This window comes from Pomacea canaliculata, linkage group LG6 (assembly GCF_003073045.1).
Source record: "Pomacea canaliculata isolate SZHN2017 linkage group LG6, ASM307304v1, whole genome shotgun sequence".
Taxonomy (NCBI): domain Eukaryota; kingdom Metazoa; phylum Mollusca; class Gastropoda; order Architaenioglossa; family Ampullariidae; genus Pomacea; species Pomacea canaliculata.
The window spans coordinates 19203889-19306740 of NC_037595.1; the positions used below are offsets into that span (position 1 = coordinate 19203889).

Below are 102852 nucleotides of genomic sequence, written 5' to 3' on the forward strand. Positions count from 1 at the left end.
GTTGTTGTTGCCGCATCGTGGCTGTAATTACACGACGCAACTACCCACCCACCACCACCACTACCACATCCCCCAACACCCTCCACATCTTCTGTTCGTGTTGTTTCCTCCGCGTCGTTCGGTATTGAACTAGCACAACCTTTTCATTTTTTTTTTAAGGGACTGGGATACTTCTTGATCTTATTTCATCCCACCACTTACAGAAATAGCACGACATTCGTATCCCTTATCCTCGACAATTTATCCACTTCCTACCCTCTCCCTTCGCTCTTCTGCTGGTCTGGTCGGGTACTTGATCGCCTCCATCCCCGCTCCATCTTCTTGATGCTGTCGACTGCGGATTCCCACAAAATGCGAATCAATTTTCGCATCTTTAACCATTTTTTAACAACCGGGGATTCATTCTTTGTGTCATACACACGATTCCACCCTATACCACTAGATATACCACTTGTGTCCAGGCAAGATCTTCTCCACCATACCAACACACATGTCTACTTATGTCATATGGAAATCTTTCTCGCCTCACCCACCTCTGCCTTTAACACACGTCGAAAAACAATGTTATTATCTCTAGTTGTTTTTGAAATTTGCAAAAGGTGTTGGTTTTAGAAAATGTGAGAAAGTGAGGACTGAACTCATTAAGGAATAAAGATGTGACACATGTTACATAAATGTAAGTTCACGAATGACTAAGTGTAAGCAAAAATGTGGCGACAAAACAAAAACAAAATGAAGATTAAACTGCACAAAACAAAAAATCTCTCATTGAATTATTGTTGAATGTGCCCGTGAAGGTATTAAATGATTTTGACTATCGCCTGATTTTGAAATAATAAAGAAACACTTTCCCTGATTTTAAATCTGTATTTTGGAAAAGAATGTGGTAAATGCAGCTACGGTTTTAGGTATAGTTCTAGTATTTATTTCAATCGTCTGTCCTTATCATCGTGTGATGTTTTGGACATTGATATTTTTGTCTTCAGTTTTGTTACCAGATGGACGAATAATAGTCTAACTGTTTAGCTTGTTTGATTTTTCTGCAATGTAAATAAAAACAGGAGAAAGGAAAACAAAAAGAATGAGTGTGAGCGCATGAAACCCACAAAGTATGTAACACACATAGTATCTAGCACAGAAAATTTGTGTGGTGAAAGACAGGAAAACCAAACGGACTGATGTAACTCTGTGTACACTCTTCAGTGACATTGCTTATTGTTTCATACACAAGGACTTTCATTGCAGGCAAAACAGTTTACAGCCACTCACATTCTCATCGATTTGGTGACTTCTTCTTTTCTTTCTCTTATCTTTTTTCTCTTCATCTTCCTTTCCTATTTCTTCTTCTTTCTTTTCCTTTCCTTCTTCTTCTTCTACCTCTTCTTATTCTTGTCTCGGGTGGAGCTGAATATCACAAACGCTTTCTGTGGGCTACACACGTGACAAGCTTTCTTGTTTCTCCGCTACTATCGATCTTTCCAGGTTTGTTCGTCCTACATGCTTCCAGATCGACTCCTGCCTTATCAGCTTAAATGGTTGTCGCTCTCAGACCCATGCATAGATGTCGAGATGGTCTTACTCACTACGTGGCACGTTGTCTGTTTGAGTCACCACGTAGTCTGAGATGTGAGATGCTTGAGTTCCCAGTCACTCACTGTTTGAGTCACTGTGAGTCGTCCGTATGAGGTGTACTGTAAGATCCCGGATGTGTACAGGTGGACTGCTGTCTGTCTCCAAGACCAACGCTCAGCCTCTTGCGATGTTCTCCGCAGTTAGTCTCGGCGAGCCTAAACAAAAAATGTGACTAAACCGGAAGCTTTATAGTAGCATACCTCCGTTTTAGTACTTAACTGGGAAAAAATCGTCTACCAGCAGTCCAGTAATATAAGTTCGTGGTGAGATCTGCTGATTTGAAAACACCACTCTCGAAATATCTCAATAACATAGTTTCGGGAAAATACTGCTCCACGGGACAGCAACACAAATGTTTTTTTTTCTTTCTCATTCAATTTCTCTTTAAAAGTTAAGCATAGCCGAACCTGATAAAAATAACAATATATAAATAGTAGGAACGCTATGTGTTTGGTCCATACTAGGCACTCCCATGCCATTTGTCTTACTTTGCTGTTGTCCTCCAATGACGATAAAAGTACAGAAGTTATCTATATTTCTCTATAAGACATTTCTCACTAGGGGCACATAATTTCACAGTTCCCGATTGTCTTAATAAAATCCTAAAGGATGCTTTGTACTTCTAAAAGAGAATAGTGACCCTATTCAAATATATTTGCATTTGTTCTGTCTGTCTGTCCGTCCGTCTGTCTGTCTGTCCGTCTGTCTGTCTGTCTGTCTGTCTGTCTGTCTGTCTGTCTGTCTGTCTGTCTGTCTGTCTGTCTGGTCACTGCACTGTATTTTTTTCTATCTGCTCAGTTTATGGAAGCAACTGTATGTGTATACAGACAACACAGAGCTCTAGACTCACAGCTCCTATGTCAATATACTGGACTTTGCTTCATCTATAATATAGTTTTCAAGATTTATTATTGATGAGAATCTTTTAGAAATGAATGCCCTGCTTGTTTAGACTAAGTGAAGCTGTGCCACAGACAAGTGAGGAGACCAATCAATAGCTTAGTCTTCGGTTCGCTTCCGCGGTCAATATAATTTTACCAGCAATTTCATCAAAATACGAGAGTGCCATTTCTCTTTTATTATCGAGCTAATTTGCTCTTGGAAATCTCAAAGTACTGTTCTCGATCTTTATAGTTTCCAGAAAGCTCTTAAGCATTGCTTGAAGGGCTGCCTTCAGGTCTCTAATAACATCGAGGAAAATTGAGGACACAGTCTCCGCCATGATGAAGGTATCGGCTTAAAAACGGCTTTCAGTCTTTCCTTAGTCCCTTTATTGGACAGAATCTGATTATGTTGTCAACAAGCTGTCGTTGGTCTCACTCACCAGCTTCAATCAGTGTAAAATCTTAAGCCCATCGATTACCGCCCCCGCCTGTAGTCTGAGACAGTATTATTAATAAAATATGGCCTAGATGTTTGAGAAAAACTCAAGAAATTCTTCCTCTTCTTCATCTGTTCCTCCTCCTCATTCTTATATCTTTTTTTTCTACTCCTTAGCCACAGATGATTTTTCTGTTGTGTGTGATGTATCTGTGAATTAAGAACGGACTAGAAGTAAGATTGTGTTTGAGTTTTTCATGATGGTGTTTTGGGGTTTTCTATGATGCACCCCTTTCCTAATCTTGATCTTGTGCCTAAGACTTGTTCTGTTCTTTTTGTAATTTTATAACTAAGTACTCTTCAAAATTACTGAAATTAATAAAGTTGGTCATTTGTCATTTGTATAGGGGAGGTGAACTGGGCATCAGATTTTTATTTTCTGCTTGACAAATTTAAGCCATAGTTCAGAATAATAAGTCGCGGAAATGGGTTATGCTGCCATGTCAATGATGGATCGACATTTAATATGTCAAAAAGGAGGGAATAAAGAAAAGAATTAACACGCTCTGTTTGTAGTGGTTTGTGCATCCCACCAGGCCAGTGGCTGCAGAGGTTGTGTATCAGGCATGTCGCTGATTTCGCATATTACAAAAATTCTTCGCACTCCCAGAAAAAAGTAATAATATCGATCTATTGCTGTCTTGCTGTTTTTCATTTCTAATATTTTTTCTCTCTCGTTTGCCTGCTTGCTCGCTCAAGCAATCTCTTGCTTCCACACCGAATGTCACCTTTTCTGACCATCTGCAAATTGGATGAACCGATGAATTTTCTTTCAGTTGTAAAGGGCCGTTAACCCGTCAGATGAGACAGATCTCCTTTCTCTCTTTTTTTTTTTCTCTTCTGCGCACATGCATACAGACTTGCGCACACATGCTTAATCCACCAGAACTGTGTTTGAAAAAAAAGATCTTGGTAGAATTATAACACAAGCGTTTTAATAATTTAAGAAAATCTACTCATTTTCTATCTCACAGACAACCCTGACCAGTATCAAGAATCAATACCGAAGACAGTTTTTCGTCAAAAGTAATCTAACATTCCTTTGAAAAGCGATCACTAGAAATGAACTTCGATTCTTGTTCACAGAGACTGGGGCTGCCTCCCGATGCGGTTGGCGGCGATGTTCTCCTGCGTGCATCACTGGCTCATCGTCAAGGAAAGCAGTTGTCGGATGGCGTGTCTGTCGGTCAGCCTCTCGACGACAGCTCGGCGCGGGTAGGAAACGAGTGAACAAAGTCTGCCGGCCTGCTGCCTGTATATCGACAATGAACCTGGCTGCAACGGCTCCAGCCACAACCCTCGGCATTGCACAAAAATGCAGCGTAGATATCTTTCGCCAGATCACGCAGAAATTAATGCCCGCAGCACTTTTTTCTGAATGGAAACTTTCCTTTCGTGGCAGTCCAGCCAAACTCCGTCTTTGTGCCGGCGGGGGGAGGCTGAACTTCCTATTGGTGCCGAGTCTGTGTTTGCAGAGAAACTTTTTCTTCCTACGAGGTAGACTTCAGTGCTGAGTTCTCAGAATTCTCCGGTTTCCAAGCTCCTGAAAATATCAGGATTAGCACAGCTCCGTGTTTGCGCACGTGCAGACGGCTTGGGGGATGAGTATCTAGAGGTGGACAACTATTGTGAAACATCCGTCTGCGGCTTCTTCCCTCGCCTGAAAGGGAAGTAAAGCTAGATGACAGGGGAAGAATACTAGTGCTTATCTCCCCAAAAAGCTTTGGTCTGAGTCTCCGATGCGCAGAAAAATGGTAATGTGGATTCCAATCAATTCAAGGATTATATGGCACTGACCTTGTTTCCAACACAAGAAAATCTGTTGTTAGTGGCTTCGGAAATTGTCGACAGACGAAATAACATGACTTTTCATGCAGCTACAACAACATAAATGTGGAGCCAGAGAAAGACCAAAGCTTAGAGTAAAACATTTCGGATAATCTTCTGCAGAAGGAAGAATAAATTTTGATCAAACAAGTTATATTTGCGGACAGTTTTATGCAAAAGTTACCTGATACCAGAGAGTAAACTCGTAACCATGTCGTCAGTGGGAGATTGTCTGTGTGTTGTTCTGCTCTTCACAGTCAACAGGAGGCTGCTATTGATTGCGACTGTTTCTTTGGCGGTAAGACAGCCAACTACTTTCTTTCGATATTTTTCTCTGTGCTATTTATAAATATCTACATAAATATTTGTGATAGTAAACGTAGTTTATAATCAGCGCTGTGGCTGAAAAGCAAAAATATGCATTGAAACACCTTGTGTGTCTTCACTGTTTAGCTATATAGATAGAGAGAGGAATGAAAAAAGTAAATGAATAAATACGATGGGCAGAGTTGAAGTAAAAAGCTCGACAGAGAAAACTAGATAAAAACAAAATGAATATATCTGATAGGTTTCATCATGATAGCCTCATTTCTACATGCAAATAAAACCAGTCGCCTTGCTGCAGAATATATTTTTAATGTTACCAATTGACAAACATCACCTTTTGTCATGTCATCTGCTGTCATGACACCCACTGTACTGACAAGTTTTTGTAATTTTTTAAAACCAGATCTTGTTAAATCATGCATTGTTCTTCTTCTTGATGTTTGAAGCTAAAAATAGAAATATCATGACAAAGTGTTCCGACAAGCTTCCCAGACAAAAGCTTCCTGTCCTTCTCCATTAAGTTTTAATTTCTCTGCTTTCTGCATGGCTTCTGTAAGACATGTTGCCTGCAGGATTACAAGTGACACTTTACAGGGTCTTGTGTGCAGCTTGAGGACAAGCCTTCAGAATGTTGTAGCACAGAGAAACAATTATACAAGCTAGGAAGACCATTTTCTGTCTGTCTCTAGGAAAGATAATGTGTCCTTCAGATAGACTTTCTCCTTGCTTGAGGCTGCAAAAAATTTGTAAGAACGAATATTGCACTTTTACGGTCTGACACCAGGAAAGGCATCGCCAGGCTGGCATCTTAAACTATGGCTGAGTTCTTTCAGCGTGAAAGAGCACCCGGGGTTCTTCTGCTTAAAAGGAGCACAGAAGAGGTCTGAAAGCAGTTAGGCTGGCAATCTAATGCACCTTTAACGGCCGCAGATTTTGGACATGAAAACGGATGCAATTACACGCTTTCAGCCCAGCAATGCAGTTTAAAAAAAAATCCTTTTACTGCCTCTTAATATCATGATGATTAGTTACAATGTGCTGTCACCTGAAGAGGGTTTTAGTGGGAAAATGGCTGGAAGCTTTCAATGCTGAAATAAAGTAACTGAAAACATGGACGACTGCTCATGACTCGGAAGAATTTAGCTAAAATTTTTCTTCCAACACAAAGAGATATGAGAAATACTCAAAAAAATTATTAAGACAGAAAGACAAACACGAGTAGATGAATAAAAGTGGAATGAGATGTGAGATATCGAGAGATAAATTTAAAATATTTGCATATAAGGGTGTATACAACACAATAGCAATACAAATTTGCAATCATCAACAAAATATATAGAATTTATAGCAAGTACCACCAGCATACAACAAATTAAATAAAAAATTGGACTACGATAACATTTCAAAGTCAGAGAGGAAAGGCAGAGAGTCACGGACACAATCACAAGACAATACTTGGTCCCGTCATCAGGTTGTCCTGGTAACAAGTAAATTTGCATGAAAGGATTGCACTAATTGCTCCTTCCAGAAGACCTTTCAAAAACTCGCGTATGGATGTCAACAGATCTCTTTTCCTATGAATGTTGTCTTCAGCATTTAGAGTTGTTCAGCCTTTGAAATGATTGCCCTCCTAGTCTAAAGTTACAGGCTTTTAGAGCGATTCCATTTTTTATTGTTGGAGTTATGCATACAATTTCATGGGCTTCTTTGATCGAGCCCCTCAGGCTTGTTTCATGTGAAGTCGGACTTGAAGTTTAGCCCAAGTTTTTCACCTCAACAAAGACAGATCTCTAGCCTGAGTATGTGTGAGGTATTGAAAGTTTTCACTATTGAGACTAAACTTACTCGAGTCGACCTGCTCCTTAGATAAGCGAAATAAGACTGATTATCAAGAATTCACACAAAAACCGACAGTGAAGTTTTTTTTATTTTGAAGGCTGTTTTAAGATATTTTGTACGATTTATATCAAAGTGCTGCTTGAGAAAACTTTTCTTGAAAATAGATTCTTAAGAGAGCATTAAATATTAAATTCAAGTTGCTCTTGAACAGATTTCTGGTCCATCCTTTACCGAAGAAATTAAAACGTGAAAGGTCTGGTTGTAACGAAACTGGTTCGCTGTGTTTTGTGAAGCCCATCCCTCTCAACAGTCTCTACTACCCCTGATAAATCAGGTTCCCACTGCGGGCCCTCACCATTAAGTTTTGCTGCTTCCTCCATCTATTGAATCTGATTTGATCGTCAAATCCTCTTACAGTTACTGCATCCTCAAGCTTGGCAGTTGCCTGGGATTTTTATTTACTTTAACTCGTTTGCCTCTACCGGTAAAGAGCTTGTGCCTTTGCTTCTGTATAAATTTGAGATGATTCTTTCTTTTGTCCATCACAGCTGGGTAGGCTAGCTGCTGTCTTTCCTTTAAAAAAAAATTCCTCTAATATTTTCCTTTTTACAACTAAAAAATGTCTTGAACATTAGAAATATGTTTGTTTTACAGAATTACCACTCTGGAGCAGGTGAACTCATGAAAGTACGTAAATCAAAGAACCTGGACACTTCTGCGTGCTCACCATTATGTTCTCTCCTTCTCCGAGTTTTCCAGCTCATGTTTTTATAGTAGTTTCTTTATAATAAGCTCTCTAGAGACTTCTGTACCAAATACATCTAAATCAATAAAAACTATCTTGAAAACATGATGATGTCTCTCTGTAGGTCACACGCAATGTTGGTACTCCTGGCTTGGCTACAAATTATAGGAAGGTCTGACAAAACTAAGGCAAGGAGATGCCAGCCTGCAATGTTGGGGATTGATATTGGTATTACAGGGGAGAGAACTGACACACATCCCCCCCCCTCTTCGTCCGTGTAATGTCCAACCCCAACCCCTCCTCTCGCAAGCAGCACATTCCCCATCCTTCCATCCAAATCATGTCCCTGCAATCGACCAAACATCCACCCCTGCCCTTTAGCAGAGACACTCTCATTGATTTCCAGCTTTTTGCCTCGCGCGCCTTCTATTCAGGTTTCTTTACTGTACTTGGAAGAAGAGCTTAGGGCTCGGCAGTAAACAACTCATATAAAAACAAATGTGAGCAGTACTCGCGAACACATGAAATAAACCGGAGAGACAGATCGATGGATAATGTTTTCAAGAGTATATATATACACACCTGATGTTCTCCAGCTTTGTTATTCTAGTTAACGACTCCAGTTAAATTTGTTCTCGTAAGCCAGCCTCAAGTTTCTTCTTTTTTTTTTTTTTAGTACCTGCATTTAGAATTTCCTTAAGTCCTCTGAAGCAGAATGTTTTTTTTTTTTCTCAAAAACCATCTAAGAAAGACAAATTCTCTAAAATGTCCGAATAATGATCTTGCTACTAAAAGATCCAGACAGTTGAAAAAATAGGCTTCGTTGAAGAACAAAGAAAACGACAGACTAAATGGCCGAACAAGAAGTCTTTACCTCCCCTCCTAAAGTTAAAAACGAAATAGAAGGGAAACAACTCCCATGACGGTCTCCACCAGGTCTAATTTCAATCAGTTTTTCTTTTTTTAGGCGTTGGGCTCCATTCCTGTTGCACACTTCTGCTGATGTTGCTTTCGAAGTGAAGGACAGCTGTGTTCTTGGAAACAATACTTCCTGCCCTGATCTTCATTGCTGCGTCAAACATGTAGGGAGGAAATAGAACTTTATTTTGTCTGCGAAAGGGTTTGAGCTATAGTTAAAAAGAGAGAGAGTGTGTGTAGATAGATAGAACCTTATAAAAATTTGCCATTGTATTAAAGACCACTGCAAAAGTGACATAACACCCTTCAAGCCATATCTTTTTTGAAAGCGCTTAAAGCTCCCAGCATTGTCATGCAAATGTGTTCTCGGTCATCAGCAACTTTTTTTCTCGATAGGTCATCACCTACAAGACCCCAGCAAGAGCGCCCTGGTGGGAACAAAGTGCGAATCTCTTCTGGGAGAGGATGCTCTTTGCCTCCGCTCTCCAGAGGACTACATGTGTGACTGCAAGCCCGGACTCCACTGTGCCATGGAGAGCTATCAGACCTTTGGCTACTGTAAAAGACTTCCACGGAAAACGTAGCTGTTCCAGACTAATGTCTTCGACTAAACGTGCTGGCAACCTTCAGAAAAGAAAAAAAAAATTTTTCTTGTATCTTCTGCATGGGTTAATACACAAGGACTACGCAAGAAATGTGTTTCTCTAACGTTTTCCAAAGTCGGATGCGCGGTCGAGCTAGCTGGATGCTAATACTTAGTCAGATGAAATCCTTATGAAATATTACCAGCTTATCTGATTGCTAGACCGGCAGCATTCAGCTCGCACCCTCGTTTTCCCAGATGGGAGTAGACCGAGACGTGTTTGGGGCTACCGTGAATGAAGCACTATCTGTTCCCAGCCAGCAGATGGCTTTTATCGAGTGAGGTAAAAGATGGGGAAAAGAAAAAAAAATGGCTTCGCCTTCCCTTCCATTGACTAGACATTTATTTAGAATTCAGTGGCCCAGTTCCAATAGGTTATTGGACATTGCTTTTTCTTAAACTTTGTGTGGGTGTGTGTTTGTGAGTGTGAACACTGTTTTTAAGGGTCACGTGCCTGAGTAGCCATCTCTATAGTTTCTCATTGCATAATGAATATTTGACATAGTGAGTAGCTAGTTCTTTTGTTTATTTTTTTATACCTATTCCACACTCAACTTGGAATATTCTGTGCTGTGTATAACATCAGTTACATAAATTATCTTAGCAGAAGTGTACTGTATTCACACATTTAGTGTCTCACACATTTAGCGTCAAGCCAAGGACGGGTTTATTTTCCTTACTGACTTGGTTTGTAGCAATAAAGGTGTGTATTGAATATAGTTTTCAATAATAGTTTCTTTTCTTACCTGCCCGAAAAATTAAACTAATTTTTTATCATGGTGAGTATAAATGTTGATTTCTTTCTATCTAATGACTTAATGATAATGTTAATAAAGTTAGAAGAAGAAAAAAAAGAAAAAAAGCGCAATAAAATGGTTTTTGTGTTGCATTTAAAACGTTATACTTGAACGCTCATACTTAGATATGAGGGGTCTATGTCTTTGTGTGTGTTACTAAGAGTATATATGGTGAGACTGAGTGAGAAGAGACCTTATGCAATTATATTTAAGGAAGAGAGAGCTGAGAGAGAGAGTGTGTTATACACACACATTCACGCAAATATATTTCCAATTAAAAAGGCAAAGCGACTATATCTTTTTTTATCGTAGTAAAAAAAAACTCTTATCTAAATTTAAAAGAAAGAATGAAAGAAAGAAAAAAAAATGAGCTAATGTACTACCTTGAAAAAGAATAAACACATTCTAGAAAGTGTTGTGAGTTTTACAGTCACGTGCCATGTACAAATGATGTCACATTCATACAACAATGACTTGGCACCCTCAGCGCCATTATGTGTGTTTAGCCGATGTCAGAGGCAAGGACACATTTTCCATACAGAGACACAAACATGGCGGTAGCAATGTTGGTTGACACGTCAGACCACTCTGGCAAGGGCAATCACTCGGGGAAACTTCTCTTCTGCATGCTTCTCCTGCAGCGCCCATCTTCTTGCAGTAGACATAGGCGGAATCGAACTCGTCCACTGCGCAACAGTAACCCGTGGGACAACCTTCATTTAGGTGGTCAGCCCTTCGAGTACAGTGCATCTCTATTGTATCCTGAAGAGAAGAGCAGATTTTTTCAATATTCTTTCTTTCTTGTCTTGTTTTTTAATTTCTTTCTTTCCTTTTTCTAAATCTCAGAATCTAGCTGTTCCATCACGAGAGGATTTGAATTCACAAAATGTGGAAATTACTTCATTCATTTGCTGCAGCATTAGAAGCAATTTTTGGAATTAAGCAGTACACCTCTATACATAGCGGTATGTCAAACTCACGGAATAAATAAAAAAAAATTAAAATTTAATAAAAAATATGTTTAAAAATCGTTATATAGAAATATATAAACATTATCAATGATTTTGATTGCGTTTTCCTGCCCCACGAATGTATTGTTGCCACTCCTGTGCTTGGCATGTGGCAAGAGAGGATACAGGACACATTGTAGTCTACCAAACCTTCACCTCTACCACACACACACATGCGAACAAGCTGTCCACAACAAGAGAGTGGGAAAAATGTGTATTCAAATAAAATTTAAAACATTCATTAACTTTGCAATGTTTGCACTACAAACGGTTCGCTTTTGTCCACTGCTCAATAGTGACTTCGTCGAAGCGGTCACCTGTTTGTGGAACATTTTCAAAAGACATTGTGCGCATGCGTCAAGCAAATGAGTGGGAAAAAATAGTTGTGTCTTGTTGTTTATTCACTTCAAAGTAATCTTTTTCACCTACCTCACTCAAAAGATAAGGGAAATACAACATCAGAGATTATTCGCAAAGCTCTCACCTGTGCTGAGCATAGTATGAGAAGATTCATACCGACAATTGCTAGGACAACTGACGATGACTCCATTTTCTCGTCTGTTGCCAATTTTTAAAAATAAAATGCATGTTAAATATAAGTTTCAGTGAAAGATAAGGCAAGGCTTTGGATTTTTTTTTAATCAGAAGGTGTACACATTATTTTGTCTGCACCTAGAAACTGATAAGATCAAGACACAATATTCAGCCAGTCGTGATAGGAACGGCAGATTTGTGGGGGTTTTTTGTGCAGGCTTGACAACCTGCAGAACCAGATCAAGATATTTATCATTATCTATTGTTTTCTTTACATGTATTTTTATTATAGAAGCATACTTTTCTTAGAGCTGTACGCTGATAGTACTCGAATTAAAACCTTTTGCGAAGACCTTAAACCACAAGTAACTCCAGCAGTCAGGACTGAACGCCCTGTTGAGAACACAAAGCCAAGTGTGCATGGGTGGGCTAAGTTTTCCTGTATGTGGGCTGGTCTCCAAATTTTGAACTTAAAATGTTAAAAAAACCATGCCAGGTGACTGCACAACAAACCTAGTGATAGTGGAATGAACAATAAGTGAGTACACAATGGCGTTCAGTGACCGAATTTATTGTGTAAAGTAAACCTGTTTGAATTCGCTCACAATAAAACTTTAAAACTACACTTTCTTTTGAAGGCAACCACTCACGATGCTCTCATCGGCTACATCAGACATGTCAGCCGTGTTATTTGTTATCTTAGCTGAAACATTCTATTGCCTCTAAACGTTTGCTGTTTTGTGACCTTCACAAACTATTTTGCCGACATTGATGATATTTACAAAGTTAAAAAGGACCTTTATGCCCATAAAGGAAGGAGGGCATTTGAGCTTCAGGACACAGTTACATTGAGAGAATGTATTATTATGCACTGAATTTCTCCTGTGTCAGAACATTTTGCTATTGTGTTCTTGTTCTTAGTATTCTTCCTCTTGTCTTTATTGTTGATTGTGTGTTGTTTTTGCTGTTGTTTAGGATTTTCTCTCTGATTTTCTTGTTGTCCTCTTCCTCCGCTTTATTTTGTTTGTAAATTTACAACATAGACTGCACATATGAAATAAACCCAACCTCAACTTTTTCATAGTTCTTGTATACCCGTACATCTTATCTCCTTATCTTTCAAGGCTACACTACTTCTGGTCACAGCTTGTCCAGCTGCTGTTGTGTTGCATACATTCCGCTTGGTATTTCTCTCACAACACTTGATGTCTGTCTGCATCTTTTTAAGTCTGTCTTTACTAACAGCCCTGTAGTTCATCCTTTCCCACAACCCCTACCACTGTAGAATCAGTGACCTTCAGCCAGAACCAAAGGCATCTACTGTACTTGAATTATTTACTTGTAAACATACTTGCTTTGCTTTTTACAAGAAGAGAAAATCATTTCGCTTTTGTTAGTATAATGCTGGTCTTTAGGGGAGTTCAAGGATGCCAGGTTTGTAACAGTGGACGTGCCAGTTCTGGCTTGGAAAGATCATTACGAAAGGCAGCTGTATAGAATTCGGGTGGCACCTAAAAGTAGGTAATGCCGTCTGCTAAAGTTGCTTTCTGGGGAGACTAAATCCTGAAGTACATTACATCATTGACACAAGCTTTTCATAGATATTCCTTTTATAAACACAGAAGCAAACAGTATTTCAAAAACATTAAAGTATGATCTCCATTTCATAACAATCAGCAGTGTAATAAACTGACAACATTTCATGTCAGTCTGGTTGCCAGGATGTGACGTGCACAACGTGAATCATTGCAATCCTTGTTAGCACAAAAACGGGCAGTAATGATTATCATTATCGTAATTTACGCACGACGCATTTTCTTTCATAAACGAACATTTTTGTGAAAGCTTACAAAACGCACTCTCTCACACAAAAGAGCTTCTTCTGACTGGAGCTAATCCAATGAAGAATAAGACAAAAAAATGTCAAGAACAATAATTAAAAGCGAGTGAGAATGAAGTGATCACTCACAATGTCATACATCCATCTTTGTCGTTTAATAACGAAACTATGAAAATGGATCACAAGTCATTATACCCGATCACTCAAAAATCATTCTCTGTTGAAGTCTTCTTGGTTGAAAGCTGCCTGCTCGGCGAGCTGTGATTGGTCGCGCCTGCGATCAAGCTCTTTACACGTGACCGGAAGTGTGCGAAGCGTTGACGCATTTCCCGTACAATGACGTAAAGGTGGGACTCTCCACGTTGCCCCTGCACCTGAGACCCTCGTGGCACGGGCATTCCGACTCGCTGATGTGAGTAGTGCATGGGTCCTGAACTTTCCCGATCCTCTTGCAGTAGACATAGCTGGGGAGGAACTCGTCACGCACGCAGCAGTACCCTGCAGGACATGCGTCAAAGCGGTGGTTGACGTGAGGGTCACAGTGCATCTGGATCGTATCCTGCAACCATCATTGCATGTGAACAATATCATGCAGCCACAAGAGAAGATGAAAAGTGTCTTGCAACCATGACACACAATGTGCGAATCAAGACTTTTCGTGGAAACTTCATGTGACATTCCCGTGTCAGGTGACCCCAATGCCCCTAGTGTCACTTAAGTGTACGTTTAACGTCTTCATCATGTCACAGATAATGGAATCTTCCAGACGAGGATATACGAGAAGGTCAAAATCTGAATTTAATTTAAAAGATGATAGAAGAGGCGCTGGAAGAGAATAAGCAGAAGAGAAAGAAATTAAAGAAAGCGAAGATCAACTAACAAAAACAAAACAAAAAACAACCAAAAAACGAGCATCTAAGAACTGTGTTTAAGGTGGGATGTGTGTGAGAATAAGACTTTTTGTCTTTTGTTTTTGTTTTGTGTTTTGGAGTACACCAATGGCCGCCGAGAGCCAGCACGGGTCCAGGTGTAAACGATCTCTCCGGGTTCCTTGTAATTGTATCGTAAATTATTTTCCAGTTATATAATAGTGTGCTTACAATTTCATTGTATCTACATTTCATTCAGTAACGTAGATATATACTGCAAACACGAGGACAAGTGCACAAGGATCTACATCATTACTTAAACATAGAGTTGTTAGTGGTTAGCAAAGGAGAAAAAAAAATACATTAAAGCAGGGATGCCCAACCTACGGCCCGCGGGCCATATCCGGCCCGCGACGCGGTGCCATCCGCACCTCGAAACTTCTGCCCACAGTGCAGGAAATCGGCATGTTAGTAATAAAAATAATTTTAAAAAAAAACAGAAAGAACAACGAAAAAAGGGAAGAAGTATTTATCCCCACGTAGGGGCGTTTCCCAATCTTTTTTTTCGATGGACAAACATTTCGATTCAGTTCTCAGACTTGGTGTCTCTACGATGAGGCCGGACATTCAGAAGTTGGTTTCGGGTAAACAACTTCAAATATCTCACTAATTACTACATAATTAATGGTAAGTACAACTTGTTTCTAATAAAAAATGGTATCTGCTCTATTTTTTTTTCTTTTTTGTATTTTTTGCGGTGAAGTGGCCCGCGACACAGCTGTCCGAAATGCATATGGCCCGCGACACGGCTGTCCGAAATGGATATGGCCCGCAGGCCGAAAAAGGTTGGGCATCACTGCATTAAAGGATTAGACTTGTAGTACTCCGCAGTATAGAAAAAAATCACCAGAGTGAGGAACGTTAGGTCAACCTCTCTTTAAAAGAAATGGAAAAGAAGAAGGAAAAAATCCATTGACCAAGGTCCGGCCCCTTCACAGTTACACCCTCCCCCCATCAGGCCTGGGTACACCATCCTAACACAGGGATCACAGCTAAACATTAAGAATTCTGCTAGTAATGTTTTCTCAGTACCTCAACTGCTTAAACTCGACGTTCGGTGGAAATAACAAGAAATACAGTTCATAACAATGAGGTGTTATAAAAGGGACTAAAACAACGGGGTCAGATTTTTTTCCCCCCCGTTAAGCAAAGTTTAGATAATCTTGAACCACATTTTCAAAAGCTGATAGACCACTGACCTGCCCACGACATACAGCTACACAGAGGAATGCTGCTAGTAGAGGAAAAATCACTCGACACTCAAAAGGTTCCATGATTTCTGAAATGATAAAAACTGACATTTACTGCGCTTTTATGAGAAGGTCACGTGGTGGATCGTGCCTCTCTGGGGTCACGTCCTCGGTCGTCCTTATCACTTAATCTTCTCCTTCCAGACAATATGTTTGCCCCCTTCCGAACAATATGTTTGTCTGTCTCTCTAACTGACCACCAACGTGCATATTTAAAATATATAATATATATTATAAATGTCACTCTGTCCATCAGTCAACATGAGTATTTTTAATCAAGCTCTTAGAGAGTTTCCTTTTAATATGTTAACTAATGGATGAATTTATTTTATTTATTTATTGGCTGATTAATTACTCGGGTGGTTGATCGAAATAACTCATAACACATTGCGTTAAAACTCAACAGCGTTCACAGGAATAAAAAAGACATACCACCACTGAAATGAAGCAAATAATTTTATTCCTTGAACAAAGATTCTTTATTTTATACAGTTCACAAACAAATTAACTGCTTCAGCGCAGCAGCCCACAATAATAAAATATGGCATCGCTCACAAAAATCAATGAATGAAAAAATTCAACTTCAGTTGTTTTTATTTTTGTTGCAAAATGTCGAACATGCGTTCTTATAATACAAAATAAAGCTAATCAATTAAAGCACTTTGTAAGATTCAAATCAAACACTGAAAACCGAAACAGCTGATAAATGAAGAGAAGAAAGATAATTACAATAGAATTCCTTTGTGTTCTACAAACTAATCTTTAAATCTGAAGAAATTTGGTTGTTCTAAGCGTCATCTTGCCATCTGAGCAGTTGAATGATGAAGTACATTTACAGTTTAAGGTTAAGACCCTCACCATTGAAGCTATTTCTTGAATCCGAAATGAAATGAAAATTAAACATTTTGCTCTATACATATATACTGCAAAAGCTACATTATCTACCACATTACAAGGGGGCTGCCACATGATATACCACCATCCCACTGTGTTTAAATGATGTTAGGATTGAGGTCTCAGTCCGTTGGCAGGTCGATTTCTCAGGTTCATGAACAAGGGTCTCTAAGGGGCGCCGACGGGGAATCCATCCCATACAAGGTCTCGTGTCTTTTGACTAACTGTTGTGGCAGTTTAGACTAAGCCTCTATAAGTCATAGTGATTGTATCGAGAGCTACATATTATATACAACAGTGCTTCTTTTAGTTAATAAAATGCTTTACAAAACTGTCCCTTAACCCTACCTTTAACCCCAACCCAGTAAATGTTACATGCCGCATTCATAGATTTATTTCTTGTCACCCTGATTAGGACTTTGATACAGAGGACCTGTATGGAGTGAATTTCAGTCTTGGTACCACATAGAAGGAATGTTGGTATAAGCTCGACTGGAAGGTTTCCTTAGACTGAATGGACGACGTCCGTTGTATTGTGGCAGCGACCGTACATCGACACAAAGGTGGCGCTCTGCGCGTTGGGGTGACAGGTCAGACCGGCCAAACACGGACACCCAGACTCAGAGTCACGGGTGGTGCAGTTGTCGTCTACGTGGCCCAGGCGCTTGCAGTAAACGAAGGAGGGGACATACTCGTCCCTCACGCAGCAGTACCCTTCAGGGCACCCTTCGAAGCGTCGGTCGACCCGGGGGTCACAGTGGGGTGAAGCCACCGTTATCTGATGACGTCACAAGAAAAAAAAAAGAATGAATGGGAAAGCGAAGGTGTACTGTCAAACAGATTTTTTTTTTAAATGTGAGCATTCTGGAAGCGACGACGAGGAAGAAGAAGAAGGCCGATATCGAGAACAAGAACAAGTTATGCTTACTTTAGTGCTGCAGCAATTAATACCACAAAACATATACATTAACAAAAAAGACTATGAAACGTCCAATAAAAAATAGTCTACAAGACAATCTGTACACAAAAAGCCCAAACAGAACTACATTCCTAGAAAAACTAAAAAGAAATGGATAATATTATAGAAAGTATAATGCTGCAGACGGCCGCAGTTGTGAATGATGCTACTTTAGTTTCCTCACCTCGACAGCACCTGAACGCTCAGAAGCAAGAGCAAGGAGAGAACAAGAGAACAACGCAGAACAGTGAAGCCATCTGGTACGTCGACACACCAGCAGGGAAATGTACTGCTGCACTTTGCTGCACAATATGCTTATAAGTCCAGTCACTAGGCGAGTCACTGCAAACGGATGAGTCAGTCACAACAAAGGCAGAATCATGGGACCAAAATGATACTGGGTGTGTGTGGTATGAAGGATAATAGTGGGAACTGGATGCATGTGTGTAGAGGCAGGTGTGCACTTGTGTTGTCTAGGGATTGGCGGGGCACTGATATTTCTTTTTTTTTTTCTTTTTGAAACGTTATTTCGGGAGTGCTTTTTTTAAGTGCTTTGATAAGATGTTACATGCGTGCATGTCCTCGTTACAGTCACTGTCAACAGTACATGCAGCACTGTACTCCTCAGCACACAGCAGGCTGAATGCACGATCTCTTCAGGAGACTTTCGACTTCTCTTTGTCAGACAGGAAGGTGGAAGGGGGGAGGGGATAAATCGGTGTTTTACTCCGAGTCAGCAACTAAGGCTATATCAAGACAAGGCAACCAGTCCTGTAAACAGATGACACACAAAGAGAAAGAACAGCGGGCCCGAGACGAGATCTGAACCCAAGAGAGCCAACTTTCACTGTATTAGTTAACAGTTGCGCTACCGGACTACCCCCTTTCTTTAGAGAGAAGAAAGGAGGAAGGAGGAAGAATGTGCCGCAGATGACAGGGATTAACAAATCGTAGTTTGAATCTAAACACTCCATCAGCTAAAACATATTCTTCTTTCGGCAAAGAGTTATAAACAAAAATCTCGCTAAAAAACTATTCAGAAACATTCTTTGGGTCATGCATTTAGCCCCGGCTAGCTGTATGAACACTTGATCATACTATCACTCTCACCAGCTTTCTCTGTTATCTGCCCTTCTCTGGGATGCACCGAATGAAAAACAATCATCACTAGGACAATAATTATCCATTTCTTCTTTTCTCGATATACTGTTTCTTGCAGACATGTCTTGCACTGAGAGGAACCTACACTAGAACGTGAAATCTCTGCATGTCTCACCAATACAGCAAAAAACGTCTGTCATCCAAGACAGTAATGGTCGCCTTCTCACAGAAGAAAAGGTTGTACCTCGAACTTATCTTCCAATCTTGCGCTTTGTTCTTGTTGTTGGTGACCTACAGTATTTTCGCATTTCCTTTGCGAATTTCATTAAGATCACCTGATTAGGAGTCGTACATGTGGTTTGACGCTGTTTTAGATATATATAAAGCGCTTATCTGGAAAGATCTCCGAAGCTCGTCTCTGTGAATCTGTTCAGGGGAAAGTACTTCCATAGAATTAGAGTACAGTCCCTTTTCCGGTATTGCTTGGCACCCCGATACTCAAGATACGTATATTTGCTGTCTGGGATAATGAGATGTACAGACAAATTGTGAGACATTTTACAGTTGTCACTAACGTTCGACTGCTGACGCCGAAATCGGGTAATTTTATTTTAAATGGTCTGACAGACTAATTTCTGTTTTAACATATTGCGACGCACCGAGATACTTTCACTATAGCCCGAGGTGAAAGCATGTAGCTCACTTCCGGCGATAACCTCACCACACTACAGGCCTGTCTTTTCTTGATGCCTTAATCACTTTTACGTCATTGAATCTTTGCTTATTTTATGCTTTATATAGAGCAGTGCAGCATATTAAATCATTTTTTGTTTGAAAATAAATAGAAAACGATTGTTTTTAATTGCTCGGTCTGTAAAAAAAAAAAAGTAACCTGTTTGACGGCATATTTCTTTTACAAAATAATACCCAGCTAGCTGGGCAGTTTGAATTTTCAGAAAAGATTGAGCTGTAAGATTTTTCTTGTAGAGTATTTAAAAAGGAGTTTTATTTTGATGCATCTTTTGAGGTGATCCCATCCTATTACTCTTTAAGTTCACGAATTTCACACATCTCTGGCTGTCTCTCTCTCACACACACATTAAGCTAAAAGATTTGTTAAAGTACTTGATATCAACACTGGCTGGCAAGGTAAAGATGAAAAGGATTTTATTTCCTAATTTATTTTGGTATTTTTCTATAGCATATTGTATTGTTTTGTCCAACAGGATTTTCTGCAAAATTAATGGCAACGTGTGCAAATTGTCACAGCAAGACAGCATGTCAGTCACATGTACACTGCATGGGGGAAGAAAATCATAAAACAATGGCATTAGCAAATGAACCCGTTCAAAGTCTTTCCCCAAAGAAGTTATCAGCTGCAGAACAATTTTATCGCAGGCCTTTACCTGAAACCTGTATATCGTTTGCTTCAGAGGAGGGGAAGAAAATTTTTATGGAAGCCTTGTCCTCGGGTTACATGAACTGCTACTTTCGACTTGCATCACAGTTTCGAACACAAGATGAACCTGCATACTGCGGGCTGGCTACCCTCGTTATGGCACTAAATGCACTGGAGATCGACCCAGGCCGTGTGTGGAAAGGACCGTGGAAATGGTACCATGAAGACATGCTAGACTGTTGCATTTCGACAGAGCTGGTGCGAGTACAAGGCATCACATTTGATCAGTTTATTTGTCTGGCAAACTGTAATTCACTGGATACTGATTGCGTAAGGTGTGATGACTCAACAAATGAGAAAGCCTTCCGAGATGCTGTACAAACCATGACACAGAGAGAAGATGCATTTCTCATTGTCTCCTATTCACGACGTGTGTTGAGTCAAACAGGGGATGGACACTTTGCTCCAGTGTCTGGTTATCATCCTGGCAGGGACCTGGTTTTGATTCTGGACACAGCAAGATTCAAGTACCCTCCACATTGGGTTCCACTAACACTTCTTTTTCAATCAATGCAGGCATTGGACAAAGAAACTGGTAAATCTCCCTAACATAACTTTATCCTTTTCTTCTTCCCCCTATACCAGTGCAGTTTCTTTAAAAAGTAAAGTGTGGTGTATTTAAAAAAATTAGTGTTGTTTACAGTTTTAGTGGCATTTCCTCGAAAAATTCATAAACGTATCAAGTATAAAAGAATTAGAAATAGAATAAGAACTTAATGATTGTCCTGATATTACTGTCTTCTTGTCCTTAAACTTGTTATGTTGCTAAGATGGTGCATGCAGATTCCTATATGCATTCCATGCTTTTTAAAAAAAAATATGAATCACTCAGGTGGCCATCTAGTAACATCAGTTACTTTTCTTTTACTAAGAGGGTTTATTTAGTATCTTAATAGCACTATTCTTTGATTTCCACAGGATTGCAACGAGGCTACATAAGGGTATGGCCAGCAAAAGATGCAAAGTCCTTACTTCTCTTCAGAGTCTCAGAAGGACTTAGTGTCAACTCCAGCAGCGATGCTGTACAGAATATCCAATATTTTCTCTCTATGTGGATCCAGCTCTTGACACAATCCTTTCAGCAACCAGAGGGCTTCACCCTTGATTCAGCTTTGACAAAAGCAATAGAGGGCATGTTGAAGTTTGCATGCACTCTTTCCCAAGAGAACCTCATCTTAACCACTCAACAACACATCACATGCAACAAGTCAGGTCGTGTGCAGTGCATCATTGAGAATTTGCTGGCTGAGCTGGAGAAGACACCATTGTTTACTTCACTCAACAACATTGTCAGTATGCTATCCAAGTCAGATGTTCAGAAACTGGAAAATATCTTTGGAGTTTGGCATAGCACAGTGGTTGACCCACAGAAGCCCTCAGTTGACAATGGGCGGATGACCGTATGCAGTTTGGAGGGCTGTGATTTGACGAACCTAGTGTGTTTGTCCCATTTGATGGCCATCTTCTTGTTGTCCTGGCCATATACATTGCAGCATGGAAAAGTTGCTGGTAATCTGGGAGGAGTACTGCACTCTTTGGTTCAGCAAACACTGTTTAGTTTTCATGGAAAATACCTCTTTGATGAGGTTAGTACTCTTCGCCGGCAAATGACAAAGCTTATGGGATTCCATGCACCATCTCTGTCTGGATCAGTTAAAGTTATATGTGATAGAATTAAGGTATAGACTTAGACTTTTCTCCATTTTTATTTCAAGCAACTCTATTTTTGTCTCCTGTTGCCAAGATCAAAGTCTTTTAAGTTTTTTTTTTTAACATATGTGAATTTCAAAGGAAAACAGGGGAGAGAATGTGCTGTGATATTATGTGGTGTCAAAAAGCACTTTCTCAGAATTATGTACAGAACTGTACCAAGTGAAATAACTTAAATAAGTAGAGATGATTCTGTAATCAACATTTATGTATCAGAACAAAGGATTGCATAACTGTGACTGTACTTGGATTGTATGCATTCATGCTGTTTTTGTATATTTTTCTTCTGTGTATTATGGTATAAAAATGCTGTGTTGATTTCAAGAAACTCCAAAAAAGTTAATTTATATTGATACAAAGAGAACTACATTTATTGGAGAAAAAGAACTTGGTCTTTGGTTCCGCCCACCACCTACCATTTCTCCTCAAACAATTTTCTCCAAGGATTGTAAACTTTTTCCTTTGTGGTGACCAGAATTTTTCTTGATGTTAATGTTCCTACACTTATTTATTATTTATATATGTTTACTACATATATGTGTGTATATATCCACACAAAATGCACTCTGTGTGCTTGCATTAGTCATATATTCTGGTCACCCTTTTTCTGAAAGCTCTGATATCGCACATTTGTAACCTAGTTTGAAAATGGACAACATTGCCAAAAAAGTATTCCTTTTTTTTTTTTCCCAAGTCATTGAAATGGGATATATATATTTCTTAATTCTATATTTTTTAATTCAATTTTGCAGATGTCTCGAAGGATTTAGGAAATCATGTTAAATGGAGGATGAGGATATTTATTATACCTGGTCTTTTTCAAGTATGAAATAGCAGAAAGTTGGCTGTTGAAAATTGTTTTTGTTAGATCTGAAACTCTTATAATACTTCTACTACTTGTTCCTAGTCACCCCCAGTGGAGCATAGGGCCACAACTACATCACACCATTGGATCCAGTTTGGGCACCCCTTTTTAGTTGGGACCATGTCATGCCAGCTGCCTCCGCCTCGTTGGGGACTGATCTCCATGTCTGTCTGGGTCTACCCTGTGGGCTCCAGCCCAGAGCTTATCACGCTAAATTGTCTGCTGGCTTTCACAAGGTGTGACCGATCCAGGCCCAGTTCCGCTTCTTGATGTCTTGGCTGCCTGGTGTTTGGTTGGTTTTCTCCCACAGGTCTGCATTGGAGATGTTATCAGGCCATCTGATGTTGAGGATGTGGTGCAGACAATTGCTGACGAATGTCTAAATCTTGTTAGTGGTGGTGTTTGTCACACATCATGTCTCAGATCCATATAGAAGGACTGACTTTACGTTTGCATATCTTTGTGTGTAGAGATAATGTCTTAGCGTTCCAGATAGGATACTACTACTGCAAATGTAATTAAATTATGCATTTTAAATGTTTTGGGTCTTTTGTGTGTTTGAACACATTATTCTGTAATACTGTTTATGTGTTTTGTGCAGAATGTACTCGACTTCTTTTAAATCTTTCGTTGTCAAATAGAGGATTTAAAGCAGTTTATGGCTTGCTTCTGTTTCAGTATTTCATCTTGACAATCATTTGCATTCATTACTACTGTCCATTATCTCAGAATGGTGTATTTCTGTTCAGTTCTCTTGGAAACAAAAAATAAATCAGCTGTAAATGTGGCTATGCTTACATGTATTGCACATCCAAGTCTCTTCCAATGGAGTAAAGTTAAACATCCGAGGTGTTACACAAACAAAACAATGCAAAGTATCTGCACATTTATTTTAAACCTCAAGAAAAAGTCGAGCAGACATGGCCACAAAACATTTGACATTATTTGCATAAATGAAGTTTGGAATTTCTATGCTTTGAATTCAATGTAGCACTTTTGCAGCTGAAGAGTAAATATGTATTTAAGTACTGATGTCACCAAAAAGTGAAAAATTAAGACAAATCATAAATGATTTACACTTCGTGGCACTGTAACATCAGTTGTTTTGGACACCGTCAACTTGAAAGAACAAACTAGATGTCCTCTTATCACAAGTAAACAAAAGTGCATAAATTGTTCACATACAAATTCTGATATATGCCTTCTGCCTAGCCAGAGTAACTTGCAGGGATGCTCATCCTGGTAGTGATGATATGCACAGTCTTAATAAGACTGCAGATATATGTGAGATGAATTTAAAAGTTTCAAAGTTTTTTTAAAAAATGATTACCTAAATCAATGCTCTTTCACGAGCGGTCACAAAACAAACCATGGTCAAGCATAGTATAGAAAAGATAGTCTAATATCACAAGACTTTGTAGAGCAGGCAACAAGTCAACACCACTATTGCAAGATGAGGGAAACTGCGAAACTTTCCAGAGAAACCCGATATCATTTTTTAATCACCAAAGTGAAAATGTAGATGGCTAAACCACTCCTCCCATTTCTAGCGTTGTCAGATCACCCTGACAGCAGGCTGCTGGCTAAAACTCAGGTGTAATGTTTTCTTTCAGGTTTCTGCATACATATTGCTGTCAGATTTTGAGTACTGCATGGAGTAGATAGCCCAGTGCATAACTTGGCTCCTGTTTTACTCATGTTGTGTAAGCAATTTTCTGTTTGTAGTATAGTTTTGTGAGAAGTCTTTTCCAGTTATAGATGATGCAGTGTCATCCACCATCTCACAGTTACCCACTCCTCTTGTGTCGCACGATTGCAGAATAAATAGTATATATATATCAGCAGGTGTTAGATTATCTTAATACCTCTAAAAGAAGACAACTAGTTGGACTTATTGAACATACAATGAAACATTCCATGTTCCACTTTATTTTGCTGTTTGTAGACTCATGATGGTGCCATATTTCCATTAACACTGGCAGCATGGATTCTGAGCAAATTCTGGATTAACTCTTTGAATGCTGAAGACACTTTTCAACTATATGTTGAAGTAGCCTGTAAAGAGTTATCCTATCTTCTTCACAGAGATCTTGACATTTTTATCTTCTTTTTTTTCATTTTCGTCCTCTTGAGAGCTGAAATGCACTCAATTAGTACTTTTTAGATCTCTTTTGCATTTGTGAAAACTGCCTGTAGGCATCTGGGTAGTGGCTTGCAACAAAATCTTGCAGCTGCCTTCCTGTGGTTCCAGTCTCAAACAAGCGGTCAATAGCCCAGACTTCCTGCTCCTTCGCCTGTAACATCCAGATTGAAATGTCACTAAAGAGCTGTGAAAATAAGTTTCCTTCTTGTTATGAAAACAACCCTCTATCAATTTTAAATCTTACAGAAAGCTGATAAACCATCTTTCACATCAAGGACACTTACCTTTACATGTATTCACTAAGACACAAATGCATGTATATAAAATAAGTTTTGGGGCTATGATTTTATCCAAATGTCAAGGCATCATAAGCTGATAGAATCTCAAGGCCATAAAAAGGCTTTTCACATCTTTAACACTTGAGTACAATGGTAACTAGAACCCCAGAACTGGGTGTAGCATGACTGGAATATTTGGTGTCCACAAGTGCCACAAAAGTCGTCACACTGCCTGTGACTCACTTCCTCCAAGCACTGATGTGGTCTGTCTACCTGTAACTTCCACATCCAGTCCAACTGATACCTAAAGCAGGAACTGGCTGCTGAAAAGGATATTTTCTACAAACTGCAAATGAAAAATACTAACTTTTTCAACATTTACAGATCTGTGCACAAAGTTTTAAAAAGAATGGTTTATTTTCTGCCAAGTGTTGATATTTAAATGCGCAAAACCCCAGGTATCCATTTGTGGGTTAAATGCATTTGCATGCACACTAATATACCCATGCCAGCAAACACTTGCATGCATGTGCACTGTCAACTTAAATGCGCATAGTTATCAAAAACTAGAAGCAGGTAACTTAAAAACTGAAACGCTAAACTGGGTAGATCCACTTACTGACCGAGATTCACATCATGCACATCATCCACAAGTGAACAAACAAAATCTGTACTAATGGATTTCACAGTGAAATAATGCTTTTTTTTAAAAAAAGGATACTATGCTAGTGCTACATACATTCATTTCAACTTAGCAGGTTACAAAAACTGAACAATCTGAAATGGTACAGCTCCTCAACTTATTTTAGGTCACTGGGGGTGCGAGACAATAGAGACCATACTTTTCTCAGGATTGGCATTTTATTTTTAATAAGGATAGTGCCAATATCTCTCTTTCACACTGCTTTAGCTTTAACCTACCCTATGTACAGTAAGGCACATATTCTGAAAGCTGGATCAACCAGTGGTAGTTTACCTTGCCACAGATGCTTTAACATCTGGCTACTTGCTTTCCAAGAAAATTTAAAAAAAAGGATAATGATGATCTCAAAGACTTCTAAAAAGAGTGGGACGAAATGAGCACAGCAGTTTATAATTACATGCCACACAGTCTGTCTAGTTTTGTTTTCTTCTGTGGATTAACAGAGGACATCCAACATTTTTATCCTGTAATGGTTTAAAAAACTGCAAGAAAACAAGACTAAATTTTAACTGAGAAAGGATACTAACAGTAATACTAGGAGACTTGTACAGCAAGCTTAATCAATAAAACAGTTCAAGGATATTATTCACACCACCAATACATTATGAAAAAAAATTATCTCTTTAGCCTTATTAATAAAATTTCACATACTGAAACTGTGAAAGGGATTTAGATAGGTTACCATTCAAAAAAAAAAAAAAAGGTTAAATACAACAGTTAAGAAACAAAAGAAATTGTCCCAAAAAATCAACAAAAATCATATGAACTCTTGTGTAACACTACAGCACTAATGACAGATAACTCCACCTAGAAAAACAATTCTACATCATGTGAACTTTTGTATAACATCACAGCAGTAACGACAAACAGCCCCTCTTACAAAAACAATTCTACACATACCTCAAGCAGCACATGCTGAATATATGATCTTGTCAATCATTTTACTAACATTTACAAATTATTTACATGAGCTTAGCAGAAGCAACTACATGTTTTTACAAGAATAATTTCATTTTTAATTTTGCAAGTTCCTTTGATGTAACAGTGCTTGTTGTGTTAGTTGGAAAAACAAAAGAGATACCAACAGAAATATAGCTTTAAAAACAGTACAACACTTCAGCTCCACAGTAGCAAGATCTCCAAGCTGAATGCAAAAGCCCTGCTATGTATGCTTACCCTGTAATAGCTCTGGGCAACAAGCTCAGCCTAACCTTAATGAACCATACTATTAACATCACAGCTCGGAGAAGTTACATTATTTTGAAGTAAAAATGATACTTCTTCATTTATTTTGTTTTTGTCAATCTTAAACAAATTTTTATTTCATGATTGAGACAACGTATTACTTCCTTTAACTACATTTTTCCTCACATGAATTTAAAAATAAAAGCAATCTCAAGAGAAAAGGGGTTGTACCTATGGATATATCTGTAAACAAGAGGATATGTTTATTCCTGTGTTGCATGTATGTTCATGATTATGTATAACATGGATACATGACACTTATGGTTGGTGTAGTTGATTCCTGGTGGCCCCTAACTGCTTGTACCTTCAGGGTTCTGCGCAAAGCATGCAGCTTCCTGGCTCTAGCCACCTGTGGCTCCAACCCTCCCATCTCCATGCTGGTAATGTGGCAAGTGCGCCTTTTCTGAAGGTTGGCGCCATCAATGGTTAGATCCTGGTGCTGTATGGCCCTCAGAATAGTGCCAAGATCCTCCATACTTTGCGAAAATTCCTCTGCACAAAGAGGGGGCTGAAATCTTACCCAACACTACTTTGGTGTAGGTCAGTTGCCTTATGCACTTAGTATATGTTCTATGAGAGAACCTGTGGTGTGGAAAGGAGCATCTGCAGCCTGGATTATAGTTTTCAAATAAATTGGGAGAAGCTTTTGGCTACATATCTTTCATCTCATGTGACATTCTGTCTGTCTGCTGTGTGTCCATGTAGGTTTTTTTTTTTTGTAAAGTGCCATGAGCCTGGCCATGGGACCAGGATATGGCACTATTAGTTCACTGTATTGTTACGTTTTTCACTTATTATTATTACAAAATTCCAAAATTCAGTACTGGTCAGATAACTGGTATAGTTAGCATAAATGCTCCACTGAATGGAAGTAACTCCTTCGTTTTTATGACTCTTTATGCACAGTGTCAGAAGATATTTCATCTGTTGGTGTGATTGTAGAATTTCTGTGGTCACTATGAAATGGAGCATTTCTGAGCAACTGCCAGCCCCTGCGCGCTTAACTGGCAACACTGATATTTGGAATGCCACATACATGTAAAGTCAAAATTCAAATGCTGATACACTGAATTCATTTCAGCCTGTCTAATGTCATGTTAATTTATCAGACCTTAGCATACACAGGAGGTACAGGTGCTTACAGCTGGGAATGTAATACACACAAGTCCATGATATGATATGCCTATAGAATTTATATTCACTTCAATATTGCAGTGAGAATATATGCATCTCTTTGTTTTTTGTACTGCAGCAATGAAACGGAAAGCAGAAAAAAAAAAAAAGCCAACCCAAGTCACATAAAATGCCTTAACTGTTTTTCATTAAAATGTATTTAGACTTTTTTGTGTGGCATGTAGCAGAAAAGAAGCAAATGAAAATTGACCTAAATTATAATTTCTCATGTAATTTATGGCCAAAAATTAGTTGTACGATTGCCATAACAGCAGCATTATTTTTGTGATTTCTAGGAAAATAGCATTGTGATCTCTTTACAAAACTGTGGTCAGAATTCCTGTCTTCAAAGGCTTTGAACTCTATTATAGAATGTAGAGTTATTCAACGAACATTTTTGAATGTGAACCTGAAGTGAAATAAGCCCAGCTCTTTCAAAGTAATGTTGCACTTGGATTAGCCTTTACGGCTAAAGGGCAGATTTGAAATGTGCACATCCAGCTATGTAAAAGCAGCACAAAAAAGCAAAGAGACCTTGAATTGTTAGTCTAGAATAACAAAACACTACTTCCACTATAACATCACTAAACCACTAAGTGGTAACCATTTTTTCACACAAGGAAGACATTGTTGGCCCCACAAAAGATATTTTTCATTACCTTTATAGGATATGAACTATGCACTTTAGACTTTTTTCCCAAACTGCTGAACTTACCAAACACTTAACCCTAACCCATTTTGGGAATTGAACCAGTGCACTCTCAGTTCAGATGTCAGAGCTCTTACCACTCGGCTACCTACTTCCCTTTTGAGAGACATTTACGAGCGGGTGCATGTATGTAAAAATAAACAGTTTTGATTTAAAACTTAAATGTCTTTGTTCCTCATTTCAAAGGATGGGCATTAAAACAATAAGAGCACAGCCTAGCATTTAGGATGCTGAAGCAACAATAATGTTCAACATTAGCACACTGCAGTGCTACAAAACTATGGGCAAAACTTTTCATACAAAGGTAAGCTTTATATTTCATGAGAAAATTTTATTTCATTTTCACTTATTACAAAGACATCATTTCTATAATTATGCCTAGAACACTAAATTATTAGTTCAACTGTATAGGTCTAGCGTTCTTGTAATAATCAGAAATGTCATTTTCATGATAAATGCTAATTTTGTGTTTAATAAAGTATTTAAAATTTTAAAATGCTAGGCAAAAAAGATGAGAGTAAAAAGGAAAACTTTTTCAAGCATATGCTGAAGATCCAAGGAATTCAAAAAAAAAAAAAAAAACAGGGGGAAGGATGTTAACAATGAGGTGCAGAATGGATGCCAAGGTCTGTCCTAAACATAAAATAAACTGCCTGAAGGTGAAAACCTGACATTATTGCAAGATGCAACTATTACACTATATGCATGCATGTTCACTTCTCTAACAATAAAAACACTGTCATTAAGCATTCCAAAAAACAAACAACAGATAAAGTCATTTAGAAGCAAGCAATATAAAACACCATTCACTAAGCCAAATGAAAAAAAAAATCATGCTAATGCTTTCTCCAAAACAAACCCTCACAAGCAAGCCCTCCATATAAGCAAGGCCAGCTGAAAACAGTGCAACACAAGACAGTAGAGTGACACTACTTGATCCTACCTTTGGAGTCCTGGATAGTTTCTTTGGTGCCAGGTAGCCCTGCACCATGGAGTGAGTGATCTACAAGACCTGCTGCTCCTTGCTGGCAACTTCTGCTGTCCCCTAGCACCCCAGCTCTTCGAAATGCTGGAGGTGATGAGTGAGTTGTGCTTGTACTCCCCACAGAAGAAAGACTGTTGAGGGAAAGGGCACTGCCATGGTGAACTAAAGTCTCTTCTATTTCTCCTCGCTCTCACTGTAGTAGATGTCTGCAAACAAACAGCAGTGGACCTATGCTGACATCTTTCCAGGACAATCGGTTTTGACCTCCTTAAAAGGTAAAGGTCGTCCCTTACCCCTGTCAGGTTTTGGGGAGTGAAGTGTTAAAGACCTCACTTTTCTTGGGGCCAGCTTTATGTGAGGGCAGTGCCCATCTCTCTGTCTTGCTGCCTCACCTTCCCCAACCCTCAATGGAGTCAGGTACCCCTCCCCACCAGCTGGGTTGACTGAGGGAAATTTGTTGTGCTATTTGGGTATCAAACCAGCGTGCCTCTCAATCCGGACACCAGCGCTCTAGCCACTCTGCTATCCGCTTCCTTACTCTCATTAAAAGATATATACAATGCCTTGCCACTAAAAAGATAATTTCAGCATATTTACTCGCTATAACCTCATTCAAGGCTGCAGCCAAATATTTATGCAGGGTGTAAGATTGCATGGATGTTTTTGGTGCAAAACACTGGCCATGCATTACCTGGTGCAAGTCTGAGATCTCTTGTACCACAGGCTTAAAGCACAAATACACAGCTAAAGGAAAGTTAGACAGGAGCAATTCATCTATGAAGCAAATAATAAATATGCTGTCAGAAACAACTTAAAGCTTAAAGCTATATCAAGTTAAATAGAATTTAGTACTGCTATTACCTTTCGTCACAAAAATGCAAAATGCAGTGACACTTAAATATTTTGTAAGAAGAGGACACCTCCATTCTAACTTGATATCACTGAAGAATGAAGACTATGTGAGAAACTCTAGCTCACAACAAAGATCCTGCTTTCGTGACAAAGACTGCAGGAAAAGTTTAGACTGTGTTCTACACTGCAGGTGAGAATTCTAATGTTCAAAAGCTTGCTCTCACAAACAGAAAAATTCCCTCAGATTCTGGAACCCCAGTGGTTATAATAAACAGACACTTGTCTTTTCACTTACTGAGCTATATCTGGTTACACTATAACTAGTACAATTCTCCATCTACTTAAGCAAAAAGTATTTAAAAGACGAACTGGCCATTCCAAGGTGGTTTGATCGCGGCTCTGGCTTGATAAAGCCACCAGTTGTCACCATGTTGCTGGTGTCAAAGCTGATAGCCGCCAGCCCCATCTTGTTCATCCACCTGTAAATACATCAAGTGATATCTAGACAAGATAATCATAGATTACAGGTGCTTCAAGCAATCTCTTTATAACATGTTCCTACATCTGAAGATACATCAAGTGATACCTATATGATGTATTCATCAGAAGATGAATGATATGTTTCTTATGACATGTTTATGCACCTAAAAATACATCAAGTAATGTCCAGTCAGCAGGAAAACAATAAAGTCAGAAAGGTGAAAGTGCAAAGGACAGCACTTGACCTATAACTTTGATGCACACCTGGACTGAAAGATAAAGACATGTACAGGAAAGTAAATTAAAGATGGACACAAACATACAATATTATGGTGTGCTGCATCAAAATATTGAACAAAAGATGTCAACGCTTTCTCATTTCTTCAATTGTTTTCTTTTTGCTTTCTTCTGACAGATTTAAGAAAATTGGAGGGGGGCAACCCCATACTGACAAGCCTCAATACTCACTTGCTCATGTCATCCTGACGTTCTGACGCAAAGTAGAATGCTGTTCCAGAATTGTGCACTTTAAATGCGCTGCAAAAATCAGGTTTGCATTTAATACAGGTGATGTGTGGATACTAAAATGTAGCTCTCCATTGAGAGCTGGGAGTGCGTGATTAACAAAGTGAATAAGAGATAACTCTAGTTTCACACACAAAAGGATCAGGAAGATAACATGTCTTCCAGTGATTTTAATTGTATGGCTGATTATTAATATTTGTCTAGAACACCAAAACCTTCGAGTGATTAAGATTGTATGGTTGATTATTATTTGTCTAGAACACTGAAGTCTTCGAATTATTAAGATAGTATGGTTGATTATTAATATTTGTCTAAAGCGCTGAGGTCTTCATGCCCTGATTGTATGGTTTATTATCATAATGACTGTGCATTACAAAACTGCAAATGATTTTCTAAAAAGAAAATACACTAAACCTTCTTATCATGATATAAATACAATTCATTAACTCCAAATTTTAAGGTTTCTATTTAACCTGAAAGTACAAATGACTGAGGACACTTTCTTAAACTGCCAGCAAGTAAACAAAATAAGGGAATGAAAGAAAGAACAAGAAATGAAGGCTTCCCCCCCATATTTTGCACATGCAATTCACTTTTGCATCATCCTGCACATTCACAAAAGCTGTTTCAGCCACAAAACATCTTAAACAAGGTAGCACTTAATAAGAAGCAGGAAAAAACACCACAGAAAAATGACATATAGTGTAATAGGTAGTTCTACAAAAAGTAAACTTTAATTCACCCAATAATCTTAAATAGCGAACAGGACACATGCCGCCTCTTATGGTTGCCAGCTCGTTTTCCAAGACCCAAACACATTTTTCAGTGTCACTCATATGACGGGCAATATCTATTTCTGATATTATACATATTTTTCAAATACATAATTCTTTTTTGTCATGCTGCCTAATGCAGGCACGAGAACTGGCCATGCATAAAACTGATGGAAATGGCTTTAACTTTAGTACGATCAAGTCCTCTTTTTACAGTCAGCCCATCTAGGAAGAATCACACGAAGTGAGTTGAGTGACAAAATTTTACTTGGGATGGACTTGAAAGTTTCATATTCCGCGAACTATCAGAAAATATGGCTAAAGCTATGTTGAAGACTACGATAACAGAGTGCCCTCTAAAAACAGAGATTCTCAACCTTTTCATGACTACCCCCTCAAAGGGTGAAAGTATATCCATGGGTACCCCTCTCATGTAAGTTCACACATAAAAGTACTTATTTTCATAATGGTGTGTACCCCTGCATAACCCTTGCCATACCCCTAGGGGTACACATACCACCGGTTGAGAACTGCAGCTCTAAAACCCTACTAGAATGAACTTGCTACCCTGAGGAGAGGAAGGGAAGATCATGTTTCTCAAAACAATGTTGCAGAGCAGTTCACAATTAATCCAGGAGACCACATGACCTGCTAAATCTTGGCCATGAATATAATTTGAAATAAAAAACAATCAGTTTGAAAATTTGCAAAATGCTTAAAACATTAAGGAAGAGGAAAAAGGTTTTTTTGGTGGAAAAGGACTTGATTTTTTAATTCTGGCAAAACAAAACATGCCAATATGACAACTCTCATGCCAGCTAATGCTCATTTATATATACCTTACATGTTTATACATTTTTCAGAATATTGTCCATACTCTACAAAATGTCAACTGCTCTTAAGATATGCAAGTCCAATAAGGGTTCAACACTCAATTGGTGAGTACACTCAATTTCGGACTAGAAAATTGCTGCCCAATCTTGCTCTGGTTTGAGACTGAAAAATGTCAGCCCATGTGATATTTAATGGAGCTGAACAGCAGCTAGAGAACATGGTTCAGGTCTGTTTTTTCATATTCTATTCCTAGGATGAAGTAAACCACTAGTTGCTTGTTTTCTCTAATTTCACCAGTAATGAGGGTAGCTTTTTTGTCTTCCATAAGCTATTACTCTGCCCCAAATTACTTAATCCCACTTCTATGAGACCAACAACACTGTGCTGCACAATTTATCAATAGCAGGTATTTGTTGAGACTGCTAGTAGGGAAATGTTTGGATTATACACCAGCATAAAAATAGGTCAAACAGATTATTCACCAGTATAAATAGTAGGATCTGATTTTCATAAAATGTTAACAAGTGCTTCACTTCAACCCCAATACAAATGTTATTTCATTAGCTCCAGACATAAAAGTACTTCAACCAAGGACACTGATGTACAGAATATTAAGACAAAAATTGGACATAAGCTTCAGAATAACAACAGCAGGGCAATAAAAAAAAAAAAAAAAAAGCAGTATTTTGACAATGTACATGCACCACACAGATACGAACTCACACACAACGAAATAAAATGAAGAAACATTTAAAACACATTGATAAAAGATGACCTGTTCACATCTTCTGGCAAGCTAGAATTAAAAGAAGCCAGGTGTATAGAACTGGAACACTCTTTCACCTTAATAATGGTGAAAATTTTGCCATAAGACTAAAAGTAATAAATAATGGCAGCTATAAAGAAATGTTTGTGTGCACACAGTTTAGAGAAAAAAACCTCATGTAGTATAAAAACAACTAAAATAAGCCATAAAAATGATTTCCAACTTAAAGATTCTTCATTAAGCTTTCAAAAAAGGCTTGGCATGGTGTGTGGTAGATGTCACAGACACCAGGTATGTCCACATCTGGCAACTCTAAAATCTTTAGTGTGCTGCAAAATCTTGTTTTAACACACATTCACACAGCAGCTTTAAAATGTTTCCCACTTCTCAGCAGCATTATATTAACAAATATCAAAACTCTTTTCTTCTACAGTATGATTTACCCTAAGTATCATTTAAAAAGGACTCAAAAGATCACAGTTAAAAAATGCTAAACTAAGAAAAATATATTTCTCTTTGTCAAACAAGTATAAAAAGAAGAGCTAATGTAGTGTCTTGATTCCTTCATGCGTTACACTCTATGAAAGCCAGCAGCTCTTGCTGCCCAAAATAGTTATCTGACATACAACACAGTCGTTTGACTTAAAATACAATATTCTGACTTACAATTTTTTGGTTTTCAGGGTAGGGACTGGCGACACTTGGAATGCTGGGAGGTAAATAACCCCTTCTGCTTTCAGATCCTGAAGAGAAATATATCCAAGTTTTACAAGTTTTTGCTTAACAAAAATGCCATCAAATAAATATTAGAAAAGAAATACAAAGCACATGGCAGGCAAACAAAGCTAAGCACACATACTAACAGAGATGAGTTTATATGAAAGGAGAGAAGGAATCAAAGAAGGAAAATCTTATTATGAAGGAGTGCCTATTGGACTATTTTTATTCCTTTGAAAAGAAAATTGAAGCCCTCCTCCCCCTCAACAAAAAGACACTGTGAACTTTTAACATTTCCTTAGTTGCAAACATGGTAGGCCAAGAAGTGGCACCCTTACATTCTTATCTTTGTAGTAGTAGAGATTGAGATCCTTGAGGACACACCATCGCTTGCTCCAGTGTTTGGCCAAAACTCGGTCTTTCTCCTTGCGCTTGTACAGCCAGCCTTCACAGTCACCTTTGCCAAGGTCCTTGCATGAAACTCGCCGGTCTGCCGACATTCTTCATACTTCAAAAGGACATCAGAAATAATTACTCAAAAGCAAATATTATTACCACCACCACAGACCCCAATGATAATAATGAAAAATGATCATTTACTTAAGAGGAACACACTGATCTCACAAAATAATAAGGTGGAAACTGCTCCTTGAACCTTTTTTTTTAAAAATTTAATTCATGAGACTATTTGTCTTTCTGATGTTTTTTCAAATGAAGGGGGAGTGCCTGTATCAAAAGAAGCTTTAAGAACTGCTTCTTACACCAGTCCAGGGATTGTTGCACTTACAACGTATGTGTTGTTACAACTGGCTAAATCCCATTTGCTATCAAATGACTATATTAAAAGAAATTTGATTTTAAAATCAAAATTACTTAGTACATAACAATGCAAGTATTTCTCATTCTTTGTGGAATCAGCAAACTCTTAACTAGATGGACATTTTGCTGCTTTAGCACGATTCAGGATCTCTTGGATATCTATGTCAAATGTTCACAGGTGTGCAGACATACCAAATTTTGTCAATACAAAGATGAAAGTGTAGCCTACAGAGGTTCAAATGTTCTACCCTCCGTCTACATCCCCATTAAATAGCTGTGAGCTTTCTCTACTGGTAAACTATGATTAAAGGAAATGACCATTAAAATAACAGTTGACTGGTAATGTTTAGCAGATTTCACTATGACATGGAAATCATTTACAACTGTTTATTACATGTGATAATATGTCTGCATAAAAACTTACCAACAAACTCACCTAGTCTTCGATTTCCAGACTTCTGTCGCATTCTCACTGGTGGTGACTGTAAGATCAACAAACTTTAAAGTTTTTCAACTAGTACATAGGTATCATAATATTAAAATGAACTTAAAATTGCAAGTAATGTTGCTTTTTCTACTAGTAAAATATTAATTTACAGAAGTTTAAGAGCTAGGACCATTTTCCAACATAATCAAAATACTATTAAGTTATGCTACTAGTAAAGGACTAAACTTTAAAGTTATTATGAACCTTTCAAGGTAGCTACAAGCAACCAACAAACATTAACCAAAAAGCTATTCTCCCTTCTGCATTCTATATAATGTTTCATAGTAACTGATAGTAATTTTTTCTTTTCTTCCTTGAGATTAAGCTCTGGTTGAAAGCACCATATTTATTAAAATTAAATATAATCTATGAAAATTCATTATTTTGAACTATAATAGAAAATACAATGATATATATTCAGAGGCAATAATGTTTGGCCACATACCTTCATCTTTTATGAGATATAACATTGAAAATGAGGGGGAAAAACCCTTTTCTCTAAGTAAACAAATATTTCTGTAACTAGACATCGAGTGTCAATGGGAACATGCCTTATCATTCATTTAAAAGAAAGTTCTAAGGTAAGAGAATAATACCTTGCTCGTCAGGAAGGATGAGTAAACAGTACTCTCCCAATACAAATTAAGTGGGTGGGAAGTTAGTGAAGGGCAAAGTATGCCAGAGGTGAGTGGGCCAATGTGTGTGTGTGTTTGATATATCTCCATTATATTCTACCTATTAAAGGTGAGATCAGTTTTGTTTAGAGACTAGGAATCCAAAAGATCTAGTAACCCAAAAGTCCTAGTAGGATTGTACAAGAAACAGTTTATGATGGGACATTTCTCGTTTTGATTACAGCACTTAATCAGGCCCAAAGGTGCATATGCCCCATTGAGGTAAATGCTTTTTATACGAATTATATCCTCCCTCACTCTTGTCACATAGCATTGCAGTCATTGCTGACCAAATAAGCTCACGTAACATGTTCTGAGTAATGGAGATTTCTGTGGGATTGATTTTATAATATGCTGTGACACCCATGACAGTGACCATTACATAAATTTCTGATTCTACAACATTCTAAAAGTAATTTCAGAAACAACAGTATTTTGCAAGCAAAAAAGCATTCAAATCTGCCTATAAGCCATTTATTTATCTACACTGCATGGATCAGTAGCCTGAAAATGACTTGAAACAAATGAGGTTTTCAGAAAAACACAATCACGCTACTTTAAAGTGTAGCCTTTTTTAATTCTACAATCCACCTAGAATTCAAGACCCAAGATGCAAATGCACTTAAATCCTGACAATAACAATGTTATTACACCACTAAAATCACACACTCCTCCATCCTATAAAAAAAAAAGAAATATGCTAGTCTTCACAACAAAAGTCTTACCTCTACTTTCATTGAATGTGCCTTATCTGTTGGTATCTTCTGAACTACTCCTCCAGCAATGATGTGAGTGTAGCTAATGAGCAAAAAGGTTCAGCCAGAGTAAGAACTCCCATTCAAAACTGTTAACATCATGATATCATGCCATTCACGAAGGACTGAGGGAATGTATGTTAAACAATATCAAGTGTTTTAGGGATGTGAAAAGGTTTGTCTCTTTAGACAGTAAAGAACAATGATCCTTTTTTCTTCCTGTATGCATGCACATGAGCATGCTTGCTGGCATGCTAAATCAACTGTACCTGATTTCTTGCGGACTATTCTCCTTCACGTCAACAGAAAACTCCACCCTCTTCTTTCCTTTATGATTGCATCATCTTCACAAGCACCAAAAGATGGCTGTATAACAGAAAAATATAATTTATTTTCAGAAATATAATATATATATATTGCTGTCACAGAAGCAATAAAATAAAGGCGCTGACAATTATGCATCACCTCAAACACAAGTAACAAATCTGAAGCACATACGTATAATTAGCTAGAAATGACCAAAGATTCTAGATGTCATGATCTTTTTTTTTTTTAAAAACTACAGTTTATCACGATTTGGAAAAGCAGTCAATACTCAACAGCAAAACAATAATAAAAAGAAAGGGAGATTGAGAAAAAGGAAGACAAAGAGGTAAGGTGAGAGATTAAGGTAGCAAAGTACTAAATCTGAGTCATGTGTCTATCACCAGTCACTTAATCTACTCCCAAGTCTCAAAAATGAAACCCGAAATGTTACCAGCTGCAAAGACATGTGCTAATATGTGAAAGCAAAACTGTTAAACTCACTGTAGGTTCAGCTGCTTTTGGAGAGTCCAGCTTTTTTATTTTCATCAGTTGCGGCATGTCCTTAGTCTGTGTATCTGTCGCAACCTCTGTGAGAATGCCCCACTGTATATGTAAAGGACGGTTGTCAGGGGACAATCTGAGGGGCCTCCAGCACCACTAACTTGGACTTGTCTGCATCTCCACTTTCTGAAACTATAAGTCTGGAACTGGTGCTATCCACAACAATGTCTGCAGGAAGAGATGCTGTTCTAATGACCTGCTGGCTAACAAAAGGTTCAGCTGCTGCCGCACCAGCAGTGCTACCTTTGGATTCCAGCACTTGAATTTTTTCCTGCCAAAGCATTGTTTACTATGTTGGCTGCTTCAGCGTCTGGTGGCAGAGACATGGTAGCTCCAGAACTTTCCACAGGATAGGCAGCTACCAATCCAGAAGCAGAACCATCGGCAACAACAGCTTCCAATGGCTGAAGCTCCATCCTCTTCTCCTCAGAAGATGAGAGCCTCTTTGTCACCCCTTCTTTGGGTGACATGGACGCTGTAGACGGAGGTTTCTTGCGTTTCGGAGGAGCAGAGACAGGTGATGGGGGTCGGTTTTTTGACCTTGAGGAATGAGAACTGGTCAGGTACCCTGCTGATCGAGGAGCTTCAGGCATGGCGGAAACCTTGTTGGAAGGCATCTCCAGAAGTACAGGTTTGGGCTTTGTCACTCTAAACTCCTGGCGCTTAACCTCTATAGAGGTTACTGGCTTTATTCCTGGTGGATCTTTGTCTGTGAATTAGAAATCCAACAAAAATGTTAGTGTGCCTGTGTTACTTGTGTGTAAGAGCCAGAAGGCAGTTTCATAGTCTAGTGTCACTGTATGAGAGATGAACTACAGAAGAGATCCTGCAAGCTGCCACACAGGATCAAGCTCTGTTAGACAGACACAGCATCATTTAACAAAATAGGTACACAGTGACTTGAACACTTTAGTAACATTTCTTAAAAATTTGTGTAGTCTAGAGAACTTTTAACGTAATTCAGAACTCCATAATCTTATAAAATTATATTTATCAATGACAGAAAATTTATTTACCCTCTTTGTCAGATGCAAAGACAGAATCATCAGTCTCAGATTCTGTTGCCACCTTGTGCTGATCCCCATTTTCAGAAGTTGCAGAGATTATTTTCCCATTTCCCACGAGCTTGAATGTCTCTCCCTTCTTGTCATCACCCATGCTTAGTTTTAAAGTATTCTCAGCGGCAGCTAGTGCTGCCAGAGCAGCATGGCGTTCAGCTTGGTTTATTGCTTGTGATTTTGGTCGAATGACAGCATCAAGATCCTCAACAATAAGCAAAGGTCGCTCAAAGGTTGGGGAACCCCCACTCACTGTTGCACGCCGATGTTTGGCATCTGGCATGACAGGCAAAGTGTACTGGGGGGATTCAGAGCCACTCCGGAAAACATCGTTATCTGTGTCATTTCCATCGCCATCATTTGCAGGAGAATCTCTTGAAAATAAAAGCAAAACAAAACTTAATCATTCAAAAGCCAATACCTACTTTTTTCGGCATTTTGAGTAGTCTGCTATACAATGAAACAGGTTCAAAATTTTTTATCCAAATTCTTGTTATGTCTACAATGCAAAATAACTTTTGCATCTAAATTATAGTAATTTTACATGTATTATCATGATAATTTTGTCAATATACACTACAGCACTATGCTTTAAGAAAGAGTGCAGTTTTCAGCATGCCTTTGAAATGTATGATTAGAACAACAACAATGAAGATGTGTGAATGCATCACTCACACACAAAAGCATGGAAAATAGCAGCTGCCACTGACAGTAAGGGAGTAATATGAAATGGATATTTGTGTCTAAACGTTGGTAGTATGATTCTAACTGCACTAAGAACCTTTATAACATCTTATGGAATTACCCTGGTGAACTCTTACTACAAAGTGGCTGACAGCAATATCTACATTTTGATTTCTGTATTGCATATCAGTGCAACAGAGGAATGCGAAAAGAACTAATAGGCCATTTCTTAGTCCAACAATTATTGGTAAACTGCACTCAAGACACCACCATCAAGCTGTACAAGTGTTTTACAAGGCTTTTCAAAATTACTGTACGCTCCTTTTATTCGAGTCTGATAAAGTTGCTTTCGTTCATCTTATATTCCGTATAAGAAAGAGATATGTGTTGTAAACATACTTATTCATAATAAATTATCAAATTATAGATCAGTATACCATCTTCCCCAAACCCACACCCAGTATACAAAATGTTATAAAAATTCCAACATTTTAAAGCACAGACCTATCAGCATTACATAAACATATCGATGCACGAGAGCTAAAAATAACAAAAATGGGTGACTATGCTACTTGTACTTCAAGATCCTAACAAACTCTATTAAAAAGATTATAAAAAGTGAATTTAAATATGTAAATATAGCTAATAAGTAGGATGTAGATTCTAAATTTCTGATAGCATCCTGTACCTAATCCTTGCCCATCAGCTAGATCAGTGGTTCTCAAAGTGTGGTCCGCGGACCACTAGTGGTCCTCAGGCATAAGTCAGGTGGTCCGCGGCTGACAGTCGCAATATGTCAGCAAAGTGATGTTTAAAGTGATGCATTCCTCGCATTAACATTTTAATTACAAAGAACGAGGTACATAGTTTGATGTCAACTTATTACTATACTAGCTACTGTCACAGAAGTACATTTAGTTTTTAATTGTAATGAAATAAATGCGGCAATTTAAATTTGAAATTCATAGTACAGAGGGATTTTAGGCCTTGGTGGTCCGAAATACTTTGAGAACCACTGAGCTAGATCAAGTTAACTAACCATGAGTAACACTGACAAATTGGATTTCAGGCAGTAACTACAGAATTACTTTTTTTTTCTCCAATGATACTTCTTACTTTCAGCTTCTTGTTTACCAGTTTCAAGTATCTACAGAAACAAGCAATTGACGAAAGACTACACGGTCTGTAAAACACAAACACACAGAGCGAGAGAGAGAGATGTGGTGATAGCACAAGAGAGACCCCCCTCAAAAAAAAAAAAAAAAAAAAAAAAAAAAAAAAAATGTACCTAATGATAACTAGCCAAACACCACTTAGTACAATTCTTACATCTACTTACAATGTTCTCTGAAAAGCAAATGACAGGTTGATCACAAGAGAAGCATACCTCTAAGACCTGAGCCACACGGATCTTTAAAATCAAGTGAATTTTTGCTTCCCCAAACAAGCTCAAGAGCAAACAGGATTCCTTCTCACAGGGTGTTTAGATGTTACTATGTAAAATAGGAGGTATACTTCCTTCTTTTCATGATAAATAGGCCAGAAAATTATATGCAGGCAAAGCACAGAGCTGGCAAGAGGTTTAGAATGCTATTTCTGCCCACTCAAGCAGACAGGTATACATCAAGACTAGGAAGTGTATTCCACCCTTCTTCAGCCTGTAGTACTTCATTTGAAAAACCTTCTGATATGGCCTAGCTAGACATGACAAACAACAGACTGACACGAAAAATACCTTACATGCAATTATAAGCTGGCTGGCTGGTTTGACATGACACAGCCTTAGTTGCTGGCTCGATGTAAAACACCCCAACCCATTCTGCCCCTTGGGTACAAGTTATTGGGAGAGAAAGAGAAACAAACTGCCAAATATAAAATATCTTTATATCTTTTCAGGAAATTGTTTTAATCTGCCAATGGTAACATGAGAACATCACTTTACATAAAACATTAACACAGACAACAAGCAACACAAACTGACTATATCCGATTCATTTAGGCTTAAGTCTCTCTTAAAAATCTGCACACATCCACTTTTCCACTCAAACAGGAAAACAATATCTTAATTCAGAAATATACATATAAGTGGAGACTCCAGAAAGGGAGCAAGCAATATGGTCATCTGCATTCAAATGTGTATGCCTATCTAGGAGTTAATTGCACATACCTGAATTGCAACCAGGATAAATTAGTGCAGATAACATGTTGTTCTAGTGTGTGTGTGTGTGAGTGCATGCACACAGGTACACACATGTACATTGTGTCAGAACAATGACAGGCAAAGTGAAAGCATGATGTAATTAAAGAACATGTCATGATCAGCTCTCGAATAATGCGGTCTATCTCCTGGGGAGATGACGTACAGCATGGATATTCACTGGCCTGTATGTCAGCAGCTTGGTACCATGATGTGATAACTGCTGTTCTAATACACCACATAACATCCCTTACCCATTACCAGGTTTCAGTGATGGCCTGTGTGTTTAGATACATTCTCACACGAACCATCTGCAATGTATGTGTGGCACCAATGCTACAGATCTGCTCTTAATTATTGTATGACACACGCAGAAGCCACTCATTCAAAATTGGAAATGTACCAGAGATAGGTAATTTTCAAATCTCTTCCAACATTTAAAAATTAGTGTGGATTTCATTTACATCCTGAAATTGAACGAATTCAAACAGCTTCAGTTTACACAATAAATTTGGTAAGTGAACACTACTGTGTACTCATTTGTTGTCCATTCCATCATCACTAGGTTTGTTGTGTAGTCACCTGGCATGGGTTTCTATTGGCTTGCTACATAGCTTAGACCAGACCTTAAAGACTGGCCGCCCGCCAGTATATATACCTGTTTTTTTTTTTGCACAAACAGATACACACACATGTCAACGCACTCAAGAAGCTCACATGCACACACACACATTCGCAAACACATCTGAGACATCACAACATCTAAGACATCTGAGCACACTAAAGGTTTAGACACACATAAACCTAAGAGTGTTTTTCAAAAACAGTGGTTTGCCAAACCCAGGTGCCAACTGTTTCAAAAACCAAATTTTGGGACTGCTGTGCATGTATTAAATCATACTTATGATTGCTTACTTATCATACTTATATGTAGCTATGAAAGCAATGAAATAAAGCAGTGAATGAAAAGAAGGTGGTGTATTAGTCAAAGCAGTGAAAAAAAATCATGGCGAAGTAGAGTCAATGTAGTCTTATCGTAAGTCTTATCGTAAGTTTTATCATTAGTTCACTTAAGAACATGTTGAAGAAACAATTTCTTTTTTTATTTTGTGCATATTTGTTGTCAACACTTCTATCAACGGGCCTTCATAACATGGGTGTTTGATTTAACACCCCAGAATGTTTCCAAGAGAAATAAGTGAAAACTGGATAAGTTGATGAAAAATGTCATCCCAAGAAACTGAAAAAAACTACTAACACACAAGTAGTATGAAGGTGGGGCTTCAAGTGCAGTTTACCAAATAACACTAATCATAAATCCAAAATTTATGAAGCGTATACTCCACTCTAAAGTGGCATGTTCTTAGCACCTAAGAACAAGAACGAGACGTGGACAGCATACGAGGGACAGGAGGGGGGGGGGGGGGGGGGAATTTGCCAGCAACTGAGGTATATTACGGCAAGGCAGCCAGCCCTGTAAACAGAACGTGCAGAGAAAGAACTGCGTGCCCGAGACGATATACCGGGCTATACGAGGGACAGGAAAACAAACAAATAATACATGAACTAAGAAAGAATAAACAGCAGTACTCATGATGAATAAAAACAAGTACCAAAAAAACAAAAAACACAAAGATGAACAAAATACCAAGAACTGAGATTATCACAATGTTGCAAAAGATGAGCAGGGAAGATGTGAAAAAAGGCCTAGCATGGTGGGAAAGGATGTTAGGAGTAATGTTTACAGAAGAGGTGTGTTTCAGTTTTATCACCGACCTAAATAATGGCCGATTAGTGTTTGCACTGTTATAGTGAATTTCAGCTTGTGATCACAACTTGTGCTGGTTGAAGTAGCACTAAGGAAGTGCTTCATCTGGCTTTTTTTTTTTTTTTAAACTTTATTGCCCTGCCATGCCCCACAGTAATCAACCAGTTGATAATGCATCACTGTCTCTAAAAAGATGCCATTTATGTGACTGTAATGCACCATATAAATGATTTAAGTCCTAGTTCAGGCTAATGTCAAGGAAATGCACACTAGAATGGGAGTACCTAAGTATACTGCATAGAACTACAACAATGATCCATGCCAACAGATACAACACTACAGCACTTGCAAAAGCAAAAAACAGTCCAAAAATAGTATTACTGCCCAGCACACTCCATTTAATAACCTTACTATTCTAATGAAGAAAGAAAATGCATGGTCAACTGATTTTGTATCATTTCATAAGAATCCTTTCTTTACAATGTCTAGTTGGGATGGGGTGGTGGGGGGGAATTGGTGTTTTACGCCGTGCCAGCAACTGAGGCTATATTACGGCAAGGCAGCCAGCCCTGCAAACAGATGCCACGTGCAGAGAAAGAACAGCGTGCCCGAGACGAGAAATGAACTCTGGGCAGCCAACTTTCACTGTATTGGTGACAATAATCGTGCGCCACCAGACACCTCAATGTCTAGTTGTCTTAGATCAAAAGTAAAAACTAAGTCTGTGATGAGAAATCCTCAAAAATATGGATGATATCTCTCTAATCTGTAAGCCTCTTAAATGAAATGTTGCTTTAAATAGTGTGATATTCAGATATATGGCATGGCATGACATTTTAGAATTAATTTTAGGGCTATTTGGTTATCATATTTGACTGGCTATTTAAGGAAAAAATACTTCATAAATGTAAACTTCTATTTTTATTCAAAATAATAACAATAAATGCATGATTTGCACAGCACATACGTGCTCGAAAGGAGTATGCTCTTAGTGCTTGAGACAAGAACAAGACATGGACAACATACGAAGGAACAGAAGGATGAACAACAATAATAATCATAATAATAAACAAAAGATCTGTATAGGGCTATACTCACACTTGTAAGTAGCATGCTCTTAGCGATAAAAGCAAGAATGAGACATGGACAACATGAAAAGCATACAAGGGACAGAAAAATAAACAGCACTAACAATGAATAGAAGAGAAACAGAGAAAACGAAAAGAGGAACAAAGTAACAAGAACTGAGAACATCATGATTCTGCAGAGGAAGACGAGTAGGAAAGTAGCAATAAGTGGAAAGGAGGGAGCAGTGCAAAAAAGAACTAGCATTGTGTGGACTATGTTAGGTATAATGCTCAAGGAAAAGTTTACAGTGCAAATCTGAAGGATTAAATTGTAGGTAGGTGGCATATTTAGAAAAGGAGTCCCATTGTTTTGCTGTAAAAGTAATTAAAAACTGATGGATAGGTGGCAAATCTGGAAGGGGAAAGAGTTCCATTGTTTGTTTTTTTTTGCTGCAAGTAAATAAAAATCCTGTGACTTTATGTTTTGTTCTGGTGACAGGAATAGTGAGGATTCAGCTATCAGACAAAGAATGGAGTTGTCTAGCTAGGAGAAGGGGAAGAAAAGGTCAGAGAAATATAGTCAAAGCAGGAAACGTCAAAGCTAAGAAATTACAGAAATTAAAGAAACAGCACAAGTTTAGATTTGATAACCCAAGCAAGTGAAAAACAAAAAAGAGGAATGACATGGCCCGTTTCCTAACTCTAAGCACTAGATATTCACCAGAGTTCTGTACTTTCTGGAGTCTATGAATCAGGTATGAAGGGCGGCCTACGAGCAAAGAGTTACACTAATCAAGCCCAGAAAGAACAAACACACAGACAACAGTGTTTTTAGTGCTTGGAGAGAATGTGACTAAGAATGTATGATGAGAAAAATGTTATAGGTTTACAAGCTGTTTTTAAAGCAACAGTGAAAACTCAAACATTACATACTTGGTAATGTAAATGTCACTTGCAGGGACAAAATCCTGAAGCAAGGGTCGTGCTTGTTTTGCATCGCCTTCTCGGGATCTCCGCTTTTTCAACGACTTTGGTAATGTGGCAGCTTGCTGCGTGTGCTTGGCTGCCAGTCGTTTGTGGTTTGCCATTGCACCCAGAGGGTTGATGTGGCGAGGTCGTTTTTTTAGCAACAGGGTCACCTCTTTGGGTTTGTCCTTTAGAATTCTGACAAGTTGCTGAAGTTGCCAACCCAGCTGTTAAAATGAGAGCATAGATCATCCTAAAACACGTTACACTTTAAACCATTACAAACCTTGGCAAAAACAGATGTAAGCTAATGATAGGAAGAAGAACTGCGACTAACCATCAGTCCAGCTACACTGATTTAAACAAATTGAAAGTCGAACACAAAATCAAAAGATGGTTTGTTATTATAGCTTAAACACTCTTGGTGAAAAAAAGGGCACAATCAGCACTTTCTTTAGACAGGAAGTACTACAGGTACATAAAACTACCTCCAGCCCAGATATATTCAACTAATACTTTAGAAAGCCAACAAACAGGTAACACTGCTAAAGACAAATTAAAAAGATGATAACACATATAACAGTGACAAAAGATAGCAATTTACAACTCAAAATTTATTATTCCAAAAGAAATAGGACATTAATTTTAAGATGGTGCAAGCAAATGAAGACTGTTATGATAACTAATCATAATGGCAGAACTCTGTTAACATAATCAAGATATTCCCATGAACCACATCACTCACACACTTTTTGAGTGTGAAGAAAGAATGGAAAGAAAGATATGGCAGTTAAATTCTTTCAAGAACAAGACAGACCACCTTGCGTACAAACACAACAATCAATGTTTTTCATAGCCATGGCAGTTTGATCATACTTGCAGCCAGGCACAAATATAAGATCTAATGAGATTTACCTCATAATAACTCTGACAACTGTCAAGGTGACCTAAAGCATGAATTGTGAAATTTTACATACTGTGATATTGGCATGCATTTTAATATGTTCTGACAAATGTAAAATAATAACTTACCACTGTCTGACCATTAACTTGCAAAACTTCATCACCTTTTTCAATCTTACTGCACATATCAGCTGGAGACTGCAGATAAAATGTCAGGCAATGACATCAATGACAACCTCCAATCATTTCACGCACACACACATATTCATGGATAATTGTAAAACTTTGATGTTTTCTTTGCATGCAGTGTAGAAGTTTACATAGGGCTCCAAAACATCTACCATTTATCTACAGCACTTCTAATAAGAGTTTTGTTAATGGAGCAATATTTCTGAGTGAAAGATTGTGTGAGCAGGGGTGGGATTGGTGTTTTACACCGAGCCAGCAACTTAAACTATATATTACACCAACACCAACATTATAATCATTATTTCTTATATGTTTTTATTTTTGTAAAGCGCTTTGAGTGAACCTTTGATGGTAGGATACAGCCCTATATGAATATGCTTTATTATTATTCAAATTTTGCAAGACATGTTTGCAGACAAAAATATCTACCACTACTTTTAAAAGCAGCATCTCCATTATGGTGTTTCAAAAGACTTTAATACATTCCCTCACTTGTTTCACTTTCTCCTCCTGCAATAATATGCATAAAATACTTACCAACTCCTTTATGCTGCTGATTGCATGGACCCCATTGTAAGCTGATTGAATATTCATCCCCTGTTACAAAAAAAAAATAAACTAAATTGCAAGAACACAACTTAACTCCAGTTAACATATCATCATTACTATAATCATCATTATTAGCTCTTTTCTTAACTTTGTGCAGTTTTGTAGCATAGGGACTTCTAATTTGCAATCAGTAAATCTAATGGCAGAACATGGGAAGGAAGAATCAAATCCTTTCCGCCTGCTGCCACTTACCTCCCCTGATAAATGAAGTATTCCTGTTGTGGGTGAGAACAGGGGAGTCTCAACTTGTTACTGTCATGTGGTGAATGCACTAATTTCACACTATGGTGCCTCAACTTCCTTTGGCATCTTTTTCTTTACTAAATCCTGTTTCAGATACAGTATTTCAGATCATTTGCACCCTGTATCAGCCCTTACTACCTCACGGAATGTTAATTACACCCCCTTGTATATGAGCCTCCTTGCAAAGATAAGCAATCATTTATCATGCTTCATGTAACTTTGCAATTCTATCTGGTGCACAAAGTCACCTCTGGTACAGAAATTACTGTCTACAATTTTTGAAATACAAGGTTGCTTTTTTTTACCAGTTCTTCTCCCTGCTTCTTGCGAATGATAGCTAATTCAAGTGATGCTGGCTGTACAACCAAAGGATCTTTTGAATTCATGACCAGTCCGTCACATGTCTCCATGATAACTCGGCACTGAACCAAACAAAAATCAGATAAAACAATCAACACTTTTTTATGTCCCCCTTCCATGATCACATTTCCACATTCTAATCAATGTACTGAACCTATATATATAAATCATTATTTACAATTTTATATAATATATATAAAAATATAATAAGAAGACACTACAACAAACAGTGGGTGAAGAGGAATGAGAATCATTTTTCTTTGCTTTTATATGTACAACCACATATAAATAAATCACACGATGTAGAACAATGTAACTACATTTATTGTGATCTTTCCCACAATATCACTTACAGTTTTCATGATTGCATCTTCAGGATCAACAAAACTTGATTCCCGTTGTGTGACAATGACAAGATCCAACCCTAGTTTTACAATGGAATTACGCAGTCTGCAGATATCATAGATTCCTTCAAATGGTGCCCTGTTCAAGAGAAAAAAAACAAACAAAAACAATGGTGCACCTTTAAACAAACTAAGACTGTCCTACCTATTTTATACAAGCTTTGTTTCACTGATAAGGAATGATAGGGAAATTTTGTTTCAAATCAAGATAGTGAGATTGTATTAAAAACAAAAGCAATAATTAAAAATAAATCATCTGACATTTAACACTATGTGTACTACTAGTTGATAACTACAATTACAGATGCTCTTAAAAGAAAAAGGCATGGAACATAATCTTTAATTCATTAATAACTGCAATTACAGATGCGCTCTTAAAAGGTGGGGGGAATTTGTGTTTTATGCCGAGCCAGCAACTAAGGCTATATCATGGCAAGGCAGCAAGCCCTGTAGACAGATGTCACTTGCAGAGAAAGAACAGCATGCCCGAGAACGAGAGCTAAACCCAGGACAGCCAACCTTCAGTGTATCGGAGACAGGCACTAACCATTACGTCAACGCCTGTCTCTTAAAAGGCAAGGAACATAATTAATCTTCAACTCTTCCCTCACCTACACTCCAAACTGTCCAAACAGGACAGAGCCAAACTAAAAAAAAATCCACTTGAAACTATTCTTACCTGTCTAGCCATGAAACAAGATGTTTAAGGGTAGAAAGCAGGTCTGCTATGTAGGATAATACTGTGATGGACAGACGCTTAGCCCTCATTTCTCCACGCAAGATGTTGGCTCTATTTTTGTCATTTTCACCATGCCGTGCCTGAATCTCATTCAAGAGACTACGAGACTTGCAGCCTAACTGTAATGCGAGTGACTGAAGGTTCTCTGTATCATAGGTGTAGCGCTGTAATAGACAAGCATAATTTAGTTGCGATTCTCAGCTTTAATGTAAAAGTTTATCCCAACCCCCTTCCCCCACCATCAAATTGTGATGTAAAATAAACCAAAGATATTATTCAAACTTTAATAGTGTTCTTTAACAAGATTTTTTATTTATTTTCTGATTCATTATTAAAATGTAAAAGAAAGCATTCTCACCTTTCAAATCTATCAGAAATGTGAATTTATAGAAGAATGAATAAACAGAAGTATACTTACAAATGAGCGCAGCAGATCAACTGCCTCAAGCACAAGTTCTTGGTGACCAAGTTTTCTAATTCCTAGCTTCTCTAGGTCAGCATGATTCAGCATCATCAGTTTTTTGCCATCCACACCCCTCTCCTTAAAGCATTCAACATATTGTGACACAGCATCGTCCAAACCTAAAAATATAAAATGGAACAGTTCCAGGTTGCAGTAACCAAGAAACTGAAAGCAGTTAGGACTGATATGTACTCTGTCGATGTTTATGAATGAATCTCACTTTTTGTAACCCTTTCCAATTCTTTTCTTAACTTAGGTTTGTGTTTAAAGTGAAACTATGAATTGTTACTTACAACTAAACTGTTTTATCAGTTTAAAATTACTTAATTAGTCATAAGGTTGATAACTACTTCTATTTTTTTAACTTTTAACTTTAAATGAAGTGTTTTAAGTGGATTAAAAATAACTATCGTTCTACAGCAAAATTAAATTAGAAATAAATAAGACGTAACTTAATGCTTTGGAGGAACACATCCTGGTTGGCATGCAACAAACATTTTGTTTTTCAGTGCACGTCATACCGTCGATTCTCCAAAAGGAATCAAATATTATACAGAAATGAAAAATATAATTTTACCACTTAGCCAGCTTGTGACTTCTTGCGGCGTCCAATTCTCAAACTGTATGTACTGAGCCAGAGAAGACGCCATTACTAAATCACAAATGGAGAAAACTGAAAGTCGGCTGCTGTTGAACTTCCGGGATTTCAGTACGATGCTATTAACAACACCGTGTTAAGTTTTTCCAACATAATTGTACAGTGACAAAAGGAATGTGATTAATAAAATAATCTCGTAAACATTTTTAGTCTGGCAAAGCCAAAAGTTTGGAAAGACAGCAATACCTTACGATTAAGTATAAGGGAAACAACTCTTGACCAACTCTGATCACGAACCGTTCGTTATCTTGACGACGATGGCAACGTCTGCTTGTCTGGGAAGACTTAATGGGAAAATAGCATTAATAACAGGTTTGCCGCTTACAAATTTACGCAATGGTATTTTATTCAACTTCTGAAATCTGACATCACAGCAAAGTTTTCTTTATGAGAAAAGTCAGTGTATGTAATTATTCTTAGTCACATTAAATGATAAGCTTCATATGTTTGTGGTACACCAAAGTCATGATAAAAATGCTGCATGGCTGCATACAAAATGGAAAAAAATAGCAAAACGAAAAAAAATATTATTGGATATTTTTGCATATAGTTTTTTTTTTTTTTTTTTTTTTTTTTTGCATTGCAGTTTATAATGTAATTAAATTTTTGTCAACAGGTTCAAGTTCAGGCATTGGTAGAGGGGCTGCTGTAAAATTTGCTGAGCTGGGGGCAAAGCTGGCATTAACTGGACGACAGACTGCTTACCTTGAAGAAGTTGGCAAAGAATGCGAAAGATTAGTGGTTACAAAGTAAAAAGGAATGTGTCCATTTATCTTTTTTTGGGAAGAGATCAGTTATTCACTTCCATGCATGTTTACAAGAGTATTTGTGCAGTATATACCTTACTATTTTTACACTTAGGATCCCTACTGTAGCTTGAAATAGAAACTGCAGGAATCATATGCGCAGGAAAAGCATAATGCTAAATCTTACCACCAGCTGCTGGACATGCAATAGGTAGCTTTCCCAATCTTTCTGGGTACATACACTTTATTAGAAAGTTCAGTGATCTTGAGAATTGTTTTGATAAACTAAAATAGTGTCAGTATCTCACATTATAATCTTAATTACATATAAACTACCCCAAAGAGTCCCCATTATAGATTGGTCTCCTATATCTTATAGTTACATCATCACTATGAAACTTATAAGGATCCTCACCACCAATAAATATTTTATCAATGTTTTGAAATGCATCTTAAAAATAACTATTAAAATAAATTATATATGCAGCCTTTGTTGATCACTGCTGATCTAAGCAAGGAAAGTGACACTGAATACGTGGTGAAAACAGTGATTGAGAATTATGGCAAGCTGGATGTTCTGGTGAGTGAACAAATACTGTCTGCAGCATATTGCTAAGTAGAGAACTTCATTCTTTTGCTATTCATTTTTTTTAATAATAATGAGGATTTATATAGCACCTTTCCAAAGATTTTCTCATAGCACTTTACAAAGATTATACATAGACTGAATCATCAACAATCATGCACCCACATTCAATATAACAAACACACTTCTATAACATACACTCGCTCATACATAAAGTAAATTATGGACACATGTTATGTACGCTCATGTTCTTTCTTGAAATACAGTGTACTGTGTAATATGTCTTTAAAAGAATGGATTGGAGTGGTTTGAGTTAGATTGGATTAAGTTTTCATAGTCATTTCAGTAGCTGAAGTGAAGTTTGTTTCACTGCTGCTTAGTCTTCATGGTTGGGCTACTGATGAGGGAAAGTGTTACATGAATGAAATTGTCCATGCATGCAGGCAGACACATGCCTTCACAAATAATAACTTGAAAATAGTAATCTTCACAAGAATTAGAAGAGATTAACTTGTTTCAGGTAAACAGTGCAGGCATTCTAGCCATGGGATCAATAGAAGACACTTCCTTGAAACAGCTTGATGATGTTTTTAACATCAATGTCAGGTAAAGCAACCAAATCCCAAACTCATCTTTTAGTGTAAAATCTAGTGTCCAAGAGCAAATATTGTAACTCATACTGTCTCCAGAATTCAAACTTTATTGCAGGTAAGCAGGGCTTGTATTTTGTAATGTGTTTTGCAGGATGTTTATTGATATTAAAAAATGAATTTTATTGATTGATTTTTGTGTAAGATTTATTAAAAGGACTATACTAAGCAATCAGGAATCATGATGAATCATAATTAAAAGAATTCGAACCTGAAATGAAACAAAGTCATCACTTTCGTCATTGTTCAGATTTTTGTAGGTCTCCTATATCTTTTAGTCTCTTACTGCTTAGCAAAACAATGACTTTTGTCCGCCATCCCTAGATTGCTGCTTCATGAGCAGTATATTCAGCTCTGTTGTGAGACTGCCATTACACCTCATAGCAGCATTGGCTACAGTGTGCTAAATAAAACATGATTCAAATGCATGTTGGTTATATGGACTTTTTTGCTGAGATGGCACGTGATGATTACACCACAACCAAGGCATCACAACTTGGCTCTTAAAATTTATCTTCATGTTTTAATATTTGAAAATAAAGCACATTTTGCTAAAACAGGGTTTTAATTGTCCTTTCACAGTTCAGAGTATGCTGAAGGACATTTTATTTCTTTACACTTGGTAAGTATTTAGTAGCACACAGAAAGAAATTTTGTGTTTTTCTTGTATTACAGAGCCATCTACCATCTGACAATGCTATGTGTTCCTTACATCATTCAAACCAAGGGCAATATTGTTAATGTATCAAGCGTTAATGGAATTCGCTCTGTGAGTATAAGGTGTTTTGTTTCCCCAAATCTTAAGCAAAGAGGGATACTGTATATTTTGCTTGTCGGGAGCATCTAGGATAGATATCAGGATCAATAGTTACTATAAATTGATGCATTGAATGACTTTAGTAATTAATTGGTAAGTTTAACTTCTTAATGCCAGGCATGCTTTAGTTTGCTTACAAAAAAAAATGCTTTAGTTTGCTTCTTTGGTTCTTGTCTCTAATTTTTGTATTTATTTATCATGATATGATGATTAAAAGACAACTATTACTTTGTACCAGTTCCCCAATGTGCTGGCGTACTGTATGTCTAAAGGAGCATTGGACCAGTTCACAAGATGCACAGCTCTCGGTAAGCATGACACATTTAAATCAATCTTTTCATTCAATAGAGGATAAGCAATCTTGATCAATCCATACACCTCAAGCGCTAGCTAGCATACATAATCTAAATTGAACCTTATTGTATTATCCATCCTTTTCCAGGTTCTAGGCTTGACATGATCACCAACACCAGTGGTAGCTATACTGACAAATCTTGCAATCAGCTACAGAAGGATTAATAATCTTTACTGGCATCTAATTAAGTGAACATAGAAAATAGATCAGCATTAAAAACTAGTAGAATCGGTGTTTGAAGTTTGAGAAATTGTGCCAAAAAAGTGTTCTCTGCAACAGAGCTGGCTTCAAAACAAGTGCGAGTTAACAGTGTGAAGTGAGTAAATAACCACTTATTTAAAGGACTATTTCCTTTTAAAATGTTTGCTTCATAATTCTTTTTTTTATGTTATTGGTAGTATTAAGTAAAAATATAAATTATGTCTCAAAATATAGTATTTTTTAAAATTGATCTTTATTTCTGGTTGTTTTCAGTCCTGGTGTAATTCTCACTAATGTCCACAAAAGAGCAGGTCTTGATGAAAAAGCCTATCAGAAGGTTTTCATTTTTTTCTGATGATATTTGATTGTGTGTGTCCATGTTTGAGTGTGTGCATTCATGTGCATTCTTTTGTTAATAAGTCTTTGATGTCTGGGACCTAAAAAAATTTTCACATTTTGATATTATTGTCATTATTTAATATGATCACTTAGTGCTGATTACTGAGTTATGGTCTTGTCACTATGTCAGATTTTTTATAGTAAGGGTCTATAAAGATTATTAGTATTAGCTAATGTAATAAAAGATGGCAATGCTTTGATTTTCATCTCTTAGCCTCTTTGTTGAGAAATAATTGTCAGTTTTATCACCATGTCCACCAGTTATGTTGTACAAACAAATGCCCCACCTGTAAGCTAATCTTTCAAGGACGTTGTGGCCAAGCAGCAATTTATGCAATAACAAGAGTGTCAAGATTTGTTGGGAAGTTACTGATCTTTGGAGCTCTTTTGTTTTTTTTATACTAGTTCCTTGAAAGAACAAAGACTACACAGGCTCTTGGTCGACCAGGAACAACAGAAGAGACTGCAAATGTGATTGCCTTCCTGGCATCTGACTCGGCGTCTTTTATCACGGGTGCTACTATTCCTGTTGATGGTGGCAAACATGCAATGTGCCCAAGATAGCATCTTGACCTACAAAAATCATGACTGAATTGTTTTCTTCCTTAATGTTAAAATTTCCCTTAGTAATATATGAAGAAGAATTTACTGTTTTGTCACAGACACTCACTTTCATGTACATGCCTGGACATTTTGCACATTCTTTTCTATACAAAACAACTCTGCCTCTTTTGTATGTCTGTATATATTTAATAATTTTAACTTATTAAAAAATACATAATGTTAAAAATAACTCCCTAGTAAACATACATAAGTTAATCCTTACTACTATCTAAGATATATTATTATTATTACTTATTAATGATCTCTAATTCTAAACATAGTCATGAGAGAAAGTTCCTTTGCTTGGTGCTCAACTTAAGAATAATGAAGTGTAAGGTTCTGCACAACACTGCTTTCACTGTATCAACAGTTTTTATAGGGACTAATGTTCCATAAGTTTAAATATATATATATCTTGAATACTCACAACTTAAATTGTAATAACAATCACACAAAACACAACGGACATCTTCACTTGGGAACAGATGTTATCCACTAAATGACGTTGTCTTTGGGGACGAGCGACCACAATACTCAATATATCACCTTCTCTGGGGACTAGCGACCTAACCTACTGATATGTCAAACGCTGCCTCTTGGGGTTAGATGTTGTCTTCCTGGGCCATATTCTCCAGGATACAAGAAAAAAAAATCTGAACAACTTGCAAAACAAAAACTCTTCAAATATTTCATGGCATCTGTCAGGCCCATTAGTCCATTGCATTAGCCAGACAGAAACACTCATGGCCCTTCACTCCATGGCCCATCTCCAGGCCCTGTAGACTGTGCCTATTGGTAGTTACAACAAAGAGAACACATTACTTATCCATATTTTTTAAAGAAATTGTATGAAAATGTCCGAAATACAAAAACCTGAGCTGCACAAAGATGCAAACATCGCACCTTACTAGGCAGGCACAGCCTCTACTCCCCCATACACAGTGTCCCTCCACTTGCCGTGTCTCCTTGGGAAGTGAAGCGCAACAGTTAATTCAAATCTTCCCTCTTTTTTGTTCCACTATCCAAAAAAAGAACCCCAATTAGTCATTCAGCAGTGCGGGCTCGTCATGTCACCTCTGTGACATGTTTATCCAACTCTCCATTATTCAAACATCTGGATGACATAATTTTGATTTTATCAGAATACTGTGAATTGCTACTTCTAAAAAGTTTGTAGGCAGTGTGATAAACACAAACTGTTGTACACAAAAACATAAAACATATATTGAGGCTTGAAATGGGTCATGAAAGATGTGTGATGACATATATATAAAGACAGTACACTGCATGTTTAGTAATACTTTCAGAATAGATTTTCAAACAATGCAATCTCCATCTTAGCCGTGCATGATATTGCTTATACATTTTTATTAAATCTCAAAGAAGAAATAAATGTCATGAACAAGGTGATGTATGTCTGCTTCTGCCATAACTTACAGTGGCGTAGGAACAAGTTGGTGGGGCAGCCGTCTCATCAAAAAAAGATACTGAGGAGCAAGAATGTGAATATTGTTTACTGTCAGCATGGAGTTTGCCCCCCTCCTTCCAAAAGCTGAGCATCTTCCTATGCCACTGACTCAATATACAATCATTTCATGTAACTTCACTTATAAGACAGGCACATTTTAATGTTTATACAACCTAATAAACTCACAGATGTATAAACAAAATGTGCTGAATCTAATCATAAATATGATGATTGCATCGATGTTCTAACATATTTGCCAAAAATGGAAAAAAATCAAATGTTTACTGCAGCAGTCAAAACACATTAAGTGATGCTACTATATGTTGTCCACCAAAACAAACATATGACAATTTTTCTTTTGCAGCAAAATAAATAGCAATAAATATTTTAGGAGAAGAAAAGTGAACCTGAAATAATGGGACAAAAAGACTAATGTATGCCACAGCGAATCTACGATTGCACACCTTAAACAAACACTGTTGATTCAAAATTTATGAAGTTAGCATCAAGCAGGTAGTGACAGTATTAAAGATAATACAGCACTCCACAATTTATCAACCCGAGAAGACTGTTGTACATCCAGATTATCAAAATTCTAAAGGAGTGATTCTGCTTTGAAACCTTTACATACCCTTGATTTAATGAGTAGGATTTAAAAAAAAAAGTAACTTAATTTTGACTAGCCTTTCAACTAAAATCTACACAAAAATTATCAGTATAAGTGCTAAAACTGAAAATCCTCGGCGAAAATACCTAATTAATACCAAGATACCTAAAACTCAAGTTTTTATTCAACAACTTAATTAATTTTAATAAACAGTAACAATCGATGTCAATTATCCCTAGTTTGCTAAATTTCAGGGGACAACACTGTCTCTGGAATAAGATGTCTTGTCTACGGAGTAGTCGATCCTAGTCAGGATCATGGCGGACAAAAGAGTGTGGATGTTAGTTCACAGGCTGGATCACGCCGAAGGTTAGTCTACTAACGGATTTTCGACTAACATATCTTTTTTAAAATATATTTCTAGCTGCTTCATACTTATTTCCAAAAAATAAAGTTATAAAAATGTAAAGTAAAATAATTAGAAGTGTTGTAACCAAAAGAATGTAACGAAATTATTGTTTACATGTCTGTCGCAGAAACACGAAGTTTTTGAAGTACGTACAGTTGGACAGTATGTATCTGTCTAACTGAAATGAAACTGGAAAATCATAATTTTTTTTTAATTCAGGAAGTCAGCTTTTCGTATCTGCACCGTTGGCATCATAATTTCTTCTGAGTTCTCTTAAAATTATTTACCTTTATTTCACAATTTAGTATTGACTTTGGATTTTTAGGCTTTACTGATCCCTTTCAGATCCACGAAGTAATCTGCTCTGTTTGGAAATTCGTGAAGGAGAAACTGTGAAAGAAGTCAGCAAAAAAGTTACACGAGATCTGAACTTACCAAAGACAGGAATAATTCTCCAGGTTGCAAAATAATGTATTTCTAATGTATTTCTATTGTGTGCATGTTTTAAAGTAGACAACTGTACAACAAGTCTGTGTTAGGTAATGAGACATAGGTAGGTACATTATAATGTATGCTCCTGAAAACGTAAAAATAACACAAAGAAGAGAAGTGTAGTGTGTATGTTATAAACAAAAGGCATATAAACACATCTCTGTTGCAGCTAAGAAACCAACGGGGATCATTGATACCACTTAATGGAAGACTGGAGGAAAACTCAAAAGATGTGTAAGATAGACAATATAATTTGTGTATTTGTATTTATTTCAAAACAAAATATAATATCAGAAGAACATTTTTTTCTTGTGTCACATCAATATAGTACTAAAGCATAATACAATCTTTGAAACAACGCTTTAAATTAGGCAATATTAACTTCAAGGAATTGAAAGAAAATTGCAAAAGACATATTTTCAGTTCTTTTTATCCTTGTTGCAGGCCATACACATTGGATATTTTACACGAATACCAGCGAGGTATGCTAAGATCTATGAGTACAAATAAAATTATAAGTTATCAGGGACATTTTTATCATTGATAACTGACTCAACATGGATTTGACAGACCCAGTAGAGTCATTTCATTAATTTCTGTGCTTGTGTCAGCTCTTAATCTAAAGAAGGTTATTATTAGGGAAAACCATGATAAATTTAGAGGCAGGTGAACCATAAAGGTGTCTTTGAAAGATTGTTTTGGAGCTAAGTCAGAAATGTTTTTCAGGTAAGTTTAGATCTACTATAATAGGCAGCTATCAGTTATTATAAATGCAAAAAACTGACAGAAAGATAAATTGTTAATATACTAGTCACTGTTTGCTTTGTTTAGTTCATCCCAAACCCAGAAGTGTAAAAACCAACACCTACACAGCCACAATTCTTAGGCAAATAAAGGAGATTTCAAAAAGGGTATGTACTAATATCCAACCCACCTTCTTTTATTGTGCAGTGAAAGAGAATAAATACTTACAAATGCCTTTAATAGACACTTGATTTTTTTTGTAATTATATTTGTCTTGTCTCATTTGTAATATTAATATTTTTTTACTTCTTAGCTTCCTTAAAAATAAGTCTAAAATATGTTCTTTCAGATGGTTTTGTACCAAACGAAAACCTTTTTTTTTAATCTCAAGGTCTTATCAGATTAAGCCTCATTCTGTGCTTAGCTATGTTATGAAAGTGCATATAGAGAAATATTTTATTTTATTGTAAAGGATCTGCTATAAAATAACCTTGATCCTGTTTTGTGATGAATTTTAGGGGTTCTTAAATTTAAGGGTTTTATTTCTTTGGATCTTGTTTCTTTAAGATCTCTAGACTGGAGGAGAGCATTCCTGAACTCAAAGTCAAACGAGAAGAGAAAATGAAACAGGCATGTAACAAAAATTTTTTTCTTGGATTTTTATTTTCTGCTGGTTTTTATTTTCTAGTCATAACATTATTGCATAAATAGATTTTGACTCTTTGTGAATCGATAAAAAAATGTGTAACAAAAACTTAAATGCTAGCCTGAATTATAGTTACTTACTTTTGCATGTTAAAAATCTCGTACAAAGAAGGTTCTTTTGCTTTAGTGGTGACTGTTAACTGTAGTTAAATCAGTAGTGTATTCTGATGCTCACAGATGTAGACTTGCCTTGTAGTTTCTTTTTCAACATTAAGGGTTATTGTGTAAAAATAAGAAAGAGAGGGAGAGAATTTGTTCAGGAATTTATGAGAGGACTTTTATGTTTTGTTCCAAATTAAACAAGAAGAAAAACAAGGAATAACTGAATAGGTCTTTGTTATCTTAAAAATTCCTATATTTTTGTAACTTTAACAAATTGATTTATTATGTTTATAATGTTTCCACTTTGTTTAACAATCTACACTGTTTATTAAATTATGAGATTTTTCATTGTGTAAATTATTCACAAATGAGATCCATAATCTAATTCAGCCATTGAGGAAAATTCTTCTGAAGAGATTTAGTTATTTCCCTTTGCTGTTTAGAAATGGCACTTTCAACCTTGAGTATAACTGTTAAAACCCTGATGTTGGGTTTTGTAAATTGCCCCAAGTTTCTTACTTTCAAAAGCAAACTAGTGTTAAATCCTTTTTCTTTATCTTTTCCTTTTGAGAAGGTAGCCAAAAGAAGTGAACTGATTTAATTATCTTTATTTTCAGGAAGTCGATGAGCTAGAAAGGAAGCTGAGTTTCTTAAAGAAGCGTTTGAGTGAAGCTGACAAAACTCAGTGGACTGGTATTATCAAGAAAAGTCCACTTTGGTAAATTAAGTCTGCTAATCCTGTCTAATCAAAGTGACTACAAGAACAGCATTTGAAGCCAGACGGCAGTCATTCTTTTCAAGGCCACTCCCCTTGTGCCAGAGAAAATGCATAGGTAAAGTAAAGAACATAGGTTTAGAAGAAAATGCAAAAGAAAGATGCACAATCAACATAAGAGGATGCTAACACATACACTCACAAAGTGACAGTGGCATGCACTCACACTTGTATACATATATAAAACTTGGAAATACATTATCCATTGGTATTTTGTCTATTAAATACACCATGAAAAGTTTCAAAACTATAAGTCGTACAACATCTGAAAAGTGTCCCTTTGCTTCAAAGCAAAGTGCAAGAGTTTTGTTAAAAATAATTAAGCAATGAGGCTATCAAGTGTGCAGCTGCTAAAGCAGTTGAGCCAACTTCACTTTTCAAAAGTTTCAGATATTGAGCTCTCTGTCTATGTGAGACATCAATTCAGATTTCTCTATCAGATTTTCCAATTCCCTGACGAACCTATCATGAGCTTAAGTTTTTGGGAGTACTAACTTTAGGTATTTGCCTTAGTGTAAGAATATTTTCTGTAATAGTTCCCTCTCGCTTTCCAATCATTCTCCAGACTTGTAATCAAAATGTATCAGCAATAAAAGTTAAAGCATTTTCTTCCAGGACAAATAGCTCGTAGGCAGAATTGATGAAAATAAAGAAAAAGATTGAGACTTTGCATCTTTGTTTTGCTCATCATGCTTGAATCATGATGCACTAGTATATGTATGTTCACTGAACTCTTTGCTGTAACTTGACATTGGTACTATCATTGGGAAAAAAGAAAAATCTTTTTGTCCAAGTTGTGACAATTTAGCACAGTGCAACCTAAAACACACAACTGCCTGATAACTGAAGAATGATGGACAGTCAAAGTGGGAGTGGCCTTTTCACATTTCAGATTAATTTCACTATTAAGTCAGTTCTTTATATTTATGTTGTGTACATTTTTCTTTTTAGAAAACTCCAAAACACTGTTGACTGACCCTTTAGAGTAAATGTGATGTTAACGGCACCCACAGAGTCATTCCGCATATGTGTTACTGAAGCATGGGAATAGATAACTGAACATGTATGTTCGGAAGTGTGTGTGAGAGAGAGATTATTCTCTCATCCATCAGGGTAACAGGCACTTTGCCTTTGTAAGGGATTGTAAACAAGCCTGAAGTCAAATTATGTTCACACAGACTTTGCCAGAGTTTCACAGTGCGGCAAATTTAATGCACATTAACGCGATCGAAAGTTTGCTAGCTTTATGATTTCCATAGTGCTTTTATCAGCAAAATATAAAAATCATGTCTTTTTCATATGTTTAGTAAGATTTAAGGATTAAAATAATAAAAATGATAATAAATTTGCCTCAAACCCCTCAAGAAGGAATTGTCATTGGATGCAAATTTGCCAGAATTGTTTAGCAGAAAGCCTCTTGTGTTTCAGTAGTTTTTCCATCATGTACATGCCCAAATTTTTGTAAGGCTTAGTTTTTCTCACATGTTGAAAGTTTTAAACTGTCTGGATTAAGATCTGACTTTTGTATACTGATAATCCAGTTTGGTCTGTGATTTTCTTATACATCTAAGATGTGTTTATTCTAGCTGTGATATTTTAATCTTATATCCTGTCATGGAAGGAATTTAAGCTTAGTACAACGTTTTGAGGAAAATATCAATGAGTTTTGTTGTAGGGGAACATTACAACAGATGTGGAAAACAGAAAAGCAACAAGGGAGGGAACGTTTGTTCTACCTACTATTTTTCCAGATTTTTCTTTTTTAAAAACAAAAGTGATGTAAATATCATGACTGGTATAGAAAATCCGCAAAGAATCAATTTTCACAACCAGGGCTACACTGATGTAACCACTTTAAAAGCTTACATTTGATGTAATATTTTCCAGCAAAGATAAAAAATTTACACAGAATGCATAAAATGTACAGCTGTGCTGAAAACAGTGAGTCATTTTTGTAACTATTAAGTTTTTCAGCAGCCATAACTATGTTTCTAGAGTTTTTTTGGCATGTTTATGTTTCAATTTTTTTTAGTTTCTTTATTGTAAATATTTTTTTTTTCATGGCTTTAGCTGACTGGACAAATTACGTCTAGCCTTTGTCTCCCCTTGCTGGAGAATACACCAATCTCAGCTGTCAGGGTAGTTATATTAGTGTATTCATGCATTATCTGAAAAAAAAGACCTTTCACGGATCAAAATCAGTAGGCTATCCATCTACGTTTATAACTAAACTTTCTAAACACTGAAATCATTCATCATTTTAAATTGGTAACCATTTACTACATATTCAGAACTAAGTGACGTCAATTTATGTTTTTCTAAACTTGGGAACAAACCTGCTTCATTTTTACTTTTGACCGGTTGGCCACTATGACCATATGTTTTGTGTGAATATGCTTCATTTACCTAAATGCGAACAACCTCTTGCATGATCACAAGTTAACTTGCATGATCACATGGCATCCCATTTAAGTATTCTCAGATTCTGCAGTCTCTATATGCACACCTTTAACCATGTGACTAGCCTTCCTTTTGCTATGATTTTTGTCATATTTTGTGTTTGCAATAGTTTGCCTCACCATTTAATGTTTTTTACCCGATTTGTATGTGACCCAACAAGACGATGCTTAAATAAGTGAGATTCAAGGTAAAGTGTTATATATTGTTGATTGTTTGAAACAGAGAATATTGTAAAGAACACTTGAGTCTTGTACCCAGATCTTGAATTTGTATTGATTTTTATCTTTTTAGAGGTTGCCGAAAAGTTGTGTGTGTGTCTAATAGAGATAAAACAAGCCTCAGGCAAGTACCAATTCCAAGTTTATAAATTTAAAACTAAAACAACTATCTTTTATTCATTATAGCTGTAACATCAATGCATATACACTGTGCATATTTCCATTAGTGTGAGTTCACTCATTTACCCATCGACACACATCTTGTAGGCGCCTAATCATCCCCAGTGGAGCATAGGGGCACAACACACACATGCAAAGACAATATTTTATGATGTTATAACTGTTCTAATATTTTTGCTGATGTTCGGTGGATTCTGCCAGAGAAGTGGGGGAAAAATTTGTGTTGGGGAGCACTGTGTACGTCTGTCTTTGAATTTTCTTGACATTGGTATGTGGGCTGGCACAACATCTCCTAGCCCTCTACCTAAAGAATGCCAGTATGTGTTGTATACTCCTGGAGCCCCCATTCAGGGTCATAGTCGTCGTAGTTTATTATCCTGCATTTCACCCATGACTGCCTCTGTGTGTGTGTGAAATCTTTCATCCCTTCCATGCTCACACTGCGTATTTATCAAACAAGTACAGGGGCAGAGGAATGGAAAAACAGTTGCAGATTGCAATCTGTAGGAATCTTTGGTTTTCTTACCTGCAGGGTGTATGTCTGGTCGAGGAACTCCTAAAGAAAACTACTAGCACCTGTACTGCATTTGTCACATGTGATGAGCATAATAGAGCACAATGATGCAATATAATGTGAATGTAACACAGTGTATGAAAAGAAGACATTCTGTAGATGCCACATCATTGGACAATGCAGTTTCCTATGTCAGGTGCACCAATCATGACTAAGGAACTGATGATAACTACAAGTAGAGTCAGCCCTAAACCTGGACAAATGTTTTTATTTATAACCGCCATTTAAAAACTTTGTCGCACTTGATCAAAAGTCTCGTTTAAGATGGCCTTGGGCGAGGTAGAAAGCATAAAATTGCACAGAGGTGCATGTTTATATCTGCAACAGCAAATGATGTTCAGGTACTCGAATGCTCACAGTTGCAACGGTTTGGCGATATGCCACCTGCATCGTCTTCTCCGCCTGTGGTGATAGCAACAAAACTGCTTGGGCTGTACAGTAGCAAGCAAACAAGAAGCGGTTTTGTGTGTGGGGGGGGGGAGATGTTCTTCCCCCTCGATGTTTACGACTGTTAGCAAAAAAAGACAGGATGTGTAGGAACTGTAGTTTCTTGGGAAATGTGTGTGGGTGTCTGTTAGCGAGAGAGAACTTTTTAGTAAGGCCTTGGTCCCTGGCATATAAAATAATAGTTTCCAATGCAATTTAAACCGCCCAAAGAAGTGTGTGAGAGAGAATTGCGAATTCTTCGGTAAGGCCTTTGGCATACAGCAGAAAAACACCGTTAAATAAAAAATATCACATTAATGCAGTTTAAAACTCTGTATCCAACGTGTGTGATTGTTCGTGAGCAAGAGACAGCAAAATGTTCCAAGTGTGAAAATAACTGACTGGCACAATTGCTGGAGGCTTCTTCGAAGCTGGATGAAAGCCTTTGCATCCACTCCCAGTACAAAAGGCCAAGTGCTGTCTAACCCACCCTAGCATAAAGAGCAGCATAGACAAATGAATGCACACCTGTAGCTGACAGTGCGCCTTAAGGTGCGAAACGGTTGTGTTCTGTCGACTTACTGAGGAAACGAGGATCGTTCATGGAGTAGACTGAAGCCAAACGGTTGACCGGCAAATTCTACTTATAAAGATTCCTTTCTTTCCTTTATCTTTCTGACAAAAGTCTTTACAAGATATCCGATCATCTCGATGATCATCGTGTTTTTGATGACGGTGTGGGAGAACATCACAGTGTATGTCATGAATTTGACACTGAGAACATCACGAAAGAAGATCAATACGACCACCACACCTACCTTCCATCTCTTTGTAGACATCAATATGTAGTCTCCAAGATAAATAAGTTATTGCCGACGACGCTATTGTAGTTCTGCACATGCGCGGACGATTTTTTTCCTCCCATTCAACTTGCAGATATTCACGAGTGTAAAACGGTTTTTTTGATTTCAATACAAGTTATTATCTCAAAATCTCTGGTTGAAGTCTCCCCATCTGTTCTTGAGATACAAGATACGTACTAAATACATATATTTAAAAAAAATCATAATTTGACGCCTCATCCCCCACCACACACACTGATGTAAATTTAAATGTTCTGAAACAAGTTTTAATATTGCCATGCAACTGGAACATTTTTTTTAAAAAGGACGAGGAAAAGCCTTAAATAAGCTAAGCAGAAGGTCTAGTGACACCAAGAATGATTTCTCTCAAATAATTTCCACAAAACAACATAAAGGAATCTTGCCATTTTCCCTCGTGTTTGCTGAGATCGCTGGACGAAAATAGAGGCTATCAGGTGAACGAATGGAGAAAGGTCAAAAGACAAAATCCAGGTGCGTCAGCAGGGAAGGATAAAATGGAAGAATGGTGGAGTAGATGCCGGGGAGGAAAGGGTTGCAGCTGCCAGGAACAGACCGGGGGTGGGGAGCAACCAGAGAGTCAGCTGTAGGAGAGGCTGCCAGGATCAGACAAGGTAGACAGCTAGGTTCAGCAGAAGAGGACTGGAAACTGGGATGAGTTTTACAATGAAAGAGTTTTGACACAATTCCAGCAGTCAGAGACAGGTAATAAAAATGGTCTAGTGCGCGTGAACGTGCATGAAGATATCTGCAGATGAAACAGAAAAAATAAGTAGTTTGTTTGTCTGTTTATCGTATTATTAATCTGTCAAATATCTAGAGCGTCTGTAGGTCTGCTATATTGTGCTAATGGGTTTATATATTTTATGTTAATATTTTATTAAGTGGAAACTAATGTCAGTATATGTAACATTTGCTCTTATGCATCTTGTCAGTCAAACTTTATTTGATTTGGAACTGAAATTGAACTTGAATCCGACCCAATATGGTCCCAGCTCTCTCTCACACACACACAAACCCCCTACCCCTCACACACACGGACACACGCTCCTACAGAAGGACATATAGGTGCCCGCGTAATCAATAGCTTGGTTGAAATGCACGTCACATCTCTGGGTTCATGGCTGGGAGGATGGAAGACGGAGGATATGCAAGGGATGAAGGCGTGAGGGCCGAGCATCAGTTTTGGGAGGAGAATCGATCGCACGTTCCCTGGCTCTCTGACACACTGGCATAAATGTCGTCTGCCAACCCAGCCACCTAAACATTGAGAGATCCTATATATTCTGCTTTTGTTGTCTGCGTTATTGTTTACATCTCTTTCCTCGTACTTATTTATTTCATTTTGGTCGAACGGTTTTTCCGTCATATCTCAGCTGAATTGCTCACATTTCTGAGCATCACATATCCCTCGGTGTAAGAGAACAAGCTCTAGTTGTTCATTTTCCACAAATACTGTTTATAGTCACAAGAGTCATAAGGACCAGATTTATCGCAGCTCAGTCAATCCATCCTAAAATCTTTTTGTTTTCTAACCCTAATCAAAGAATTTTGTCAAAAAGAACGAGGCTCGTGTACTAGTAGCGAGAAAGGATATAGAATATTTGGCAATATTATCGTTACTCTTCTCAGTCGCCATATTTGACCACAGCATCCATTAAACTTCAAGATGTGGAGCATTCTGGGTGTAAGCAAACATAGCATGAAGATTTTGTAATGTTACAGTAGTTCTTTGTTAGAATCCCACTTCTAAAATATTATTTCATCGCTTTTCAGATGATTCTCCTAAGTGATAACATCCTTTTCAGTCTTTAGGTAAACTCTAATTTATTATTTTTTTTAAATGCTTAAAATGAGAGACCAGCGAGTGATGAAGGGACGTATTGATCAGGCAGAAAAGGAATTTTTGAATCGCGGAAACGTGGACTGGAAGAAGTGGCAGAAGTCTTCACAGCCACAGGGGAAAATTCGCCGCATTGAATCTTTTGTGTTGTGTTAGAAACACCAAAAGGATGCTACTCTCCAGGAGGTTCTAAGGTGACAAACGAATAAGAAACAGCCATGGGTCACGAATAACTGACTAGATCCTTGTGACCAAAGGAGGGCCTTGAAGAGAGAACAGACAAGCAAACTTGAAGCAGCTTTTGGTTATTTTCCCATGCTTCTTTTCGTTTCTTCGTCCCTCCCGTACCTTACCTTTACCTTGGCCAGATGATACAGATCACCTGAGTCTTATTACCATGAGGTGGCAGGGCAACAACACCTAGCTGTGTCTTTAAAAAGAAAACCGTAAGGACACGAAAACCGATTTACTGCAAAATAAAATAAGGAAAATAAAGTGTTTCTCGCATGCAAAAGTCATCTATGCATTGCTTGACAGAGCTGCCACCCAATCTCCCTCAAGCTTTTTTTTTTCTCAACCATATCGACATTCCCTCCATCTAGAAGCGTGTGTGTTGGTTGGGGAGAGGGGTTTGGGTTGAGGGGGATGTGTGTGTGTGTGTGTGTTATCTGTGTGTAGGGGTTGGGAGAGTAATAACAACATTTCCTCACGTTACCCTTGACCTCAGCATGCTGCAAGAAAGCATTTTTTTTTGGCTGACGTCAGAGTTACTGCAAATGACGTAATAAGAACAGCGGTTTTCATTGGTTCAGTCACGCACGCCTTCTGTCCATGTTAGGAGTACTCAACCGTTGCCATAGAAACATACACCTTACCCCTGACCCCTTCACTTTTTCTCTTCTTTTCCCCTTTTCCTCTGTTACCCTTCACCCACCCACCCCTGCTTGTCGGATTCTGCTTGTATGTCATTTATCTACCCAACATCTTTTCTTCACGTGTTTGTGTGCGCATAAACAAGCACAGACTTACACGCTCTAGCACGTAAACACACGCGTACATATGAACACACTTGCACGCACACACACACACGCATACATATACACAGTAATGTATACAGACAAGCCCATGTCTATACAAGTCAGATTACAGATTATGGCGTCTCTACTACAGTTTATTTTGAATTACCGAAAGCGAAGAGAAGTTACATTAGACAGGCAGAGCCAGGTACCTTGCCAACAGTCGGAAAATGTGCCAAGAATAGACACAAAAAAGTACATATTCGCACAGCTGCAGGACAGTGGAACCTCAACAACAAGAAAAAGAATCATCATCATCATCATCATCATCATCATCATCATCATCATGAAAATAACTATTGAATTTTCAAACCTCTTTTCCCTTGCTTAATACATATCCTTAATCTGGATGATAGATGTAACCGTTACTATCCTTGTGTTTTATTTCTATCTTCCTAAGTCTTAGAATCTTCCTCCAGCTCCTCGCCTTCTCTTAGTTTGACCTGACCGGCATCTAAACGTTCAGGGCAGGCCGAATGTATTGGAATGCATATAAAAATATAAACGACTGAATGAACCTACCTATGCACATTTATTATTTATATTAAATAAATTAGTAGTTTCAGTATTGTTCCCGTTTTTCTGCTTTTGTCTATTTTTTAAGTGTTTGTGGGTTTGTATGTGTGCTTGCAGAAATACGGAGAAGAGAAAAAGAGGGCGAGAGAGAAAGAGTAAGAGACGGAACGACAAAGAGACGAGATAGAGAGAGAACCATGAACACAGTTACAAAGAAAAATGAATGAATCAATCAACGGAAAGACAAACACGCAGTAATCAGGGCGAGAAGATTTGTTACATGTTACATGCTACATGCGGACACGATAGCCTCCCACTAAGTGTTCAATAGTTCGCCACCTCAGCAAACTTTGCGTTGGTCACCTTGACAGGGTTATCTCTGATTAGGTCAGATTACCTCCCCAGATTATTTACATTTGTCAAAGGTGTGTGAGGCGTACGCCAAGCTTTGACTTACTGTAAGACCAGGACGAAGGAGAAACAACGTTGAGGCCCCCCCATGGGTGCTGTGAACAAAACGTGTTGTAGCGTGTGGCAGGTGACTTAACAACTATAATTGTCCCCTTATCAAGACTGGCCTTAAAATGATTAAATGATCATCTTGAAAGCATGTTGACTGAAAATATTTAGTGTACTCATTTTCTAAAAAGTATCGGATAGCAAGGAACAAAAACTATGAGTTTCTACATCATCATGATGAATGGAACTCGATTTCTTCATTTATTTCAATATAATTTGACCTAAACACGTAGACAGATTTCGTTATCTTTAACAAAGGAGGCGCAGTTCCAGGTTACAATAGCTACTCCTGTTGTTCCTAGTTCCGGCATATTTACTATTCCGGTGAGACATTAGTACGTTTTCACTTCTACAATCTCCCATGAAGAGGTCTAAGGTCGTTACTGTCTTGTTTCTACGACCGATGCATGCCATATAATGACTTCTCGGTCGAGAACTGTATGACGTTGGCTGATAAGATTATAATGGAGCTGAACAACCCCTGTCACCCAGTGAGGCCACAGACTTCAAAGCTCGGAAACCCCCATGACGCAATACTACTTTCATGCACTCACACACCTAAGTTTTTCTCATGTAAAAAAAAAATCAAAAACAAAACCAGACCCTATCCTCATCTACAATAATACAAATTTCATCAATAAAACTTGTGTAAATGATACTGGGTACACATTAATAAGAAAGTAAGTGAGTGAATTTATGAAGGGTTTTACCTCACCATCAAAGGCTTGCCAAAACCTCTTTTAAGAAGAAAACTATAGCACACACACAATAATAATGGTGTTATAAATTAGAGTTCGTTGTGTTCTCATGATGAGAAGAAGGTGAATGCCATCAGCGATGATGCTCAGTTCCACTATAAAAATATCCATTTCTAGCCTCTTTTTTTTTATTTCTTATTTGACTGTCTGTTGCGCCATTCAAACAATATGTGACCACTACCCAAGGTATATATTTTCATCCAGTTCGAATTTCATGCAGTAATAGTCGTTATCCCCAGAGAAGAACCGAAAATGCACCCCGAGGTTCACTGAAGGCCAGCTATGTCAAGATCTCCATAAAACGAGACAATGTCAGGAGCATCCCTTGCATCAACCTTTACAAAACTATAACTAAAGAATGATAATAATCTAAACGTGGTGTCGGTGAGGAGAAAGAAGAAATATTTGCAGACATAATTATAACCTTCTTCCAGTCAGAACCTCGACAGCAACATGTGTGAACGCATCGCCCTTGAGCTTGACACGTAGACCCTGGTGAGTCACTCACTGGGTTCAGGTCACTTGACCGTCCAGACCTGCCCTCGCACCCCTCTTCTCGCGCCCTCTCCAACCTCACCTGTCGTTTCTTTCGTCAGTAACAAGGGACAAAATACCTCTCCCATCCATCCCACCCCCGTCCCTCCTGCTAACACGTTGCTGTTGGCACGTCCCCCATGACTTCCATCCACACTCTGCCAACATTGCCGAGGGCTAGGTCAGAGTGGTCTCCCCTTCCGCAACCAGGTCCACTGAAATCTTTGTGGCCTTTCCCAGTCTTATTCTTTATTATGTTTCTTGATAAGATTTTTTTTCCATTTGAGAAGCCAGTAACTACTAATTTATAATTAAAATGTCTTCAGAAATGGTTATTTTCTCATTGCAGATCCGGAGACAGACGTTTGAATTTGAAGGAAAAACCATCTTAATACATAAGTAAATCATGTAGCAGGTTATGATGAAAGGCTAGGATGTGTGTTTACGTAGTTGTATGTGTACATATGTATGTTTATGGCCATAGAATTGTCCTTGTGTTTTACATTATTTTGTCATGTGTTATCTTCTCAAACATTCTGTACATGTTACTTGCTCATATTTTTTATGGGCGTTTTGCTGAGACTCCAGGTGCAGGTGTAGCGACTTCTTTCATACTACTTACATGAGATCATTACTTCACACCTCACTGTAATTATTTTGATAACTATCTTTTGATAAGTTTTTGGACCCTACTAAAGGTGGCGAGACTCTACAAAATATAGGGTCAGTTGAGCACCACATCACAAGTGAAGAAATCTTGTTTCACCTTTTAACTGATTACATATCGTCAGATGCTGATAGCTGGTGAAAAAAGAGGTCCGTGACTTTCAAGGACGCTTTTGCTGGTCGTTCGACAGAAATATTATGTGGGACCATTGCCAAGGTGCAGATTACTGCGCAGAATGGCTTTGAACAATCTCATTAAAACGCAAGCATGTTGTAACAAGAATGGATTTTGTTATGAGTGGGTGAATATGAGAAACAAAGATGGTACAGAAAATCCCACTGAGACTAAGCTCGTTGACAGGACAAGAAGTAATGCAGTTTGTAAAGACTTGGGTCCTAAAACAAAATGTATTGTATGGACATAGTCAAGTACTTATGCTTATGGGGAAAGAAAATGTAAAGCATTTTTTTTCTGAAATGCGAGGCAAGAAATTCCAAAGACTTGCTTAAAATTGCAAGACTGCTTTCAGAGATATCTGGTAGATTTGACCCATCCAAAGGTTATAATGCCACAGTCCGTCTTTTACAACACTTTTCCAAATATTACAATATATCAGTTATAGTGGCTGCTTTGGTTTGTCCATGATATAAACGCTACACACAAACAATTCAGAGCAAGTGAACTCAATTCAGAAACAGTGGAAAAAGCAAAAAATTATGTGTATCATGTTGCGTGAGTCGTTTGGCTGCTCATCAGCAAACTGTATGATTGGAAACTGTAAATGCTTCCTAGCTTAGTTTTATCTTAAGTTTTATGTAGCCTGAGGACCAAGTCGCACTTATCTGCAAAAAGTATGATCATATAATTTATTTTTAACAGGAAAAATGAGAAGAAAGAACTACAACTAAAATTATCTGTGAATATGAATTCGTATATATTTATTAAATTAATCATAAACTTATTTATATTCTGATTTATATGTTTCAGTGTATACAGTGGCGTGAATGCAACATTGTTAAGTTACCTCGAACGTATAGCGTCTAATTGTAAATAATGGGAATTTTAAGATGATTTGTGGACTATAAAATTATTATTATCGACAATATTTCTACTTGGCCGACTGTGAGATGTTTTGTGTCTTCTATAATTTTGGTGAGGTATTTAACAACACTTTCTGACACCCCGAAAACACACCACCTACCCCAATATTGAGACAGTCATAAACCTGCGTCATTCTCCGGGGCGCCGTTTAACTCTCGACACCCGAACCCCAGCAACACGTGCACCAGTGCAGAGGTTATCAGGGGCATCCTGAGGACGTTTCAACGTCCTTGTACATTTTTTTCTCTGTGTTTTTAAGGCGCCACAGCTCACAAATATTTAGACAGGAAGCAGCACACAGTGCAGGTTCACGTCTTCCTCAACGTCAGGTGTGACCATGACACTCGCAGCTACAGATGAATAAACACACTGTGTGGATGCTGTCTGGGCAACCACCGTCTCTCTCTCCCTGTCCACAGGCTGCAGGACCCTTACATTCTACCCATTCTCTCTACTGAGACTTCGGGTAGATCTACTCTTCCATGAACACTGTTCATCAAAGCAGTTTACATAATGATAATGCATTTACTTACCCAATGCGTAAGCTCCTATTTGATTGCTACTGATTTTTATTGTTATTCTTGCCGAAATTCAAAAGAAATTACTCCTTCAGCAAGCAGAATTAACATCTCATGTTAGAATATTTTGCTGGAATCAGTCAAGGGTACGTAAGGGATACACATATATTTCTCAACATATCCAGACTTCACGCTTGCACTTGATGAAAACCAGAACCTTGAATTCTGGAACACGAACTTCGAAGAACCTTCTGACGAAGTGTGTTTTTGTTTTGTTTGGCCGAATGCAGAAAAATAAAAAAAAAAAAAAAAAAAATAAAGCAATGTGGGTCTCTGAGGTTGTGGTCTGTGTTGAACCTTTTTGGAGATGACGCAGGGAAGATGAAAGCGTGATTGATCAGGCGCCTTCTATCTCTTTACAGCCCCGAATGCAAACCTCCGCCACTCCTAAAATTGAATTCAGGGTTATAAAGTCCATGGGGAGCAACACTGCTTAATGTTGTCTGCTGCTGTATATCTCAGGGTACTCATGCTATATTTTGTTTATCATGTCTGTGAAACTTAGTATTCTGCTATATTATGTGCCTAGGGACGAAGTATCATGAAGTATTTATGTCTATCCAATGCCATGTCCGTGGGACGCAGTACCAAGTAATATTTTGTCTTTCAAATCTGAGGGATGAAGTATCAAAAGACTGCTTTTTTAATTTTTGTTTTGTTTGTTTTTCTTTTGTCTATCAAGGTGTAGTTTTATACCCTGTTTTCGTCTATTACAGCCAGACTGACATCAGGTGGGTCAATCAGATTCTGTATTTCTTCAATATACTCCCTTGGTGTTTCTATTTCCATCTTTACTTTACATTTTTTTTTTCTCTTTAGCGGCGCCCGTAGTGTCGAGAGCTTTACAGCTTCTGGCAAGGTTGTCAAGTGACAACCGCAGGGAACGATATTTTTTAACGTTCTTTATTTGCGCCAAAAAAGTCAGGGAAAAATCTGTAACCTTCCTCTGAATGTCCTCGAAGATTGCAATGGAGCGGATGTGACTGTCTCTCAGCAACTGCTCTCTGTTGCATTTCATTCATGCTTGACTTTGTTTTCACAGCCTTGAAGTTGTGTGCACCAACACTACGGGCAGTTATGTCTTCCTCACATAAAGGAATAGTGGGATGCATTTTTTTCTAATAACTGGGTAAAACTCAACTCAAAATACTGCTACGCAAATTGTAAGTAATTACCTCCCTTGTTAGTTCTGGAAGTACACGTCTTCAAAGTCCCCATGTCGAGAAGGAGACTAAAATCGCGATGTCACGTTGGTCCACGGATGAGTTCATTAATTAACATATAGTTCTGGCTCTCTGGTACTTGTTGCTGAAGTTCTTGCTGTACAAATGCTGTAGCTTGAGGGGGCGTTTGTCAGAGAAGGGAGTAGGGTATTTGTCAGATTTGGGGCAATAGTTTCTTTAACTGAGTCTTAGGTAGTCATTTCAAAATCTGCTCTTACTGGAAATTTTATAATCACCAGTAAGGTCGTCTTGTTAAGCTTTGTAAAATTTATTATTTTAAAATGAAATTTATGTAGAGCATTTCCCGAATTAGCAGAAGGCTCAATGCGCATTACAAGAGAAATGCTAATACATAAATTAAGAGGGACAACAAAATGTACATAACACACATACGGACAAAGTCCATTATATGCCAGCAAACAAACGGAAAAAACAAACACACACACACACAGGACAGCTGTTTTGTCGTTAACGCTAGTGGATGGTTTGGAACTCGAAGCTATATCTGTTTTTTTTAAAAAAAGAAGCGAGAGCAGCAAATGGGTAATCACATGCTCGTATCAACCAAATACCAGCTCTGTTTCCACAGATAATCGAGCCTCCTTTCAAGTATCGAAAGATCGAGATATCATTGACCGACTCCGGGGCAATTTGGTATTAGGCTTCATCAGCACTCTAAAAATCGATGTTCTGCGCTGGTCTGTGGCATGAACTGATTATTTCGGCTCAAATTACATGTGAGTCTTGTCATTTCATCATCATCATCATCATCATCATCATCATCATCATCATCATCATCAAGGTCTCATTAGTATTACAGTGCTGAATTGACTGTGCAGCTATTTGGACGATACGAGAATTGTCTTTTTATTTGCTTACTATGTAATTCAAAGCAAGTGTTTCGTGGCAAGATGTCCTGCAAGGGATGGAAGCAGTTCTTTTGAAACCACGTGATGTGATGACTGCGAGCAGCTACTTCCTGTTTCTCGTTACGTGACGGACCCTAAAGACGTCCTCATTAGACGACGGTCTTCAGCATTTTCTTGAGTTACTTGGTTTCTTGGCGTGTGATCGATACCGCATCTGTTTTCCTGTTTTCTTCAAAGCAGCAGATGCCTTGGACTGTATCATGCATGGCGCTGGAGGTGGCCATTTCAAACACACATGCGCAATAGTTCTTTCTGTTCTTCTTGTCCTCATTAGCCTCCTAGCAGTTCGCGCGCGCGCGTGTGTGTGTGGTCACTTCCTTAAAAATATTAATATATGTGTGTGTGTGTGTGTCAGGGGAGGAAGGCGCACGTTAGTGTGATTGTGCACTTGTCAATGTTTAAAGGTTCGCTTGTTTGCTGACCTATTTTTTTTAACATTTGTCCCTCGAACTTCATTTCATTCAAAAAACAAAGCTACTGATACTCGGCCTGGTGACTGACTCATTTTTCAAGGAGAAAGCGAATTCGCACCAGCGACTGCAGTGCCGTTGTTTCCACTACCTCTCCAACTTCACGTTTGCTTTATCAGCTTGGCTGGCTATTCTCTCCGCTTCTGAGTGGTGCGCGCGCGAGACAAGACGAGAGAATGCCACCGATTCATGATCACCATCCCCCCTCCTCGTCCAAACCTCCGTTCCGATCCTCAACTCGCGACCTCGGCTGCCGTGGCAACGAATACCGAAGTATATAAGTTCTCTCCCTCTTTCGCACCATCGCTCAAAGCGACAGCATCGACCGTCGGGTGGCTGATATACCGCAGACACTCCTGTCTTTTTCACCAAGTGGTTCGAATCCCGCTAATCCAGAACCAACAATGAGCGATCTGGCAGAGCTGTACGCCAAGCTTCAGGCGTCGGAGACCTGTAAGTCTCTGCTGAAGAAGCACCTGACGCAGGAAAGATATGAGGAGCTGAAGGACAAGAAGACATCCTTCGGCGGCACTCTGGCCGACTGCATTCGCTCCGGTGAGTGGCTCATCCCTTCTACTGACCCATTTTGTAAAACGTCGACATCGCCTTTCTGGACAATACTGCTTGCGCTTCCGGTAGCTGTGGAGGAATCCTTTGAAAAGTTTAAACGGATAAATGAGAAAAAATCCTTTTAGAAATGAATCACTGGTTTTCAGCTGCCATTCACTCCTTCCTCACATTTATAGTGTGTGTGGGTATGAGTGTGTAAACTAAAAAAAATATTCGTGGCTCACAAGGATGTTATGCAGTATCTCTCTCATTTACATACACGTAATTCGCGAAAATACACACACACACGCTCTTAGTATGCAGATTTTAAAATGTAGCTAAATTTATTATCGACTTATTGTTTGACAAATCGAAAATCGACATGTAATAAAACTGGCCACAGCTTGGTATCATAGCCTGGTCTTATAGTGCACACGAGGGTTTAAAAAGGGCGAAAAAAATTCAGCAGTTTAGCCGCAGCATATACTCTAGTGAAGTTGAGATGACGATTCATTTTCCATGTCCGTTGAACTGTTCATGCTGTTTACAAAAGCCGTAGTATCTGGTTTCGATTAAACACAGAGATCTCACCAAACCTTGTTTCTGCTGGACGGTACCGAATCAATAGAGGAGACGATTCCTGCGAGGAGAGGACAGTTCACCACGGACGTCCTCTCCATGAGTATTATGGCAACAGTAACTGATGATGTCGCAGCTGTTTGTTATGTTTAATGAGCAAATTTTTCATTGCGTCAGCTGTGTCCTTGGAATCTGAAGGAGCAGACAATATGCTTGATGCTTGCAACATGTACGTATTCAGCATCATGTGTGTGTGCGCGCGCAAGTGTCTGTTCTCGAAGAAATTTGATGATGGTGCTTGCTGTAACGAACTGCGAATATAGTTTCATCCGTTGCCGGATGGTAGGTAAAATCCAGGAGGACGGTGTCCCCATCTGACCCGTGGATTCCACTGTCCAATAGTGTGCTGTCGAAGTGGGGTAAGAGACCAGCACAGACGTCACAATAGTACACAGATACGCTGGCGTTGTAAAGCCTTAGCCAACTGGTAACGTATCGGACACTATTCTGACCTTACCTTTTGACCTCATTTTTGCAACGGGATATTTGCCAGCCGTGCATCTCAAGATCGAAAGGGAGGGGTGTTCACCAATATTTGAAAAAATTATTATCTATTTTATCATTAAATGTGCACAGTGTGCACCACACTACTCCTTTAAGGAAAGAAACTCCCTGTTATAAAGACGGCGTAAGGGCTTAATTAGTGATTTTTGTTGTTGTTGCACTAAGGAGCAATCAAATGGTTGCATTATAATCAGGGAAGCGCATATTCGAGTAGTTAAAACACTTTGCATATTGTTAATTCAAGCATAATGCTATATAGTTACTAAAAGTTTAGCACCGGGAGAACATTTAACTTGTTAGTGAGCAAACATAATGTAGCTCAACATCAGATTATCCAAGCTAGCGTTAACTAACGACATCCTGTTATCGAAGAAGTCTCAAAACCTTCGTTGCCTTGGAGACTCTTTAAAAGCCTCGTTTGATTCTGACAACACTTTTGTGCAAGCTGTGTGTATTTGCTAGCCTTGGGTGTAGACGTGGTTCGCGGGTCGAACTCGGCAGGCTCTTGTGCCCTTCGTGTGCGAGTGGGCGAGCTGACGTAGTGGCTGGCTAGGGGTGAGAAAAGTGGGAATGGAAGTATCGAACCGGTACCCTTGGCATGAATTGCCAAGGTCACTCTATTGATTTGATCCAAAGTGGATTTTGGGCGAGGGAAGTCAAGAAGAAGTTTTGGAAGCGATTAGATTTCCACGCCATGGTAAAACCGATTTATTATGAGTTCTCTTTTTCTTTTCAGTCTCACACACAGACGCGCAATCTGAAATTCTCAATAACTGTAAGACAACTTAATTCACTATCCCATGCAAATAACGTGTGTGTGTTTGTAAGCGCGCTTCCATCTTTTTCTCCTGGCTTTACTCCCCTCGCTTCCAACAGACATTGATGACGTCAGTGGTCTGATGCTGTGAGATGTTCCAGTTCTCGGATGGAAATCAGGCAGAAGCAAAAACTCTGCATACATTTCATCAATCCTTGATGGAAATCGAGTAGTCCGCAATAAAAAAAAAATACAACCAAGTATGAACATCAACAAATTACATTTCGAGAAACCGTGGAAATTGTATTCTTGTAATCAAAGACCTGCGAATCCTATGTCATAATATGTCCTTTTTGGAGAGAAAACGCAGCAAAGCATGATAATGTTTATGTGATGTTGGATTCACAACTAAGGTCAATGAAGCACGTGCCATTTAAAATTATATAGGTGGAAATGGAAAGGGAAACAAATCTGACAAAATAGTCTTTGATGTATTATTATTTTTAAACTAGACCAATGACTGATCAATGGTCACATGCAAAACTGATTAAGAGAAAAAAGAATGATCATCAATATCGGGGCAATAAAATAAAAAATTCATGAACTTAAACTAATTGTGTGATTGGTATTCCTAAATTCTTGCCTGGGGACTGAATGGTTGTTTCACGGGTTAGTTAATCTGACATTGTCTCCCTTTCTGAATGTTTTTGAATTCTCAGTACCAACGTTCAACCTTCTTAGTCGGCATTTTTGCCTTCTGTCGGTGCCATCTGGCAACAGTGCTTCTGTCCTAAGAATGGAAGGGGTGGAGGGGTGGGATGCGTGAGGCTGAGGGACCGAGCACCTGCCCGTATATAGTCTGGAGCTCTCTGTCGGTGCTCCACAGATTCCAGACGCTTCCCAGCCACCCTCGCCCGCAGGGCTTTCTTGCACGCGCTGTTTGCACACGTTGCACACGTATTGCATGCACTTATTCTGCGGAGGTAAGCCGTATCGTGCAGCAGGACATTATGTTCCCTACCCGACCACACGTAATGCATACACCTATTCTGCGGAGGTAAGCCTTATCATGCAGCGGACATGATATGTTCCCTACCCTACGTTCCCTACCCGACCACAAAGCCTCAGCAGCCTGCGGCATCTAACAACCACTTTGTGGCAGGCTAATGAACCCCCAGGCTCCGTCGTTGTATACGGAGTGCAGGGTATTATCTACTTAAGATGATACCGAGAAGGCTGCTTCGCTAGCAAAACAAACAAAAAAGAGATAGAAACAAAAATGAATGCTCGTGTGTGGGTGTTGATGCTGTACCGCTGGTGTTTTGGATTCAATCTGCAGATAGGTAGTTAACGGGTCAAGAACTGCACGTGCCTGTCGTTTGAAAACTTTGCCTGTCTACCCAACAAAATAGGAAGATTAAAATAATAGGGAAACTTATATTTAGGCTCCGTTTATCGCCAAGGTTTTGAAAAACTGCTGACAAAAACTGTTTAATTAGGCGGCTGCTATTTCTAGGTTAGTCGGTTATTTGTATGTCAAGGGGATTGTAGCAGGTCAAGACCAGTGAGGTAGGTTTTGGAAGGGGACTTACCTGTCAACACGCTGCGTGGAACATATAGATGGTAAGGTTCGCTCTAAGATATATTAAGTGAAACGTCAACTGTTTCTGTCAGATTTCCTTAATACGATTTTTATGCTCCTGTGTTTGGAAATTAATGAGCTCTGTCGTCAATAGTATTTTTGTTTTATGATCAACATTTCATAGTTGTGGTGTCTAAACTGGAAACAAAGGTTTTCTACAAGTTTGCTTATGATAGATCGATGTGATAGAGATGGAGAGAGAAGTTTGGGGCAACTTCATCTCACACGATGTGTTCAGACTTAGTGAAGGCAGGTCTTCCGATCAGTCATGGCCAACATCTGGAGTCTGTTTTCTGTCAAACCTGGCCTGCTTGAGTGGAATTCGCTAAGTACACCTTCCTTTGTGTTAAAGTTTGTGAAAAGCAAACGTTTGCAGAAAAATGGCGGAAAGAGAAGGGAAAACGGGAAAACGAGTTTAAAGAAGAAACTTGGGATAAAATCACGGTATGTTTGAGGAGTAAATATCAGCGATTCTAACACTTTTAAAAAAATGGATAAAGTACATACATAGAGAGAGGTCCTGGACTATGCAAAAAGGTGCCTTGGCACTAAAGAAAACTGATTGCCAGCCAGACACAAATCTCTTTACATACACACGCATAAGAGCACGCAATACTAGACGGAAACGAAAATATCATCACCTTTCTCGTTTTAAATTAAAAGGTTTCCCAACAGTGGCAAGTTAGAAAATGTCAGACTTGCTGGTTACAAACTCATTGATCTTGCGGTTTCAACGTCTTCATCTTTTCCGACATGGAAGCCTGCAGACATCACGGAGACTTTATACTTCTTGAGACAAGGTGAACTCAGTGGGGACGGGTGGAAAGGGAGAGGGGGAGGGTGCACAGACGGCCAAGGCTATCGTCAAGGAAGACAAGAGTGAGTGAGGGTGGTGTACGTGCGTGTGTGTGTGTGGCGGGGTAACTACTGCAAACTTCCTCCACACCTATGTAAACACCTGGCTGAGAACCTCAAACCAGCTCCCCTCCATTTGGTTTGGGAGAGCAGACATCGAGCAAACGTCAACGGGAAGGTGAACAAGGTACACCGAGCACTAAAAGGGTGGTGTGGGTGATCTCCCTTGAGTGGGGGAGGCGGGTGGTGCGGGGGTGGGTGGAAAGGTTAAACAGTTTTCATATCGCACGTAGCACCCTCTGTCGGTCATTAAAAGTTTATCATTCAAGGTCAGATAACCTGTGCAAACAATCGCGGTGAGTCACAGGTACTCCAGACTATGACCGACCGACTGATAAGCTCCACACTGACGTCTGAGTTTGAGTGAGTAGCCGCCCCTGTCATGGCCACGTACCTATGGCAGAAAGGACATGCAGGTCGTCTGAGTTCATTGGCAATAAAGTTGTCCCTCTTTTCTGCAATGATTTCATCACCAGTGTGAGAGACCGCCTCATTCTGGAAGCTTTTTATCATGCATTCACGTTACGACATAGGTTTAAAGTAAAGTCTTGCTTACATTCCTGTCAGACCTGATTCAGGTCACCTGAAACAATAGAGGGAATTTTACGATTTTACAATATCCGGTACACAGATAATGGTAGTATAAGTGGTAAAGGTGATTTACAGTATGTGGCACTCGGGTAAATGTAGTAAACCGTTGTAGTCTGACATTAGTATACCTACTTGCTCACAGTGCTTTTATTTTGTTAGCGTTCTTGACCTTACGATTTATAGATTACTTCTTTGTATCTATAAAAATTGGATTCTTCTTCTGCTTATTACTATTATCCGCTTTATCAGTTAATAAACTCTTGTATTAATTCATTTCTATTCTTATTTATCAATGTCTTTTAAATAAAGTTATTTTTATTGATTAGCGTATGATAAATATGAAAAATTATTCCTTTCCCAGCTTTGAGTGAAAATCAACAAGCAAACGAACAGAGTGAAGGGTTATAACGAGATAAACTTTTAAATATACTAGGGACTTGAAATCACTAGCTTACTATCCCCTAGGTAAAAATTGTTTCCTTTTATCACAATCCTTGAGAACGACTTGTATTTAGCGATGCACTGTCCTGATCCACCCCACCTTGCCAAGGTCAGTCAAGGAGCGCCTCCAATCTTACCTGCACACGGCAATACTTGGTGCATTCAGGAAGAATGGGAGGAGAGTGGGGCATGTACACTGGTGGGAATGGGGGAAGGATTGTTACCTGCCTGACAACAGCGTTAAAGCTCACTGTTTATGGGTAGCAGTAGTCAGTCTCGGCTTACATCTTAAGTCTTGGCTTTCCGCCACAGCGTGTGCTCCCACCACAGCTACTGTTTTCTACGGTGGAAAACAGCACAAAATATAGCGATCTGGCTAGACTTCACTATCGAAAAAACGAGAGAAAAGAGCCATTATTGTCTGTAGGTTAGGAGAATCTGCGGGGAGGCAATAATAGCATGACAGCGGTGCCCTGTCCATAAAATAACACAAGTGCAGGTTGCCATTACACATGGACTGGCCGTCATAAACTTTAAATGACCCTTGGCAGTTATTAACAGTCAAAAATAAAATACTACCCTGACCTGGTTCAGATTTAGCATATGTGTGCATGCGCATATGGGCTTGGTTGCTCGCACGAAATGCAGAACGTGTATTGAAATAAATACGTGTGATTATGTCTTTGCCACTGCTATGCACACACACATGCAAACATACAAATAAGCATTTGCTCATATGTACATGAACAAAATATACGATAAACTGTAATACTTATTTGAATATACTACCCCTGTTTTTTATTTTTTTTTCTCTCTCTCTCTCTCTGGAGTCCGCGCAAGCACACACACACAAACAAACAAACAAACAAACTATGAACTCGACTGAGCATTTTATCAACATCTGAAATACTCTTTGTAATAACGTTTTTGAGAAATGCTCCCAGAATTCTCCAGCTCTAGTGTGAAGCAACGGTTTTGGCTTCTCTTTCGCTGCAACTAATTAAATTATGTGCTGGACTTTTCTTACTTTGAAAGGATTAACCTGCATGAGAGCAAGGGCTCATTGCTCGCTGTTGCCCGCTGTTTGCAAAGAACCCTCTCCAGCCATATTGATTTCGTCATCACGTAGCGCCCCTGTCGTCCTGCACGGCGCCCTCACGTGCATGCTGGGATGACCTCTGGCTGGCTTCAAAGTCACTCCTCGCAGCAGTGCACGATGACGTAGTCGAGGGTGTGTCGTGCATGTCCTGTTATGTTTTTGTTTATCTCTCCTGTCGATGAAAGCATGCATTCTAAATTTACACTCCATTTTATACACCGCCAACCTTACAATAAACATGTGAAAGCGGCGATTCAAAGAGTTGCTGTAAAAGAACAGAATGGGAAGAAGAAAAGAAAAGCTGATTATTCAGCAACTTCATTGTGCTCATTTCACGAATAATTACTTAGATCGACATAGTACTTTCTTGTGTGTAAGCTAAACTACATTATTCTGTCAGGAACTGAATAAATTTCCTGATCATGCCATAATCATGATTACCTACACTGTGGCTGATCACGGAAATCCACAATTAAATAAGACAGAATGTGTAAGATTTAGAAATGTACACTTTTTCTACAGAAAATGTTGAATTCTTGAATATATATATATGTGTATACACTATATGATCTAAACAGTCTCAGTCAGGTGTCTCTAACAGTTTACAAATGTAGTACGCTGGGTGGAAACATCTGCAGTGCTAGAGTGGTAAAGGTATAATTGAAAAAAATAATAATAATAATAATAATGGCAGCATCAACCCACCATTAACGAACCGCCAATGAGCCTACGACTTCTAACAGCTAATAGCCGTGTGCCAGAGGAGTTGGAGGGAGGTCACATCAAACTGGGTTGTCACCTCTCCTCCGTTGCTGGTCAACAAAATCCAATGTCACAGTGTCCTGCAATTTCTCTGCACTAAGAAGTAACTGCAGATTGATTTCTGTACGTGAGTCCACGAGACAACCATATAAAGGTTATTCAGCCTGCAAAAGCCAAATCCACCGCGTGGGGTCACAGAAGGTCAGCTTTCTGTCGATAGAAAAGTCAAAGAAGGTGATGATCGAGGCGGCGGGAGACGCACGGCGTTTCTGTGTCAGTCTAAGGAGTAAAGGTTTGGGGGAATTAAAGGGACTTGTCAAACCAAACAGAAGGCTATGATCCATGCAGAGGGAAAGAAAAAAAACAGTCTTTGTAAAATACTTTTGTTCACATGTGACGCCACTAACAGATTTAAAAGTATTATTTCTGTGTGTGAATGTTTTCTAAGTCTCAAAGAATGACGCATGTAACGGTTTCCTTTTACTGACATTGTTGTCTTGTGCATTAAACTGTGTTTTTGTGCGTTGTGTCGAAGAAGGATTGAGGTGACAAGAGGTAAACAAAAGAATTAAAAAATCTGTCTAGTTCCTTTTCGACTCTAAGTTCTTGTGAACTTTTTCCTTCACCTCTCTCTCTTTACATTCTTTTTTTTTTTTTGACACAAACAGGGGATCACGATGAATCAACCTGCGTCAAAATCGAAGTCTGTGCCAATCAAACATGAGAATATGTATTAGAATATGATTTAGCAATGCACTTCCAATAAATATTTTTATTGTAAGTGTGCAGTCCCAGTTTAATCGTGTTCTAATACATATTCTCATGAAAATTTTACTTTTCTGTAAACACAATTCCATTTTCTTCCATTTATTATTTTTCGCTATCGGCAATCCGTTTCAAGTCACTAACGCGGCGTTGAAATAATAAATAAGCAGTTCGTTACTTTTTATTTAGAGGTTTGACTTGGATCAACAGCTTTACCTGATGTGATGTAGAGCGAGTACAATTAAATCAGTGCTAGAATAAACAAAGCAATATCAATCTTATGAAGTCATATGAAAATGTCGCTCATTCCGTGTTAATATAGTCATATTGATTCTTTATTTAATTATTTTTCCATGCGAGTTTTATTTTTATTTTTGATGTGTATAAGTTTATTTTCTTTTTTGCGGGCGGGGAATTTTTGAATGTTCGAAATCACAGTTTCAGTCTATTCTGCAACAGTCAGTCCACACACACACTCACACACACAAAAGCAAACCTGTATTGTTGAGATTCCTTATTTCAAAACAACAAAGTATCTAGCGTGTTCCACGGTTGGATGTTTCAGTAACTCTATAGAACCCTCGACGGCCTGGTCAGTCATTAACGGTGTGGGTCTCCACAGGGCTGCTCAGTTTTCGTCGCCTTTGGTCGTACTTCGCCAGCGATTATTGTCTGTCTTGAACAAACAATAGAGGATCAGATGCACTAGTATTTCAAGAAGACAATAACCATTTTCTTAACGGGATTAGTTTCTGGCCTGTTACAGTGTAACGGTGTGCTCAATCAACAGCCGGCCGATAGTCACGAACTGCATGTCCAAGCTTGTGGTTGGAGAACTCGGTGGACATAAATCAACTCTCTAACGTAGGACAGAAAATGTAAATTACTGTTTTAATTTATAAAGTATATGTAATTATACAAGTGGATACATTCTAATGCATAACAGCATGATGATAAAATGTTGAATTGTATAGTAGCGTCGTCCTTAAACAAAAATGCTTACTGAAAGATCCTCCCAAATTGGTGTTTCAGCTAGGACAGCTCGACCTTGTAGGTTTTTGCTCAGAGCTCGTCTTTTAAATAATATACTGCTGTCGCGGTGCAGGTGGAAGAAAATCCCTCTACTCACTCGTTAACGGGTTGAATTTAAGATAAATGATATGTTAAGTGGGAATACAGAAGAAGCCTTAGCAAACAGGATGTTTGCACAAGATAATAACTACCAGTGTAAGAACAGAATTCTTTGTAGACGTGATCAGTGTACAAAAAGGCTACATTCACACTCACACAGGTGTACATACGCTTGCACATAAACGCCTGCGCGAGTACACACGCACCCACCCCACCAAATACACACACATATGGAAATCCAGTTGTTGCTGTGTTGTTTTTTTTTTTAACGGTGCAATTGATTGTCACCGAACGAGCAGAGGAAGGGAGGAGGAGTCCTGTTATGCTCGTATTGTGGGGCTGAGAGTGACTGAACTTTGAACTTATAGGTACCTTTGTTAAATCCACCACAGCCACCGTAAACAGCTGAATAAATTGTCTGGTAATTTTAACCGAAATATTTTTATTTTGCTGAAGCTCAAATTTGATCATACTTGCTTTCTTCTTATGTAAGAGACATCATGTGACTGTAAGATATTTACTTTCAAATTTGGGGCTTTATTAGCATCAGCATGAACAATGGAATGAATACTTATTGTTGGTAATACAATAATGGTAGCGCTGTCTGTCTTGAAAAAATGATGATCATAAAACAACAATAATAAAAAGTAGCAATAGCAATAATAATAACAACAATAAAGACCAAGATAGATCGCACTCTCTGTGCAGACCAATCATGAAAATGAAAGGCAGCAACCAGCGGACAGTGAGGTACGTATAGCGACACTGAACAACATTGGTGACCAATGAAGAGAATAATGAAGTGGTGCAACGTGTTCAGATTTGCGAGTCCGGATGTGTAGTTGTATGCAAATTATATGCTGGTTATTTGGTCTTGGACTGAGTTGTAGACTTTTTTGTGTGCGTGCGTGCGAGTAGGAAAAAAAGAGTGTATGTGTTCTGTGCGTGAGAAGGAGTGGCCTTTGCTCTAATGAGCCCCGTGTCCTAGCAACGCCTGACGCCAAGCTCGTGTTGACATCTCGTTCCGGCTCGAGACGAAAGTGGCTTGCAGCTTGTATTCTTAGAAATATCTTTTACCTCAGAAGAGGCTAAAAGTTAGTTTACTGTCTGCGGTCATTGATCTGAGTGTACTTAATCAGACAAATCAGACAAAGTGCACATCACCCAACATGTACGCAAAGTACAGTCGCGAGGTAAACGAAGAGAGGGGGAAGGGGACAAATTTGGACATGGTGGTCGAGGCCACCGAGAAACTTTTAATGGAACTTTGAAACGACTGCAAAATCCACCTCCAGATGTCGTCTGCAAGTCCCTCCTGAAGCGCCATTTGACGCATGAGAGATTCGAGGAACTGAAAAATAAAAAAAACCAAACATGGGGGCACCCTGGCTGAATGCATCCGGTCCGGTGAGAAAAGTATCATTTCTTCAGAACCTCATTTCACATGCGCCATGGCTGTAGTGCAGATCATCTGGCTGTAATGATTTATTCTTTTATTGCGTGAAGAAGATTTTTTTTTTTTAATCTGCTATCTTCTTGACAGATTTCCTGCCTAGCTGCTGTAGGTGCTGGCAGTAGACATAGGATCATTGGTTCGCGTAAACTTTTTTAGTGTAGATTTGCACGATGTTGTCATCTAGTTACCATTATTAAAATATCTTTGTTTTTCCTCTTCTTCTTCTTCTACTGTCTTTGACTTCATATTTTGCTATTACAACAACCACCACAATCCCACCATCACAACAACAGCAACAACAAAATAATCCAAGGTGCATTGTTTCCCCTCCGTCTCCATAACAACTGCGTCTCATGGCAACGTAGTCTCTTACAAATCAGAAAAGAGTAGAATGTTTTTGTATGGACATGCTTTTACTTGCTGAAGTTGTTATCTGAAAAGTAGGAAAATAATAAGAAGAGAATTAGCATTCCTTTTTGGTAGAGTTTTTTTTTTAAAGAAACCGTATCTAGTAATGGATTAGTAGCTGTCTAGTAATTAACTGCTTAATAATCGTTTAGTGATTGAGCGCAGTTCTTGCCGAAACTTGGGCGTCAGCGTGCATTAGGCACACCCGCGGGGATCAGATGTTTTTAATTCCAGTCTCGTCTCGGATATGCCGTTCTTCTCTTCATGTGTCCTGTAATAATTTGACAAGCTGGGCAAAAACCCAACTTTCCTCCCTTCCCGAGCGCACACATTATAGACGGGAATGTCTCCACCTGCAGGCTATTGGCTGGTGGCTGGCGTGTCCTGGACTTCTGCCAGTAGCCATGATCACATCTAGACCCTGCCTACCTTGCAGTTTCTATGTGCACACCTACTTGTACGTGACCTGGATTTGGCCCAGTATTTTGTGTGTTTTACAGCCCCTCACCCTCCTGTCACAGACAAGGTTATTCCTTTTGCCACCGTTCAAAAATCCATCACAAAATAGTTTAGAAGACCGAATGAAAGTACGATAAATGTATCACACAGCATCTTTCCTTTCTTAAAAGGTATTTATTACTTGAACCCAACAAAAACTTTGTAGGAAATCATACTTTTATGTCTGTTAATAAATTTCTTTCAAATTCTTTATCCTTCCCAACTTTTATTTCGCACTGCATAGCTTCATCTACTACCTTTTCTTTGCTTCAAGTCCCACTGTAAATGAAAGCATTTTAAGACCTCATAGGTGACTTGTCCTTACTTCAAGATAAATCACCCCTTATCACATATGTCTCAGATTAACAAATATCTTTTTTTAATAATTTGTACCTATTGCAGCTAGAAACAGTTTCATATCTTGCCTTACAGCTGTCATCATAATTATTATAAAGGTTGTCAGTACTAATGGGAGGCTTTGATAATCAGTACATTGTTACCTACTGTTGTCTAAACTAGACCTTTCTGCGGGATCTGTAACATTGTAGTCATGAATTTGTGTCCAAATGAACTGTCTCAGGGAACAAAAATGTTCTGCTTGAGAGGGAATTAAAAAGAAAGAAGAAAGCAAATTTGCTTTGCTACATGTTGCTGGTCGCCTACAATCTTTTGAGGGAGAGTCTAGATCTAAACAAATATGACGGTTTGAGCAATGAAACAGTCAGGGTATTTTTTTTTCTAATAGCTGCATGTGGCATTATCTGAACTGCTTGAACTGGACGCACACATGGAGGGAAAAAAATCTTCTTGTCAGCGAGGAAAGGTCAAACGAAGAAATCGCTCATGTCGCATGTTTGAAGGGCGCTGAAGGTAACACAGAGCTTATCAGCTTTAAAGATAAAAGGTTCGGAAAGCTTCGGACCATTGTCGGTAAACAACGGCAGCCAATCGGGTCACACTCGCCTTATCACTGATTGGTCGAACATACTCGGCGATGCTAACGTCGCTTTTGGGGTAACGAAGCTGCCCCGAAGGTTGCCGACGGCTTGTGAAACAAGTTCTGTGTCCGTTTGTGTCCTTGTGTAGTCAGAACCTCCGTGTCACGCTTTGTACCCCTGGGTTTGTCTGGGATAATCTTTCTCGTAGAATATGGCCAACGTGGACGAACTGTGGAAGAAGCTTTCCACTGCAGCTGAGTGCAAGTCTCTTCTCAAAAAACATTTGACTCCACCTCTGTTCAACCAGCTCAAGGGATTGAAAACGAAGTTTGGTGGTACCCTAGCTGATTGCATCAGATCAGGTTGGAACTTTATAACTTTATTACATTTTTAAAAACTGCCCTTCTGACACGGTGAAGATTTACTTGATCTAAACAAACGGAAAGATGTAAAAAAAATGGTATACGACCAAGGTACACGCAGTCGCTATCGTCTGGCAATTCACTTAATCGCAACGTCACCACGGTTTGGCTTATGACAATGAAAATGATTTTTTGGTAATTTGTGTGTTCAAATAGATTATTCTTTTATTGAGGAAGCCTGTTTATTTTAATGAAACAAAAACATTTAAAAATTGTTGAGTTCCAAGTTGTTTGAGAACCAGGTACACGTAAGTAATTTTGCCAGTGACATAAGCCGTGTGTGAGACACAGGTTTAGATTCTACATCAAGCTTTTCGACATCATCTATATGTAATGGGTTTTTTATTTACTTAGCAAAATGTGGCTGTGAATTCGTGTATAAGAGGTAATAAGTTTTGGGAAAGACTTACGATCGTTATTAGTATTTTCTGCTTCTCTTTCGCAATTTCCAGATATTTTCTAACGAGCGTGGAAGAAACACGTTATTTTTTTTTATCGCAGAAAAAAAGTTTCGATCATGCGATGTCGGTTGCTACACTGTTTCGGTGTCAGCTATGTATAGATGTCAATGATATGTACAGTGTACTGAATATAGGGCACGGGTCTAGATAAGGGTGCATGGAAGGTGCAAAAGGAAGTGTGTAATGTAAAAGGGGAGAGTACGAGGCATGGGATGTGCTGTGTTGGGGGAAATGAGTAGATGGTAGCACTTATGACAGAAAAATAGTAAACACAGTTTCATGAGAAAATAGTACACAGATACACAAGACTAGCTACACTTTATTACGTAAAACTAAATCACAACTTTTTGATTCGACTTCTATTATTTTATGTTTTTAGTCAGTATCAAGTTCCACATCCAGAGATTAATTACGTGTATCGAAAGCAAGAAATGGTGACAAAGGTTTTAACCCTTTTCCACATGGCCATGGCACAGTGAAAGTGAGAACAAAATATGCGATGAGAGAATATGCGATGAGAACTTGAACTCTTCGACTGAGTGGGCTTGTAGTTTACTTCAAGGGTAAAATAATAGGGAAAAAAAATAATTGCTAGTTTATGTACAAGAAAGCAGCAACAAAAATAATAACAACTTCAATACCAGTTGATTAATCTTTCAGTACAGAAATATTTAAGTGTGGCTTTAAGTCCGGGTAATGATAGGGAGAAAATCAAATCTTGGTTTGAAAGAAAAGACATTAATTGCACCTCTCTCCTAAGACCCAGCTGTGTTGCACAAAGTGTATGTTAGTTCTTGTAAACTGCTTTATTTATCTCGTTTAGCATGAAGTGTCGATAATAGCACAGACCTTGTTTTAGTTCTTTTTAAATTCCTTGAAACACACAAATCAATGATTTTGTGGTCAATCACACTTTATGACAACTGGTTTTCCTTCTTACTATATCAGATGCCTAATTGATGAAGTTGGTAGATGAATGAAACATCAGCAGAATACAAAATGCTGTGACTGACCAAAAAACAAGATAAAGATTATTAGGCCCCTTGCTTTCCCTTAGAAAACTTGATAACGCCATACACAGTGATACTCGCCTTTTAGGTATCGCCCTAGTTTACCCCAAGGATTTGTAATTGTTTAGTCACATGCTCTAGATTTTAATAACAGTTGGTGGTTTCTCGTTATTAGCAGGTATCTTTAGTCAAGTAAGTCATCTTATCCTGGTCGTCTTTACCATTATTGATATTTTCTTATTTATAGGTATATTAACAGCCTGCTTATCGTAGCCGAATATTTATGTTGTCAGGATGCGAGAACCTGGACAGCGGAGTTGGTATCTATGCCTGCGATCCAGAGGGTTACACTGTCTTCGCACCTGTTCTGGATGCTGTCATCAAGGACTACCACAAGGTTGACAAATTGGACCATCCGCCGTCAGACTTTGGAGTCGACAAGATCGACTTCGGAGACCTGGACCCTGAGGGCCAGTTGATCGTCTCCACCCGTGTGCGCGTGGGACGCAGCCACGCCAGCTTTGGCTTTCCCCCCGTGCTGAAGAAGGAGGTATGAGAAAACACGAGATTAGATACCTCCAGAACGTTTTAGTGTGAGAAATGGCTGGTGAAATAAAAAAATTCCCCGGTCCACATTTTTAAATATCGTTTTGAAAAAAGCGCTTCAATCATCTCAATTTAGGACTAATTTCTGGTCGTATTTTCCAAATCATCACTGTTAATATATTATTGAAAATACTATCGTTATACTAGATTCAAAGCAAGGTTACAATTTTGTAGAACTTATTTTCCTCGTGCAGGACAAACAACAGCTGTGTTTAGAGAGAAAGATAAGGGAATAATAAAACTTTATTGTCATTTATTTAGGACCGTCTCGCCATGGAAAAGGTAACTGTTGAGGCTCTCAACACTCTGGAGGGAGAGCTGAAGGGTACCTATTATCCTCTGACGGGCATGAGCAAGGAGACACAGAAACAGTTGACAGATGACCACTTCCTGTTCAATGACAGTGACAGGTGAATTACTAGGCCCTTAAGGAGTCTGTGGAATACATTTCTAATTTCTCTGATGTGTCTGTGTGGTTTTACTAGATTTTTTTTCAACGTTTCCTGTATAGATCTTTGAAATCTGTGAAAGCAGGTTCAGGCTGGAATACTTCAGCAGCTTTGCTTTAAAGCACGATATACGTTAATGGGTGTGGATAGATGATCAGCTGAGTCACTTATACTGAACTATACACAGCTACGTAACTAAGTCTACCGGAGTCACATAACACTGAACTTTACACGACTGAACCATACAAGACCCACAGAGCCTAAGAGTTGTTGGTTTAATCAATGTCTTGTTTGTATGCATCTTAGAATGTCCATTATTACTTACACAATATATTTGGCATAATATTTGATGTGTTTTTTAAAAATCAAATGGTACATTAAAGAATACAAGGTTTTTCGAAATAGGTTTGATTAAGAAATAGAGATTGTTGTTTTGTAATAATGAGGTAATGTGTTTACTGATGTGTGCAGGTTCTTGCGGGCAGCAGGCGGCTACAACGACTGGCCCACAGGCCGTGGAATTTTCCACACGCCCGACAAGAAGTTCCTGGTGTGGGTCAACGAGGAGGACCACCTGCGTTTCATCTCTATGCAAATGGGCGGCAACCTCAAAGAAGTCTACGTGAGACTCGTCAAGGTGAGAGTGTATTTCGCTGTGCTTATTTACACTATGTCACGCACACATTTCACCAAAATAAAGGTGCAAACATGAGTTGCCAAGCTAAATAAAGAAAGGTTGTTTTTTTGTTGTTGTTGGTCTATAACAGGCGTGGGGTCGGACTGACAGAACAGAAAAGTTGCAAAACAAAACTGCCTCCTTATTTAAATATCTGAGCAATCGTCAAGAGCTTTATATATTTGAACAGGGATTACGTTAGTTTGAATAAGTTAACATTATTTTAATTTTAATTTACAATTAGACACAGTGATGTGAACCAAAGTCTGCTACGATAAAGTGGGTGAAGAAATGGGAACAAAAGGTTGTAATAAGTACCTTAAGAGTTCCAACTTTGTACATTTATATCATAATATGTAGACAAAAATATAAAAGTCTCTTAACATTCATTATAAAAAAGAGACGACAGAATGGTGATTTACATAATTAGCTGTGCATGAATGAGTGGGAGTCTCAATCTTGTCATAATATATTCATCTGTGAAGAAAGTCTTTTATCATATACTGAAGCAGACGGATTTTTTTAAACTTTCGGATCACATGTTCTTATTTAACTGTGCTAAACTGGATTTTTCTTCAAAACTGTGTTAAGGAGGGAGCCTGGAGCTGTTCTGGATTTCTTGCCCTATAAATACATGCATGCAATGATTTCTCTAACAGGCCATCCAGACCCTGGAAAAGAAACTGACTTTCGCCAAGCGGGAGGGTCTGGGCTACCTGACCTTCTGTCCCTCCAACCTGGGAACTACGCTTAGGGCGTCTGTCCACATCAAGATCCCCAAACTGTCTCAGACCCCTGACTTCAAGGCCTTCTGTGACAAGTACAACATCCAGGCAAGAGGTGAATAAAAATTTGATGTTAAAACAAAATTTTTTGTCAAATAATAAACTACGTTTTGCCTTTGTCGGAATTAAGCCGATACGTGCGTATAAAATGTAAATTAAATAAATCTTGAATATCGAGGATAAAGATTAGTAAATAATGCACTGGAGGTGATTCCATAATTAATAATGTGGCCAGTAGGAAAACAAAATATAGTTACATTATTAAAACAGTTAAAGTGTATTTTAAATGACAGTTAATGCTAACGGAAACTTGTCGCTGATTTTCACTGAACATAATTGTCTCCACAGGATTTTGACACTTGTAATATAAATGAAAATAAAAAAAATACAACTGTAGATTTATGATTTATTTGCGATGGCGTGCTAGAATAGCAATCATGTGTGTATCGTTTGACATTGTGCACGTGCAGGTATTCACGGCGAGCACACAGAGAGTGTTGGTGGTGTGTACGACATCTCCAACAAGCGGCGGCTGGGTCTCACTGAGTTCCAGGCCATCCAAGAAATGAGGAGAGGAGTTGAGGCAGTCATCGCTGAGGAGAAGAAGTTGTCTGGAAAATAAGCAGCAACACCTCTCATCCCTACCTGCTCTACCCAATCCAGTTACCGACCCTGAACCTGTGTGCGCGTGGCAGCCATCTTGTACAAAGCATTGTGGTCCAGGCCCAAGAATAACATTATCACAAGCGGAAAACAAGGGATGTGTTTTTTTAAAGGCAACACCGATTCGTCAGCGTGAAGACATTTAAAAGAAGATGAAAGTCACAGTTTAAATGTTGAAGTGGCGTAGAAGCCACCACAACAAAAAGAAAAGGTAGCAGGAGTAGCTCAAGAAATAACTTTTGTCTTGCATATTACTTTCATGCAGTAGATCACGATAAAGATAAACAAATAACTTTGATATTGCCGTGCCTTCTCTTTGCGCACAGTTTATAGATCTCGAGAAATCCCTTTGCTACTTATCTGTCCTTCCATGGCGCCCTGATCATTATTTATTGGGAAATGTATCCGCTTGTAATTTATTAGTAATACCTATGACGACCCTAAATTAACCCTACTTGAAAAATTTTAGATTTCATGAGAGCTATTCCTAGCACATGTTAATTAACATCTGTAAAAGAACATGTAGGTTGCTTACAAGATTTACCTGTGTTAGGGTTCTAAGTCATTTTCTGTCCATTCTAAACGTGGAACCTAAAATTGATTGACAATCAAGGTGAAATGAAACAAAGTTGTGTCCTAGTTTAAGTTTGCTGTGGGTTTGGTCTCTTACAAAAAATGTTGTTCCTTTGTACTTCTGACATGGTATTTCAGGCGTCAGTATTAGAAAAGGACAGATGGCGGGTGGGTAAAGAACTGTATCAAAGGTTTCTTGTGAGTGTGTGCTGTAGTTACAGAGGAGTCTAGTCCACTTCCAGTCGTATTCCATTCACCCTGTGATAACTATTTACAAGTTGTACAGCTTCTGGACTTGAATCTTCCCTTCCGAGTTTTGTTAACCCCAAACCACTTGGTTTAGCTGATAAAAAGCTGGACATATCATCTTTACGTTCTTATTTATCTGTTGCCAGAAAAAATACTTTACAGCATTCATCTTGTAAACCATCTGGTTTTTTTCTTGAATGTACAAAAAAGTCTTGTAGAACAACGCAGGAAACACAGAAGAACAGAACACATTACTTCAAGTGTCCATAACTCTAATTTTGAAATATCACGAAATAGATACTAACTGAGAAAAAAATGAAAGGGGGTGAAATACTGTTGTAAGCCCACCTCAGACACACCACACTGCAATCAAAGTGGTGACAACTTTGTAAACGCCAATCATGTCTTGGTGACTATGTAAATAAAGCAAAAAGAGTCTGCATGTATACATATATAAATAAACCTACATTAATGAACACTATAATTAAAATTCAAAAAAAGCAAGCTTGCCTGGGTTGTAAATCCACAAAACGAGAAGACAAGCGTTATGGTCTGTAAACGCCAAGGACAGCTACTCGAGGGATGTTGGCAAACTCTTCCTGCTTGGGGTCTGATGAACTGAAAGCTACGAACGAACAAGTTTAATCACATGATCCATGTGCACACAAATACCTATGAATGAGTTACTTTACTTACTGGGACAGCTGGTTTCTATCCCTTTTACTATATTCCCATTCCCTCCTACCCCATGTTGACCATAGTTATATTAATGTCCCTATACCCGTCCGCACAAACACATGTAGCCCCTGTCCACGCATGCGCAGAGTGGCGACAGCATTACTCATCGCGTAACACAAAAGAAAACATGCAAGCAGCCTGTGCCCCTGCTAGTCACACTGGAGAGTTGGGTAACGGGGGACAGGCCAGCAGAGGGGTACGCCCCCAGCAGGCAGGTACAAACAAGGCATACCTTGCACGGGTCACGATCACCTGGTGACAGATTTTTTTGGCGCTGCCCAGACGACACGTACAGGTGAGGGTGAATGCAGAATGGCCTGGGCATGAGCCAAGTAGCGGACTGACGGAACATGCAGGGAGGGAGGATCAACTCTGGAGGGAAGAGGGTCGAGGGGAGGGTGTGTAGCTGACGGCACTGCAGGGGCACACGACAATACGCAGACTTACATCACAAAAAATAATTGCAGTGATCGATGGTATCAAGCAACATACAGCGAACTAACCAGTTAGTCTCTTCCCATCTTATTTTATTTTGCTGCTGCAGTCGATAGTGGAGTGACGTCAGAGTCGCAGTCGTCGCAGCAGATCATGTAGATGTTGCTGGCAACTTGCCGCGTCGTCTTAGACAGGTCACCTTAAAAAGCAGCCATACCTCGTGACAGAACGGGAAAGATATAGTGAAGCTGAAGGATGAAGGGAATCATTAATGACAGTTGTGCTATGGTTCAATAGGTCTCGGGGAAAAAAGGCTCCGGTAGAATCCTATACTTTTTCTAGTGGAAGGCTGATATAGATAGAGACCATGAACTTGTACTAACAAACCTGAAGCTGAAAGTAAAGCGACTCCCAGACACCCACCCGCCCTGCCCAGAACGATAAGCCACCCACCGAAGAAAAGTCATTCTGGAGGTCATACAGAGGCACAACCGCACAAATGCGGAGGAACTGCTAGCATAAACACAGGCAGATTTCAAGACAAATCAGAAGCACAACTGAGCAGATCTTAAACTGTTCCGACCTTGTAGAGAAACAACTTCAGCATCAGAAGAACTTCTATGAAAACTTCATAGACTTAAGAAGGCTTTCGACACAGTCTGGCACGAGGGGCTATGGCACCTGATGTAAAAATTCAACATCAATGAAGGCCTCTTTAAAGTCACCGAATCACTGTACAATAGCTCAACGAATGCAGAACTGTTGGATAATCAAATAGGAGTTTAATTTCGCACACCAGTAGACATATGTAAAGGATGCACCTATCAATGGTGCGGTTTAATATCTTCTTGGAGAAAAATCATGCGCGAAACCCTCTACAACTATTAAACTTAGAAATTCAACCTACGCTTTGTAGATGACATAGATATGTCAGTAGGCAGGCACTATCAACTGCCAGCAAGACTTTACCAAAAGACTAACAGACAGTTGGAATGCATATAAAATGGAGACCAGCATTGAAAAAAAACTAAAGTGTTAGTAAAATAACTCGTTTTGTCCAGTTTTTTAACGTTATTTTTATTCTCTTGATCGTTTAATTATGTTTTGTTGGGTTTGAGATAAATAAGCAGCAGTGACAACTTAGTTATTACTCTTAGTTACCACCAACAACTCTTTGTAAACATTCGTCCTTCTTCGGCTGTTTCCGCCAACTGTCGGTGCAGCGCTCCGAGCGCCACAGCGTGGTGGCTGCAAGCAGTAGACGGAAGGCGGCAACAGGGAGACAACTCGCTGCCAGTGAGCCACCAACTGCACGGTGTACATCATTTTTAACGGTTTTAACTGCAGGACTCATAAGACAAGTGAGTATTGACATTGAAATAATTATCCCGCTATCATCCTTTTTTAGTCGCGCTCAGCTCTCGTCTCGCGCACGCCGCTCTTTCTCTCCATGTGGCATCTGTTTACAGGGCTGGCTGCCTTGCCCTGATATATCCTTGGCTGCTGATTAGGCTTAAACACCAATGCCACCCTCACACCTCTTTAGTAGCGCAGTTTCTGACTACAGGGTTTTGCATTGGTCTGAAACTGTTTTCCAATAGGTAACGTAATAAATTTGATTAAATAATGACTTGCGATTCTACCAGATTTATAGTCAGTATTAACATTTTGTAGTTATTGAAATTCACAAACAATATTTTGTTGCTTGTATCAAAGCTGACTGCACTTCACGCTTTTAGGTTTAGTAACGGCTGCAATAAAAGTTTTGGAGAAACCCCAAACACGAAGGTCTTGACGAAAAAAAAAAGAATTATCTGACATACTTTGCATCATAAGCTAAAACGCAAGATTTACCGAGGCAAGGGAATTATAGGGTCAAAGGTAGTTTGACTCAGATAAGTCTCGTTACAGTTATCATGACATTGAGGTGTCACGGCTGTCACATCCCTCTACTCAAACCTTTTAGAAATACATTTCGTACTGGATGTAAGAGAAAGCTTGGTAAACAATCTTAAGGACGGGTTTGCAAAGTGGGACTGAATGAAAAGATAACAGAGGATATGGGGTAGTTAACGGTCAAAATGACGCGAGACTTTCAACTGTATATTAGCTTTAAGAATAATATATCTTCCTCATTCATTGGTGTGCTGAAATACCATCAACTCGTTGTCTTCCCCCGTGGTTTACCAACATGCCTTGTAAGTGTAGAAATGTTGCGTGCTGGCAACATTCTATTTTTCTCGCTTCTGAATAAAGAAAGAGACTAATTGTGGTGACTTCAGTGTTTGCGTGACCAGAGATGGTATTTCACACACACGAAAACATTTTGGCTCTAAGCCTAGTCGAACAAAGACACACACACCCCTATAAGATGCATACTTCCACGTGGTTTTGCGTATTCTTAGTCAAACACCCCTGTGCTAAACTAATGCAATAAAAATAATATATTATTAATAATCCTATTTGGGTAGCCAAATCACCAGCATTACTATACCTTGAAAGAGTCTGTGGTCGAGATGGCAAGCGACTCTGAAGAGCTCTTCAAGAAGGTAGCTGAGATCAAGGACTCCCTGCTAAAGAAACACCTGACCAAAGACCTCTTTGACGAGCTGAAGGACAAGCAAACCTCGTTTGGAGGAACTCTGGCAGACTGCATTCGTTCAGGTAGATGGGCTCGTAATTAAATTTATCAAGTACATCTTAGAATTTTCTTTAATACATATATAACTTAAAATATAAAAGTGGGACGTGTACCTCTTAGGCTAATAAAATTCTAATCATCAAAAATTTCGTGATTGCTCTTTACACTTTTGTATTGTAATGTAATCCACGCTTGTTTTGTTTTTGCCGAAAGGATGTGAGAATCTGGACAGCTGGGTTGGCATTTTAGCCAGCGATCCAGAGGCTTACACTGTCTTCGCACCAGTTCTAGATGCCATCATCAAGGACTGCCACAAGGTCGAAGAGTTGAACCATCCGCAGTCAGACTTCGGGGTCGACAAGATCGACTTCGATGAGCTTGACCCTGAGGGCAGCATGATAATCTCCACTCGCGTGCGCGTGGGGCGCAACCACGACAGTTATGGCTTTCCACCCGTACTCAGCAGGGAGGTGAGTGATAGTTGTGATGTAGAAGTAAATTTGAAAAAAGGAAAAAAAGAGCACATTTCCAAAGTTCTACAACGTTCACTTTTTCTTCTCGTACATGTAGAATTCATAGGGTAGTCGAAAAATGTCTCTAATACTTCATTTGATAATAATGATAAATAATAATAATTATTATTTTTATTATTTCCACATCAGTAATCTTTGACCACAACTAATAATACTAAAAATACACACCGTCTGTAAAAAACAAAATAAACAAACATGTTTGTAAAAGAAATGGCAATAATATGTAGGTAACTTAAAATTTTAAAAAGAAGAAGAAAGTAATTATAGATAACAAAACAAAACACAATTATAACAAAAAGGAGAAAAAATATACTGTATAGAGACAAACAGGAAAGAGAAACATTGCCAACTCTATTTTCTTCGGAACATCTTGATCACTGCGTCTATCATTTAAACTTGCTTCAAAAGTGTATCAGTAAAATCTTCAGCTATTACCTCCAAACAAATAATGAATAATGTCAGGATCGGATTGCCATGGAGAAGATGACTGTAGAGGCGCTCAACACCCTAGAAGGAGACCTGAAGGGTACCTATTACCCTCTGACAGACATGAGCAAGGAGACAGAAAAACAGTTAACAGAGGACCATTTCCTCTTTAACGACAGTGACAGGTGAGTGTCCTTAGTTTCATGCATTTTGTACTTTCTTCATTTATGTTGCACGTTTTCATTTCAATAAACAATCTGAAATTATCCTCTGGAAAGTAAATTTCCTTTTTCTTCAAATTTTCATTTGTTTTCGGATATTAATCACGTTACAGACTTGTGTCTTGCTAGATTATTTTCCCTTCATTTTCAGTAACTCCTAACTGCGTGCACAGGTTCCTACAGGCAGCAGGAAACTACAACGACTGGCCCATAGGCCGTGGGATTTTCTACTCTCCCGACAAGAAGTTCTTGTCTGGGTCAACGAGGAGGACCACCTACGATTCATCTCTATGCAAATGGGCAGCAACCTCAAAGAGGTCTACGTGAGACTCGTCAAGGTGAGCTGAGACGTGAGGTCTTCTCCAGGTTTAGAATGCGAAAGATGCGGATATTATCATAAAATTAAGTGCTTGCTAACATTTTTCCAATTAGCTATAGCGTCCGAAAAAGCTAGCTTTCTTATTTCACCTTTCATCTGTTTACCTGGTTGCATTTTTAAATAATGGTAAGGATTAAAATATGTTCACATTTAACAGGCCATCAAGACTTTGGAGACAAAACTAACCTTCGCTAAGCGGGAGGGTCTGGGCTACCTGACCTTCTGTCCTACCAACCTTGGAACTACGCTGAGGGCGTCTGTCCACATCAAGATCCCCAAACTGTCTCAGACCCCAGACTTCAAGACCTTCTGTGACAAGCACAACATCCAAGCACGAGGTGAGTCAAGCTCCCAAACTTTACACGTGCAAGAATACTAACAACGACTTGATTCTTGAAATAATCGGTCCTGAAATAAATGGTCCTTGGTATGAGAATAAAATTTAACTACAATAATGATAATTCAATGTTAAAACTTTTATGCAAATTTCTGTCAAGCAATAAACCACGTTATGCCTTTTTTGGCACACACTTTTTTAACGGGTGTAAAATCAAATAAAAATATCGATCGAAAATATCATCAAAAGAATGGATTCCCTAATTACTAATGTGTTTATTAGAAAATGAAATATAATTAAATTTATCAATCAGTTAGGACTGAGTCATAAATGAGAATTTATGCTTAAAGTTAAAAAAACCACACACACACACACAAAGAGAAATTTTAGGATAAAACCTCGTCATTGATTTTCACTGAACTAAACTGATCATTACTATATCAACATACTTTAAGTCCTGGCAATTGCCCACACAGATTTTTATTTCACGAATTTTTTTTTTTAATGGTAAAAATACCTGTAAATGTCTGATTTATTTGCAATGGAGTGCTAGAAGTTGTCTATTGATTCCTACTCAATAAAAATTATGTGTGCGTATCGTTTGACATTGTGCACGTGCAGGTATTCACGGCGAGCACACAGAGAGTGTTGGTGGTGTGTACGACATCTCCAACAAGCAGCGGCTGGGTCTCACTGAGTTCCAGGCCATCCAAGAAATGAGGAGAGGAGTTGAGGCAGTCATCGCTGAGGAGAAGAAGTTGTCTGGAAAATAGGCAGCAACAACTTTCATCCCTACCTGCTCTACCCAATCCAGTTACCGACCCTGAACCTTGTGTGCGCCTGGCAGCCATCTTGTGCAAAGCATTGTGGTCCAGGCCCAAGCAGAACATTCCTACCCAGCGCACAAACAAGGGATGCAGTTTTTTGAAAAGATAAATGTCACGGTTTAAATGTTGAAGGTGGCATAGAAGGCATCACAATAGGAAAAAAGTAATAGGAGTAGCTCAAGAAGTAAGTTTTGTCTTGTCTATTACTTTCAAGCAGTAAAACACGATAAAGGTAAACAAATAACTTTGATATTGCCGTGCCTTCTCTTTGCTCACATTTTATAGATCTTGAGAAACCTCTTTGCTCAAACGTAAGTAAGTATTAGAAAAGGACAGATGGCGGGTGGGTAAAGAATTGTATCAAAGGTTTCTTGTGAGTGTGTGTTGCGAATACAGTGAGAAGTCTAGTCCACTTCCTGTCGTATTCCATTCACCCTGTCATAATGTAGCAGTCTAGTAGTGTACTGAGTTACGTCTTTGTAGAGGGTAGGGGTCGAACGGCGCCGGCTGCGTGTGTAATAGCCATCATTGAACCGTCCACTCGGGGCTACTGGCGACTGGACCTATTGTTACCAAGTCGCCCACGCCACTGAGGCTGCCATGACCAGACAGGGTGGGGTTAAGGACGTGACGGGACCGTTAGAAAAGTAGGGGAAATAGGGGTAATGGTTCAGAAAACTTCGATGGGAGATAGTAAAAATAGGGTAGCTTTACAGTTGAGGTAGGGCTTTGTTGGTTTGGAAGTGAGAGTGGCGAGACGGCAGACCAGCCGCAACTCTGGATAAAATCTACTGTTATGAGGCAATTTCAATCTTTTTGTCTTATTGTACGACATGCCCATCCCTACATATTCATCAGTGACTGACGTGTTGGTTACAATAACTATTTACAAGATCAGTATATAACTGTACAAGTTCAGGACTTGCCCTCTCAAATATTGTTAGCCCCAATCTACAGGAGATAAAAAGCTGAATGTATCTTTACGCTTTTGATTATTTATTACCGCAAAAATACCTAACAGCATGCGTTTTGTAAGTCATCTCCTGTTTCTTTTATGTACAACATTGTTTTGCAGAACAGCGCAGGAGAGACAGCAAACCTTAGTTACAGTCTGTCCATAATCTAAAATTTTTTTTAAAATACTAAGAAATAGATACGACTTTAAATAAAAGGTGTTTGTTAAATCCTGTTGTTTGCGCACTACATACACACGATGATGCAATCAAAGAGGTGACAGCAATTTGTGTAGCTTCATAACCTCTAGTTGCCTACTTTTTGTCAAGGTACGCCTTGATTACAAAGTATGTTTGTAAATAAAACAAAACAATCTGCATATGTAGATAGATATAAAAATTTAGTGAAAGTCATCAATTAGAAAAAAAAAAAAATGAAACGCGCACATTTAATTGTGGTATAAACTGCACACATGAAAACATAAAAAGCGCAATGGTCTATAAATAACAAGGGCAGAGAAACGACAGCTTGAGGTCTGGCGAGTTTACAGACGTGAACAGAACGACACGTGTATAGACATAAACATTTAATGTGCAAAAACGTACTTAAAATTGTCGCTAAATTTTCTGGTCCACCAGTTTATACTCTCTCTTTTTCTCTATTTCCTCCATTTGCATGATTCTGTGTCTGTCTGCACCTTTACAAAAACTCGTAGCCCCTGTCCATGCATGCAATGAGCAGGTAGAGATTAGCATTACTCATTGCTTTACACAAAAGGGCAACATGAAACTGCCTGTGTCCCCTTGCTGGTAGCGGGGGACAGGTCGGTCAGGGGGTATCGCACTCAGGCAGAAACGAGACAAATATTACAGGGGCAGTTGTGATAGCGGGTTTCCCCCGGTACCCTAGCCACGGACTTTGGTGGCGCTGCCCAGACAGGTGAGAGAGCGTGTGGACTGGTCTGGGAACGAGTAAGGTAGCGGAGTGACAGGTAGGCTCGGCTCTAGGG

At 38.6% G+C, this 102852-nt stretch overlaps 6 protein-coding genes and 1 long non-coding RNA gene across 13 annotated transcripts; 5 read left to right on the plus strand and 2 right to left on the minus strand.

Moving 5' to 3' along the window:
• The first annotated feature begins 4082 nt into the window (after positions 1-4082).
• On the plus strand, positions 4083-9303 carry LOC112566369. Its single transcript, XR_003099572.1, has 3 exons — positions 4083-5137; positions 8718-8832; positions 9065-9303. It is a non-coding gene; the product is annotated as an uncharacterized LOC112566369 (long non-coding RNA).
• A 6806-nt stretch (positions 9304-16109) lies between these two features.
• Positions 16110-19059, minus strand: LOC112567187. 3 transcript variants are annotated; one of them, XR_003099770.1, is made up of 3 exons: positions 18869-19059; positions 17708-17865; positions 16110-17343 (listed from the first exon to the last, which is right to left on the minus strand). XR_003099770.1 is itself a non-coding variant. In XM_025243784.1 (3 exons), exons 1-3 carry the CDS (start codon positions 18686-18688, stop codon positions 17071-17073), a joined length of 486 nt encoding a protein of 161 aa, XP_025099569.1. In that variant the 5' UTR covers positions 18689-19056; the 3' UTR covers positions 16110-17070. The 3 variants fall into 3 exon arrangements, 2 of the variants coding, with proteins under 2 accessions (XP_025099569.1, XP_025099570.1); XM_025243784.1 differs by having other exon boundaries at positions 18634-19056; XM_025243785.1 differs by having other exon boundaries at positions 18800-19054.
• LOC112567184 (glutathione gamma-glutamylcysteinyltransferase 3-like) lies at positions 19053-23445 on the plus strand. 3 transcript variants are annotated; one of them, XM_025243779.1, is made up of 3 exons: positions 19053-19172; positions 19851-20618; positions 21002-23445. In XM_025243779.1, the coding sequence occupies exons 2-3, from the start codon at positions 19868-19870 to the stop codon at positions 21766-21768; spliced, it is 1518 nt and encodes a 505-aa protein (XP_025099564.1). In that variant the 5' UTR covers positions 19053-19172; positions 19851-19867; the 3' UTR covers positions 21769-23445. The 3 variants fall into 3 exon arrangements, with proteins under 3 accessions (XP_025099564.1, XP_025099562.1, XP_025099563.1); XM_025243777.1 differs by having other exon boundaries at positions 19095-19224; XM_025243778.1 differs by lacking the exon at positions 19053-19172 and adding an exon at positions 19249-19355.
• Positions 23446-23531: 86 nt separating this feature from the next.
• Positions 23532-50801, minus strand: LOC112566919 (connector enhancer of kinase suppressor of ras 2-like). The gene is made up of 22 exons (XM_025243348.1): positions 50671-50801; positions 50049-50212; positions 49571-49794; positions 48841-48970; positions 48433-48549; positions 47813-47872; positions 47216-47284; positions 46151-46410; positions 39460-39875; positions 38686-39152; positions 38384-38539; positions 37846-37868; positions 37547-37619; positions 36085-36142; positions 35180-35331; positions 34791-34867; positions 34134-34154; positions 31695-31763; positions 31116-31225; positions 29853-30100; positions 27332-27519; positions 23532-24952 (listed from the first exon to the last, which is right to left on the minus strand). The coding sequence occupies exons 1-20, from the start codon at positions 50741-50743 to the stop codon at positions 30069-30071; spliced, it is 2751 nt and encodes a 916-aa protein (XP_025099133.1). The 5' UTR covers positions 50744-50801; the 3' UTR covers positions 23532-24952; positions 27332-27519; positions 29853-30068.
• Positions 50802-50923: 122 nt separating this feature from the next.
• LOC112567185 (3-oxoacyl-[acyl-carrier-protein] reductase FabG-like) lies at positions 50924-56518 on the plus strand. Of its 3 annotated transcripts, none has more exons than XM_025243781.1 (9): positions 50924-51063; positions 51368-51500; positions 51985-52077; positions 52604-52689; positions 53409-53502; positions 53789-53858; positions 53993-54025; positions 54379-54443; positions 54911-56518. In XM_025243781.1, the coding sequence occupies exons 2-9, from the start codon at positions 51477-51479 to the stop codon at positions 55067-55069; spliced, it is 624 nt and encodes a 207-aa protein (XP_025099566.1). In that variant the 5' UTR covers positions 50924-51063; positions 51368-51476; the 3' UTR covers positions 55070-56518. The 3 variants fall into 3 exon arrangements, with proteins under 3 accessions (XP_025099566.1, XP_025099565.1, XP_025099567.1); XM_025243780.1 differs by lacking the exon at positions 53993-54025 and adding an exon at positions 54185-54221 and having other exon boundaries at positions 54380-54443; XM_025243782.1 differs by lacking the exon at positions 53993-54025 and adding an exon at positions 54185-54221 and having other exon boundaries at positions 51007-51063; positions 51368-51489; positions 54380-54443.
• Positions 54986-63129, plus strand: LOC112567186. The gene is made up of 8 exons (XM_025243783.1): positions 54986-55115; positions 57438-57552; positions 57938-58050; positions 58254-58318; positions 58529-58566; positions 58916-58995; positions 59396-59458; positions 60253-63129. Exons 2-8 carry the CDS (start codon positions 57501-57503, stop codon positions 60355-60357), a joined length of 516 nt encoding a protein of 171 aa, XP_025099568.1. The 5' UTR covers positions 54986-55115; positions 57438-57500; the 3' UTR covers positions 60358-63129.
• Positions 63130-75631: 12502 nt separating this feature from the next.
• Positions 75632-101134, plus strand: LOC112566920 (arginine kinase-like). The gene is given in 13 exon segments (XM_025243349.1): positions 75632-75918; positions 90645-90901; positions 91219-91367; positions 91878-92043; positions 92742-92922; positions 93338-93486; positions 97997-98189; positions 98380-98636; positions 99162-99310; positions 99520-99596; positions 99599-99684; positions 99883-100063; positions 100684-101134. Coding segments are annotated over 13 exon segments (2148 nt in total). The 5' UTR covers positions 75632-75767; the 3' UTR covers positions 100836-101134.
• Positions 101135-102852: the final 1718 nt, after the last annotated feature.

Bases quoted from the DNA above. Each gene is read 5' to 3' on its own strand.
- LOC112567187 (XM_025243784.1), bottom strand. From the start codon at position 18,688: ATGATTGTTTTTCATTCGGTGCATCCCAGAGAAGGGCAGATAACAGAG. The intron at 17,866-18,633 runs GTGAGAGTGATA...ATCCGTTTGCAG, and splicing joins GCAGATAACAGAGAAAGCTG to TGACTCGCCTAGTGACTGGA. The intron at 17,344-17,707 runs GTGAGGAAACTA...TGACGTCATCAG, and splicing joins AGCGTTCAGGTGCTGTCGAG to ATAACGGTGGCTTCACCCCA.
- LOC112567186 (XM_025243783.1), top strand. From the start codon at position 57,501: ATGGCGGACAAAAGAGTGTGGATGTTAGTTCACAGGCTGGATCACGCC. The intron at 58,051-58,253 runs GTTGCAAAATAA...TCTCTGTTGCAG, and splicing joins AGACAGGAATAATTCTCCAG to CTAAGAAACCAACGGGGATC. The intron at 58,319-58,528 runs GTAAGATAGACA...TCCTTGTTGCAG, and splicing joins GAGGAAAACTCAAAAGATGT to GCCATACACATTGGATATTT.
- LOC112567184 (XM_025243777.1), top strand. From the start codon at position 19,158: ATGTACAGACAAATTGTGAGACATTTTACAGTTGTCACTAACGTTCGA. The intron at 19,225-19,850 runs GTAATTTTATTT...TTTGTCCAACAG, and splicing joins ACTGCTGACGCCGAAATCGG to GATTTTCTGCAAAATTAATG. The intron at 20,619-21,001 runs GTAAATCTCCCT...TGATTTCCACAG, and splicing joins GGCATTGGACAAAGAAACTG to GATTGCAACGAGGCTACATA.
- LOC112567185 (XM_025243782.1), top strand. From the start codon at position 51,009: ATGGCAACGTCTGCTTGTCTGGGAAGACTTAATGGGAAAATAGCATTA. The intron at 51,490-51,984 runs GTGGTTACAAAG...TTATATATGCAG, and splicing joins GCAAAGAATGCGAAAGATTA to CCTTTGTTGATCACTGCTGA. The intron at 52,078-52,603 runs GTGAGTGAACAA...AACTTGTTTCAG, and splicing joins ATGGCAAGCTGGATGTTCTG to GTAAACAGTGCAGGCATTCT.
- LOC112566919 (XM_025243348.1), bottom strand. From the start codon at position 50,743: ATGGCGTCTTCTCTGGCTCAGTACATACAGTTTGAGAATTGGACGCCG. The intron at 35,332-36,084 runs GTAAGTTTTTAT...GAATGTCGGCAG, and splicing joins AAGACTAGGTGAGTTTGTTG to ACCGGCGAGTTTCATGCAAG. The intron at 30,101-31,115 runs GTTCGTCTTTTA...GTTTGTTTGCAG, and splicing joins AAACCACCTTGGAATGGCCA to ACATCTACTACAGTGAGAGC.